At 39.3% G+C, this 121,896-nt stretch overlaps 2 protein-coding genes and 1 pseudogene across 9 annotated transcripts; 2 read left to right on the forward strand and 1 right to left on the reverse strand.

The window, feature by feature from the left end:
- Positions 1 to 3,980: 3,980 nt before the first annotated feature.
- RNF103 (ring finger protein 103) lies at positions 3,981 to 23,706 on the forward strand. Of its 5 annotated transcripts, none has more exons than XM_044772791.2 (5): positions 3,998 to 4,213; positions 4,353 to 4,789; positions 7,030 to 7,169; positions 15,876 to 15,991; positions 21,689 to 23,706. In XM_044772791.2, the coding sequence occupies exons 2-5, from the start codon at positions 4,564 to 4,566 to the stop codon at positions 23,262 to 23,264; spliced, it is 2,058 nt and encodes a 685-aa protein (XP_044628726.1). In that variant the 5' UTR covers positions 3,998 to 4,213; positions 4,353 to 4,563; the 3' UTR covers positions 23,265 to 23,706. The 5 variants fall into 5 exon arrangements, with proteins under 5 accessions (XP_070367898.1, XP_044628726.1, XP_070367900.1 ...); XM_044772792.2 differs by lacking the exon at positions 3,998 to 4,213 and adding an exon at positions 14,266 to 14,328 and having other exon boundaries at positions 4,417 to 4,789; XM_070511798.1 differs by lacking the exons at positions 3,998 to 4,213; positions 21,689 to 23,706 and adding exons at positions 14,266 to 14,328; positions 17,876 to 18,201 and having other exon boundaries at positions 4,417 to 4,789.
- Positions 23,707 to 48,449: 24,743 nt separating this feature from the next.
- CHMP3 (charged multivesicular body protein 3) lies at positions 48,450 to 116,212 on the forward strand. 4 transcript variants are annotated; one of them, XM_014852795.3, is made up of 6 exons: positions 48,450 to 48,656; positions 79,475 to 79,535; positions 97,334 to 97,513; positions 111,029 to 111,150; positions 114,415 to 114,529; positions 115,663 to 116,212. In XM_014852795.3, the coding sequence occupies exons 1-6, from the start codon at positions 48,612 to 48,614 to the stop codon at positions 115,812 to 115,814; spliced, it is 675 nt and encodes a 224-aa protein (XP_014708281.1). In that variant the 5' UTR covers positions 48,450 to 48,611; the 3' UTR covers positions 115,815 to 116,212. The 4 variants fall into 4 exon arrangements, with proteins under 4 accessions (XP_014708281.1, XP_044628729.1, XP_070367903.1 ...); XM_070511802.1 differs by having other exon boundaries at positions 48,530 to 48,961; XM_070511801.1 differs by lacking the exon at positions 48,450 to 48,656 and adding an exon at positions 48,988 to 49,631.
- On the reverse strand, positions 78,041 to 78,712 carry LOC106838583 (small ribosomal subunit protein uS9-like; annotated as a pseudogene).
- Positions 116,213 to 121,896: the final 5,684 nt, after the last annotated feature.

The following is a 121,896-nucleotide window of genomic DNA, read 5'->3' on the forward strand; positions in this document are numbered from 1 at the left end:
GAGTCTGGGGATGAATAAGTGGACAGGGCCCTAGAAAATAGAACAAACCAAAATTTGAGTTAATTATTAACCCCAGGGAAAAGGAACACTTGCACAAGAAAGGAAATATAAATGATGTGGTTCAGCCATGAACAAGATTTATATGGTCATATTAATATAAAATGAATATGTAATATAATCACTATGGGAATGAGGGGAGGGAAATGATTTGTGAATGGAAGGTATAAAGAAAAATCATTCCTCGTCTTCCATGGCAAGAAATCAATAGATAATATATAAAATAGAAAAATCAAGAAAAGCAGTAGAAACCTGTTATTTGGAAATACAAAAGAAACATGAGAAAAATGCTTACATGCTCTTTTTTGTAAGTAGTGTTTGTCTAGGACAGTCCCAGTTTATCCTTGTTTGTCTGGCATAATTTTGTTAGCATTGCCCTTTTCAGTCTCAAAACTGTCCCAATTTGGATGAAGCTTTGCAGTGTTATTTGATTTTTTAAACTATGTGTGGGTAATATTTTGATAAAAATAAAATAAGGGGGGGCCGGCCCCCTGGCTGAGTGGTTAAGCTTGCATGCTCCCCTTCAGCAGCCCAGGGTTCGTGGGTTTGGATCCTGGGCGTGAACCTACACACTGTTCATCAAGCCATGCTGAGGCAGCATCCCACACAGAAGAACTAGAATGACCTACGACTAGGATATACAACTATTTGCTGGTGCTTTGGGGAGAAAAACACAAAGAGGAAGATTGGCAACAGATGTTAGCTCAGAGCCAATCTTTCTCACCAAAGAACAGCAAAAAACAAACAAACAAAAGTAAAATAAGGGGCCAGTCCTGTGGCATAGTGGTTGAGTTCAGCACACTCAGCTTAGGCAGCCTGACTTCAGGGGTTTGGATCCTGGGCGCAGACCTAAACCACTCATCAGTCATGCTGTGGCAGTGACCCACACATAAAGTAGAGGAATATTGACACAGATGTTAGCTCGGGGCTAATCTTCCTCAGCAAAAAAATTAAATTAATTAATAAATTAAATAAAGAGGGCTCTTTGGACCCTAAATAAAATAACCCTGTTTCATCCAGCTCAGCCAAAGACTTTGATTTTCTTTTCCTCTAAAATTAATTCTTCATTTTAAATTAAATACAAGAAATACATTTGTTTCAAAGCACTTTTTACATTCATGACCTCGTTTAATTTTTAGAACTGCTTCATGGGGTAAACATTCTATCCCATCTTACAGAAGATAAAAACAAGGTTCAGAGAGGTCTTGTGACTTCCTAACAAGATGACACAGCTAGTAGATACTAGTCCACACTAGACCAGGCCCTCTGATGATAGTTCCTATGCTCTTGCCACAATATCAAATGATAAGGCATTGAAGCCATCCCACAACAGAACAGAATCTGAGATGTAAGATCAAGTACCCAGATTAACAGCCTAGCACTTAAAAAAACAGATTATGAAAAACATCCTTTTGTCAGCCTGGTCTTTTACAGAAATTCAAATTAGTCTGCCCAGGTAGGCATAGTGGAAACTGAAATCACCCTCATGGGAGGACAGCCAACAGTTCCCTTGGAGTCCCAGAGGATGAATTCCTGCTGCTAAACCTCCAGACTGGCAAAGCAGTCTTAGTGGTTGTTTTACTTTTTAAAATACATTTTAAAATTATAAACATAACTCATGGGGGGCCGGCCTCGTGGCCGATTGGTTACATTCGCATGCTCCATTTCGGCAGCCCAGGGTTTCCCTGATTCAGATCCTGGGCGCAGACCGAGCACCACTCATCAGGCTATGCTGAGGTGGCGTCCCACACAGCACAACCAGAAGGACCTACAACTAGAATATACAACTATGTCCTGGGTGGCTCTGGGGAGAAGAAGAGGAAGAAGAAAAAGATTCACAACAGATGTTAGCTCAGGTGCCAATCTTAAAAAAAAAAAAATAATAATAATTCATGATTATTTAGAAAAATAATAAAGATAAAACAAAAGAAAAAAATTTATATCATCTAAGTCCCATCACCTAAAGATGAATATGGTTAACATTTTAGATGTATTACACTTTTTCTGATACAAATACAAAAACAGGATCATATCATGTAAACTTCTCAGTAACCTGCTTTTTCCCCCAAACATGGGAGAAATGTCCATAACCATATGAAAGCATGGTTTCATGTCCACAACCATGTGTCTTTCTTTTAGGTAGCTGCCTAATAGTTCATCATTTGGATTACCGTATTTGACCAATCCTCTGTTGCTAGAGATTTGGGTTGTTCCTTCCTTCCTTCTTTTTTCTATTATTAACTTTACAGCAACAACAAAACTCTGCACACATATCTTTGTGCACATGTCCAATTATTTCCTCAGGATATGTTCCCTTAAGTGAGATTACTGTGCCAAAGGGAGCTTTCTAACTCACACTGTAAATTGCCCTCCTGAAAGGTTGGATATTCCCATCAATAGAAGATGTAAATGTCCATATCCCTGTATCTTGCCAACCTTATGTGTTCTTTTATCAGTGCTGTTATCTTTCCTAACAGCTAAACCTTGGGGGAACAAACAAAGGGGGATGGGATAGGAGGCAGTTGAAACAAACAAGAAATGTCTAAAGAGAAATGTCTAAAGAATCCCTTCTTTCTAGTCCCTCTCATACTCTAATATTTTTCCAATTTGAAACTCTAGCCTGGCGGGTTCTATCCTCAGCTCACACCCCAACGTCCCCTGCCTGCCCTCTTTTACGTAACTCTAGTTTGGGTCCATCTTTAGTTAGAACTAATACAGTCTCCCACGTTGATCTGCCACCCATGGAAACAAAGCCACATTGAAGCTGGTTAACACACAGGAGCCAGGCCAAGCACTGGCCCACATTACTCACTCTATATAAATTCCTTTTGCTGGCAGTGCCCACACTCAGGGAGGGTAACGAAAGAAAACACACGTTAAACTTTGCACTCGGACGTATCAACACTCAACAACATTTGTCCTGGGAACTCAGCGCTTCGATGCCTGGCTTTTAACACCCCTGAGACTGAGGAGGATAGAAAGATTGTAGCAGGCCTAGTTCTAACTCCCCTTTCGGCCAAACCTTATTTCCACCTAGAGATGAGAGTGCACAAACTACCTTCTCACCTAGAGATGAAAAATCAGTTTTCTGGATTTCACCTTCTACCACCTCAAACCAACTGTGCTAAAATTTTCCCAATTCACCGGGACCTAGCACAAACGTACTCTTCTATTTTTACCGATTTTAAGAGGATAATTAAGTGCTTTATTTTAACAAAAAATATACACAGTGACACAGGCCAAAGTCCAACCCTGAGACAAAATCAATTACTAAACATCTGCAGGGCAAAAAGAAAGCGAGCGGAGAAGGCATCTGAGACGCAACTTGCGGAGCTCTCGAGGAGCCGCGCGAGGCTGCGGCTCCGCGCTTCTGGCCCGCTCCCCCCGCGCCCGCGGGCTTTCACCTCCGCACACTCTCCCGCCGCCGCCCGCGTGCCCGGCGCTCCCCTCGTGGCCCCGCCCCTCCGCTCGTGGCCCCGCCCCGGGCCCGCCCGAGGCCCCGCCCCGCCGCCGACGTCAGTTGTTATGTCTCGGCTCCTGCCGCGGCAGCCGCGGATCTCTGCTCCCGAGGCGACGGCCGCGGCCTCGCGAGGTGGCGGGGGCGTCGGGCGCGGCGGCCGGGACTCGCTCGCGCCGCCCATCCGAGCGGGGCGGGCGCTGCCTGGCCGGGAGGCAGCCGGGGAGCCGTCTCGGGCCTATTTTGCTTTTTCCCTCCGGGACGGTCGGCCCGCGCGCCCCATTTCCCTCTGCGGAGACAGCGACGCCCCCTCCCGAGCCGGGCCGGGCCGCGGACTGAGGCGCCGCCCGCCGGCCGGAGCGACCCTGGAGCCGCCGCCGCCGTGCCCGCCGCGCTTCTCGCGGAGCCTGGGCGGCCGGCGGGGCCTGGGGCCTGGGCGTCAGGCGCGGTGCTGCGGCGGCCGCTCGTCCCCGCGCTGGGCTCCGGGCCTGGCCAGGCGGAGCGCCGCGCCCTCCTGACCCTCCGCCGCCGGAGCCCGGCCGCGGCCCAGCCGGCCCCAACCGCCTCCCGGGCCGCCGCCCCTCCGGCCTCGGCCTGCAGCGCGGACCCCGCTTCCTTTGTGGATCTGAATTATTGTCTTGGCCTCCTCCTCCTTCCCCCTTGAGATTACGGTGCTGCGAGACCGACCCCGTCGCCTCGGTCAGTGACCCCGGCCCGGGGAGACGTCCCTCGTTTTGTTCTGCCCCGCGGGCTCGCCCCGCGCTGCTCTCCTTTCGGTGTTTAATCGATGGGTTTTTTAAAGTTTTTTCCCTTTATTTTTCTCGCCTCTTGACTCAAGGCCCGGTGCGAGGCTCTGCGCCTCTGCCGCTGCTCATCTTGTCCTCATCTCCGCGCAGAGACCCCGATCCACCTGCCTCCCGGCCAGGGTGGCCCGACGGTGACGGCGGAGGGCTGGACCGCACGCTGAGAGTGCCCTGCCCAGGCTGCCCCTCCACCCGCCGCTCTCTTGTGTTCTGAGCTCTCTGGAAAGAGAGAGGACGCAGGGGAAGATGTGGCTGAAGCTTTTTTTCTTGCTCCTCTATTTTCTGGTCCTGTTCGTCCTGGCTAGGTTTTTTGAGGCCATTGTGTGGTATGAAACTGGCATCTTTGCCACCCAGCTGGTGGATCCGGTGGCGCTGAGCTTCAAGAAGCTGAAGACCATTCTGGAGTGCCGGGGGCTAGGCTACTCAGGGCTGCCCGAGAAGAAGGATGTCCGGGAGCTGGTGGAAAAGTCAGGCGAGTATCGGGCTCCTCTGGGGTCCCCTCCACTCGGAGGAGGGGGCGACCTGTACTTCCTCGTGCGTGGGGGTCCGCCGGAATGAGGCGTTACCTGGAAGGCTTTTAAGCACACCACTCCGAGAGCTGCCCAGGTTTTCTACCGAAAAAATACGTGCATCCCAGTTTTGAGAAGGGGGCTGGAATTATTTGTAGTGGTGTTGGCGTTTCTTTTTAAGGTTGTTTTCAGGTAACAGTTCAAAGTGCAGCTTCTTAGCATTGTTTACTAAGTTGAGTGATTTTCTCAAAATTCGAGACTGTCAGCCGGTTCTAGACAAACTGGAAAGTATTATTTGTCAGTTGAAATTCATAAGGATATATAAGAAAAGAAAAACCCCAAAACATTGTCTGTAGATAGCAGTATTTGTCACGATAGTAATAGCAAGCTACCCGGAGGGAAAAATATCAAATACTGGAATACCAAATTCCATATTGATATTGAATATTAATATTGGAATACTTAATATCAAAGAGGCATTTAGGTGTAAGATTTAAGTTTTAAATAATGAGTTTATAGAGAAAGTGTACACTGTACAGAATTAGCTTTTAATACTTTGGTGAAAAATAAGGTGAATATTTTTGTGAATGCCTACCTTGTTTGTTTTGAAAGTGGTTGTTTATATTTATGTCACGATTTTTAAAAACCCTTTGTATCTCGGATGTAAACTTTTTTTCCTTATGTGTGACAGGCCCTGCTGCATCAACTTCAGTGGGTTGAGAAAGAGAATTGAAATAGTGCTGAGAATATTTAACATCTTGCAGAATGCACTTTCAATAACTGTTGGTTTGGGGGTAGGATTGGGTGAGAAATAGGGTGAATTTTTTTCACCCCTGGACAAAGTGTATCTTTGTTTAGATACACTTCCTGGAAGAGGCATGTCCGTTGGGTTGAGAAGGGCATTCTGGGTTGCTGTAGGAAGCAGTTGAAATTGATGGTTATCTTTTCTGTTGTTTCAAGTATATCTGTCAGCTGTGTCTTTTACAAGACAGATTTTTTCCTTCTTTAGTACCTGGTAGCCAGGTCGTGTGATAGATGAGAATACTAACTCCAGAGTTTACCACTCGGGGCTTAATCTGCAGGTTAATGGTTATCAAACTCATATCTCACTACTGAGGTAGAGGAGGGAACCCTCTCTGTAAAAGTGATACATTTTCCGGTAGAGAAAACATAAAATTGTGTATTATTCTTGCCTTTTGTTTACTGACAGGTTTATGGTGACTTTTATTTCTACCGTGGCAGGGTGGGGGTGGAGAATGGAGTATAGTAGATCTCTAATAAATAAACTCTTTAGGTTTAGAAATAAGAAGTGTCTTTACTGCCAAAGCCAAATCATCTTTCATGGTAAAATAATTTGATAACACGTTTTTTTTTCCTTTGACTTTTCTTTCATGTTGCTTTCCTTTGGGCCTAAAAATATTTGTCACTTGGAGTGTACAAGGAGTGCACATATCATTTGAAGAATACAGCCCACAAAAATATGACTCAGATCACACGTGATAAAGCAGAGAAGTCTTGGTTTGGCAATTTAGCTTTATAATTTAAATATTCGTTGTGGATGGTTCTGCTGCTATCCTGACACAGTGCTTGTTTTCTCATTGTTTAATGTTGAAGGCAAAGGTAAAATAATTTGACATTACTGTTTTCCTTTTTATTTGATGATGCAAGCTCTAAATTTACATAGTAAATTTGTGTGTGAATATGGAGTTTGTTCTTATAGATAGTCTTTGGTATCTAACCTCCAGCTCACGTAAGCCCTGTTGCTGTTTTAAGCAGGTGGTAATGGCAAATTCTGTAAACCTATTTCTGAATCTTGTAGGTCAGGAGTATAAAATCATACTGTTTAAAAATTATCTGAAGACTGGGCGTGTTATACACAAAGCTAAGTAATATTGTGATGGCTTTTTGGACTGGTATATATTCAGTAATATCCTAATAAATTATGTGATGACCCCATTAGACTATAAACCCCATGAGGAGATGGATTTTTGTCTGTTTTGTTCGTTTTTGTCTGACATATAGTGGGTTCTTATGACATATTTACTGAATGTATGAATCTTAAATGGGTGTGTTCAGGTCCTACTCTTCTTTTCTATAAAGTGCAATCACATGATTTATAACAGTGTAAAATGGAATTAATCATGGAAGTTGGGAACGTGGCATTTTTGAAAATCTTATTAGTGCTGTTTTTTCCTTTCTTCAGGTGACTTGATGGAGGGTGAGCTGTATTCTGCACTCAAGGAAGAGGAAGCAGCTGAATCTGTTTCTAGTACCAATTTCAGTGGTGAAATGCACTTCTATGAGCTTGTAGAAGACACAAAAGATGGCATCTGGTTGGTTCAGGTATCAAAAACAGTGATAGAAGTGAAATTATTTTTACCAAAATAGTATTCACCAGTTGGTGACACTTCTTTGTACTTGTGTCTATTTCTGTTTCGGTTTTTTTTTTTTTTTGAGGAAGGTCAGCCCTGAGCTAACTGCTGCCAGTCCTCCTCTTTTTGCTGAGGAAGACTGGCCCTGAGCTCACATCCATGCCATCTTCCTCTACTTTATGTGTGAGACGCCTACCACAGCATGGCATGCCAAGCGGTGCCATGTCTGCACCTGAGATCTGAACCAGCGAACCCCGGGCCACCCAAGTGGAACATGCACACTTAACCACTGCACCACCGGGTCGGCCCCTCATATTTCTTAGACATAATTCAGTTTTCAAAGGGAAGCGCCAGCATCCTCTTAAAGAGGTTTCGGAGACCAAGGAAGAGTAGGGGCGGGAGGAAGTGTTGGGGAAGAGAGTTGACTGCTTTGTTTAGAATCAGCAGAAGCAAATCCATTTTAGTTATTAGATCTTCATTAAAGTAAGAAATGTATATATATATTCCTTTTATTTAGTGATTTGCACTGTGGTCTCAGTTTTTCTTAACTGCAGTTTTTAATTCGGTGATCCAAATAACTTTTGTATGTAAAGGAGGAACCCTACAGTCAAAGTAAAGGAATCCTTCCATTAGGGAAATAGCCAACTTGGCAACTATAGAGGAAGAGCTGTGGGTGGAATGGGGGGAGGTTCTCTTTACTTTGCTTATGAAATTGATGAGATTAGGATTTTAAACCCCAGCTCTTATGGTTTCAAAACTGTGAGGTTTAATTAGCATATTGGAATTTTAGAGCTATGAGGGGCCTTAAAATTCATCTTTTATGCTTCCCAAAGTGTGGTAAATGAGTAGGCACACATTATCATTTATGTATTTTAATGTAAATTAGAAGAATCAGTATTATATTAAACATGTAATTTCATAAATATTGCTTAGGGCAAGGCTAAAGTTACTTAAATTTTTTTAAATGTAAGTTCACTTAAAGTGACATATCAAGTAAATTAATGGCATGAATTAGGCTAAAATTATAATGATTGAACCAGGACCAATTCCTGGGTACCCTGATTTCTTTTCTCTTGTCATTTACACTGGGGTTGGCAAAGTTTGATTCAGCGTATAAAAATCAAAATAGTTACTTCTTCATATTGCTTTCTGAGAATAATGACTGCAAAATATGGTAGAAAAAGCTGGGTTCAGAGACCTTTGTTGCAGATCTGGTCCTGTCACTTATTACAGTATGATTGTAGATAGATACATCTGTTGCATATGGTCTCAAATAAGTATCCATCTAAGGATGGAATAATTATGTATCCATCTAAGGATGGAATAATACTGTGGTCCACTGGGCTAAGGAGTTGAGGTCTGGGAATTCGTCAGGTGATTGCATTGGATATCCATGACCTTTCCTTTACTTGCACTTTCCTATTGCGTTTGACCTTTTACCCTCCAGATATCTAATTCAGTAATTTTTAAGTTCAGCAAAGGGAGAACCTAGGATGGTATGGATACTGTCTAAGCATTATACATCAAATTCTAGTTTACTTCTCTGTTAATTATTTGGTAGAAAAATAAACTGTAGTGTCTTCAAAGCTTTTCATTTATGAGTAAATTGTTATTCCATTTCTTTTCCCAGATATTTATTTTTGATAGTCTGATCGAGGAAGACTTATTAGTTTTGATAATTTGTTTTATTACTAAAATTGAGTTGAATAGCTAGTCCCACTGCCCTGTGTTCTCTGTCTAAATGTTTGTCCACACATTGAATGATCCCATAGAGATCAGGGTAGAGATGCACCTTCCAAACTTGGAAAAGCCATGTCAAAAATCTGGAAATTCTTTTAGTATAGGGTGCTGCCTATAGACAGCAAACACAGTCTGGTTCACTGATTAGCAATATATTCTTGGCTTATTAATTATCTACTATTTTTTGATATTTTATTAAAAATCACCATGGGTTAAACTCCCTTAATATGTGATAAAATTCACACAGTTTATTTACCAAATGTGTGTGCGCCAGGCCCTAGAAGTACCAGGAACATACACCAGGCTAAGTCCTTTCTCTCACAGGCATCTCACATTTTAGTTGGGAGAAGTAGGCACTAAATAAGTAAATGTTTAATATAACATCAGTTAGTGGAAAGTGCTAAGAAGAAAATAAGCAGGGTAAGGAGACAGTGGCAAGGAATTCTCTAATAAGCTGATGCTTGAATGAGCAAATAATGATAGCATTATAGACCCTAATCACTGAATTATTTTTCTCTGAAAATATTTTTTAAACCTCATAGGTATTAATAGTTAACAAATGACTCCTAAAAAATGTAATTATATGATTTTCTGTGTGTTAATGGTACAGTAGGACACACACTTAATCATTTTTCCAGTGACCTTTAAGATTTGCACTGATCACCATTGTCTGGCTTCTGTTCCGTGGGGCCAGTGTCTTACATCTGTCAAATGGGTGGCTTGGGTGGGAAGAACAATCTCTGGCAAGACAACTGAAAAGACTGAGATTGAAACCCTGTCCTCAGTACTCTGGACTGCTCTTGAAAGAAGGCTGTTTTTTTTATTTTTTACAAAGATTAGCCCTGAGCTGACGTCTGCCAATCCTCCTCATTTTTGCTGAGGAAGATTGGCCCTGAGCTAACATCCGTGCCCATCTTCGTCTACTTTATATGTGGAATGCCTGCTACAGTATGGCTTGATAAGCAGTGGGTATGTCTGCACCCAGGATCCAAACCAGCCAACTCTGGGCTGCTGAAGCGGAACATGTGAACTTAACCGCCACACCACCGGGCCAGCCACCGGTTTTTTTTTTTTTTTTTTAAATTGAAAATATCTGCTGGAAACAGAAGAGAAATATGCTGTTGGTTGCTTGTCATTCTTTCAGCTCAGATCATATATTTATCTAGTCTCTTGTAACAGATAAATTTCAGGAATTCAGTTTTTAACAATTTGAATTATTCTTTTCCATTTATTTTGAAAGAAGCTAATTTCAGTTTGCTTTATTATTTTTTTCTTTTTTAATCTGGGAGGGTGCATAGATCCTGGCCAGTTCAATCCTCTTCAAATTACCCTTATTTTAGGTATCCTATGTAAGAAATGTTTAAGTACTTTCTTCTTTTCCTCTTGATTTTCTAATGTCACTTTCTTACTCAACTGAGTTATAGTTTCCTTTCGTATTTCTTGAGGAAAAGTGTAGTTAGGTGGCCTATAACTGATAATTAACACTTCAGACTTCGTGTATCCTGTCACTGAAAGGATGTTGGGATTTACTTATTTAGGGAAAATGTGATTTTTATAACTGAGTCAAAAAAATGTACATGACTTAGCCATTCCATCATTTGGTCAGTTCATTATTTTTCTGCAACAGATTGCTAATCTAGGTTGATTATCTTTTTTTGGTGACTACGTGTGGAATGACGCTACCAAAGGAAAATGAGTTTCTATAATTTATTTAATTCACGCTGTGTTATGATTTATATCTTCTCTATAACTCAGGAGATACTTTCTGAATAATAGCTGTAAATGGTCTTCAGATCTTTCTCTTCTTAATTGTTTTAAGATGTATTAGTGCTCTTGAATTATGTTTACATTAATGCAGAGTATTAGGATACTCTTTTTCACGTCAAGCTTTTCCATGTCTGTCCTATGTTTTCTGTAACATGAGGTGGAAAGAACTAATTTAGTTTTCAAGGCAACAATACATATGGGACATCTTTACCGATAGTACGCTTTGTAATCCAGGGAAGAACTGAGTCCTGTTTTTTCCTGACTATTGTTTCTCACATTCTGAGTTTTCCTGCTTTGTTCCTAACCTCAGCTCGTATCTTTCATTAGCTATTTATTTTCCAGTGTTGTAGGTTCTTTGATTCTGCTGCCACCCAATCTTCTTAGCATTACGAATAGAAGACGGTTCCTTTTCTTTCAAAAGACTCTTAGAGAGGCAGATGGAATGGTGGAAAGGCTTCTGAAGTGGAAAAGTTAGCCTTCTTTATGGATTTTATGGATTTATCCTTATGTTAACATTTCTATTTCTCTGTTTTGACTTTTGTTCAAAGAAGGGCAGTGGTATTTGTTTTCAACTGGCTTTGTCACATCATAAGGAATTTAACAGCACTGGAATTGAGGTAGCAGTAAAGAACATCATATGATTTAAAATAAATCTTTGGGTCAGTATTTACTGAAGTTATTATGTTAATATATTTCCTGTTTGGCTGCAAAGAGTTAATAGCTGTTTTAAAACTTGCTTGTCTCTGCTTCTTGACAATGGTTTTGTTCAGGGAGGTTCTAACCTATTTATTCCTTTCTTGACACTACTCTAAGGGTGAAATACATGACGAGCCATTTATCCTTTATTTTGTATTGATGAAAAACTTTTATTTGTGTTTACTCATAAGACAGCTAGTGAGGATACCAAAGAAATAATTAAATTCCAATGAGTTTTGTTTTTGTCAATCTCTCATCCTCACTTTTAATAATTTTATATAATTTACGTATATATATTTAGGTTGGTCTATGATTTTAAAAGTAGAAACTCCCTGTTATAATGAAATATTGAGAGATGCAGAAAATATCACAGCACAGCCCTCCTGTTCTGTGGAGTTATTTAATTTAGCCTAGATGTTGTTGCATGGGGATTAACAATATTAAAAGGGATATGCCAAATGTTTTGACTGGTGGTACAATACGCAAAAGTGTGTGGCTTTTTTCTTATGCCAATGTACCACCTATAATATATGTGGAAGGGACTGGGCAATAACCTGAAGCCTAGTTTTTCTTTGTAAGTTTAACTGGACTACACAAGGTTGATATCAGAAATACGGGCACTTAGCATCACACACTGTCCAACTCAGTTCCATCCAGTGGTGTGCTGGAGCAAGCTCTTACTGCTTCATGAGGGCGATTGTTAAAATCTCTTCCCAACTCCACGTTTAGAGATGTCACGTTGGTAACTTGAAATCAGCCATGTGGGGGTATTTACACCAAGGAAATCAGCAAATGATAGAAATCAGAACTGCCTTTTTCTTCTGGAGAGTTAGTCGTTAAATATTTACCAGCAAACCATAGGTTTCATCCATTCATCGAACCATCTAACAAATATTTATTGAAATCTAATGTGTGCCAGCTGAACCTCGTGATAAGCACTGAGGGCACAAAGATGAATCACCTATGGTGTGTGCCATGCAGCAGCTTACAGTTTGGTTTACTAGAATGTGTGGACCAGTAAAAAATCTTATCCAGCTGAGTGAGATGGTCCATAAGGGTACTAGCATTTTGAGGATCCTAAAGAACTCTGTTAGACGATGAAGTGTAACCTAGGAAAATTGCAGTAGTTTTTTTCTGGAAAAAAGTGTATTTTTAAATACGCTGAATTAGAAGTTTTTATGTCTGACTAGGGTCAAGAATATTGATGTGCAGTTGCATAGCAAGGTACTATTTATGCTAATATTTGTCCAGAAAACATTCCAGATGACAGGCTGCTGGAGAAGGGACTTTCATTACAATAGAAATCAAAAACTTGGAACCTTTAGAGAACCTGTATAATCAGAAGTAGAAGAACCAGTTCCTAAAGCATAAAAAGCTGAAATGGTTTAGTTCAACATAAATATTTAATGAGTACCCGAATGAGTTAGGCACTGTAGTAGCTGCCGGAAATACAAAGGTAAGCAAGGGTAGGGATGCCAGTTAGAGAGACAGATACCCTGGGAAGCCGGGTGGAAAGGTGTCTTCACTTCTAGCCCATGTTGCCAAGTCTGTTCCACACTTGGAACTCAGGCTGTACTTTCATCTCGTTTTTTTTCTAAGTCTCTGAAAATATTCCCTACAGACAATGCAGCATCCTTCCTGAACTGCCAAGGAATGTGTCTCTCCTTTTAATAAGACCAGTGGTGTGAATGCCACTCAGATTCATCATGCATACTTTTGGATATGAGCTATACGTTGGGAACTCTTACTCATGTGACACAGTGGTGATAGGCTTAGAGTAATTTGTTGTGCCGTGTGACTCAGCCAGATGAGTTATTTCGTGAAACATTTTTAGTAGTTATTTAATTCGGACACCACCAAATTTAATTTAGGCTAAAACTTCAGTTGAATAATATAAGTGTATAGGCCATGGGACAAAGCTATTTCTAACTGCATAAATGTAACTATCGAGTCAAATAAAATGCTTTCATGCAATGCCTAGGGAATTTTTCATTCTCAGGGAGGGCTTATTAAACTCTTTGAAAGCAGGTATTGGAACAACTTGCTGAATAAATAGGGCCCTGGGGTTAAACATTGTCATGTACCTGCCTCGGGGATATTCCCTCCTCTCTACACACCTTCTTTTGTCTGTGCTGTAACCAGGGGTGCCTGGGAACAACCCCCTCTCATTTCTACTTCCTTTCCCGGCATTTGGAGCTCTGATAAGTGTGAAAGATACCTGTGCGGAGATCTGGATCCTCATATAAAAATGCCCCTAGACTTTGGGCCATAGCCTACATTGGTTAAAGCAACCTCTTGATTAACCCCTTGATGCAGTGTCATTATAAACACACACCTGAAACGTTTGGGTTATTTGCAGCCTTGATCAGGAAACGGGAGTGAAAAGGGACTTCTTTTAAAAAAAAGACAAAGGGCAGGGAGTATGGTGATATGATTGCACAGAGACTTCATCTTCCTAAGTAATGTGAAAAATAAGTTCAAGATTTCTTTGATTACTTGACAGAAAGAAGAACTACCGTGTTGACTCTTGAGTGGTAGGAAAAGAAAAGAAAAATGCCTGCCTTTCTTGATCTCCCTTATTCTTCCGGTGAAATTTATAAAGCACTTTTGGACCATGGAAAAATGTGAAAGAATGTGAAAGTTAAGGACTCCCTGGGTAATATAACTGGTGTGCACCTTCTCAGAAGAGCTTCCACCTAAGACCATGTCCTCAAATTGCCCTCTTTCTGGTTACCTCAGCCATCTGAACATTTGAATAATAACTCATGTGTCCCTCAATAAGGTCATTTATTCTCATTAAAAAGTACTATCAAGGGGCCACCCTGGTGGTGCAGTGGTTAAGTTCACACATTTCCCTTTGGCAGCTGGAGCTTCGCCAGTTCGGATCCCGGGTGCGGATGTGGCACCACTTGTCAAGCCATGCTGTGGTAGGTGTCCCACAAATAAAAGTAGAGGAAGATGGGCACAGATGTTAGCTCAGGGCCAGTCTTCCTCAGCAAAAAGAGGAGGATTGGCAGCAGATGTTAGCTCAGGATTAATCTTCCTCAAAAAAAAAAAAAGGTACTATCAAAACCATTTGTCTAATGACCTAAATTGTGTGTTTGTGTGTGTGTCTATTTATTAAGCATGAAAGTTGTGTTACACAATGTTACCAATGCATGTATGTCTCTATAGTTATGAGGATGATAATAACAGTGGTATACGGCTGGGGTTATTGGACAGTGATCTGTTGGCAGATAAAGTAAACTTCAGGTCACTTGTCACCACCATGCGCTCTCTCTTCTCCTGCTGCCCTTGAAATTTCTTCGAGTTCCCGGCAGAGGCCACAGATGAGGCAGCTGCAGCCTCTCCTGCCTCTCGCAGGGAACTAACTGTTGGCAGCCGTTTCACACACCCACCTGGGATTTCAGTTTCCTGGAGGCTTTGTGAACATGAGAATGGCCCTTCCTCCAAGAAAAATTAAGAGGCCCACAGAGTATTGTGTTGTAATTTTGAATTAAATAGTACTAGTAGTATAGCACTCTTGAAAATACCCTGGGCTTAAAATAAATCAAACAGATGGTTTCATGAAGACTTTTAGAACTTTTGACTTTCCTTTAAGTTTCCATTTAGTTATTTTTGCTTTTGTTTTTAATGTATAATTTTTTTTTATTATCTTTTACGGGAAGGAAGATTAGGGAATAAAGGGAAAAGGTGCTAATGATTAGAAAGGCTGAGAAGTCATTACATGTTTCGAAGATTTATTTACAATTTTTTCCTTTCTTTTCTTTTTTAAAAAACCTTTTTCTTCTCCTAATCCTAATTATGTTTGAAAGCTGTCTGCAAATTTGAAGTAGAAGTTCAAGAATGTAGAATTCATTATGGTAATTCTTTATATATGTTAGAACCTTTCATGATTGTTCAGAAGCAGTAGTATTGACTTAGTTTATTAGTACTCTTAGTTTAACAGAAACATATGTTTGACTCTTGGCTCCATAATTATACTTTAAAAAAAGTGAAACTTGAACGTTTTGAACCCACAAGTCATAATTTTTAGTAAGTTTTATTTGGATTATTGTTTAAAATTTTCTTTTCAGAGCAGAGAAATGACTCCAAGGCCCATTTTCTTCTTGTATAATTTTAAAGAATAGGCCACATGGTAGACAGTGTGGCTGGCTTTTTAATACGGTTTTGACTCCTCTATGTAACTACCAGAGACTGTGGGAGTTTATCGTATCAGTGTTTTAAGTCTTTTCTGGTTGGACAGCTGATCCTTCTACAAGAATTGCAATGATAATGTGATACGGTAAACCGGAACTGAGAACAGAATATCTTTTTCAAAAAAGTGAAGTTATATTATAACTTATATTATAGATACAAATTACATTATAGATACAATTATATTTATTATATTATATTATATTATAGATACAAATGGTTGATTTGACTCCATTTTAGGTAATTAAGGTTTTTGTTTTTCTTTTTTGGGGAATAGGTCATAGCAAACGACAGAAGTCCCTTGGTGGGTAAAATCCACTGGGAGAAAATGGTGAAAAAGGTGTCAAGATTTGGAATACGTACAGGCACTTTTAACTGTTCCAGTGACCCCAGGTAAGTTGACTAGGCAATTCTTAGAATTTGAGTTCTGACCAGTATTTTTTTATATAATAAAAATAATGAGATTAGAAGCCTGCTTAAACTGAAAGCTAATTAGAATGTTTAATACTCTTGGTTACATGAGTGCTTGATTAATAATTTTTGATACACTGGTAGTGATTTACTTTCTTTCTGAGATCTTTTTTTTCTCCATTTGGTTTTTCTGTGTTCTTTCTAGTGGGGGTGATTCTTAAGAGTATGTCTTCAGTCCTTTTTGTTTTAATTTTCTTTCCAAAGAGACTTCTGCACATTTATGGCTTTAGGTGACACCTTTGTGCTGATCTAAATCTTCTTCCATAATTCTGATCTCTACTTTGCATTTTGACACTCATTTCCATCTGCCCTACAGCTATCCCTAGATGTGTCCTTTTCCCTAAACCAAGTGTCCAGATTCAGATTCATCCTCTTTTTCTTTAATCAACATGTGCCCTTTCTGCCTTTCCTTTTTGTGTCCTTTACTGTTGGATTTTTTTTCCCATTTTCTCAGACAGAAATCTTTGCAGGCATTTTTGTTTTTCTTTTTGTCATCATATCCAGTATTTAGTCTGTCACATTAGTTCTTGTTTCATTGTTCCATTATTTCTTCTTTGAAATGCTTTTTCAATTTCTGGTGCCTCCAAGTTGCAACTTACACTCACTTGTTCATTTACTTATTCATTTAGTAAATATTTAATAAAAGGTTAGCATGTCCAGCATGGTCTGTTTAGTGCTGATGGAGAGGCATGATATGTATGTATAAAATCCTGCAACATTAGGTAGTTTCTAATGTAGGTAGATATGCCTGACTTGCCTATGTCTCTTATATGTGACCACAACGAGAAACCCATTAGCTGTAGAAAATGCTCCTCCACCACTGCTGGACCTCACATTTTCTGTCCTTTTCCTCTAGGCTCATGTTTGCTTCAATTCTCACTATCCTTGTTTCGCCTGCTCGTAATGTAGAGTGAAATCTCTGGTAGGAAGACACCCTAAGAGCTGGGGATAAGAAGGGAAGTTCTTGTATCTCCTAACTCACAGTTAGTCTCCTCATGTACCCACGAAGCTCCCGTTCTCGTCTTCACCCCCAGAACCTTGATCATGTTCCTGTGCCTTTGTTGAAATGTCTACAGTAGACTAAGTGTTAATATTCTTATGAAAAGGAAGTCATTCTCATTTCTGTCCTTTGTTTACCAAAGACAGTTGTGTTTGGTCTGATTCCATCTTTCCCAAAAAAAGCTAAGCAAAAATCTTTTTTTCTCTCGCTGGTGATTGCAATACCAGAATAAGTGACAGTGCTGATATTCTGATTTTTTTCAGATAGTGCAAAAGTCAGTCTTAATATCACTCTTTTATTGGAAAATATTCAGAATTGATTTTTTAAAAATCAGTGAACTAAAAATACATTTCAAGAACTGTAACATGAAAATATTAAGTAAAAACAAATTTATAAAAATATAAATATTAAACATTACAGTCTAATATAAGTTATTAGATAATGTTAATAAAGAGTTCAAAAATAAATTAAGCACAATATAAGCATAAAAAGCTGAAAGAAATAGTAGTATTTGATTTTTTTAGTATTTAATTTCTTATAAAGCAAAATGCATCAGAAATGTCATAACTGAGCCCAGTGGATTTCAGTGCAGATTTTTCTAACATTTCTTTCGAAAAGCTCTTTTTGATTCTATACTAACTGAGGAATGGTGAAGAGATCCATATAAGCTACCTCCATATATTTTCCTCCAAATTCTTCGTCTTCATCTTCAAATAATCCCACCTCTTATTTATGATGGAAGAGATCTTTTTGAGCAACTTTGCTTTTTTCTTGACTGCAGCTATAATTTTTTGTTATTAAAAAAGTACTTTTAGGGGCTGGCCCCGTGGCCGAGTGGTTGAGTTCGCGCGCTCCGCTGCAGGCGGCCCAGTGTTTCGTTGGTTCGAATCCTGGGTGCGGACATGGCACTGCTCATCAGACCACGCTGAGGCAGCGTCCCACATGCCACAACTAGAAGGACCCACAACGAAGAATATACAACTATGTACTGGGGGGCTTTGGGGAGAAAAAGGAAAAAAATAAAATCTTTAAAAAAAAAAAAAAGTACTTTTATTTCATTGTCTTCAGTTTCATCACAAAGATGAAGATTTTGATGCAGTTTTTGTATTAGTTTCAATATTGTTATGTCATGTTTCCTTTTATTTGGAAAGTCTTCCAACTAGAATAAGAACTATTCTTGCCATAGAAGCTGTGCTCAGTCAGGGTCATTTTTTTTCTTTTTTGAGGATTATGGAGGTATAGAAGAACAAAATAGGGAGATACAGAAAAGAGTGTTCAGAATGTCAACGCAGGATGTAACTGAGCAGAGAATAGTGTTATTCAGCAAGTGTTTTAACCAAATGTGGAATAATTGAGTCATCGTCTTAATCTCAGATTTTTAAAAACGTCAAAACTCTCTACTCCACTGTCCGTGTTGCTTTCTTTGCTGTAGTTCCTTCTCTGGGGTGGGCTCCAGGGCAGCCTCCTTTGATGTGCTGGGTCCCATTTTTCAGCAGTACTTCCCTGACCTGTTTCATTCCCTTGAGAACACTGAGGGCCACCACCTCTGGGCAGCGTCTGACTCTGTGCATGGCAGCAGTTTTAATTTCTTTCCCTGCTTACTCAGCTTGCCTGGCCCTAAGTCCTCTATTCCCCAACCAAGCAATATAGCTCAGCAGGCTTTTCCTGTCCAATGTATTCTTGGTTCCTTTTTTATTTATTTTTGCTGAGGAAGATTGTCCCTGAGCTAACATCTGGGCCCATCTTCGTCTATTTTGTATGTGGGATGCCGCCACAGCATGGCTTGATGAGTGGTGCATAGGTCCGTGCCCGGGATCCAAACCTGTGAACCCTGGGCTGCTGAAGTGGAGTGCAGACTTAACCACTGTGCCACCAGGCTGGCCCCTGTTCTTTTTTTTTTTTGAGAAAGTGGGAAGTGAGGTGGGGCGTTTATCTTCAAGGGGTTGGAGAGATGGGAGGTAGTAAAGAGCGGATGGAGGACATGGAATTGCTGGAGCTGAGTGGTAAACAGGGACCCGGGAGCTTATGGTGAGACTATCGAGGATGAGGCCCGTGGAATAAGCAGGGAAGGGCAGGAGGCGTTGGAGAGCAGGCCAGGAAGGCCAAGGAGGCCAATGACCTTATCTGAAGAAATAGCATTATATGCACAGAATACAAAGATTTCTTTTTAAATGTAGCATGCCACACCAGAAACTGGAGTACCAAAACTCGCTAGCCTTGTTTTCTATCATTTTTATTTCTTAAATTCTGTAAGAGATCTCAAAAGGTTTACTTTAAGAACTGGAGGATATTTTCATGGTATTGTCATTGAATTTATTCAGACCTTCAAAACGTTTTTTTTTTAATTGGCAGTAAAAGTTTTTATATTTGTACAAGGTAATATAACATTATTCTTAAAAAATAATATGTACATTAGTCTTTATTTTTATTTAGCAGTGTTTTTTTTAAATTAATATGATATATTTTATGTGTTGGATTTCTTCAGACCAGTGTTTAGATAAATATGTATTAGTAGCCTGGTGTTTTATAAGTATTAGAGTTTTTTTCAAATCTGAAAAACATGATTTAAGTTGAAAGATATATGATACTGAAAAGAAAGCATGTACTACATTTGTTTTCCTACATGAAGAAATGCATGTACTAAAACTTTGCCTGTTTTACAGACTAAGGTTTTCTATGAGAAAGACTGTCATTTAATTTGTGACACAAATCAGAAGCCACATATTCTCTGAGGTAGTTATAGAAAGGTAAAAAGAATGCCCAAGAGTAGAAATAGGTCATCACAAGTATCATATGCAGTTAAAAAATTAAAGCTGCTTAAAGATATTTAAGATGTAAATAAGGCAATTATCTTTATGCATTTGACTTGTTGCTTTTGGGGGAAAGGTAAAAATAGAATTCATGTCAATGAATTATTTTGCATTAGACAAATACAATGTTAAGGGATATAAGATATTTTATTTTGTAGGAATATGTAATTCTCAAACCATTTCAGTTAAAGCAATATTGATATTAATGGAATCTATCTTGTTAAGAAAGTGAATCAGCTCAACAAGAAGCTGAGTCATAGTCTGTGATTCTGAGTCACCCAGATAGTTTCCTAGAGTCCTTAATTACTAACCTTGTCTTTATGACATAACATGTTGTCTTCACTTATCTTAAATTATATCACAAAATTCCTAAGATCAAATTAATCAAATTTATCATTATAAAACCAGATGCCACATGCATCAAGACTTTCCTCTCTCTTAATCTGATCGTGTAAATGTGTGATATGCTTAATTTGATAAAATATAATGCTTGCTTACTAAGTAAAGCATAACATATACGAGTTTTACATCAATATTCTGAATGGCAAAATAAATTAAACATTTATTTCCATCATTTACAAATCTAGAGTGAACAAAATGTATCCATATGGTAGATTTTCTTTTTTCTACCTTTATCCAAGTACATTTACATATCATAAAATTCCACATGGTAGGTTTTTGGAAAAAAATACTTTCTTAAAAAAAGGGAAAATGTTTCACTTATTGTCTGTCCACTGTAATACGACAGTTGTTTTCATTTTTCAGTCTTGCCTTTCATTCGTCATCTAGTTTTTTCAGGGGGAGAGGGATGTCATAGATACAACAAGAACCTGTCCATTTCCAAAAGGATTGGAGTCATGACCCTACTGGATAAATTTAAACAAATGATTTAATTTTAGTTAAATTCTTTTATACTTTGTTGTAAAATGGAGGTCATCCTTGGACTGAATCTCTTCTTAATCTGAGAACTTTGTTTCCTTTATGTTAAATATTCCTTTTCATGGTCTTCATTAAAGAGAGATAAAAGAATACAAAAAAATATGGGATTTGCTCTTTTCTAGATTAGCTTTTGTGCAGATTCCTTTGTAGCAGTGCCTGTGTGCATCAGGCATTGTGGTGGGTGCTTGGGTTGATAAATGGGTACCGCATGGCTCCTGCCCTCAAGGAGCTTGCATTCAAGTAAGAGACTCAGCGTGTGGGATAATCTATTTCTTTTTCTCTTCTTTATACATGAGAATCTAACCATCCTCTCAGACCTAGTTCAACTCCCAAATCTTTTATCAAATCTTCACCAGTTCAAACTCCCAATGGTATTCCCCTTTTTTAACTTCTTTACGTTATTTGTTAATAGAATATATACAGTTTTATATTTCTTATAAAATAAGTTTTATTTCCTTAATAGGATTTTAAATTCCTTGTGAACAGGAATTATTTTCCTGTTATCTTTTGGATCTTATTAACACATAGTGCAGTAGTAAGTACCTAATAGATGCTGAAGTATTTGCTGATTCCCTTGACTCAGAGGCTTTCAAGCTACACTTTCCTTTAAAAAAAAAAAAAAGAGAAAAGAAACATAGAAATATCAAACAAAAATACTACAAAAAGAGAGATTGCTTTTCCTCTTATACAACTGCTAAGTATTGGTGCTACTTTTGATTATCTGGAGGAAATTTGCTTTTGGGGAGAGGGTATCTTTCAAGTGCTAAAGAAATTTGTTGGGGGAAGACAAATTGCTTGCACAACAGTGAAGATGAGCAAGTGAGCTCATCTAGCAGCCAAGCTGTTTACTTACGGTCTACTCTCTTATAGATACTGCAGGAGAAGAGGCTGGGTGCGATCCACACTCATTATGTCTGTTCCACAAACGAGTACTTCTAAAGGGAAAGTCATGCTTAAAGAATACAGTGGACGCAAGATTGAAGTAGAGCACATTTTTAAGTGGATAACTGCTCATGCAGCTTCTCGGATCAAAACCATTTATAATGCTGAACATTTGAAAGAAGAATGGAATAAAAGTGATCAATATTGGGTAAAGATATACCTATTTGCAAACCTTGACCAACCCCCAGCTTTCTTCTCTGCACTAAGTATAAAGTTTACTGGAAGAGTTGAGTTTATTTTTGTTAATGTGGAAAATTGGGACAACAAGAGTTATATGACAGATATTGGTGTATATAACATGCCATCATACATACTGAGAACTCCTGAAGGAATTTATAGATATGGAAACCACACAGGCGAATTTATATCCCTTCAGGCCATGGATTCATTTTTGCGCTCATTACAACCTGAAGTCAATGATCTGTTTGTTTTGAGCTTGGTTCTAGTTAATCTTATGGCTTGGATGGACTTGTTTATCACACAAGGAGCAACCATAAAGCGATTTGTGGTTCTCATAAGCACTTTAGGGACATATAATTCTCTATTAATTATTTCCTGGCTACCTGTGTTGGGCTTTTTACAGCTCCCTTACTTAGATAGCTTTTATGAATATAGCTTAAAATTGTTGAGATATTCCAATACAACCACACTGGCTTCATGGGTGAGGGCAGACTGGATGTTCTATTCTTCACACCCGGCCCTGTTTCTCAGTACGTACCTTGGACATGGTTTACTAATTGATTACTTTGAGAAGAAGAGACGGCGAAACAACAACAATGACGAAGTCAATGCCAATAACTTAGAATGGTTATCAAGTCTGTGGGACTGGTACACCAGCTACCTCTTCCACCCGATTGCTTCTTTTCAGAACTTTCCTGTAGAATCTGATTGGGACGAAGACCCTGACTTGTTCTTGGAGCGGTTAGCTTTCCCTGACCTTTGGCTTCACCCTCTGATACCAACTGATTATATAAAAAACTTGCCAATGTGGCGATTTAAATGCCTTGGAGTCCAGTCTGAAGAGGAAATTTCGGAGGGTTCTCAAGATATTGAGAATGACTCAGACAGCGAGAGCACAGACACTTTTAGCAGTGAGAAGGAAGTATTTGAAGATAAACAAAGCATAGTTCACAATTCTCCAGGAAGAGCAAGTCTCTGTGATGCTGAGGCTTGTTCATGTGCCAATAAATATTGTCAGACCAGCCCATATGAAAGGAAGGGGAGGTCGTATGGATCATATAACACTAATGAAGATATGGAACCAGATTGGTTAACTTGGCCTGCTGATATGCTGCACTGTACTGAATGTGTTGTTTGCCTAGAGAATTTTGAAAATGGATGTTTGCTAATGGGGTTGCCTTGTGGTCATGTGTTCCATCAGAATTGCATTGTGATGTGGTTGGCTGGGGGCCGACACTGTTGCCCTGTTTGCCGGTGGCCTTCTTATAAAAAAAAGCAGCCATATGCACAACACCAGCCCTTGTCAAATGATGTCCCATCTTAACCATGTGCAATTTGTCCTTTATAAGCTTTGAGTATCTTACAGCTTGCCTTTTTAATGTTAGTCACAATGTTTTTGTGGTTTGAAGTTTAGTTTAATGTTAATGCAGTGACAGGAAATACACATTATGCTAATGTTGATGACAATTATTTGGTTGCCTTGTGTGTCAATTGAATGCATACTTAATTGTAAAAATTTTTATTTACAACATTGGAAATTCAGACGTTAATGTTTTTTGTAAGCACAAAAGAAGTATGATAGAAATTTATCCTAGCAAGACTTTACAAGTTAGGATCAAATTCTAATGGAATTGAGGCCGTTTCTTTTCCTAAATGTTTCCTCCCTTTTTACAATCTCTGTCCAGCACCTCTTGGTTAAATAATGTATGCTCTGAGACATGAAATTAAAACAGACCTATGAAATAAATTATTTTAAAATGAGACTATTCCAGCTTTTCCAGTGTTAAGTTGTCTTTGATGAGGTGGCTGAGTGCTGTAGGTGCTTTGCTGGTTTGTTAATTTCACAGGCGAGTCAAACACAACTCTTGACTCATGTGGGGGAAAAAAAAGCCAGAAATTACGTTGCTGCCACTAGCCAGAGGCGATGTTAGTCTGCCTTTTTAGCTTGGCTGGCTGTGATGGGAAGGAATTTCATGGTGGGCTTTTTTTTTTTTTTAAGTATTAAGTCATTTATGAGTATTTAATATATTCATCTAAATAAAATCGACTATAGCGTATTAGCCACACATAGATTATTTTTTTCCCCTGACTTATTTTGAAAGATTTCAGAACTACAGAAAAGTTGGAAACATAGTACAATGAACATCCATTTCTCTGTCTAATTCACCCAGTATTTACATTTTGTTAGATTTGCTTTATCTCCTCTCTCTATATTTATCTTTTCTGCTTTGTTTTGGATTTTTTTGCTGATCCCTTTGAAAATAAATTCAGTCATTATGATGCTTTTTTACCACTAAATATTTCACCATGTATCTCCTAAGAACAAGAACTTTTATTTTACATAACCCCTATACCATTATCACACCCAAGAAATTTAACATTGATTCAGTAATATCTAATATACAATCCATACTCCCCAATTGTTCCCAAAATATCCTTTTTATCTTTGTATGTTTCTGCTTTGTTTTTATCGTGAACTCAGGTAAGGTTCATGCATTGGGTTTAGTCTCCTTCCTTTCATCCTGTTCTCTAAAGTAGTTCCCCTGCCTTTTTATTTTTTTAAGTCTTTTCTGGTACTAGCATTTTTGCAGAGTATAGCCTAATTGGCTTATAGAACGTTCCACATACTGGATTTGTCTGAGTGTTTCTTCATGATTAGATTTAAATTAAAGAATATTGCCTAGATGGTGTGTACTTCCCATTTGTATTATATTAGGAGGCACATGATGTCAATTTGTCCCAGTGTTGCTGATGCTAAGTTTGGTTTAAGTAATATCTGCCTCATCTTCCATTGTAAGATACTTTTTCACTTTCTAATTAAGAAGGAACCTGTGAGGCCACATGAATACCCTATTCCTCAACAACCTTTCACCCAACGCTTTTAACATCCATTGATGATTAGTCTGAATTAGTTATTAAATAGGAGTTGTAACACTGGGATTTTCTAATTCCATCTTTCATTTTACATTTATTAGCTGGCATTTTTTTGTGAAGAAGAGCTTGTTTTTTTATTTTCCTTTCTTTCATGCTTTCAGTATCCCCATGGACTCGTAGATTCTTTTTATAGTCAATGTGTTAAAATTCATTATTCTTTTTGATGCTCTAATCCCACATTTGACAAATGGGACCCCCTCTAGGCCAGCTCTTAAGCACTTCTTGCTTTTTGACACAAGGTATTCCAGGCTCACTGTATTTTCCCTGATGCAGCCCTGTAATCAGCCATTACTTCAAATGGTCCAAGTTTCATGGTGGACTTTTAAAATCTTTTATTGACTGCCCCTAAAAAGGTAAGAAAATAAAATTTTCTCATTCTGAATTGCTGCTGGGTTATTAGCAGAAACATTTTTATTCATGGTGCATTGAGCCTCATTGTCATATACTAATGGAAAACAGTAAAGACTATCAGTTACTAACTTTGTATTAATATTTGGGAGCTTTTTAAAATTTTAAAATAAAAATGCAAACACTGCTCCTTGTGCTTTAATTTTCCTTTGGAAAAAAAGTAATCATGTTATTGGAAATGTTAGTGTTTCCCAGAGTTCTGCCATTGGTCCTCTGCTCTTCTCTCTTATGTTTTCAGTGGATGTCCCAAATCTGCATGTCCAGGCAAAGGCCCCTCCCCAGATCCTCAGTTTTATACACAGCTATGTGCTGAACAGCTCCTCCTGGATGCTTTTTAAGTACTTAGTAAGTCTAAAATAGCTTTTTTTTCTTCTTCTCCCCAAAACCCCCAGTACATAGCTGTATATTCTAGTTGTAGGTCCTTCTGGTTGTGCTGTGTGGGACGCCACTTCAGCATGGCCTGATGAGCGGTGCTAGGTCTGCGCCCAGGATCTGAACCAGCGCAACCCTGGGCCTCTGAAGAGGAGTGTGCAAACTTAACCACTCGGCCACGGGCCAGCCCCCTAAAATAGCTTTTCATTCTCTCCCCCCACCCCCAGTCCTCCTCTTATGGTCCTGATTTCAGTTAATGAGTTGTATACATATAATGTCCATTATGAAATATACACAAAAGTATAAACATTTTAAAATACAATTAAAATTTCTCCTCTAGCATCCCAGAGCACACCACACTTTGGAGACTACTAATGTAGAAGATAAACCAATCTTAACACTGGCCTTCAAGGCCCTTCATAATCTGTTCCTGGTCCACCTCTTTGACACATCATGATACCCCGGACTGCTTGTCTCTCCAGGCCCATGCTCTGGTTTTTCTCAGCTTGGTGCTTTGCTATCCCCTCTGCCGGGTGTTCTCACCCCTTCCTCTCTGCTTTGTCTGGCTACATCCCACTTTCTCCAGAAATTCCACACCTTCCTACTCATCTTCCCTTCCAGACATACAGAGACAAAGATATCTGCAATGAAAGCTCAGGCAGCTGTCATCTTACTCAAGTGATCAAACTTAGCATCAGCAACACTGGAGCAAACTGATACGTGCCCTTCTACTAATCCCACTGATACCCTGTACACACCGTCATACTTGGCTGCATTGTGTTAAAACTACACATGCATCTTTTTCAGGTGAATTTCTTTAAGGTGAGAACCATGGTTTATTCATCTAAATATCCACAGTGCATGGCATAAAATAGACATAATACATTTTGAATGTTAGACATGCAATAAATATTATAAGGAAGTTGAGGGGAAAATAATTGCCCAAGGTTCAGGTCTCCAGGGAAGCTTGACTCATCCCTTAATTGTTAGGCATAGCAAATAAAGCTTTTGTCAGACTTTCCTGGAGGTGGAGAATTGAAGGAAATATTCAAGGTCACAGACTCTAAATTTTAACTGTGTTTAAAAAGAAAGTTTGAACTCTTAGAGCAACCTACTGAATTTAATGAACTAAAGATTCCAAGGATGTGGGCTTTGTAGTTAGTGAACTCGATGGTTAACTATAACAATAGGACACATGATTGTGTAGGGGAGGAAGGCATATTCTTTTACCCTCTAGTTTTTTTCTGGGTGGTCTAAGAATTAAATTGACATGAGACAGAATAACAGGAGAAAATTAAACAAATTTAATGACATGTATACATGAGAGTAACTCAGAAAAACTGAGTAAGTCACCAAAATGGCCAAAGCCACCACCTTAAATACCATCTTCAGCTAAAGACAAAGGAGGATGTTGGGGGTAATGTTTTTGGAGTTCAAAGGGGAGGAAGGCAATTCATATGGAGACAGAAAAGCAAATGTTTGGTAAACAAATGTTTGCCATACTGTGCAAAGACAATGAGACACGGAGAGGACTGATCAAACAGGCCTTGCTAGGTTCTTCCCTGTCTGCCACATCTAGTTTATATTATACTATAACTACCTATGGTGATAGCAACTTCCTGGAAGAGGCCTTTTATCCTAAATCCTTTTAGGCAATTAGGGGAAAGTTCAAAGTTTCTTTTTGGGTCATTTTTTCTTAAAAATAATCAAGCCGAAGAGACACATTTTGGGGTGGCAAATTCTGATCTCCTGCAATTCTGCTCAAACGTTTTTCTACTGTCCCCTCTAATTATTTCTTGTGTAAATCTTTTCTTTAAGGATGATGACGAGCCAGCCCTGTGGTCGAGTGGTTAAGTTCGTGTACTCTGCTTCGGCAGCCCAGGGTTTCACGGGTTCAGATCCTGGGTGCGGATGTGGCACCACTCATCAGGCCCTGCTGAGGTGGCATCCCACATGCCACAACTAGAGGGACTCAATTAAAAATACACAACTATGTACCGGGGGGCTTTGGCGAGAAAAGGGAAAAATAAAATCTTTAAAAAAGAAAAAAAAAAAAAAGGATGATGAGCTCCCTGAGGGCAAGAGTAAAGCTATAATTTGGTATATCCTTAACATTTTAGACCCAGAGCAGACATTCAGCAAGTAATTCTTGGCTTGAATTTTAAAAATCTATTTTAATTTTACCCTTTACCAAACTTTTTACCACCCATAAAGTGTAGGTAAAAGATTTTTTTTTAATTAAAAAAAAAAGATTTAAAAAAAGATTGTATTTTTAGTACCCATTGGTACTAAGATATCACTATTTATGGCCTGTTCCAAGACAAAAATCTTAATTTTTTTCCTGTAGTTACATACTTCTTTTCATCTCTTCTTTAGATTATTTGGGAGTATGGAAGATTACTCGTGTGATCTTTGTCCTTGCTCACACATTTTTCCCCTTGGCCATTTAATTATTCCTTAAAACTCTATCAAAGAGAAAAAAGGTAGAGAGAGGTGAAGTGTTAGGTCCTTTTTGCTATTGGATCTGATTAAAAATTTAGAGAAGAAAAAGTGGAAATTTAATTGTTAAAATGATATTTTTGAGGGGCCGGCCCAGTGGTGCAGTGGTTAAGTTTGCACATTCTGCTTCGGTGGCCCGGGGTTTGCTGGTTTGGATCCCGGGTGTGGACGTGACACCTCTTGGCAAGCCATGTTGTGGTAGGCGTCCCACATATAAAGTAGAGGAAGATGGGCACGGATGTTAGCTCAGGGCCAGTCTTCCTCAGAAAAAAGAGGAGGATTGGCAGCAGATGTTAGCTCAGGGCTAATCTTCCTCAAAAACAAAAATGATATTTTTGAGTCACCTTTATTTGAATCATTCTGTTCTTGTTCTTTGTTGTCAATAATTTAAGTATATTGATTTATGATCAGTTTAGGCAATCTCTTAATTTTTGTACCATATTCTCACCAAAAGTTTTTTATTGTTTCATATATAGTAGATCATTTTACAGGTAGAACAGAAAGAATTCTCAGTTAATAAATGATCAGAACTAGGACAGCCAGGATAAAGATGTAACTAGGACAGAGCTTTCAAATTCGAATGTCTTCAGGGCCCAGGGAAACAGAGTCTGTGTAGGGAGTGGTGGGGGCAACAGTGCGTCTGCTCCACCGAAAGGTATTCAAATATATTTTGAAAGGATTGTGTCAGCCAATCAAAGCTGGTGGCGGCCTCTTTGTAACCTTTGGATAAGTTTCTGTCTATCTTGTTCAGGACTCTTTCTAGCATATTTTCACTTAGAAATAAGTGCATTTGTGGAAAACACAATTATAGGAAACTGCCTTTTGTCAAAATTATATTATCCTTTATGCTGGTGTTAATTGCATACTGGTTATTGTCAGGTTCTCTTAGTTTAGGGATAATGGGATAATAGGCTCTTTATATATTAAACAAGTGGTGCTTGAATATTCTTATTTATAGTCTGTGTTTTAAAACATAGTCTTAGTATTGGCATAGAGGATACCTAACTGAATTTATAGCATATTTATCTAATAATTAAGAACAAAAGTAAGCTTAAAAATAGGCACCCAAAGAGATGTCAAAGTTCAGGCACTACGTGTTTTCGATTTTTCTTTGGTTTTTTAATTCATTTTTTCCCAACTTTATTGAGTTATAATTGGCATGTAACGTTACCTAACTTTAAGGTGTACAGTGTGTTGATTTGATACATTTATATATTGCAATATGATTACCTCGGTAGCACCAGCTAATACCTCCATCATGTCAATTATTTAATTATTTCTATTTTGCAGAGAGAACATTTAAGAGCTACTCTCTTAGCAACTTTCAAGGATATAATGCAATATTGTTAACCATAATCACAATGCTGTGCATTAATCCCCAAAGCTTACTCATCTTCTAACTAGAAGTTTGTATCCTTTGACCAACATCTCCCCATTTCCCCCACACCCTAGCCTTGAGTAATAATCATTCTACCCTCTGTTTCTGTGAGTTTGGTGTTTTTTGGATTCCACATATAAGTGACATCATACGGTATTTGTCTTTCTCTGTCTGACTGACTTTATTTAGTATAATGCCCTCAAGGCCCATCCATATTGTGGCAAATGGCAGGATCACCTTCTTTCTCGAGGCTGAATAATATTCCATTGTATGTATATATACATCATCTTTTTTTTCAAATAGCATTTTTTTTTAAAGATTGGCACCTGAGCTAACATCTGTTGCCTCCTCCTCCCTCTCTGCCTTCCCCTCCTCCTCCTCCCACTCTTCCTCCTCCTCCTCTTCCTCCCCAAAGCCCCCCCAGTACACAGTTGTATATTCTAGTTGAAGGTCCTTCTAGTTGTGCTACGTGGGACACCACCTCAGCATGGCCTGATGAGCAGTGCTAGGTCCGTGCCCAGGATCCAAAGCAGCGAAACCCTGGGCCGCCGAAATACAACATGCAAACTTGGCCATGGGGCCTGCCCCAGTCATCTTCTTTATCCATTCATCCGTTGGTGTTTTCTCATAAGCATCCACCGAGACAAAAGCCATGCAGATGCTTACTGAGAGTGAATTTATTCTTACTTTACATTGAATTTGAATGAGCTTGGTGATCTAGCTCCCCAGTTTATAGAACAGAAGCTACACACATAGACTATGAAGTAGAGGTGGAGCCTGCTAAAGGCAGGCCAGACAAAGAAGTCATAGTTACAATAGTTTGATAGTAAGCGGTAGAAGGTATTAAAAAAAAACAACAAAAAAGACCAAAACAAAGAACAGTAGTTTGTGGCCAGGTAGTACAGTAGCAAATAATTTCCTGAGAGAATATCACCATCTTGCCAACAATGACTGTGTCATCAAGAAAAACATTTTACCACTACCATTTGCACAAGGAGTCAGGAAAATTCATTTTATGATATTCAAAATAGTTAACTTTAAAACATTTCAACAAAGTGAAAAGTTTCCATTTCCTGGAAAACTCATTTAAGGGGGTAGGGTGGGAAAGATAGAAATCTTATTCCTTTATTCCCTTATGAGAGGTTAATGACTGACCATCTCACCAGTTTTGCTATAAACCATGCCATCAGTTGCATAATCGAAAAACAACTTTTATATTTGTATTCTATCTAGTGACTAACAGTCACTACTGTTGATGAAATTCTGCAAGCTCTCTTCATTTGGGAGTGTCTTTTGAGAACATCATCTATTCATTGATGAAGCTGAGTCTGGTGACATGTTTCCACATGGGTAACTTTACTGGAGTTTTATGAGGTCCTTTCACAAAGACAAAGTAGGAGGGTTTCAGACACAACAAAAGCGAAGTTTAGAACTCTGATATTTTCAGGGCTGCTTTTGTTTTTATTGTTTAAATGCTCTCCATTTAGTTTTACTTAATTTCTGACCCAAGTGGCTAGCATGATAGGTTTCTGGAACAAAATGCCTCAAGCTGACTTCCAGCTTTGTTGCCAGAGGGTTGGCTAGGAGACATCTCTTAAAATGCCAAACACAGCAATATCTTGGACTTTTGAAACAGTATTGTTCGTATTATTTGTTAGTATTGAACATAGTGGACTGTGACCAATCTTGATGTATATTGTTTTGCTTTAAAAGTACCTCATTTTGTTTGATGAGAAAAAAATGTGATTCTTACAGTTTTCCTGTTTAAAATAATAGAATCTGAGTGTTGGAGGCAATAGTGAAGACCATTTTGTCCCATCTTCTCCCTTAGTTTAGGTTGTTGACGTCCCTGTTGTGAATGAATTGGCACACACATCATCTAACAAAAGGCATGCTACATGTGCAAAAATCTGTAAACAGCCCACCTGCCAGGCTCCACAGAAAAGCACGCAGTGTACTGGCAATATAGCGACAGCAGGTGCCGAACACCCAGAATTGGACACTTTGTTGGACACTTCCCATGTCACCATCTTTGGGAAGGAGAATGAATCAGCAGTTCATCTGTTGAAAAAGCTAGTCTTAATATAACCTATGTGCTCTGAAATATGTATGATATTTACATTTATTCATCAAAATGGCACATATTTAATCAAGATTTTTATTTAGAGAACAACCTGTGAACCGTAAGCTATTAAAGACTATCCCCATGAGTTCAGCGCCAAACTTGTTCCATTACCCTGAATGTCTCCAAAACCAAGAGCAGGAGACATGAGAGCAGCTTTCTTCTGCTTCAGCCAAGCATATTCTCTGCTGTTACTGAATGAGGGCGGATTTACACAGACTCTGCTGTATTTTCATGGCTATGGAAATCACCAAAGCAAAAGACACTTTATGGCATAATGTGCACCAGACAGGATTATAAAGAAATTGGAAAAAGGACCCTTTACAATTTCAAGGTTTTCTAAGGGCTAAAAAAAGACTGCAGTAATCCAGTCAGTTACATTTCTTTAAGTCTAAGGAGGAATGTATCTAATTAACCCATTCTGGGGAAATATATGTGTTTTATTTAGAATCTTGTCATCAGAGACCTAGAGTTCGTTCAAGCAGCTTGGAGTTTTAGTCAAGGAGAATGAGGTGTTAACTATAAGTTTCTTGTTTATCTGAGAATTATTCCACAGTCCGAGTGTAGTACTGGTGTTTTCTGAAATGATATTCCTATAGGGTGACCCATAGTTGGGAATTGGAAAGGCTTGTGAGGCCTCATAACATGTATTAATCAGTGGACAAGGAGAGGAGTAGGACAAGAAAGGGATGGAACAAATGGACAGGACTTCACCATCTAGTCCTTCTTTAACCACTTTTAGCCATATAGGGAAAATATATTCTTTATTCCCTTTAGTGTTTTAGTTTTTACTAAAGGGCAATAAATCTCCATAAAAATATGTAAATATTAAATGTGCAGGATATAATTTATTACAAACTCAACATACTCACGTGACCCATCATCCAGATCAAGAAACAGAGCAATTGTCACATCCCAGAAACCTCCCCTGGTTCCTTCCTAGTCACTAATTCCACCATCCTCCCCAAATGTAATCTCTATGATAACTTCTGAAATCATAGACTAGTTTTGCCTTTTTCTGAATGTTATATAAATTGAATCATATGGTATGTAGTAGTTTGTGTACAGTTTCTTTCATTTAAAATTTTGTTTGTGATATTACCCAAAGCAATCTGCAGATGCAATGCAATCCAAATCAGAACCCAATGACATTCTTCACAGAAATAAAGAATCCTAAAATTTAGGGAACCAAAAAAGACCCTGAATAGTCAAAGCAATCCTGAGAAAAAAGAACAAAGCTAGAGGCATCACAATCCCTGACTTCAAAGTATACTACAAACCTACAGTAATCAAAACAGCATAGTACTGGCACAAAAACAGACACACAGATCAATGGAATGGAATTGAAAGTCCAGAAATAAAATCACACATCTTTGGACAGTTAATCTTCAACAAAGGATCCAAGAACATACTATGGAGAAAGGAAAGTCTCTCCAATAAATGGTGTTGGGAAAACTGGACAGCCACATGCAAAAGAATGAAAGTAGACCATATACATAAATTAACTCAAAATGAATTAAAGACTTGAATGTAAGACCTGAAAACATGAAACTCCTAGAAGAAAATATAAGCAGTACACTCTGACATCAGTCTTAGCAGCATCTTTTCGAATACCATGTCTACTCAGGCAAGGGAAACAAAAGAAAAAATAAACAAATGGACTACATCAGACTAAAGAGCTTCTGCAAAGCAAAGGAAATGATGAACAAAAGGAAAAGACAACCCACCAACTGGGAGAGAACATTTGCAAATCATATATCCAACAAGGGGTTAATTTCCAAAATATATAAAGAACTCACACAACTCAACAATAAAAAAACAATCCAATCAAAAAATGGGCAAAAGATATGAACAGACATTTTTTCAAAGAAGATATACAGATGGCCAACAGGCACATGAAAAGATGTTTAATGTCACTAATTATTAGGGAAATGCAAATCAAAACTACAAATGAGATATCACCTTACACCTATCAGAATGGCTATAATTAACAAGACAAAAAATAACAAATGGGGGCCAGCCTAGTGGTTCAGTGGTTAAGTGCACACATTCCACTTCTTGGGGGCCGGGTTTCACCGGTTCGGATCCTGGGTGCAGACATGGCACCGTTTGGCATGCCATGTTGTGGTAGGCGTCCCACGTATAAAGTAGAGGAAGATAAGCATGGATGTGAGCTCAGGGCCAGTCTTCCTCAGCAAAAAGAGGAGGATTGGCAGCAGTTAGCTCAGGGCTAATCTTCCTCAAAAAAAAAAAACACAAAAACAAATGTTGGAGAGGATATTGAAACAGGGAACCTTCATACACTGCTGGTGAGAATGCAAACTGGTGCAGCCACTATGGAAAACAGTATGGAGATTTCTCAAAAAAAAAAAAAAATAGAAATACCATATGATCCAGCTATCCCCCTACTGGGTATTTATCCAAAGAACATGAAATCAACAATACAAAGAGATCTATGCACCCCTAAGTTCATTGCAGCATCATTCACAATAGCCAAGACATGGAAGCAAGCCAAGTGCCCATCAACTGATGAATGGGTAAAGAAGATGTGGTATATGTATACAATGGGATACTACTCAGCCATAAAAAAAGACAAAATTGTACCATCTGCAACAACATAGATGGACCCTGAGGGTATGATGTTAAGTGAAACAAGCTAGACAGAGAAAGACAAACACTGTATGATTTCACTCATGTGGAAGATAAACAAGCACATGGATAAAGAGAACGGATTGGTGGTTACCAGAGGGGGAGGGGGTGGGAGGCTGGGCAAAAGGGTTAAAGGGACACGTATGTATGGTAATGGATAAAAACTAGTCTATTCCTGGCGAGCACAATGCAGTCTATGCAGAAACTGGTAGATGATAATGTATCCCTGAAATTACACAATGTTATAAACCAAAATGACCTCAATAAAATAATTTTTTAAAAAAGAATCTATCTGCTAAAAATAAAGCATATATATAAAATTAAAAAATTTTTAATATAAAAATAAGATAAAATTATGTTTGTGAGGTTCACCTCTATTGTGTGTAGTAGTAGTTTGTTTGTTTTCACTACACCGTATTATATTGTATGAACATACCACAATTTATCCATTCTACTGTGATGGACATTTAGGTTTTTTCCAATTTTTGGCAATTACAAATAATACTGCTATGAACATTCTTGTATATGACTTTGGTTCACTGTTAAGAGTGAGTTTCTGAGCTGTTGCGTATGCCTATGTTCAGCTTTGGTAGACACTGACAATTTTCTAAAGTCGTTGTACCAATTTACGCCTCCCCAGCAGTATGTAAGAGTCCCAGTTGTTCCCCATTCTTGCTAAAATTCCATGTTATAATTTGTTTATTTCATTTAAAAAATTCTGATGGGTGTATAGAGATATCTCTTCATGGTTTTAATTTGTATTTCTCCAGTCTAATGAGGGTGAGATCCTTGTCGTGTGTTTATTGACCATTTGAATCACCTCTTTTGTGAAGTCCTTCAAGTCTTTTGCCCATTTTTCTATTGGGTTGCTGTCTGTCTTTTTCTTATTGAATTATAGACATTCTTTATATATGGCCCTGAGCTAACATCTGTTGCCAATCTTCCTCTTTTTTTCTTCTTCTCCCCAAAGCCCCCCAGTACATAGCTGTATATCCCAGTTGTATGTTCTTTTAGTTCTTCTATGTGGGACGCCACCTCAGCGTGGCTTGATGAGCAGTGCTAGGTCTGTGCCCAGGATCCAAACTGACGAACACCGGGCCACCAAAGCAGAGGGCTTGAACTTAACCACTTGGCCACAGGGCTGTCCCCTTATATATTCTTTTTTTTTTTTTTTTTTAAGATTTTATTTTTCTCCTTTTTCTCCCCAAAGCCCCCGGGTACATAGTTGTATATTTCGTTGTGGGTCCTTCTAGTTGTGGCATGTGGGACGCTGCCTCAGCGTGGTCTGATGAGCAGTGCCATGTCCGCGCCCAGGATTCGAACCAACGAAACACTGGGCCCCTGCAGCGGAGCGCGCGAACTTAACCACTCGGCCACGGGGCCAGCCCCTCCCCTTATATATTCTTGATATAAGTCATTTGTCAAATATGCGTATTGCAGATATTTTCTCCCAGTCTGCAGCATTCCTCTTGGGGTAAAGGAGGGATTTTTTTTTTAATTGAGTTCATAATAGTTTACATCATTGTGAATTTCAGTCATACATTATTTCTTGTCCGTCACCATAAAAGTGCTCCCCTTCACCCCCTGTGCCCACTCCCCAACCCCCTTCGCCTGCTGACCACTGAACTGTTCTCTTTGTCCGTGTGTTTGTTTATCTTCCACATATGAGTGAAATCGTATGGTGTTTGTCTTTCTCGGTGTGGCTTGTTTCACTTAACAGAATACCCAAGGAGGGATTTTTTAAAACCATTTTTTCCCTTGGAAAATTTCAATCATATACAAAAGTAGAGAGATTAATATAATGAATCCCCATGTACCCAACTTCAACAATTGTCAGCTCATGGCCGGTCATGTTTCAGCTATATCTCCACAAAAAAGTCACCCTCTTCTATCACCTTAATCTATCATTTTGTTTCAATTGTTAATCTTTCAGGTCTTTATTACTTCATTTAACATTCATACATTTATTCTTCATATGTTGATTGGATTAATTCTAGTTGAACTAATGATTAAATCCCGCAAATATGGTTTTGTGCTTATATTCCCTGAGCTCTCTGCATCTGGTGACTCTATTCCTTGAAATTCCTTTCCTGTAGGCCTCTCTGTTACTACGCTACCTGGTTTTCCTCCTACTTTTCTGATCCTTCTTTCCTGTTTCCTTTCTGGGAGCTTCTTCCTCTCTTGCTCCTTCAGAGTTATTGTTTCCCCCGAGTTCTGTCACACTTCTGAATTCGTTTGAGTCATTTTGCTAATATTCATGTCCTTGACTCTCACTTATATGCTGATGGCATCTCCAGTCCAGAACACCCCATTCAATACCAGATCCCTATGGAGTCACCTGCTGGGCGTTTCACTTGAATGCCCCACAAACATCTATGGCAGACTTGCTGATTGTTGTCCTCCTCACCTGCTGCCACCAACCTATTCTCCCATTCTTCCGTTATACTAGAATTTTAGCTAAACAAATGCCCAGCTATCAACTATATGTCTCAGCCCACATTGTAGTTAGGTGTGACGAATGTGACTAATTCTTGCCAACACAATGTAAGCAAAAGTGATACATGCCACTTCCGGGTCTTGACTTAAAACATTGGGTATGTGTGTTATCACTTTCTCTTTTCTACTCTCAACCTGCCAGATATGGTGATGACTGATGCTGCCTTGAAAGTTAGGTGTGACCAGTACACAGAGCTGCCTTACCAACCCGGGTCCCCACGAGACCTCAAAGAGCAGAGCTATCTGACTACAAAGATTACTAGACTGTTCCACAAAACAAATAAACTTCTATCTAAGTCATTGCATTTTGAGGTCTCTCTTTTATAGCAGATTAGCTTTTAACTATTACAGCATCTCAATCACATCATATCCAAAATTTATTAATCAGGCTTCCACCTAAATATCCTGTGTCTGTAGTTCCAGCATGAGTAAAAGCTCCTGCAGTTGCCTAGTCATTTTTCCTCTCTCAAGCCCTACATTCAATTTTCCTAAGTGAAGTTCAAACTACTTCTCAAAATGACTCAGAATTTCTACTTCTGACCACGGCAGAGTAACTGGTACTGGACTACTCTTCTTGCCATAACTATAAAACCAGAGAAAAATACGTGAGCACTTGTTTTCAGGCAGTGGACAACAGGCAGTACAAGACTAAGACCCCTGAGAGAAAGAAAACTAACAGGTGAGCTCCATGATTACCCGGCTCCATGCATAGGGCAATTTCCTGATTGCAGTGCAGAGAGCTCGAGTCCAAGCACAGTTCAGTGGTCCCACTGAGATTCAACCATGAGGTTGCCTATATCAGGGGACATTTTTTTTTATTGCTGATTGGTATATTATTGTATGAATATACCACAATTTATGTATTCATTTGGTTGCTGATGGACATTTGTTTCCGGTATTTGCTATTATGAATAAAACTGCTTTGAATATTGAATATTCTACATGTCTTTCAATGCACATAAGCACTTATTTATGTTGAGTATATAACAAGAGATGGAATTGCTGTATCAGAAAGTTTATGTGTTTGGCTGTAGTAGATAGTGCTAAAGAATTTTCCAAATTAGTTGTACCAACATCAGCAGTGTATGAGTGCCCACTGCTCCATATTATTTTCCAAACTTGATATTATCAGTGCTTTTAATATTAACCATTCTTGTGAGGATGCAGTGGTATTTCATTATAGTTTTGATTTTTATCTCTCTGATGCATAATGATGTTGATCATCTTTTCTCATTAGCAATTTGAATATCCTTTTTTGTGAAGTGTCTATTCAAGTATTTTGCTCACTTAAAAAACTGGTGTGAGTCTTTTGTTATTAATTTGTAAAAGTCCTTTATATATCCTGGATATGAGTGCTTTTTAGTGTATTTCTTTGTATAGTTTTTTAGTGGTTGCTCTTGGTATTACATTACATATACATAACTTATCACAGCTACTGGTATCATCATTTTACCAGTTCAAGTAAAGTATAGAAACCTTACCTCCCTTTAGGTCCCTTTTTTCTCCCCCATTTATAATATAATTGTCTTAACTGTTTCCTCTACGTACATTTAGAACCACGTTAGACAGTGTTATAATTTTTGTTTCAACCATCGAATACGTCTTAGAGAACTCAAGAGGAGAGTAAAAGTCCATTGTATTTATCCATGTTTTTGCCTACGCTGTTCTTTCTTGCTTCCTAGTGTTTCTAGATTCCTTATTTTATCATCTCCTTTCTGTTTAGAGAACTTTCTGTTTAAAGACTACCCTTTCTTTTAGGATAGTTTTCTCGTGACAAATTCTCTTAGTTTCCCTTCATCTGAGAATGTCGTGATTTCCCCTTCATCCCTGAAGAACATTATCTTGGGATATAAGATTCTGGATTGACAGTTCTTTTCTTCTAACACTTGAAAAATATTGTGCTACTTTCTTCTATCTTCTACGGTTTCTGATGAGAAATCCACTGTCATTTGAATTGTTTTTCTCATGTAGATAAGAAGTCATTGTCCTCTGGCTGCTTTCAATATTTTTTCTTTGTTTTCAGTTTTCAAGAGTTTAATTATCATGTATTGTGGGTGTATTTCTCTGGTGTTATTTTCTTTGGGGTTTGCTCAACCTCTTGAGTCTATAGGTTTAAGCCTCGTGCCAATTTGGAGAAGTTTTCAGTTATTATTTCTTTTCTTTGGCCATTATTTCTTTAAGCACTTTTTCAGTCCTGCCCTCTTTCTCTTCTCCTTCCATGACTGATGACACAAATGCTACATCTTTTGTTTCAGTCCCACAAGTCTCTGGGGCTCTGTTCATTTTTTCCAGTCTAGTTTCTCTCTGTTGTTCAGATTGAGTAATATCTATTGTCCCATCTTCCATTTCACTGCTTCTTCCTTCTGCCTTCTCCATTCTACTCTTGAGCCTATCCAGTGAGCTTTTAATTTTGGTTATTATATTTTTCAATTCTAAAAATTCTCTTTGGTTCTTCTTTACATCTTCCACTTCTTCGCTGAGATTTTTCTGTCCATTTATTTCAACCATGTTTTAAATTGCTTGTTGAAGCATTTTTAAAATCATGGCTGTTTAAAAATCTTTATTAGATAATTTTACCATCTTTGTCGTCTCAATCTTGGCATCTGTATTAGTTTCCCAGAGCTGCCATAACAAACTACCATAAACGAGGCAGCTTAAAGCAACAGAAATTTATTCTCTCACAGTTTTTCAGGCAGGAGGTCTGGAATCAAGGTGTCGGCAGTACTTCCTCTGAAGGCTCCAGGGAATAATCCTTCCTTGCCTTTTCTAGCTTCTGATAATTGTAGGCACTCTTTGGTGTTCCTTGGCTTACAGATACATCACTCTAATCTCTGCCTCTATCTCCACATGGTTTCCTCTCCTGTGTGTCTGTGTCCAAATTTCCCTCTTCTTATAAGGACACCAGTTATATTGGATTTAGGGCCTATGTAAATCCTGTATGACCTCATCGTAAGTTGATTTATTGGCAAAGACCCTATTTTCAATACGGTCATATTCACAGGTTCCAGGTGGACACGAATTTTTGCAAGCTACTGTTCAACCTAGTACAGCATATATTTATTATCTTTTTTCATTTAGTTTGAGATCTTCCTGTTTCTTGGTATGATGAGTGATTTTCCTCTGAAACCTGGACATTTCACATTATGTTCTGAGATTCTGCCTCTCACTTAAATCTCTGTTTCTGCTGGCTTTCTCTGACACTGCTTTGGTAAGAAAAATGGTGTTGCTACTTCATTACTTATATGTGGAGCTAGAAGTCCAAGTTCTCTACTCAGCCTCCAGTGAGACCTGGGAGGAGTTCCTCTTTAATGCTGGGCAGAGGTGAGCATTCCAGCTCTCCATGTGGTCTCCACTGACACCTCAGTGGGGGTGGTCTCATTTGTCGCTAGTGATGGTGAGAGTGCTGGGTCTTCACTAGCCCTCCTCTGACACCATCCCAGTGGGGAAGGAGAGGGTTGCCTTGTAACTACCAGATGTGGTGGGAGTCCAGGCTCCCCAATTTCCATTAAAATTTCTTCCTTGATTTATGTGTTATTTGGAAATATGTTTTTACATTTCCAAAAACGTGGTTTTTGGTTTTCCTTTTGTCATTGATTTTTAAACCAGTTGAAATGTGGTCATATAATATGATGTTTATCAAAATTATTTCTTAAGTTGCTTTATATTCTAGTACGTAGTCAATTTTGGTAAATATTCCATGTGTGGTGACTTATCCTCTGTTTGTTGTGTACAGGACATGACACATGACAATTAGATCAAGTGTGTCTTGTCTTCATGTCTTTTCTATCTTTATCAAATGTTTATCTTCTTGATCTATCAATTACTGAAAGAAAAGTTAAAATTTCCCTTTATGATGGTGAGTTTATATATTTCTCCTTGAAATTGTTTTGCTTTTTTTTTTTTGAGACTGTATGATTAGCCTCCTGGTAAATTGAAATTTTTATCATTATGTAATAAACTTCTTTATCTATAAAAAGTTATTTTACCATAAGATCTATTTTGTCTGATAGTAATATAGCCATAAGAGTTTTATTTTGGTTTGTCTTGTAAATATGGTTTTCCATGTCTTTCTTACTTCTAATCTTTCCATATCCTATGTTGTAGTTGGGTCTCTTTTAAATAGCTTAACACTAGATACAAAGAAATCCAGTCTGAGGGGCCAGCCTGGTGGCGCAGCGGTTAAGTACGCATGTTCTGCTTTGGTGGCCTGGGGTTCGAAGGTTCAAATCCCAGGTTTGGACATGGCACTGCTTTGCAAGCCATGCTGTGGTAGGCGTCCCACATATAAAGTAAAGGAAGATGGGCACGGATGTTAGCTCAGGGTCAGTCTTCCTCAGCAAAAACAGGAGGATTGGCAGTAGATGTTAGCTCAGAGCTAATCTTCCTCAAAAAAAAGATCCAGTCTTAAATCTCCATCTTTTACTGGTGACTTTAATCCATTTGACTGTGAATACTGATGTATCTTTATGTCTACCATTGTTTTTTGTGTCTTCTACTTTTCCGTGTCCCCCTTCCCACCTTATTTAGATTAATCTTAATCCCATTTTTTTCCTCAACCATTTTGGAAGTACTACTTTTTATTTTAGTGGTTATCCTTAAAATTCTAACAAAGATTTAAAATCTAAAGTTATTCAATATCCTTACTCCTTCACAAAGAATATTAGGTCAAGTGTGTCTTGTTTTCCGTACCTCACTGCTGTGCAGAAATAAGAGAAGGTGTATGAATCCTCCATGATCATTTTAACTCTAATGAGTTCCCACCAATTTTTTTCATATTATTGTTGTGGAATGCTTTTTTTTTAATTCCGCAAATTCATTATTATTATCATCGTTTATTCAATCAACTTTTTTTAGGTTAACTACGTGTTTACTAAATTATCTGTCATGATTTCTTCCCATATCTAAGGCCTTCCTTCTGAGATCATTATTATTTCTAAAGCACATTCTTTAGAATTTTGTTTAGTGTTGATTTGTCAGTTTGTGGGTTTTTTGGGATGTCATTAGTTATTTTTCCCCTTGAAGATGTCTTTATTTTGCCCTCATTTGGGGATGATATTAGCAGGGTATACAATTATAAGTTAATAGTTTTTCTTTCTCAGCACTCTGAAGATGTTCTTTCACTTTCTTTCATCTTCCATTGTGGCTACTGAGAAGGGTCCTGTCAGTCTCACTACTGTCCACTTGTATGTAACCTATCTTTTTTCTCTGGTTACTTTTAAGATCTTCTCTGTGTCTTTGATATTTTGCACTGCCACTATAACGTGTAGCTGTTTTTGTTTATCCCACCTGTGATTTATGTACTTCTTGAACCTTAAGAGTAGTATCTTTAATAAATTGGGAAAATTCTCAGCTATTATCCTTTCAAAATTTTTCTCTCCCATTTTCTCATTTCAGTCTTTCTGGAACTTCAGTAATGAATGTCCACATTCTAACATTGTGTCTCATCTTCTTTCTTCTATACTCATATCTTTTCTTACCAAGGCATTTTAGATAATTCAGATCTATCTTCCTATTCACTTATTCTTTCTTTAGTTCTGTTAAATCTTCTGCTTAATTTATTTACTGAGGGCTATTCAGTGACTAAGTTTATTTCCATTATTATATTTTTCATGTCTAAAAATTCTTTCCTTTTCATTTGTTATGGTCTCCTGTTCTTTTCAAGTCCTTCTTTTATTTCTGTGAACATTTTAAGTGTAACTTATTTTCATTATGCATTTGAGAATTCTAATATCTGAAATGCTTTGGAGTATAATTATGATTCCTTTTAAATTTACTCTTGACAATAGATGTTTCCTTGTGCAGTTGGTAATTTTTGTTTATCTTCATCTGTAGGAATACTACAGTGCCTAGATTTGGGTTATAGTCCTTCAAAATAAGCATACAACACTTCTGCCAAGTACTAATGATGTTATCAACCTAGGAACAGTTTAAATTAACATCTAGGATTGGGAATCCCAACACTATGAAAATAGTAAATTTAAACCTGCGTGAAGACAGCCTTATAATTATGGTTTCTTAAAGAAGCTTTCTACATTTATTTTTTCACCAGAGCTGCAGCCTGATTGGCCCCTTTCTTCTTTCTTCTTGGCCCCTTTACTAGCAGATAGATTGTTTTTCCTGTCCTTTCACTGACAGCGAGGTCTTCGAGGCTCCTAGTTTCATGGGTTCTCAATTTTCCTTCACCATTTTGCCCAGCCAAAAGCCTTGCCTCCTGTTCCTCAGCCCAAACATTAGAACCAAGCATACTATGATTCCACTTATGTGAAGTTCAAGAAGAGGCAAAACTAATCTACGGAGACAGAAGTCAGAATAATTGTTATCATTGGAGGGTATTGACTGGAAACAAGCATGATGGAGCCTTTGGAAATGTTTTAAATATTGATCTACATAGCAGTCTTACAGGTACATACATATAAAAATTGATCAGATCATACACTTAAAATCTGTGCATTTTACTGTCTGTAAGCTATATCATATTTTTTAAAAAGCAAGGTTCTAGGCTTCTGTTATTGGCAGATATTACTGATCTTCCTTACTTTTTTTGAGAGAGCCACCATGCACATAAAGAAGTTCCAGTTGTATTTTATCAAGACTCCTTGTGTATCTGTAGTGTGTTTTTCAGAATATCCAGTCCACCATGTTGTTGAATGTGTGAGTCACATGCTACTCTTCCCATTCTGATACTGTTTTTGGAGACTTTAGTAAGGTATCACGTAACTATTCCAGCTGGATTTATTTTTTTTTTAAGTTCAGACTTCGTCTCTGCTGTGCTGTGGGGAAGTAAGGAAGGCATGTGAATCTCCCCTGACAGGAGCTTTAGTGGTGGGATTGGTATTCTAGAGGGCCCGTATGGGGTGGCGGCAGTGATTACTGTGATTTCTCAGGGAAGGTAAATCTTGCAAGCTAGACACAGGCCTCAGATACCTGCTTACCCCTCCCAAGTGGAAACTATCCCTACTTTGGGGTCACTCGTGGCGGACAGAAGTTTATTTTGAAAAGATTCAGCTAACCAGTCTCCCTCCAGCCTCTATTACCTTCTTTCTTCTCTAAAGTGGAGGACCATGTCTATAAATGAGGGCTTTGATGTGTTAAATTGTTTCCCTTCAAAAGATATGTTGAAGTTCTAACTTCCAGTACCTCAAAATGTGACCTTATTTGGAAATAAGGTCATTGCAGATGTAATTAGTTAAGATGAGGGCATCCTGGATTTAGAGTGGGCCCTTAATCCAATATGACTGGTGCGCTTATAAGAAGAGGAGGAGAGACACAGAGGGGAGACCATTGCTATGGACTGAATTGTGTCCTCCCAAAATTCATATGTTGAAGCCCTAACCCCCAATGTGATGGTATTTGGAGATGGAGCCTTTGGGAGGTAATTACGTTCAGATAAGGTCATGAGGGTGGGGACCTCATGATGGGATTAGTGCCCTTAGAAGAGGAAGAGACACCAGAGATCGCTCTCTCTACCATATGAGGACACAGTGAGAGGACCAAGCCAAGAAAAAAGCTCTCACAAGAACCTGACCATGCTGGCACTTATCTTGGACTTCGAGCCTCAAGAACTGTGAGAAAAGAAGTTTCTGTCATTTAAGCCACTCAGTCTATGGTATATTGTCATGGCAGCCCAAGCTGTCTAATACAAATACCATGTGATGACAGGCAGAGATCGGAGCGATAAGGCTGCAAGTCAAGGAATGCCAATGATTGATGGCCATCACCATAACCCAGAAAAAGGCAAGGGACGATTCTACCCAGAGTCTCAGAGGGAAAAGGGCCCTGCTGACACTTTGATTTGGATTTCCAATCTCCAGAACTGTGAGAGAATAAGTTTCTGCTGTTTTAAGCTACCTGGTTTGTCATACTTTGTTACAGTAGCCCTAGGAAACTAATACAAGTGTCATTGTGAAGTTGGTGGAGGAAGGTTGGAAATGGGCAGGAGATGACTCAAGGTCTTCCTCTGCCTTATCTCCAGTCGTAAGCCGTGGTTAGAAGCTCCTCAGACCTGAAGGTTAGTCAGAAATTAAGATAAATCCACTCCAAAATTATTATATCAGGCATGGGAGGGAACTCAATTTTCCAAAGGTCAGTTTATATCTAACATCTTCAGAGTCCATCTGTTGTATAAGACAAGGTGTATCTTGGTTTTATTAGGCCAAAATTCTTGCCAGGAAATGAGTTGTGATTTTCTTGCCCAAAGCATTTCATTTAACAGTGTACCTGGTGAATGGGGACAAGCTGTGAACCAGGAAGCTCCCTAAGATTGGAAATCTTACTGAAATGAGCAAGGATGAACTGGGGAATGTAGGAAAAAGGGTCCTCTCTATTTTTCATTTCAAATTCAGAGAAATATTTAAGGCATCAGCATTTCAGTACCTTTCAAGTCAAGGATATGCATCTATTTCTAATATTTTTCAGGGATCAAGAGGAGAATGCACATAAAGCCTTTGAAAATGTGTGTGGATAAACATATGGCAAGGGAGTGTGATCCTGTTAAACACTTGCTGTGTTTGGCAGGAGCAAAGAGCTAGAATGCCTGCTCACTTAGTTCTTCCCACCCCCTCAGATGTGAGTCTTAGCAGGTGGGAGGATGTGGTGCATGCTTCCTGAGGTCCATGTAGGAAAAACAAACTACAGTCGCAGCCACAGTTTTGTCCCATGCCAAAGCAATATCAGGACACGAATGGAGAGTATATGTTGCTCTGAGGGTGGAGCCTGTAAAATGTGCGGAAGATGCACAGTGCCCTTCCAGTCACTGAGGAGCAACTGCACTGATGTGTTTATAGGGTTGTGTCAGTAGCTATGCGCTCTGTATTTCATAGCATTTCAGTGAGATGCCACGTGCCAAATCAAACCTTCCTCCACACGCTGTTTGGCCTCTCTGCCCTGGATGCCAACTTTAGAACAAGTGCAGCTTTAGGAACTGAAATGACTGTGGCCTAAAACTGCCACCTGGAAATTGGGAAGGCTCTTTGGCACATGCTGTTTCTTTTCGTTGTATATTCTTCATCTCTCTGCTATCTCATCCTTCAGGTCTCAGCTTATATATCTCCTGCTTAGAGAAGCTTTGCTGATCACCAAGTTCTTCTTCTTATTTATTTTATTTTTTTTTATTTTGAGGAATATTAGCCCTGAGCTAACATTTGCTGTCAATCTCCCTCTTTTTGCCGAGGAAGACTGGCCCTGAGCTAACATCCATGCCCATCTTCCTCTACTTTACAAGTGGGACGCCTGCCACAGCATGGCTTGCCAAGCAGTGCCATGTCCACACCCAGGATCCAAACCGGCAAACCCCGGGCGGCCGAGAAGTGGAACGCGCGAACTTAACTGCTGCGCCACCGGGCCAGCCCCACCAGGTTCTTCTTATAGTCAGAATTTTGCAGGTTTGTAATAATTCACTCAATTTTATTTATCATCATTGTTTAATACCTGTCCTTCTCACCAAATTGTATGAGGTTCTTTTTTGTTCTAGAGAATGCCTGGCACATAGTAGGCATTTGATAAACATTGCTGACTAATTGGAAGTCCAGTGTCATCCTACCTGAAAAATTGCTGCCTTTTGGTTGATTCTCAAAAAAAAGAAGAGGCATATGGTGAAGGAGACAAAGAAATTGTCACAGATCTCTCATTTTCAAAGAGCTCCTTCACATTATAAAAGAGAAGGAAGCAAAGAAGAGAGACAATTCAAAGGAAAATGGGCAAAGGATACGAAAAGGCAATTCACAGAAGAAATTCAAATAGCCAACAAATATAGAAAAAGATGCTCCTCTAGACTAGTAATCATAGAAATGAAAATTAAAAAGAATATTTTATACCCTTTGATTGGCAACAATGTAAAAGATTGGTAAAATTCATTGTTAGAAAGGATTTAGGGAATAGGGTGCTCTTATATACTGTTGGTAGTTCAGAACTGTGCAACCTGTATGAAGGGCACTGGTAGTATTTTTAACATGGAAACTATATCTACATTTTTTGTTTAATAGGGAACAATTGGAAACCACTTAACTTCATACAATAGGGAAATGGTTAAACAAATCTTAGTACATTCCTGCTACAGAATCCTTCAGCTATAGATATTAACATCCATGAAAATCTATGTAAATTTTTTTAAAAAGGAGATTGCAGAACAATATGTATAATATGATCCCAATTAAATAAAAATATATAAAAGTATATTCTCCACCTATTAAATAGTTGGTGTGAATATTATAATTATAAATAGTTCGTGTGAATTCTTTAAGACCTTTTCCCCTGAGGAAGTGAGAATGGGGGTTTTGCTTTTTACAATGAACACGTACTGCTATTTTTCAAAAGAACTTTACTGAAGTGCAGTTGACATAAACTGCACATATTTAAAGTGTCCAATTTGTTTTGACATTGTATGTATCTGTGAAACTATCACCACAACCAAGATAATATCACCCCCAACAGCTTTGTGTCTCTGCAATCCTTCCTTCCTGCCTCTTTCAAAAGCAATGCCTGTTCCCTAGCTACCACTGATCTACTTTCTATCACTACAGATTAGTTTGCGTTTTCTAGAATGTTATATAAATGAAATCATACAGTATGTACTGTTTTTCTCTGACTTCTTTCAGCATAATTATTTTGAATTCATTTATTTTGTTGGATGTGTCAATAGTTTGTTCTTTTTTATTGCTGAGTATTATTCCATTGTATGGATCTATCACAATTGGTTGATCCATTCACCTGTTGATGGACATTTGGATTATTTCCAGTGCTTGGCTATCACAAATAAAGATGCTATAAACATTCATGTATGAGTCTTTGTAAGGACATATGCTTTTTCTTCCCTTGGGTAAATAGCTAGCAGTGGAATGTCAAAAGATAGGTGTCTGTTTAGAATTTTAAGAAATTGCCAAGTTTTCAAAGTGGTTGTACCATTTTACATTCCCACCAGAGATGGGAGCATGGGGTTGAGGCACTAAATAAGTGGTCTCTTCATCATCATGAGGTGAGGTAGTGACAGCAACCATCAGCTCAATGTGTAGATTAAATCAGAGATTGCCCGGCTAAAATGCATCCAGTCCTTTTTAGTCAGATTCCTTTCAGAATCTGATTAAGGTCATAGTCCATGTGGAGTGTAGGACCACACACACACACGCACATGCACAAACGCCAGGTAGGAATCATTCACATGGGAAACGGCGATGGCCTGAACAAAAGCTGTGACACTTGGGATGGAAAGGGGAGGGCTGGAGTTCAAACATATTAAAAAGCTACAATTCTTGGGACTTGGTAAGAGGGAGAGAGAAGACGCTGCCCACGTTTTAGCGACTCGGTGATGGTACTGACAAGAAAGGGGAGGAGTAGGTCTGACGGGAGAAAAAAGAGGTCATTTCTGACTTGCTGCACATGAGATGCCTGCGGGACACAAGGGCAAAGCCGTTTGGAAAGTGGTTGTAAATGTACCTTGTCTGGGTAGAGATCCAGACTTCCAACAACATATAGGTTGGGTGAAGTATCAGGAGCAGCTGTAATCACCAAGTGTGGTCTATAAATTCCGACCTTCGGAAGGAAATACTTCTACACCTCACAAGAAAACACCTGATCTGTTGCCTCGGTCTACACAACCGCTCCCAGAAGGTGCGCAACTGAGGTAAAATTTTGGACAAAACTCCGCCCGCCCCGAGTCTGCGCAGGCGTTCGGCGCATGCGCACTAGCCTCCCCGCAGCCGCACCCTCCTCTGGGCGTCGGGACTCCCTTCGTCTTACCGGCCCCGCCCAGGCGGCTGCCCGTGACCTGCCTGGGCGCAGGGAACGGCAAGCCAGAAGGGGCAATACGAGTTCAGTTCGCCATGGGGCTGTTTGGAAAAACGCAGGAGAAGCCGCCCAAAGAGCTGGTAAGGGCCACGGCGGCGGCACACGAGCGGGTGGATCTGCGAGGGGCGTAGTGGAGTTGCTAACCGACTGGATACTCCTTCCCCTCCACCTGGCCAGCTACCGCTCGGCCCCCATTTCCGGGGCCTCCCACTTGACGAGGGGCCGGAGGAAGAGTCTCTAAGGAGACCGCTGTGGCGGAAGAGCCCCGGCCCCTCAGCAGTCCACCGGGGAGCCGAGGGCCGGAGGAACGGTCCCTCAACCTCGGCAGGGGCGCGGAGGCAGCGGCGGAGTCCCGGCCCTGAAGCCCCCTCCCCTGCGCGCGTTGGTACGTCCCGCCCAGCGCGGCTCCGGGGCGCAGGCCCCGCCCCTCAGCCCGCCCGCGGACGGCCCGCGCCGTGCCCCTACCCCTGACCCTACCCGGAGCGCGGCCACCCGGGACTCCGCACGGCCGCGGGCAGGTCCGGGCACCTGCCGCTTCCCCGCGTCTCCCGCTGTGTTGAGACGGAGGCCCGGTTGCCTCTTTGCCCTGCCATACCACGTGGTGTGGGCCCCAGACACGTCAGTTGATAAGCAGGGACCTGACTCGGAAGAATGGTCCCGACGATAACTCTGGACCTGGCTTCGAGTTCTGGGTCTGCCTTTTAACTCACATGTCGGGGTAGTGTGTAGCGGTTAAGGGTGCCCTGCAGAGTCAGTCTGGCTGAGTTTGAGTCCTGGTTCCCCACATGGCCTTTGTGATCTAGGGAAAGTTCATCTCTGCCTTGGTCTTGTCTGTCAAGTAGGAATGATAATAGTATCAATTCAGAGTCACTGACGATGAAAGGATGTAAAGTTTTAGCTAGTAGTGCTGTTTAGGGTTAATTCTTTATATGTCGTACAACCTTGCTCCCCAAGTGAAGAAAAGCAGCATCAGTATCGCCTGGGAGCTTGTTAGAACTCGGGCCCTACCCATGACCTTTTGAATTAGCGTTTGAGTTCTGACAAGATCCGCAATGGTAAGTGTGCTCCTTAAAGTTTGGGAGGTATTGCATTATACAACACTGAGTACAAGTTTATCCGTAATGGAAAAACCTCTAAAATCCTTCATTTAGTAAATGATCTTACCTATTCAGCTCTGGCAGGCATATTTTTATAACCACTATTAGGCATCATGAAGTTGCTGGCGCATAATGTGTGTTAATGTTGTTTATATTTGTTAACCATAGGTCCTAGAGCAGTAGGTAGTCAATAAATACTCCTTCAGGCAACTTACTCAATTTTATTCCCTGGTAAAATAGAAATTGTGGAGCTTAAATGAGGTAAGAGTGTGTGACATTTATTTGCAAACTAGAGCATTTCTTTGTGAACTAGAGCGTTACACAGATGTGACATGTATGTATTCTAAGATGCTTATTACTGTAGGAGTGTATTTTTGGTGTCGTAGAAAGATTATTACCTTCCGTGTTTGGCTTTAGCCTTGCCAGTCATAAAAAAAGATTCTGGGAATACAGTCTCATCGCTATTTAAACTGATCTCTGGTATATGTATTACTTTTATAACACTTAGACTATTTTTAAATGATAAATATAATTGCTAAAAACATGATGTTGGTGGACTCTTCCAGTTCAGTGACCTACCTGGGAAAGTAAATTAACACCAGGAGATCACAGGGTTGATGCATGAGATTGGATTTTAAAATATGCCTGCCAGAGAGATGCTATAAAGTTGAAACAACCATGTAGCAAGCGAGATAAGCATTTCAAAGACAAGTTTGGATTGGGTACTACATATGTAGGGATAGGAGTTCAGAGATTGGAGTGATCACCCCCAGTGTGGTCAGAAATGATTTTGCCCTCCACAGTCATGTTTTCCACACACCTCCTGCCTTGAATTGGTTGTTGGTAATTTAGCAGGAGTTTTAGTATTAGATTATTTAGCTGGTGCTGGAGATACGCTGCCTAAGATTTTCTTCAAGTTCTCCTTCACGGTTCTCTGAGCTGCCCTTTCGGTTCTGTTTATATCAAGTTCTAATTTGTCAGAGGAGTGTCTCTCTTTGCTTTAGGTTCAGCTTCTACCAGGCTCTCTTTATACCTCGTGATTTATGACCAAGGAAAGTGTTTTGTCGCCTGCCACAGTTATTTAGCATTGAGTTTGTAATTCTAGAAAGTGCCAATAAAGCAGGGATGAGAAATACTTTTTTCTCTGTAGAGCTCCTGACACCCAGATAAAGTATTGAGAGCCATATATGAATTAGAAGACAAGTAATAGACATCAGGCATTTTAGTTTTAGTTAGTTTGGCATTTCTTTTAAGAGGGAGAAGGAGAAAAATTAAATATTCAACTGTATAAAAGAAGTTAAGTAAAGGAAATTAAAAAAAGCAAGATAATGTTGGCAGAGAAGAGTTAAAGAAAGGAGAGAATTGGCTAGATGCTATACTTTCAACTGGGCATCTCTTGAGTTAGGATAAATTTATAGTAGGCCTTCCACTGGGGACTGGAGATGAGGCCATGTGGGTCCTGGGCTCAGCACAGGATAAGCAGGGGCCAGGTGCAGCAGTGCCACACCATCATGGTTATCATTTAGGCCATGGTGACAAGTCAAGCAAGTTAGATAGATTATGGGTGGTATTTCCCAGAGCTCTGGTGTGTTATTCAACACAGAGTGCTAAATAAATGTTGAGTTAGGAATGAACATCAGAATAAGATTTAAGTAAGGTTTAAAGTCGAGTAATCCTAAGGTGAGCAGTGTTTCAAGGGATGCTCCAGGGAAACATTATATATATTAGGAATCTTACAGAGTAAAGTCTTTGCCCCGAGGCACCTCAGACACTTTGAGGGAGACATCTTAGTGGTGAAACTTGTTTCATCTTGAAGTATCCTAGTTAGGACTAGATTGGGCCTGCTGAGTATGAGGGAGCCTTGTACTCCATTTAGAAACCTGTGACTGTCTTGGGATAGCAATCAAGAGAACATGAGCTTCTACTGCAAAGAGATCTTTCTCCTGGATTTGAGGTTCTGCTGGAAAATTGTGCTGTCCTTACACAGGGACTTCACTGATTTAACCTTTGAGGAGCCACTTTCCATGGCATCAGTTCTTAAATCATATGACTAACATAGCCTTAGACTGGGTCATGATTCATGGTTTGGGGATACTATCAGATAAGGGAAGAAAATGAGAAAGGAAGTTGGAGAAAAAGAGAAGGCTCCATTCGCTTAGCTCATACAGCAGACGTTTATTGAGAGATTTTGGTGTGCATTGGGTTGGACAGCAGGTTTACAAAAATAAGACGTTAGATGACAGCTTCAAAGAATACCAGGCTTACTGGGGTGAGACTGACATGTAAACAAATACTTAGATTTTAGGGTAAATAAGAGCAGTGATATCAGTGTGTACAAGATCTGTGATGTTACAGTGGAGGGAGTGATTAATTGTTCAGAGTGGGGAAGAAGACCTGATGGGGAGAGTATCTGGGTCTTGTCACAAGAAGCATTAGCCAGGTGGATGGGTTCGTATAGGATTAATAAAGGCAAGGCATTCCAAGAAAAGTCGACTGCATACGCAAGGTGTGGAATTGTGGAACATAGGTTGGAGGAACCAGGAAAAAGTTCAGAGTGGTTGGAGGATGAAATATTATTATGTCTGAGTGTGTTGTAGGAGGAGTGACGGCAGTGGTAAGATGAAAAATTGCAGAGGTAGGTAGAGGGCAGATTGGCGAAGACCTGTGTGTTATGCCTGCTAAGCATGGGGAATGTTCAGAATAGTGGTTGGGAACAAGAATTGGAGGGGAGACTCTTAGGTCTGGAGGCCAGTTAGTGGCCCTGGTGAGAGATGATGTGAGTCTTAACTAAGAGTAAAAACAGGGATAGAGAGGATAGGATGAGTTTTAGAAATATTGAGGACGTATAGTCAGGATTTGCTGATCTCCTGGAAGTGGGATGAGAGTGCGAAGATGATTCTTAGGTTTCTGTTTAACCTCACCCCCAGTCAAACCAGTCATTCCCACTGAGTGTCAGTACTGTGAACTGAAATTAAGAAGATTCAGGAAAAGAGCAGATTTAATGGGATGGTGATGGTGGAGGGCAAGGAGCCACAGAGCTCAGTGTTAGAATTCAGGAGTTCAAGGAAGACTCTAGAGAGAGGGTTATCCTGGGAAAATACTTTTCTTTTCTTCTTTGTCTCCTCTGCAAAATTGTGTCTTGAGAGCAAGGATCATATTTGTCATATTTTTCTTTATCATCCACTAGGCCAGCATAGTGTTGAACTCCTTAATAAGAGTAAGGTGGCTGTCAGATATTTACTTGATGAGCAGAAGCAGAGATGGTGAGAGGAAATGCTTACACATTTGAAGTATCGCCTAATTGACCGTCTTATGTATATCCATCTGACAGTGATCAGAATCGGCAAATTTTTATCTAAGTTCACTTATATTTGTTGTTTTTGGCTAACTTCTAGTTTTATGTATGTTTTAAATCTTGAAGGATACATAAAATCCTGGTTTTCAGAGATTACCTTCAGGGAGAGGAGCTAGGTAGCTGAGGGTCAAAAGTGGGAGGGGAGCTTACTTTTCACTATATACCTGTTTTAGTCTCCTTGGGCTGCTATAACAAAATACTATAGATTGGTTGGCTTATACACAACAGAAATTTATTTCTCACAATTCTAGAGGCTGGGAAGTCCAAGATCAAGGCAGATTCGGTGTCTAGTGGGGACCCAATTCCTAATTCATAGACAGCCATCTTTTCACTGCATCCTCACATGGCAGAAGGGGAGAATCAAGCTTTCTGAGGTCTCTTTTTTTTTTTTTCCCTCTCTGAGGGAGATTTGCCCGGAGCTAACATCCGTTCCAGGATTCCTCTGTTTTTTAGTATGTGGGCCACTAGCACAGCGTGGCTGATAACAAAGTAGTGTGGGTCCACACCTGGGAACCAAACCTGGGCCACCAAAGTGGAGCCCACTGAACATAACCACTAGGCCACCGGGGCCGGCCCTGAAGTCTCTTTTATAAGGGTACTAAACCCATTCGTGAGGGCTCTGCCCTCATGACCTAGTCACTTCTCAAAGGTCCCACTTCCAAATACCATCACACTGGGGTTTGGGTTTGAACATAGGAACTTGAGGGGGGCACAAACATTCTGTCTATAGCAGTGTGATTTGTATATTCTAGCCTGAGACCTGAACCAGCCGTTTCTCTAAGGAACACTGATTTCTTTTAGTGGGAATGGTATTTAGAAAACAAAATTTAGGTGCTCATGGTACTGATTGCTACTGGAGTATTCTTGCTTCTAGGCCTTTTAATGGGACAGAACTAAGAAATACATGCTTTAAAAAATCATGAGGGTGATCAGAGACTAGGTTGTTTTGAACCACCCCTCCTGCTGAAAATAACTGGAAGAGCTAGATAAAAAGTATAACTGTTTGTAATCACTGAATGCTACCAAGGAAGTGAAGAATTGCAGAATCAAGATCCCAGAGAAGAGGGAAGTTCAATTACATGAGCCCAGTGGTTTGGGATTACCTTCCCTCCAAAGAGATCCTCTCATTCCTATGCAGTGGTTTTGAAACTCAGAAATTGAGTAGAGATTTTGACAGACCTGTGGTTAGGGGGTTCAATTATTGGAATCTCAAGGATAAGAGACTTGGGTAGATCCCCGGGGCTTTTGGTTCAGATTCTGAAAGGATACACTTTAGCAGTAACAGTGAGCTGGAAATAAACGGGCCTTCACAAAGACTGAAGTCCAGTTTCAAATCATCTCTATCCCCAGTTGGATTCGTTAAGCTTAATTATGTTTTTCAGAAGCAAATATAAGTCATCTCTGGAAGAAGATATCATTGAGAGACAAATTATCCTGCATATTTTCATATACATTGTTCAGAATTCAATAAAAAAGGAAAAGAAGACATTGATTCATAGGAAATCTTTATATATTCTGGATACAAGTCTTTATATATTCTGGATACAAGTCTTTATATATTCTGGGTATGAAGTATTTATGAAGGCTTTTTGTTACCATTTATATAGTTTCAAATATCTTCTCCCAATTTGTGCCCTTTCTCCTTCCTTTAAATGGTGTCTTATGATAAATAAAAATTCTCAATTTCCATATAAATAAATATCGCTTTTCCTTTCTGCTTATTGATTTTTGTGTCTTGTTTAAGAAATCCTTTCCTAATCTGAGATCATAAAGGTAACTTTTTAAGGGAACACAGTCTTGCATTCTGTATTTGTCTTCAGTCCACCTGGAATTACTTTCACTGAAGGCTGGGAAAGAGATTCAGTTATTTTGTTTTTCATTTGGCTTACCATTTGTCTCCACACTGTTTATGGAAAATGCTCTCTTATTTTAGTTTCTTGTGCCTAGTTTGCTTGGCATCTAGTAGATAGCCTATAAATGAATCTGAATGAAGTATATACTTGATAGTATGAAACTCTCTGTAGATTCCTTATGGTTTTTACAGCATATTGTCTAATTTACAAATTGACTTTTCTTTGTACTGCACTCTTTATGTTCGTTTTCACTTATCACTTATAAACACTTCTTATTTATTACTAAAATCCTATTGGTACTAAATAAATGTTTGTTGAATTTCCTTTTTATCTGTTTTCAATTTCTGGTTGTTTGTTGTGGTGATCTTTACAGTTTTGAGACTTGTTTCATACATTTTCTTGAACTCTTTGTCTTGGACTGTATGGTCCCCTAACAGAATGTTAGAATCACCTGGAGAGATTTTAAGTACTACATACCGTTTGGGCTCTACTCCAGCCCAATTAAATTGGTATTTTTTAAGCTGCACAATTTTTTTCTTTTTGGAACATTTTATGAAACTTTTCCTCTGTCATTTAGAAACGTGTATAGAAAGTTTCTGTAGATTTTTATTTACGTGTTAATCATGGCTGAAATTTTATGCCCTGTTTCACACCACATATTCCATGTAGTTAAATTCAACAGTTAGTTATTAAGCATCCGCTCTGTGCCAGACATTGTGCAAGGACTTAGTGGATAAGAAAATGTCTTTGACTTTCTGGAACGTACAATCTATAAGTAACTATGTGGTTTATAAAAGAGAGGAGGTACAGGGTTCTGTGTAATTGTACTGCAGGGGGGTTTAACTATCCGAGGGGTCAAGGAAGGCCTCACTGGAGTAACATTTAACCTGAGACTTGAATAAATTTAGCAAAAATATTCTTTAACTGTGTTCCTGACTATTGCTAACATTTGGCCATGCTGTTGTGGTGGCTCATATACAAAAAAAAAAAAGAGGAAGATTGGCAACAGCTGTTAGCTCAGGGTGAATCTTCCTCATCAAACAACAACAAAAAAAACCCAACTAGTTTACTTCAATTAATTGTGGGAAAAAATATGTTTGTTATATAGTCAGTTGAGTATATTTGTCTGGGTCTAATTCTAGGCGCTCTCTTCTATTCCATTGATCTATGTGTCTATTCTTTGGCCAATACTTTTTCTTGAAGACTGTAGCTTTATATTAAGTCTTGAAATTGGGTAGTGGGGAATCTTCCAGCATTGTTTTTCTTCACTGTTATGTGGGCTATTCTAGGGCATTTTCCTTGCCATATAAACCTTAGAATCAGTTTGTTGATAACTACAATATAGATTCTGGTGATTTTGATTGGAATTGCATTGAATCTACAGATCAAGTTGGGAAGAACTGATATCTTAATGTTCCATCTTCCAATCCATGAATATGGAATATCTCTCCATTTATTTATATCTTCTTTGATTTCTTTGGTCAACATTTTGTAGTTTTCCACATGTAGATCTTATACATAATTAGATTTATATCTGGGTGTTTTATTTTTTTGTTGGGTGCTATTGTAAGTTTTTTCTTTTAAATTTCAGATTCCAGTTGTTTATTACTGGTATGTTGGAAAGCAGTTAACTTTTGTATATTAACATTCTATCCTACGACCTTGCTGTACTTGCTTCTTAGTTCCAGGGGATTTTTTCATTTGTTTTTTGGGATTTTTTTTTTTTTTTTTTTTTTTTTACGTAGAAAATCATGTCACTTGCAAAAAAGACAGTTTAATTGCTTTCTTCCCAATCTGTATATTTCCTTTTCTTGTCTTATTGTACTGGATATGGCTTTGTTACAATGTTGAATAGGAATAGAGATGATATCCTTGCCTTATTCCAAATCTTAGGGGGATAGCTTCTAATTTCTTACTATTAATTATGATGTTAGCTGTAGTTTTGGCTATTTTTTGGCTTTTTTTTTTGTTTTTTTGAGGAAGATTAGCCCTGAGCTAACTACTGCCAATCCTCCTCTTTTTCCTGAGGAAGACTGGCCCTGGGCTAACATCTGTGCCCCTCTTCCTCTACTTTATACGTGGGATGCCCACCACAGCATGGCTTTTGCCAAGCGGTGCCATGTCCGCACCCGGGATCCAAACTGGCGAACCCTGGGCCGCCAAGAAGTGGAATGTGCGCACTTAACCGCTGCACCACTGGGCTGGCCCCTATTTTTGGGCAGATTTTTAAATTAAATTAAGGAAGTTTCCCTTTATTCGGGTTTGCTCAGGGTTTTTATTGAGTCAGTATTGGATTTTGTCAAATGCTTTTTCTGTGTCAATTCATATGATTTTTTTATTTAGACTATTGATGTGGTGGAATTACTGTGATTGATTTTTGAGTGTTGAACCAGCCTTGCATACCTGGAATAAATCCCAGTTGGCCATGGTTTATAATTCTTTTTATATATTTTTGCATTTAATTTGCTAACATTTTGTTGAGGATGTTTTTGTGGGTGTGTGTGAAGAAGATTGGCCCTGAGCCAACATCTGTTGCTAATCTTTAATCTTTCTCTTTTTGCTTGAGGAAAATTGTCTCCGAGCTAACATCTGTGCCAGTCTTCCTCTATTTTATGTGGGATGCTGTCACGGCGTGACCTGATGAGCAGTGCTAGGTCCTCGCCCAGGATCCAAACCTGCAAATCCCGGGCCACCAAAGCAGAGTGCACAAATGTAACCACTACGCCACTGGGCTGGCCCCTTGTTGAGGATTTTTGCATCTATGTTCATGAGAGATATTGGTCTGTAGTTTTCCTTCTTTGTAATGTCTTTGTCTGGTTTTGGTATTAGAATAATGCTAGCCTGGAGCCCACCTGGTGACGCAGCAGTTAAGTGGCTCATGTTCGGCTTTGGCGGCCTGGGGGTTCACCGCTTTGGATCCTGGGTGCGGACGTGGCACCGCTTGGCAAGCCATGCTGTGGCAGGCATCCCACGTATAAAGTAGAGGAAGATGGGCATGGATGCTAGCTCAGGGCCAGTCTTCCTCAGCAAAAGGAGGGGAATTGGCAGCAGTTAGCTCAGGGCTTAATCTTCCTCAAAAAAAAAAAAAGAAGAATGCTGGCCTCATAGAATGAAGTAAGTATTCCCTCTTATATTTTCTTGAAGATTTTGTAGAGTTATCATTTCTTCCTTAAATGTTTGGTAGAATTCATCAGTGAAACCATCTGGGCCTGATGCTTTCTTTGTTGGAAGGTTGTTGGTTATTGATTCAATTGCTTTAATATTGGCCTATTCAGATAATCTATTTCTCATTGTGTGAGTTTTAGTAGTCTTTCAACTACTTTGTCTATTTCATCTAAATTACCAAATTTGTGGGCATGGAGTTGTTCATAGTATTCCTTTATTATGTTTTTACTCTCCATGGGAACAATAGGGATGACCCCTCTTGCATTTCTGATATTGGTAATTTTGTCTTCTCTCTCTTTTCTTGGTTAGGCTAGCCAGAGGCTTATCAATTTTATTGATCTTTTTAAATAGCTAGATTTTGGCTTCATTGATTTTCTCTATTATTTTCCTTTTTCAGTTTCATTGATTTCTCTAATTTTTTTTATTATTATTTTTTTGCTTCCTTTAGGCTTAAATTGCTCCTCTTAAGTCTCTGTTTTCTAAGGTGGCATCTTAGATTATTGATTTTATATCTCTGTTCTAATATATGTATTTAATGCTGTAAAAATTAATTTCCCTCTAACCAATGCTTTTGCTGCACCCTACACATTTTGATAAGTTGTATTTTATTTTCACTTTTGTTTAATTCAAAGTACTTTTAAATTTCTCTCGAGACTTTTTCTTTGCCCCATGTGTTATTTAGACATGTGTTGTTTAATCTCCAGATACTTGGATTTTCAAGCTATCTTTCTGTTACTACTTTCTAGTTTCATTCCATTGTGGTCTCAGAACATACTTGGTATGATTTCTGTTCTATTAAATTTGTTAGGGTGTGTGTTATGGTCCAGAAAGTGGTCTGTCTTGAGGAATATTCCATGTGAGCTTGAGAAGTCTGTGTATTCTACTGTTGTTGGACAGAGTATTTTATAAATGTCACTTAGATCAACTTGATTGCTAGTGCTGTTCGGGTCAGCTGTATCTTTACTGATTTTTTTGCCTGGTCCATCTGTCAATTACCTAAAGAGAGGTGTTGAAGTCTCCAGCTATAATAGTGCATTTGTCCTTTTCCCCTTTCAATTCTATCAGTCTTTGCCTCATATATTTTGATGCTCTCTTATTAGGTGTATGCACATTAAGGATTATTACGTCTTTTTGTTGAATTATGTTTCGTTATGTAATGTTTATCTTTAGCTCTGATAAGTTTCCTTGTTTTGCTCTCTTTTTTCTTAATATAGCTACCTTCCCTTTCTTCCTTCCTCCCGCCCTCCCTTCCTTGTTTCTTTCTTTACTTCTTTCATTATCTTGAGGTAACATTCATGTGATGTAAAATGAACCGTTTTACCCTGAACAATTCACTGGCATTTGGCACATTCATAAAGTTGTGCAGCCACCGCCTTTATCTAGCTGCAAAACATTTTCATCGCTCCAAAATAGAACCCCATACCTTCTAAGCAGTTACTGCCCGTTCTCTTCTCACCCCTGCACCTGGCAACTACCAATCTACTTTCCTATTCTAGATATTTCTTATAAATGGATCATACAATATATGGCCTTTTATGTCTGCCTTCTTTCATTTAATATGTTTTCAAGGTTCATCCATGATGTAGCTGGTACTTCTTTCCTTTTTATGGCTGAATAATCTATTGTATGTATGTATACCATAACTCGTTTATCTATTCACCCATTGATGGACATTTGAGTTGTTTTAACCTTTTATCTATTGTGAAAAGTGCTGCTATGAACATTCATGTACAAGTATTTGTTTGAGTACCTAGTTTCAGTTCTTATGGGTATATACCTAGGAGTAGAATTGTTGTATCATATGGTAATTCTTTATTTACCTTTTTGAAGAATTCCAAAACTGTTTTTCACAGTGGTTTCAGCATTTTACATTCCTGCCAGCAGTGTTCAAGCATTCCTATTTCTCTACATTCTTGCCAACACTTATTTTTCTGATTATAGCCAATTTTCGGATCATAGCCAATCTGCTGGGTGTGAAGTGATATCTTATGATTCTAGCCAATCTACTGGGTGCAAAGTGATGTCTCATTGTTATTATAGCCAATCTGCTGGATGTGAAGTTGTATCTCTTGGTTTTAATTTCATATCCTTAATGACCAGTGAAGTTGAATATCTTTTCATGTGCTTGGTGGTCATTTGTATATCTCCTTTGGAGAAATGTCTGTGTATGTCCGTTTTTTTTGGTTTTTTCATTGGGCTGTCTTTTTGTTGTTGAGTTGTACAAGTTCTTTATATATTATGATAATAGACCCTTATCAGATATATGATTTGCAAATATTTTCTCCCCTTGTATAGGTTATCTTTTTACTTTCTTTCTTTCTTTTTTTTTTTTTTGAGGAAGATTAGCCCTGAGCTAACTACTGCCAATCCTCCTCTTTTTGCTGAGGAAGACTGGCCCTGAGCTAACATCCATGCCCATCTTCCTCTACTTTATACGGGGGACACCTACCACAGCATGGCTTTTGCCAAGCGGTGCCATGTCCGCACCTGGGATCCGAACCGGCGAACCCCAGGCCACTGAGAAGTGGAACATGCAAACTTAACCACTGTGCCACCAAGCCAGCCCCTTTACTTTCTTGATAATATCTTTTGCTGCACAGAAGTATTTAATTTTGATGAAATTCAATATATGTATTTTTAAAAATATTTTGCTCATGCTTTCAGGACATTTCTAATTATTCATTGCCAAATCCAAGGTTATGAAGATTTATCCCTATATTTTCTTCTAAGAGTTTTATAGTTTTAGCTTCTATATTTAGCTTTTGATTCATGTAGAGTTAATTTTTATATATGGTTGAGATAGGAGTAGAGCTTGCTTTTGATAGTGTTTGCATGGTATATCTCATCATCTCTTTACTTTTTTTTTTTTTTAAAGATTTTATTTTTTTTCCTTTTTCTCCCCAAAGCCCCCCGGTACATAGTTGTATATTCTTCGTTGTGGGTCCTTCTAGTTGTGGCATGTGGACGCTGCCTCAGTGTGGTTTGATGAGCAGTGCCATGTCCACGCCCAGGATTCGAACCAACGAAACACTGGGCCGCCTGCAGCGGAGCACGCAAACTTAACCACTCAGCCACGGGGCCAGCCCCCCATCATCTCTTTACTTTTAACCCTGTCTTTATATTTAAACAAGTTTCTTGGCATTATATAGTTGGGTCTTGCTCTTTTTTGGTGGTGGGGGGTGGACAGGGAAGATTGGCCCTGAGCTGAGATCTGTGCCAATCTTCCTATATTTTTGTATGTGAGACGCCACCACAACATGGCTTGATTAGAGGTCTGTAAGTCCATACCCAGGATCTGAACCCACAAACCCCAGACCACCGAAACAGAGCATGCAAACCTAACTACTACACCACTGGGCCAGCCCTGGGTCTTGCTTTTTTAAAATTCCATTCTACACTCTGTCTTTTAATTGGTTTATTTAGACCATTCACATTTAAAATGGTTATTGATATAGCTGGATTACTATCTATGGTGTTGTAACTGTTGTCTATTTGTTACACTTGCTGTTTGTTTCTTTTTCCCATCCTTTTTTTAAAATTTATTTTTTATTTTTGCCTTGTCTGGTTTTAATTGAGCATTTTATATTTTTCATTTTATCTCATCTTTTAGCATGTCAAGTATATGTCTTTAAAAAATTTGTAATGATTGCCTCATATTTTGAAATATACATTATAATTAACTAGCTCAACTTCAGATAACATTATACTGTTTCACATGTAGGGCAGGTACCTTATAACAATGTATTTCCAATTCCTCCCTCCCATCCATTATGACATTGCTTTCATTCTTTTCACTTATTCGTATGCTATCTTCACCTGATACATTGTTACTATTATTACTTTAAACAATTATCTTTTAGATCAATTAAGAATAAGAAAAATAATAGATTCTGCCTTCATTTATGCTTGATCTGATACTCTTCCTTCATGTAGATCCAAGTTTCTGACCTATATAATTTTCATTCTCCCTGAAGAATTTTTTTTTTAACATTTCTGGTAGGCCAGATCTGCTGTGATGAATTCTCTCAATTTGTATTTGTCTAAGGAAGTCTTTATGTGTCCTCTTTTGAGAGGTAATTTTGCTAGATATAGAGTTCTAGTTTGGTGGGGTTTTTTTCAACACTTTAAATATCTCACTCCACTCTCTTCTTGCTCACGTAGTGTCAACCTTAAAATAAAATACAGTCATGTGCCACGTAATGATGTTTTGGTCAATGGTGAACCACATATTTGACAGTGGTCCCATGAGATTAGTACCATATAGCCTAGATATGTAGGAGGCTATACCATCTAGGTTTACGTAAGTACACTCTATGATGTTCACACAACAACAAAATCACCTAATGATGCATTTCTCAGAACATATCCCATTGTTAAATGATGCATGACTGTAACTGACAAATTATAAAAGCAATGTTGAGTTTGTTTGGATATAGCAGAGGAATTGCAATTTGCGACAAGCAGATTATAACAAACTATAGGCAAGTCCAAGGAGACAAAGGGGATGATCTGCTTTTATTAGTTTTTAGGAGGAAATTGGAGAGGGTTGTTTTGAACAAAAATTCATTGGAAGAGAACCAGGGTTCAAAGATGTGATGGTTTCTCATTGGCTGCACGTGGTGGACAGTTTGTTGTTACTAAAGCATGTGGAAATCTTCTTTCTTCCTGCTGGTTTATGCAAACTGCCATGAGTGATACACGTGTGAGAGGTCTCCCTTTGTGGCTTCCCAACTCCATTTTAAATTAGGTTTCCTTATTCATTTTTCACATTTTACCCTTTTGATCAAGATCTTTCTCTGAAACCATAGGTGATCAAGCATCAGGTCATTTAGTTATTAAACATTTTTGTCCCTTTGTGTCCCTCGGTGCCAGGGAAGACCTTTCCCAAGAGTCACGTCCCATGTTGAGGAGAGGGCAGGTGGTGATTGGAAACCACAGAGGCCACATTTGAGCAACAAGGAAGGTAGAAGTAGGGGCTCTCAGGTGTTTTCTACTCTTAAGTTCATATCTTGTCTAGGTTGTAAGCATTGGAAATCATCTTGAAGCACTGAACTAAGATCATTCTATTTGTGCATCTTTTCTGCAGAGATTTGAAAGGCAACAGGTACAAAGTTTTAAAGTGAATATGCAAAACAAAATTAAAACTGATGTAACAAATCCAGTTTGCGTAATTGTCCTGAGTCATGATCCTAGGCCTGAAGGTAGCCAATTGAACAAGTCAGAGGACCATGGGGAGTCAGGTAAAACGTGTACCCAGTGCACTTATTTCCTACCTTTGTGCAAGTGGGTTTCCATTTCCCCAGAGGAATTTATCCATGTATAACAAGTAGTAGTAACTACCATACCTACCCCACCTTGTTCAGCTAGGAGATAGTCTGAGGCAATTAGGTTATCCATTACTACCTTAGCTAAGGAATCTAGTGACCATTGTTGGGTTGCTATTGCCTTAGTGGTGGAGTCAACTGTGTTACCAAGGGTAATAGATGGATTTCTAATCATCTGCTTATTTACGTGTGCTCCAGGCCAAGGGAGGAGGAAAGAGGCAAACCCATACTCATGGACCCCATCGGGCAGTCCCCATTTAGTTCTTTGATGTAGGCCTAAGGGGTTGGCCCAGTGGTTGATATCAGATAGATCATGAATGGACAGTGGAGCAACTAGGTTTGCTAATAAGCATTGTCCTCCCATTTGCCAACTATCTAGACATTCAAAGGCCCAGGAGTGGTGCCATTCTCCACAGACAAAAATGAAACCGGGTGGAGCACAGAGGACTCTGGCTAAAGTATCATTATTTGTGAATCTGCAGGAATGGACCTATTAGCATTCATTAACCAGGGGTCAGTCATGTTTTAGAGGATTCCTCCAAGTCGAAAAGACCATTCTCTAATGTGATGGCATAAAGTACTTGGGTTTGAGTTGTCTTTTGGATGAAGGTTATAAAGGGTAACAGTGCAAATGGGGTGGTTGCAATAGCATCATATTTTTAAGTTTATCTGGGATGGTGCTATCATTGCCATAGTCGACAGGTGTTTAGGAAGAGACAGGGCATGGGAAGGGAGGTTGACAGAAATTTCATTCTGTAGCTTTCACTCTGTAGGAAGTCAGGTAAAATTTGCAGTGGCATTAGAGAAAAGTGAGAAATTTGTTACAGGATGGACTAAAGGGTCACTGCTGTCATGGATGGACCAGAGTTTCTGGTGGCAAACCTGACAATTAGATTAGTTTATCCCTTTTGCAATGGATTGAGAAGTGTACATAAGAGCATTGTCTTTCCAAGAAAGAGTGGGAAAGAATAAGGTAGGAAGGAACAACAGGAAAAGGGGACTGAGGCCTTGTCTGGTCATCTTGGGAAAGCTGTCTCCTTCGGTTGTCATCTGCTTCAATTCCTGGAAATCTTTACTTTTAGGTCACCCATTGTTGTGCAGGTCCAGTGAGGGTTTGGGGCTTTCTTTAGATGTGACACATGGATCCAAGAGTCTATTCCTTGGAGTTTAGTGGCACAAGTGTCGGTTAACAGTACCTGATAGCGGCCTTTCCAATGGGCTTGAAGAGAATCTTTATGGAGATGTCTTTTCCAATAAATGAAATCTCTGGTTGTAAAGTGTGATGCTTAAGGTCTTAATTTCCCAGGAGAACACTGAAAGATTGTTCTACTGGTTAATTTCAATAGAAGCAATTAGGCCTTTATAGTATAGAAGTATGTCCCCTTTTATCACCTGTGGATTGAAAGAAGCAGGAGCTAGGTGCGTTGGGCACCCTGTGACTGTCTCAAAGGGTGAGAGTTTGTGTTGCAAAAAGAGTAGACCTGACATTTAGAAGGACCAATGGCAGTGCCTTTGGCTAGGGTATTTGAAGCGTTTCTACAAATTTTGCCAAATGAGTCTTAATGTTGCAATTAGTTTGTTCACTAGTCTTGAATGAGGGTGGTAAGCATGGTGAAAATGTTCTAGAACTGGCCAAATGGCACAGACTTGTCGAAGCACTTGACCAGTGAAGTGAGTTCCCCAGTCACTATGAAGTTTTCAAGGGGGGTTTCCCAGACAGGGATCATCTTTTCTAATAGAATTTCAGCCACGGAAAAGGCAGTAGCCTGTCTACAAGGAAAAGCTTCTGTTCAGTGAGAAAACATACAAACTATTACCAAAAAGTGTTTATATCCCTGAGATGGGAGGAGCTGTATAAAATCCATTTGCCAAACCTTGAATGGCCCATTAGGCAATTTAAAGTGTCTGGGAGCAGGACAGGTTTTCCTAAAGATTGTATTTTGGGCATGTGGGGCAAGCAAAGGAGGCACTTTTTGTGGCTTTACAGATATTTCCCCACTGGTATTGTTCGTAAACGTTATCGTTTTTCAGCAGACCAATGATCTCATACGTCTACAGTAGTCAGTGATGAGAATTTTAGAGTCTCTGGCAGGACTGGATTTTTATTTGACCCAAACCAGAGTTTTCTCTTTTTATTGAACTAACAGGTATTAGATTTCCAATATTGCTTTTCCTTTTCTGGGGCCAATTGTTGGGCATCTCTAGTCAATTTTTCTAGATTATCATTTGAGGGAGCATCCCTTTGGACCATGATAGAGGTTTGGTTGTTGGTTCCTTTGAGAGCAGCGTTCTTGGCAGAAATATCAGCAAGGTGGTTTCCTTTAGCCTCCAAGGAGTCAAATTTGTAATTCCCAGGAAACTTAGTAATTGCTAAGGCAGATGGTAGGTCTATGGCATCTAATAATTCCTGAATATAAGGGCCATTCTTTATCCTATTCCTGCTGGAGGTAAGGAAATCTTGCTGTTTCTGTAGCATTTCAAAATCGTGTGCTACCACAAAGGCATACTGACTATCAGTATAAATGTGTGCAGTTTTGTTTTTGGCTAAAATCTAGGCTCGAGTAAGAGTATATAATTCAGCCTATGGAGCCAAGGTAGCTAAGGACAGAGGTGCTGCCTCCATGACTTCAAAAGGAGTTGCAATAGCATACTCAGCACAGTATTTACCATTTTCATCTTTCAGGTAAGAACCATTAGTAAATCATGAAAACTCAACATTAGCTAAAGGGGTTTCTTGTAAGTCATCATGGCGGCGTCAAGAGGTGATCTGTCAAAGTTAAACAGTCCTGTGGAGTTTTGTCTGTTGAAGAGGGAGAAGGGCTGGCAGGGTTAAGGTTATTACATGAGCAAGAGTTTGCTATGAAGTGCAGCCAGCAGGAGAATTTCATAGGAAGTAAGGTGACTTGCTGAAAGGTGTTGAGTATGGTAGGAATTTAGAAGAGCTTCAACAGCACGAGGAACAAGGATAGGAGGGGATCTCATCTGACTATTTCCTCAGTGGCCTTTACTAGGACGGCAGTAGCAGGGATGGCCCTGAAGCAACGGGGTATCTTTGTGCCATAGGATCTAGTTGTTGACGGTAAAACCCTATGGGTCAATGATGATCTCTGTATTTCTGAATAAGGACCCCAAGGGCATTTCCTTCCTTTCTGTAAATGAAGTGGAAAAGGCAAGTTGGTAATTGGGGTGCCCAAGGGCTGGCAGGCTTATTAAGCTCCCCTTCAAGGTCTGAAAGGTCACGTCATCCCAGTCCTCCTGGATAATAGGATCAGGTTTGATGTTTTTTAACCAAACATATAGGGGTTGGGCCATGAGAGAAAAGTTTGGAATCTAGTTACTGCAATAGCAAGCCAATTCGAGAAAATCTTGTAATTGGAGTTTGGTTTGGGGCTTGGGAAGTTCAGAATGCCATGGAACCTGTCTGGATCTAGCTGTGGCCTCTGTTCTGAGATTAAATGTCTTAAATAATGAACTCGAGTTTGAACAAACTGCAGTTGTTTCTTAGAGACTTTGTGTGCCTTTACGGCTAAAAGTTTTAACAGTTGGTTACTACTCTTCTGTGAAGAGGTTTGAGGATGGGAGCAGAGAAGCACATCATCTACATATTGTGATAAGGCAGAGCTTCTAGGAAACGTTATATCATCTACATCAGCTTTTAAGGTTTGTGAGAAGTAAGAAGAATTTTCAGTAAAACCCTGGGGCGTTACTCTTCAGGTGTTTTGTTGTCATATAAAGGCAAAGAGTGATTGCCCTTATCCACAGGGATCCTAAATAAAGTGCCGCACAAATCAATTATGGTGAAAAATTTACTTTCAGTAGAGATGGAGGCTAAGAGTAGAGGACTGGGAATAAGGGTGATGAGGGATAATATTGTTTATGGCTCAGAGGTCTTTGACAAATCTCCAAACATAGCCATTGGATTTTATAATGGGTAAAATAAGGGTGTTGCAGGGACTGTTACAAGGGATTCTGAGGCCCTGGGCCTTATAGTCCTCTATGCTTGGTCTGATTCTTTGTAAGGCCTCTTCATTTATAGGATAGTGATTAATTCTGGGGAGAGACTTTGAGGGATCAATCTGGATCTCGATAGGAGAAGCACTATGGATTCTACCAATGTTGGTTGATGATTTTGCCCATAGGGATGCTAGCAATTGATCCAATAGGGGTGAATGGCCGCCATTTTCAGTATTAATTTTGGTATTGTCAGAGACAGTGTAGATAAAGGATGTCAAAGATGATTGATTTGATTCATTGGACTGGCTGTTTTGGCTCTCACTGTCAAATTCTAAAATTATTTTCCCCTTTTGGGAGAAAGAAATCCCTGCATGATATTTTTCCAAGTCTCAACCCAGTCGATGCAGGGGGTGGAGGTACTATGTAGGAAGTGATGGGTATTTCTTAGAGGGCCTAGACTAAAGGGATTGGGTTCAGAAACAGGAACCTGTTGAGGTTTATTAAAGACCTCCCTATTTGAACTGTTTTGGTACTCTGAGGCAGGGGCTGTTTAAATAGCAGTGGGGTTGAGCACCCAGATTGTAGCTCCAGTGTTGATAAGGACAGATAGAGATTCATTCCCAGTCGGGAGAGTTGTTTCTCTGAGCCGCTTGAGAGGAAGGATCAGGAAAAACCCCTGTGATTCCTCAGAGTCCCATCACTGGGAAATGAGAAGACAGTGGAAGGATTGGTTGGATGACTGTAGAGGCCTGGAGCATTTTACTTTATAGCAGTCTTTTTTCCAATGTCCTCAATTCTGTTGAAGTTGGAGATTAAAGATTTTAGGGTGTTTTTCTTAGTAGAATCATCTAGGGTGTGGACTAATTGGCTTGCCAAATTAACTCAGTCTGGCGTGGATGTAGTTTCCCATTCTATTAAGGTTCTTTTAATCAGGAGAGAAAGGTCTCAGTCTAGCCCATTAATGAACATAGAGTTGAATTAGAGTAGATGCCACATCCACTGAGAGACCAGAATTTTCCATAAACGCAATTTGGAGTTGGCTGTAATAATCATGCACGGGTTCATTGAGTTTTTGAGTGCAAGCTTAGATCTTATTCCAATCAACAGGTTTTGGGAAGGCTCTGGAATTGCCTGGTGGAGTCATGTAGTGATTCCACGAGCCTGATCATATAATTGGGCAAGGAACTCATCTTTCATCTGCAATTCTAGAGGTATCTCAGAATCATCCCAGTTGGTAGTTTTCATCCACTGTTGGGCTTGGCCTTTGCCGCAAACATATTGACTAGTTGATATAAGTCTGAGAAACCAGGTTGGCAGGTCTGGACAACTATATAAATTCCTTGGCGAATCTGTAAGGGTCTTTAGTTACTTTAGGGACGGCCTTGACTATAGCTTGCAGTTCAGGCTTAGTCCAGGGGACATATGAAATTAGGGGCTTAGCATTGGAATCTTCAGAAAGTCTAATTTTAAGAAGGCAGATTCTTTAAGAAGTTCAGAGAAAAAGGGAAGCTTGGTGAGAGGATTAGAATGAAGAAGTGCAGGGTCCAGAGGAGTGGGGATATCGCAGTAGGAAAGAGGAAGTTAGTGTTGGAGGTGAAGGGGAAGAAGAGACCTCTGATGCCTTTTTGTCTTCTTTCAATCGTTTATTTGCCTCAGTTTACAAACGGTTAATTTGTAAAGAGGCAATTTTGGAGTCCTGAATACCTGTGGAAGCCTCGAGGTACCATTTGAAATAGACATCCCATTCAGTTTGTTTAATTCCAGTGCCGCTGTCTTCTAACTTAGTTCTGAGAAAAACAAGTTTGGGGAGATTAAAAGTTCCCCATTAAAGTTCTAGATTATCTTTAGTTAGGTTGGTCCATTTAGTTAAAAATGCACATGAGGACAGCTGTACTTTGTAAACATAAAACTAGCCAGGGTTCTGGAAGGAGGCTGCCCTGAAAGTGTTTAGAGGACTGGGATCCCATAGCTCAGAAACAGACATGCAGAAAACAGATGAGTACAGTTGTGCGCTGCGTAATAACATTTCAGGCAGTGACGGACCACATATATGGCAGTGGTCCCATAAGATTATAATGGAGCTGAAAAATTCCTATTGCCTAGTGACATAGCTGTCGTAACATCGTGGTGCAACACGTTACTCACGTGTTTGTGGTGATGCTTGTGTAAACAAACCTACCGCACTGCCACTTGTGTAAAAGTATTGCACATACATTTATGTACAGTACGTAGTACTTGATAATGATAATAAACAACTATGTTACTAGTTTATGTATTTACTATGCTGTACTTTCTATCCTTATTTTAGAGTGTACTCTTTCTACTTACAAAAAAAAGTTTACTGTAAAACAGTATGCTGTGTTCCACCAGCAGCAGCCTCATGCATCTCGTGTTTATTGCGTTTCTTGATTGTATCATTGTCTCTTGTGCTTGATTTAATCTTGTGTTGTTTTGTTCATCACGGCCCCTAAGCATAAATAATCCATTGCTAATGTTGCCAGTAAGAGGCCACATTGAGTGATTGACTTGGAAACGAAATTAAAAGTGGTTAAGGACTATGAAGGTGGAAGGTCAGTGATGGTTGTTGTGCGCCAGTCAGGTATGTCACATCCCACCATAGCTATGATCTTGAAAAATAAGAACAAAGCAACAGAAGCTGTTAAAAGATCTGCTTCATTGAAGGCAATAAGACTAACAACTCTATCAGAGAGAAACTTCTAATGACCTGGATTGAAGACCAGACACAGAAGTGTGTCCCTCTCAGCACCATGACGGTCACGGGCAAAGCAAAAAGTTTGCAGTGTTGAAAGAAAAGGCTGGATCTGACTACGATGTTGAATTTACTGCTAGGTCTGAGTGAGTTAAACAATTCAAAAATTGTTATTCGTTACATAAGGTGAAAGTGAGTGGTGAGTCTGCAAGTGCTGATGTGAAGGCAGCTGAAGCATTTTTGGAAACTCTACATAAGCTGATTGCGGAGGAAAATTACTTGCCAGAGCAAATATTCAATATGGATGAAATATTCCTATTCTGGGACTGGATGCCTGAAAGGACTTTCATCCATAAAGAGGGTAAGTCAATGCCAGGTTTCAAGGCTTTTAAGGACAGGATAATAGTCTTGCTGGAGGACAGTGTTGCAGGCTGCAAATTGAAACCCTTTGGGATCTGGCACAGTGAGAACCCCAGGGCCTTCAAGCATATCTGTCAATAAGCACACACTGCCATTGTACGACAGGAGCAATAAGAAGTCATGGATGACCCAGCTCCTCTTCCAAGATGGCCTCCTGAATTGCTGTGCCAGCGAAATAGAGAAATATTGTTTGGAGAATAACATATCTTTCAAGATTTTGCTTATTGTTGATGATGCTCCTGGACATCCTCCTTTTATTGATGATCTTCCTCCCAATATCACAGTGGTGTTTCACCTTCCAAACACCACCTCTTTGATCCAACCAATGGATCAAGGAGTTATAGCAGCTTTTAAGGCCTATGACCCAAGGAGGACCTTTGCCCAGGCTCTTGCTGTAACTGAGAAAGACACTGAGAAGACACTTATGCAATTTTGGAAGGGTTACAACATCTGTGACTGCATCAACAATCTTGCTTGGACTTCGGGGTGTTGTCACCACGGAGTGTATGAATAACATCTGGCAGAAGACGTTCAAGAGAATTGTCCATGACTTCAAAGGATTTGCAAAGTATGAGGAGGTTGCAAAAATCAACAAGGCTGTGGCTGAGGTGGCAAACAACTTTAACTTGGGTGTAGATGAGGATCACATTGAGGAGCTCCTAGGGCGGTTCCTGAGGAATTGACTAATGAGAAGTTGTTGGAACAGGAATGCGTGGCTGAACAAGAGGCAAGAGAAAAGGAAACTGCAGAAGAAAAAGAACCCTGAAGAAAATTCACAGTGAAGGTTTAGCAGACACTTTTGCAGACCTTGACAAGCTCCTTGAAAACTGAAAACATGAACCCCAGCACCAAAAGGTTTTCTTTAATAGAGAGGAGTGCTCATGATGCATTATCTAATTATAAGCAAATCTGTGATAAAAAAAGAAACCAAGCAAACCGCCGTGTTTCTGGGCATATTTCAGAGAAGAATCACACCTCCTCAAGAAGAGCCTCAGGCGGGTCCTTCAGGAGGTATTGCAGAAAAAGGCATTGTTGTCATAGGAGATGACAGCTCCATGTGGGTTATTGCCCTGAAGACCTTTCGGTGGGACAAGTTGTAGAGGTGGATGACAGTGATATTGATGATCCTGACCCTCTGTAGGCCTAGGCTAATGTGTGTATTTGTCTTAGCTTTTAACACAGAAGTTTTAAAAGTGAAAAAGAAATTTTTTTTAAATAGGAAAAAGCTTATAGAATAAAGATATAAAGAAAGAAAATACTTTTTATAGCTATACAATGTGTGTTTTAAGCTAAGTGTTAATACAGAAGAGTCAAAAAGTTAAAAATATTGAAAGTTTAGGGGCTGGCCCCGTGGCCAAGTGGTTAAGTTCGTGCGCTCCGCTGCAGGCGGCCCAGTGTTTCGTTGGTTCGAATCCTGGGCGCGGACATGGCACTGCTCATCAAACCACGCTGAGGCAGCATCCCACATGCCACAACTAGAAGGACCCGCAACGAAGAATGTACAACTATGTGCCGGGGGGCTTTGGGGAGAAAAAGGAAAAAAATAAAATCTTAAAAAAAAAAATTAAAAGTTTATAAAGTAAAAAAGTTACAGTAAGCTAAGGTTAATTTATTATTGAAGAAAGAAAAGATTTTTTTAAATTTAGTGTAGCCTAAGTGTGCAGTGTGTGTAAAGTCTCACAGTAGTGTGCAGTGATGTCCAAGACCTTCACGTTCACTCACCACTCACTCACTGACTCACCCAGAGAAATTTCTGGTCCTGCAAGCTCCATTCACGGTTAGTGTCCTATACAGGTGTACCATTTTTTATCTTTTATACCATATTTTTTACTGTACCTTTTCTATGTTTAGATAAGTTTAGATACACAAATACCTCTGAGTTACAGTTGCCTACAGTATTCAGTAGAGTAACGTGCTGTACAGGTTTGTAGCCTAGGAGCAATAGGCTATACCATTTAGCCTAGGTGTGTAGTAGGCTATACCACCCAGGTTTGTGTAAGTACACCCTGTGACGTTCACAGAACAATGAAATTGTGTAACGATGCATTCCCCAGAACATATCCCCATCGTTAAGTGACACGTGACTGTATATGAACATATAAATATCTCTCTCTATCCCTTCTTCTGACTTCCTCTCTTCCTCCCCATCCCTGCTCCTTCCCCCCTCCCTCTCTTCTTCCCTCTTCTCTCTCTTTTCCGTAACTAGTGTCGTACTGTGCATATTCTTTACCTTGCTGTTTTCATTTACATTTTGAGAATTAATTCCATGAGGAGTCATCATTGCATTGCCTTTTTGTCTTTAGTTAGAATATACTGTCCATTTATGGAAATTCTCTAATATGTTTAGTTAGTCTCCTCTTGATATACATTTAGGTAATTTCGAATCTTTTGCTGCTGCAAACAGTGCAACAGTGCATTTTTGCAAAAGTCATTTCACCATCGCCATTGTTGTCTTAGATTGAATACTCATCCTTTAAGGAATATCAGCAGTTAAATACTGTAATGATGAACTTTGAAGCAACGTTTGTTTAATGACTTTTCTTTCAAGCTTCTGGATTTATTTAAGCAGTGGATAACCTTAAATTAAAAGGCAACTAGGGGCTGGCCTGGTGGCCAGTGGTTAAGTTCATGCCCTCTGCTTCAGTGGCCCCACGTTCATGGGTTCAGATCCCAAGTGCAGACCCACGCACTCCCCATCAAGCCATGATGTGGCAGCGTCCCACGTACAAAATAAAGGAAGATTGGTATGGATGTTAGCTCAGGGACAATCTTCCTTGCCAAAAAAAAAAAAAAAAGGGGGGGGAGCAAACCGTTAAGTAGCTGTAATAAGATAGTTTTTAATCTCTTTGAATTAGAATTTTCTCCACACTGAGCATGTAAAACAAAATATTGAAATATGCTGGATTCTGAAGTTGGTATAACATTGTAATAACTAATTTAAAGTTTTATCTTTCATCAGGACAGATAGATTATTCTCATTTACTTAATTTACATTAGGAAAAGTTTTGAATGTGAACGTACATGATAAATGTTTACATTTATGTGTTGCTTAATGATGGGGACATATTCTGAGAAATGTGTCATCAGGTGATTTCATTGTTGTGCAAACATCATAGAGTGTACTTACACAGTCCTAGATGGTCTAGCCTCCTACACACTTTGGCTATATGGTACTAATCTTATGGGACCACCATCGTATATGTGGTCAGTCGTTGACTGAACCATCATTATGTGCGTGACTGTATTAGCATAATACTTCCTTTATTTGTGGAGTTCCATATTACATTTATTTGAAGGATTTTGATACTAAAAACAAACTTAAAAACTGCACTGGTTCATTCTGCCTCATTTTAAGGTTTAAATTTGAATTGTGAAACTTATCCTAGGTGATCTTCCTGAAATTCTAGTAAACTGCTGCAGGTTGGTACTTATCATGGTGGATTGCTTCCAGTAGATTGGTTGTCCTCAGGGATTAGCAATTGAAAACAGAAATAATAGGAGCTAATCAATATTTTAATCCATGAAAATAAGAATCTAAAATAAATTTATATTTATCTGTATAATAAACAGGATTAGGAGTAACTCACTGCCTTATGTAACTTACTGCTTTGTATATAATAGATGCTCAGTATTTTTTCTCTAAACCTGAAGTGAAATAGTGTTAGCCATCAGAGTTGCTAGTTCAAACAAAAATTATTTAACCAAACCCATTTTTTACCCCTGCCTCTTATTCTGTGATGAAGGACTCTCTTTCGTCTAGGTCCCTTAGTTGCTTTGTTCTCACTGAGTAAAATGCCACAGCCCCTGCCCCCGCCTGGATAGTGGATAGTCACAGGGCTCCCTTGCAGATTTCTTCGTCTCTGCTCAAAAGTCCCCTTAGCAGTTGAGCTTTCATCACCCTGTATAAAATAGCCATTCTCCCCCAACTGCCCTCGTCATATTTCCTTGCTTTGTTTTTCTCTCTAATACTAATTTTCTGACAGTATATATACATTTGCATGTTTATTTGTTTGTTTTCTGTTTTTCCTCATTAGAATATAACTTCATAAGATGGAGTCTTTATTTTGTCTCCTATATTGCTAGCACATTGAACAGTACATAGCAGGTGCTCAGTAAACATTTGAATGGATGTATGAGCCTTGAATTTCCTTCTTGCTGTTTCTGGAAGTTCTGGTTAGATTCTAACAGTGTCTTCAAATTTCTTCATGTGTTGCCTAAAATAATTTGGAGTACTTGTGTACCCTCTTGGACAGTTGCAAATCAACATTTTATGTTTTTTATCATACATTTAAATAGAGTTGCGTAGGATGTAATTTTTGGCATATTGTAAATATTGTGTTTAAATAGAATTGTGGCGTTACTCTTTAAAAGTATCACAGTGATTTGATATCTATCAATATTCATTTAAAACATACGTGCACAAGTTCTTATTTATAGTTGGATATTTTTCATTATTCTCTTTCTCCTTGAAAGGAGAATTTCCGTTTATTTCCATTCCACTTTTACCACATGAATTTCTCCTAATGTAATAGTTTTGTGCTTAAGAATAACTTAGTAATCATCCTATTGTACTTGGAACAAAAATCTCTTCGTAGCTTTTATGATAAAAAACAGTCAGCAAACTAGGAATAGAAGGGAACTTGCTAAACATGGTAAAGGGCGTTTATGAAAACCTACAGCCCACATTGTACTAAATTGTCAGAGACTGAAAGCTTTTTCCTTAAAATCAGGAACAAGAGAAAGATGCCTGCTTTTGCCACTACTATTTAACATTGTACTAGAAGTCCTAGCTGGAGCCACTGGGCAAGAAAAATATAAAAGCCATCCACATTGAAAAGGAAAAAGTCAAACTACCTATTTGCAGTGACATGATTCTGTATATAGGAAACTTCAAAGAATCCTCATGCACAAAAAAACTAGTTATAAGCAAATTCAGCAAAGTTACTAATTTCAAGGTAAACATAAAAAAAGTTGTTTTTTAATACAAGCAATGAAAAATCTGAAAAGGAAATAAAGAAAAAATTTCTTTTATAATAGCATTCAGAAGAATAAAATACTGAGGAATAAATTTAACCAAGGAAGCAAAACACTTGTACACTGAAAACTACAGAACATTGCTGGAAGACATTCCAGGTTCATGGGTTGCAAGACTTAATGTTAAGATGGCGGTACCACCCAAAGCAGCCTGCAGGTTCAGTGCAATGCCTATCAAAATTCCAAATGCCTTTCTTGCAGAAATGGAAACGTTGATCCTCAAATTCATGTGGAATACAACAGGTCCCAAATAGCCAAAACAGTACTGAACAAGAAAAACAAATTTGGAGGACTCACAGTTGCTGATTTCAAAAGTTACTACAAAGCCATAGTAGTTTTAAAACAGTGTGGTATTGGCATAAGGATAGACATATAGACCAATGGGATAGACCTGAGAGTCCAGAAGTAAACCCCTTGATCTATGGCCCGTTGATTTTCTACAAGGGTGCCAAGACCATTCAGTGGGGGAAGGATAGTCCTTCAAAAAATGGTGCTGGGACAAGTGGGTATCCACATACAAAGGAATGAAGCCGGACTCCTACCTCACTTCATATCCAAAAATTAGCTCCAAGTGAATCAAAGACCTAAATGAAGGTCTTTGGCCTAAAACTGTAAAACTCCTAGAAAAAGACATGGGGTAAATCTTTATGACCTCATGTCTGGCAATGGATTCTTAGCTATGACACTAAAAGCACAAGCAACACAAGAAAAAATAGGCAAATTGGAATTCATCAAGATTAAAAGCTATTGTGCATCAAAGGACATTATCAAGAAAGTAGAAAGATAACCTGCAGAATGAAAGAAAAATTTTGCAAATCCTATGTCTGATAAGGTTCTACTATCGGAATATATGAAGAACTCATACAACTGAACAACAAAAGGACAACTAAACTTAAAAATGATAGAAAACATGAATAGACGTTTCTCCAAGGGAGATATACGAATGGCCAAGCACATGCAAAGATACTCAGTCATTAAGGAAGTGCAAATCCAAACTGCAGTGAGATAATATGCTTCAGCAGGTCCAGCAGTTTGGCTATAATAAAAAGAAATTGGAAAATAAGTGTTGGTAAGGATGTGGAGAAATAGGAACTCTTGTACACTGCTGGAGGGAATGTAAAATGGTGAAGCCCTTTGAAAAGTTTTAGAGTTTCTCAGAAAGATAAACAGAATTACCATATGACCCAGCAGTTCCACAACTAGGCGTATACCCCAAAGAATTGAAACTAGGTGTTTAAATGAATACCTGTACACAAATGTTCATAGCAGCACTATTCACATAACCAAAAAATGGAAACAACTCAAATGCCCAACAGTGGATGAATGGTATATACATAACACTGGAATATTAGTCAGCCTTAAAGAGAACTGAAGTATTGATACATGCTACAACATGGATGAACCTTGAAAACACTGTACTAAATCAAAGAAGCCAGACACGAAAGGCCACATAGTGTGTGAGTTATTTTACATGAAATACCCAAATAAGCAGATCAAAAGAGATAAAAAGCAAGGGAGTGGGGGGAACCGGACATAGGGAGAGATTATTTAAAGGATATAGTGTGTTCTTCTGACATACTGAAAAAGTTTTGAGACTAGAGAGAGTTGGTGATTGCACAACATTGTGAGGGCACTAAATGCACTGAATTGTACATTTTAAAATGGCTAATTGTATGTTATGTGAATTTCACTTAAAAAATGTTTGTAAACCTAACTTTAAAACTTTTAAAAATAGTATAACCATACAGTTTTAAGTGCTTTAATATTTCTTCTGAGTGGTTACTATAGTTGTTGCATAATAAATGTTTTTTTGTTAAATAGTGATTTTATTTTTTTTAAAGGTTTTTTTCTGATTGTCGTCTTCTTTTTTTGGGGGAGTGGTGAGGAAGAGTGGCCCTGAGCTAACATCTGTTGCCAATCTTCCTCTTTTTTTTCTTCCTCTCCTCAAAGCCCCAGTACGTATTTGTATATCCTAGTTGAAGGTCATTCTAGTTCTTCTATATGGGATGCTGCCACAGCATGGCTTGATGAGTGATGCATAGTTCCACGCCCAGGATCTGGACTGGCTAACCCGGGGCTGCTGAAGCGGAGTGCACGAACTTAACCTCTCGGCCACAGGGCCGGCCCCGTAAATAATGATTTTAATTAAATCATTAAAAGTGAAATTTGTAGGAAATACATCTTCTCTTAATGGTCTGGATTTTTTTTTTTTTTTTTAAGATTGGCACCTCGGCTAACAACTGTTGCCAAGCTTCCTTTTTTTTTTTAAGGATTGCCACTTGGGCTAACAACCGTTGCCAATCTTTTTTTTTTTTTCTGCTTTATCTCCCCAAACCCCCTCTGTACACAGTTGTATGTCTTAGTTGCATGTCCTTCTAGTTGTGGGATGTGGGACGCCGTCTCAACGTGGCCTGATGAGCGGTGCTATGTCCGCGCCCAGGATCCGAACCCTGGGCCACCGCAGCAGAGTGCGCGAACTTAACCACTAGGCCACGGAGCCGGCCCCAGTGGTCTGGATTTTTTAATGCTTTTAGTTCATATATCCATGGATGAATACTAAAAGGTTCAGCATCAGTTCTCTTCCTGTTTTATCTTCTTTTATTTTTTTTTTACACCTTTAATCCCATAATCATTGTTTATTTACACGTGAACCCTGATCCTCATAATAGGCTTATTGGTAGGCTTTCTGGGAGCGATTGCAGGCGGCAGGGTCTCCAAACGTTTTGGATTTGCAGCGATAAGAGATCAACTACCAGCAGGGTCCAGTCATACTAGAAGAGCCTATCTTTGATCTCCTTGGAATCCTAGCCACATATTTCTCGCAATAGGCCAGCAGGGCTTTGGAGGTGGACTAGCGGATTTTGTAAATCTGGACCACGTGGCCACCACCATTTACATGGACACAGAGGTCCATGCCAGCTAATCGCTCCTTGCCCAGAAGCAGAACAGGTTCTAGTAGCTTGTATTGCAGCCATCATGTTAGATTATCTCCAGAGGTTTCCCATTCACATGATGAGGCTGTTGCCCCCTGTGCAGTGGGTCAGGGCTGTAGCCGTCTTCTTGCATCCCAAGACCCGCACCGATTGCAGAGGTCCCTTGGATGGCATGGCTGCAGGTGTAGACAACAGATCCTCATCCTAAGGTGCTAAAAGTGGAAGAAAGCCTTATGTTATGTTTTGTTAGACTCAAGTTTCTGAGAAACATGTTAATCTAAGTAAGTAGGTGGTAATGAAAGGAGTTTTGTTATGTCAGTGTCACTCAGTTTTGAACTTCTGTGTCATATGCCAAAAAGCACACAGTGATTTCATGTAAAATTTAGTTTTAATGACTTATCAGCTGGCAGCTCAGAATTTCCTTCAGTTTTTTTTGAAACTGAACAGTTGGAAAATACTTTACTTGCATAAGAATTTGATGGTCATTAGAGTCATTCACTATTTCCTCAACACTTACACCACTGTTTCCAGTTGGCCCTATGTTTAGTGCTTCAGAGGTTTTTGCCTCTCAGGGAAATATATCATGGTAATAAAAGACAAGTTAGAGGAATATCTTTCTTTTGTAAAATGAAAAAAACATTATTGTTAAAGGGGAAAAGGAAAAGGTGAACTCTCGTGACAGAGGCAGAGCAGTTTTTGAAATAAATATGTACAGAAGTTGAAGATCTTCTGATGCCCTTAAAACCTCTATGCCCATGCACCTCTTGACAAGTCTTTAAGTACCTGCAGGGTATTGAATTCTCTGTGAGGTCTTGTATAAAGTGCTTTTTACTGCCTGTCTTCAGATAAGAATCTTTGAATAGCTTGGAACTTCTGTATACTGTGAATAAAAAGATGAAAAAAATAGAATTTGGCCCCAAAGCTCTTTCTTTGAAAATGGCTTTATTTCTTTTGTGTCTGGAATAAATATAGACTTAATATAAAATTCTTTAAAATTCAGTGAATTAAAAGTGTTGCCTTCTTATATAATTCCTTCTTTAAAATTTTTCCCAGGTCAATGAATGGTCATTGAAGATAAGAAAGGAAATGAGAGTTGTTGACAGGCAAATAAGAGGTAAATTGTCATTTTATGTCTCCTATTCTCAACTCCTTGATATATTTTGCATTAGTTCATAAAAATAAAATGATTCTACATACTGTAAGACATAGTATATTCTTATATTAATTATTTATAGCTGTCCTGATTATTTTGCTTTCTTATCATTATAAGAAAACAAGACATAATGAACTCAAAGAAACTTTACATTTTATGAGAACTAAATTTTTCCTCTGGTCTGGAATTCAGCTATTCAAGGAGGGAGGGGCCGTGTTCATCCATCTCTGATTTCCTAGCCTCCAGGTTAGTGTTGGAAACAAAGCAGTTGCTCACATACTTTGGTAGAGTAATGGCCTCCCAAAGATGTCCTTGTCCTCATCCCCAGAACCTGTGAATATGGTACCTTACCTGGCAAAAGGGACTTTGCAGGTGTGATTGAATTAAGGATCTTGAGGTGGGAGAGATTATTCTGGGTTATCTGGGTGGGCCCGAGGTAATCACAAGGGTCCTTATAAGAGAGAGGCAGTATGTTGAGAAAAAGTGAGAGCAAAGCGGATGTGACCACAAAACCAGGTGCTGGAGTGACGTGCTCTGAAGATGGAGGAAGAGGCCATGAGCCAAGGAGTGCAGTTGACCTCTGGAAGCTAAGGGGCAAGGAAGTGGATTCTCCCCTGAAGCCTGCAGAAGAAATGCAGCCCTTCCAACACCTTGATTTTAGACTTCTGACCACTAGAATTGTAAAAGAATAAATTTGTGTTGATTTAAGCTATTAAAAAAAGAGAACTATATAAACCTCTTCCTACTTACAAAGAAATGATTTTATGGAATTCAAATTAAATAAATTGTGTTAGGTGAAGAATGCAGTTCCATTTTCACTACTCTAGTTTATCTTAGCATGACTGTAAATTGAAGAAAATATATTTCTAAAGAACGTTGATTGCTGTTTGAGTACCACTTAAAATAAAGGTAACTTGCAAAGAGATAGTAATGTTTAAAACTTTGGTGATTTTTATTACTTTCATGTTTGGAGAAGAAGTAATACCATAGAGATATCCCAATATCACTCCCTTAAAAAAAGAATGGAGAGAAGAATTCCACTCCCAGCCACAATGGAGTAATGTTTTCGGACTTGCACTCGCACTCCCGTTGTAAATAAATTAAAAACTGGACAAAATCTTTGAAACAACCCTTTTGAAATATTGGACAACTGGCAGTGCAGGATTTTGATTGTTGAGAGAGAGAAGACAAAAGGAGAGAGCCCTAATATGACCCTGATTTTCTTCCTGGAGAAACTTTCTGGGTTGTAGCACATGGGTGAGGATTCCAGACAGAGCGTGGTGGTCTCACTGAGTTGAGGAGACAGAGATCAGGGTTCACGGAGGCTGCAGCAGCTGGACTTTGTGGGGCAAAGCATCAGAGAGAAGGTCAGTATCCAGAGAAAGAGCTCCAGATATCTGCATGGGGTCCCATTGAGTCTTTAGCTGAACCCTAAGCTGGACATATTTAGAGGGAGATTCAGGAGGTTGGGCAAAGAACAATTGTTGGTGACACACCTGCTACCAGGAAGCTGTAGGCTAAACAATTCCCACAGCTAACAAAGGATTGAGAGATGGTAGATTTCTGATCAGATGCTATGAAGAGACTATGTTGAACATCTGGGACATTCAGTCGAGACCCCAGAAGGGTCACCATATTAAGGCTGAAGTAGCCCTAGATTAAAGGCTACTGTAAACCCACACCTACAAAGCTTAAAAACAAGTCTGGAAAGCTGATCTGCAGGCCACTTAACTGCCTGCCAAAATAAAGCTGAACATAAGGAAGAACAAAAAGTTCAGACACCTGAAAATGAGACATTCAGAGTGTCCAACATTCAATGAAAAATTACTAGGAAGCAGTGGGAAAATGTGACCTAAAATCAGGCAATATAAATAAACCCACAATAAAGAGAGATTATCAAATAAGCAACGATTCTAAACAGCTGCTATAAATATGTTGAGGAGTTTAAAGGAAAACGTGAACATAATGAGATAAATAGAAGGTAGAGAAATAACAAAATGGAACTTCTAGAGATGAAAGATCTTAAATAAAATAAAATGAAAACTTCACCGAATGAGTTTAACAAGCAGATTTAAATACTAAGAAAATAAGATGAGTGAAAGTGGAGATAGTAATGCAAACTGTCCACACTGTAGTACAGAGAGAAAAAAGTGGAAAAAAAAAGAAAACAGCGTTAGTGACCCGTGCAACAATATCAAGTGGTCTAACGTAATTTGAGTCTCAGAAGAAGAGTCAGGAAAGGATCTCATGAAATAATAGCTGATAAAAACTTTAAACCCACAGATCCAAGGAACTCAATGAACTTCAAAGAGTATCAACACAAAGGAAACAATACAAGGGCGTATCATAATCAAATTACTGAAAGTTAACAATAGATAAAACTTTCTGAGGAAAGAAGACACATTAAATACAGAAAGCAATACGAATGATTCAAAATTTCTTATCAGAAACAATGCAAAGCAGAACATCTTTAATATGATGAAAGAAAAACCTGCACATTATCCTAGAATTCTATATCCAATGAAAATTAGCATTCAAAGGTGAAGGTGAGGTAAAGATATTTTTATACAAAAGCCAAGAGAATTTGTTGCCAGTAGATCCACAGTACAAAAAATGTCAAAGGAAGCTGTAAGCTGAAGGAAAATCATACCAGATACAAACTGGGATCTGCCCCGAGTAATGCTTCATGGTGGAAATAGTAAGTACATAAGTAAATATAATTTTTTTCTCTTTTTAAAAATTGTTGCCTGTTTAAAAATAATAATGTGGGGCTTATAACATATGTATAAGTAAACTGTATGACAATAATAGCACAAACAATTGGTTAAAACCTCATAAATTCAATTAGTGTCTCACAAGCCTTATTTGTTTCTGTTTTGTGCTTTGCCCATTGTATACCTTTTTACCTCCATCACTCATGTATCTTGTTAAACAGTCTTAAAGCCCTGTCTTTTTCGTGGTGTTTCCTGTTATTTCTCATTCATAGCAATTTTTTAGTTAACTCTAACATGGTATCAGGAAAAGATCCTGAATTTTGGAGTTAACACTACCAGGTTTAAACTCTGTCTTTGCTATCAGTTAGCCATCTATCTCCATTAAAATTGTTTGAATATCATAGAATTGTTCTGACAACTGAATCTGTGAATGGATGTAAAGTGTTTAGGACAGTACCTGGCATGCAGTAGAGGGTTTACTACATTGATGATGATACCAAGAAAAAAACACCAGGGTACTTTAGATAAAGTATGACTTTGAAGTAATGTGATTGCTTTAAATGTTATGTACATATAAGGATTTATCATAGAAACACTTCCAGGGTCTTTCATTTGGTTTTATATTAGCAGGCAAGGTGAATGGATTTTTTTCTTTTTTAATATTAGTGCAAAAAAGAGTACCTGTAAGTCTAATCTATGATCTTAGAAGTCAGGATGTTGGTTACCCTTGTTGTGGCATGACGAATTATGGGGGACATAAGGGGACCTTATGGCATGTGGTAATATTCTGTTTCTTGATCTGGTTGCTAGTTACATGGATGTGTTTAGTTTGTGAAAATCTACATAGCTCTACAGTTATGTGTACTTATCTATATGTATGACATACTTCAATAAAATGTTTAAAGAGAAAAACAGTAGTACCTTCAATAAAGCAAAGTAGTTCTCATCTCCTCATGGAGGACTCATGGGAGTCCACATTTTTAGCTTTCAGTCAAATGTAACACATTTAGAGCACTCAGGATAGGCAATATTAGATTGAATTTCAATCATTTGTTTTGGTTCTCTCCTTAAATGAAAATAGCTTCGCTCCCCATCTCCACCCACGCCCCCCCCCCACCCCCATGACTAAAAGGTAATAATACACATAGTGGTGCAGAAGAGTAGAAATAAGAAAGTTAAAATCACCCTGAAATCCTACCACCCAGAGAGAACTACCACAAACATTTTGGCAATCATATTTCTAGATATATTTGTCTGTAATTGTATTTACACCCAATCATGTGTTTATAAATGGATCATTCTATTCTTCCTACTGTTTTATTTACTTCTTCTTGTAGTAAAATAGACGTAACAAAATTTACCATTTTAACCATTTTTAAGTATACAGTTCAGTGACATTAAGTGCATTCACATTGCTGTGCAACCATCACCACTGTGCATCTCCACCACTTTTCCTTTATCCCGTGCTGAAACTGTGTACCCATTAAACACCAGCTCTCCATTTCTCCCTTTCCCATGTCTCTTGGGTAACCAGTGTTCTACTTTCTGTCTCTATGTATAATTTGACAATTCTCAGTACCCCATATAAGTGGAATCAAACAATATTTGTACCTTTGTATCTGGCTTATTGTACTTACCATAATATTTTCAAGATTCATCATGTTACAGCATGTGTGAGAATTTCCTTCCCTTTTTTTTTTTTTTTTTTTTTTTGCTGAGGAAGACTTGCCCTGAGCTAACATCCACTGCCAGCCTTCCTCTTTTTTGTATGTGAGCCACTTCCACAGCATGGCCAGTGACAGACAAGTGTTGTAGGTCTGCACCTGGAAACCGAACCTGGGCCACTGAAGAAGAGCGTGCTGAACTTAACTGCTATGCCACTGGGGCTGGTCCCAGAATTTCATTCTTTTTTAAGACCAAATAATATTCCATTGTATGTATATACCTCATTTTGTTTATCTAGTCATCTGTCAATGGACATTTGGGTTGTTTCTACCATTTGGCTATTGTAAATAATGCTGTTAATGAACATGAGTGTACAAATATCTGTTCAAGTCCCTACTTTCAGTTCTTTTGTGTATGTGTTCCAAAGTGAAATTGCTGGGTCAAGTGGTAATTCTATATTTAATTTTTGAGGAACCACCATAGTGTTTTCCACAGCACTGCACTGTTTTACATTCCTAACATTGAGGACTAAGATATTCAAAAGCAACCACTTATACGGGGAATATAGAAAGTCACTGTGCATGCCCAGGGAGAGAAGCAGGCTCTGAAAAGACCTGATAAGACTCAGCACAGAGATACCCTATAGAAATAATAAAACCAGCACACCCTGGGGAAGTAGGAGAATCTGATTTCTGGAGTTATCATGTTATAAGATTCAAATGTCTTGTTTTCATCAAAAAAATCACAAGGGGCCTGGCCTGGTGGTGTAGTGGTTAAGTTCATGCACTCCGCTTTGGCGGACCACAGTTTGTCAGTTCAGATTCTGGGTGCAGACCCATGCACTGCTTATCGAGTCATGCTTGGCAGGCGTCCCATATATAAAGTAGAGGAAGATGGGCACAGATGTTATCTCAGGGCCAATCTTCCTCAGCAAAAAGAGGAGGATTGGCAGCAGAGCAGATGTTAGCTCAGGGCTAATCTCCCTCAAAAAAAAAAAATCACAAGGCATACAAAGAAACAGGAATGTTTGGCACATTCAAAGGAAAATAAATCAACAGAAAATGTCCCTGAGAAAGACAAGATTACAGATTTACTTAAAAAAGACTTTAAAACAGTTGTCTTAAAGATGTACAAAGAACTGAAGTAAAATGTGGACAAAGTCAAGAAAATGATCTATGAACAAAATGGAAATATCAAAAAGAAAACATGGAAAGAAATTCTACAGCTGAAAAGTACAATAACTGCAATGAAATATTTACTAGAGTTATTCGGAAGCAGATTGGAGTAGGCAGAAGAATTAGTGAACTTGAAAATATTACAATTGAAATTATCAAGTTTGAGAAACAGAGGAAAACAAATTGAAGTAAACAGAGCCTAAGCAACCTGTGAGACACCATCAAGCAGACCAACATACACATTGTGGGAGGCCCAGAAGGAAAGTCGAGAGAGAAAGGGTCAGAGAGATTGTTTGAAGAAATAATGACAGAAACTTCCCAGATTTCCTGAAAGATGTGATTATAATCATCCAAGAAGTTCCACACACTCCAAGTAGGATCAAAGAGACCCATGCCAAAGCACGTTATAATCAAACTGTAGAAAGACAAAGACAAAGAGAGGAACAGCTTATCAGATAGAAGGAATCATCAATAAGATTTTTCAGCAGATTTCTTATCAGAAATGTTGAGAGCCAGGGGCCGGCCCGGTGGCGCAGTGGTTAAGTTCACACGTTCTGCTTCTCGGCGGCCCAGGGTTCGCTGGTTCGGATCCCGGGTGCGGACATGGCACTGCTTGGCAGCCATGCTGTGGTAGGCGTCCCACGTATAAACTAGAGGAAGATGGGCACGGATGTTAGCTCAGAGCCAGGCTTCCTCAGCAAAAAGAGGAGGACTGGCAGTAGTTAGCTGAGGGCTAATCTTCCTCCAAAAAAAAAAAACCAAAAAACAAACAAACAAAAAAAAAGAAATGTTGAGAGCCAGAAGGCAGTGGGTTGATATATTAAATTGCTGAAAGACGAAACCTATCAACCAAGAATCCTATATCCAGCAAAACGAGGGAGAAATTACGACATTCCCAGATAAGCAAAAGCTGAGGGGGTTTGTTACCACTAGACTTGCCCAGCAAGAAATGCTAAAGGGTAAGATGAAAGAACGATAGACAGTAACTTGAAGGTGTATGAAAAAATAAATATCTCTGTTAAAGGTAAATACATGAGCAGTTGTAAAAGCTAGTATTTTTGTAACTTTGGTTTGTAACCCCATTTTTTTTTGTTTTCTACATGATTTAAGAGACTTGTGCATAAAAGAATTATTAGGCTATGTTTCTGAACACAGTGCAGAAAGATGTACTTTTGTGACATCACTAACTTAATGGGGGTGAGGACAGAGCTGTGTAGAAGAAAAGTTTTTGTATGCTATTGAAGTTAAGCTCATTAATTCAAATTATTGTTACAATTTTAGGATATTAAGTGTAATCCCTATGATAACTACAAAGAAAATAGCTATAGGTTATACATAAAAGCAAATGAAAAGGGACTTGAAAAGTTTCACTACAAAATAGAAACAAGTAAGCACAATAGAAGACATAAATGCAAGAAATGGAGGGAAAAAGCTATAAGTCCTACAGAAAAAATGGCCAAAGTAAGCCCCTTGTTATTAGTAATTATTTTAAATGTAAATGGATTAAACCCTTCAGTTAAAAGGCAGAGCTTGATAGAACAGGTTAAAAAAACATGACCCTACTGTATGCTCTCTACAAGAGACTCAGTTTAGAGCCAAAGATAGAAATAGGTTGAAAGTGAAAGGATGGAAAAAGATATTTCATGGAAATAGTAACCAAAAGAGAGTGGAGATTGCTATGCTGACATAAGACAAAATAAACTTTAAATCAAAAAAGATTACAGGAGTCAGAGAAGGATATTATATGTTAGTAAAACTTTCACTACAATAAGAAGATATAACAATTATACACATTTATGCACCTAATAACAGATCATCAAAATATATGAAGCAAAAACTGACAGAATTAAAGGGGGAAGTAGTTCTACAATAATAGAGACTTAATAACCCAATAACCCACTCTCAAAAGTGGATATAACAACCAAACAGAAGATAAATAAGGAAATGGAGGACTTGAACAACACAATAAATAAACTAGATCTAATAGGCTTACAAAGAATATTCTTACCCAACAGCAACAGAATACACATTCTTATGTGCACATGGAACATCCTCCAGGATAGACCATGATAGGCCAAAAATCAAGACTCAATTAATTTTAAAATATAGATATACAGTATCTTCTCCAATCGCAATGAGGGTTGGTTAGAAATCAATAAGAGAAAGAGCAGTAGAAAATTCACAGGTATGTGAAAATTAACACACTTACAAATAGCAAGTGAGTCAAAGAAGAAATCACAAGAGAAATTAGAAAATGCTTAGAGATGAGTGAAAACCACAACACAATGTATCAAAACTTATGGGATGCAGCAAAAGCAGTGCTCAGAGGGAAATTATAGCTGTAAAAATGCTTACATTAAAAAAAAGAAAGATCTCAAGTCAACAACCTAACTTTACAACTTACAGAATTAGAAAAAGAAGAGCAAACTCAACCTAAAGCTAGCAGAAGGAAGGAAATAATAAAGATTCAAGTAGAGATAAACAAATTGGAGCATAGAAAAACAATAGAGAAAAATCAAAGAAACCAAAAATGAGTTCTTCAAAAACATCAACAAAATTGACAAACCTTTAGCTAGATTGACTCAAAAAAGAGAGAAGACTCAGCTTCCTAAAATCAGAAATGAAAATGAGAGCTTTACTATGAATCTACAGAAATAAGAAATATACTGAGAGTACTATGAACAATTGTACACCAACAAATTGGATAACCTAGATGAAATGGACAAATTCTTAGAATCATAAAACCTACCAAGACTGAAACACAAATAAGTAGAAAATCTGAATAGACTTACAACTAATAAGGAGATTGAATCAGTAATCAAAAATCTCCTGACCAAGAAAAGACCTGATATATTCACTGATGATTTCTACCAAAGGTTTAAAGAACTAACATCAATCCTTCTTGTGCTCTTCCAAAAATTGATGAGAAGGGATCATTTTCTGACCCATTCTCTAAGGCCAACATTGCCCTGATATGAAAGCCAGACAAAGACACTGCAGGAAAAGAAAACTACAGACCAATATCCCTTATGAAGATCAATGCAGAAATCCTTAACAAAATACTAGCAAAAAGAATTCAAAAGGATTATGTACCGTGACCAAGTGGGATTTATTCCTGGAATCCGAGGATGGTTCAACATACAAAAATAGGTCAGTGAAATACACCACATCACCAAAATGAAGGGAAAAAAACACGTGATCACCTTAGTTGATACAGAGAAAGCATTTGACAAAATTCAACACTGTTTTTTTTTATTTTTATTGAGTTGATGATAGGTTACAATCTTGTGAAATTTCAGTTATACATTATTGTTTGTCAGTCGTGTCATAGGTGCACCCCTTCACCCTTTGTGCCCACGCCCCACCCCATCTTTCCCCTGGTAGCCACTAATCTGTTCTCTTTGTCTACATTTTTAAATTCCTCATATAAGTGGAGTCATACAGAGATTGTCCTTCTCTAACTGGCTTATTTCACTTAACATAATTCCCTCAAGGTCCATCCATGTTGTTGCAAATGGGACGATTTTGTTCTGTTTTACGGCTGAGTAGTATTCCGTTGTATATATATACACCACATCTTCTTTATCCAATCATCTGTTGATGGGCACTTAGGTTGCTTCCATGTCTTGGCTATTGTAAATAATGCTGCAGGAAACATTGGGGTGCATAGGTCTTTTGGAATTGCTGACTTCAGGCTGTTTGGATAGATACCCAATAGTGGGATAGCTGGGTCGTATGGTAGTTGTATTTTTAATTTTTTGAGGAATCTCCATACTGTTTTCCATAGTGGCTGCACCAGTTTGCATTCCCACCAGCAGTGTATGAGGGTTCCTTTTTCTCCACAACCTCTCCAACATTTGTTACTATTGGTTTTAGATACCTTTGTCATTCTAATGGGTGTAAGGTGATATCTTAGTGTAGTTTTGATTTGCATTTCCCTGATGATCAGCGATGATGAACATCTTTTCATGTGCTTATTGGCCATCCATATATCTTCTTTGGAGAAGTGTCTGTTCATGTCTCCTGCCCATTTTTTGATCAAGTTGTTTGATTTTTTGTTGTTGAGTTGTGTGAGTTCTTTATATATTAGGGATATTAAGGCTTTGTCGGATGTATTACTTGCAAATATTTTTTCCTAGTTAGTGGGTTGTTTCTTTGTTTCAATCCTGTCTTCGTTTGCCTTGAAGAAGCTCTTTAGTCTGATGAAGTCCCATTTGTTTATTCTTTCTATTGTTTCCCTTCTCTGAGAAGACATGGTATCCGAAAAGATCCTTTTAATACTGATGTCAAAGAGTGTACTGCCTACATTTTCTTCTGGAAGCCTTATGGTTTCAGGTCTCACCTTTAGGTCTTTGATCCATTTTGAGTTTATTTTGGTGAATGGTGAGAAAGAATGGTCAGTTTTCATTCTTTCACATGTGGCTTTCCAGTTTGCCCAGCACCATTTGTTGAAAAGATTTCTTTTCTCCATTGCATGCCCTCAGCTCCTTTGTCAAAGATAAGCTGTCCATAGATGTGTGGTTTTATTTCTGGGCTTTCAATCCTGTTCCATTGATCTGTACACCCGTTTTTGTACCAGTACCATGCTGTTTTGATTATTGTAGCTTTGTAGTATGTTTTGAAGTCAGGGATTCTGATGCCTCCTGTCTTGTTCTTTTTTCTCAGGATTACTTTAGCAATTTGGGGTCTTTTGTTGCCCCGTATGAATTTTAGGATTCTTTGTTCTAATGCTGTAAAGAATGTCATTGGGATTCTGATTGGGATAGTGTTGAATCTGTAGATAGCTTTAGGTAGAATGGACATTTTAACTATGTTTATTGTTCCAATCCATGTACATGGAATGTCTTTCCATCTCTTTATGTCATCATCCAATTCTTTTCAGAAAGGCCTTGTAATTTTCATTGTATAGGTCTTTCACTTCCTTAGTTAAATTCACCCCGAGGTATTTTATTCTTTTTGTAGCGATTGTGAATGGTATTGTGTTCTTGAGTTCTTGTTCTGGTAGTTCGTTATTAGAATATAGAAATGCTACTGATTTATGCAAATTGATTGTATACCCTGCAACTTTGCTGTAGTTGTTGATTACTTCTAAAAGTTTTCCAGTGGATTCTTTGGGGTTTTCTATATATAAGATCATGTCGTCTGCAATCAGCGAGAGTTTCACTTCTTCCCTCCCTATTTGGATTCCTTTTATTCTTTTTTCTTGCCTGATTGCTCTGGCCAGGACCTCCAGTACTATGTTAAATAAGAGTGGTGATAGAGGGCATCCTTGTCTCGTTCCTGTTTTCAGAGGGATGGTGCTCAGTTTTTGCCCATTGAGTATGATGTTGGCTGTGGGTTTGTCATATATGGCGTTTATTATGTTGAGGTAGTTCCCTTCTATGCCCATTTTGTTCAGAGTTTTTATCAGAAATGGCTGTTGGATGTTGTCAAATGCTTTCTCTGCATCTATTGAGATGATCATGTGGTTTTTATTCTTCTGTTTGTTGATGTGGTGTATCATGTTGATTGATTTGCGGATGTTGAACCATCCCTGTGTCCCTGGCATGAATCCCACTTGATCATGATGTATGATCCTTTTGATGAGTTGCTGAATTCTGGTTGCCAAAATTTTCTTTAGAATTTTTGCATCTATGTTCATCAGTGATATTGGCCTGTAGTTCTCTTTTTTTCATTCTGTCCTTGTCAGGCTTTGGTATCAGCATGATGTTGGCCTCATAGAATGTGTTAGGAAGTGTTCCATCCTCCTTAATTTTTTGGAATAACTTGAAAAGGATAGGTATTAAATCCTCTCTGAAAGTTTGGTAAAATTCCCCAGGAAAGTCATCTGGTCCTGGGTTTTTTTTATTCTTTGGGATGTTTTTGATTGCTGTTTCAATCTCTTTCCTTGTGATTGGTCTGTTCAAATTGTCTGCTTCTTCTTGAGTGAGCTTTGGGAGATTGTAGGAGTCTAAGAATTTATCCATTTCCTCTAGGTTATCCATTTTGTTGGCATATAGTTTTTCATAGTATTCTCTTACAATCCATTGTACTTCTGCGGAGTCTCTTGTTATTTCTCCTCTTTCATTTCTGATTTTGTTTATTTGAGCTTTCTCCCTTTTTTTCTTTGTAAGTCTGGCTAGGGATTTGTCAATTTTATTTATCTTGTCAAAGAACCAGCTCTTTGTTTCATTGATCCTTTGTACTGCCTTTTTCATTTCAATAGCATTTATTTCTGCTCTGATTTTTATTATTTCTCTCCTGCTGACTTTGGGCTTTGTTTGTTCTTCTTTCTCTAATTCGGTTAGGTGTAGTTTAAGATTGCTTATTTGGGATTTTTCTGGTTTGCTAAGATGTGTCTGTATTGTGATGAATTTTCCTCTTAATACAGCTTTTGCTGTATCCCATATGAGTTAGTATGGCATGTTATCATTTTCACTTGTCTCCAGGTATTTTTTTATTTCTTCTTTAATTTCTTAAATGCTTCATTGCTTGTTCAATAGCATATTGTTTAGTCTCCACATCCTTGTGCCTTTCTCAGCTTTTTTCTTGTAATTAATTTCCAGCCTTATAGCATTATGATCAGAGAAGATGCTTGTTATTATTTCAATTTTTTTAAATTTGTAGAGGCTTGCCTTGTTTCCCAACATATGGTCTATCCTTGAGAATGTTCCACGCGCACTTGAGAAGAATGTGTATTCTGCTGTTTTTGGATGAAGTGTTCTATATATGTCTATTAAGTCCAATTGTTTTAGCTTTTCGTTTAGCTCTGCTATTTCCCTGTTGATTTTCTGTCTGGATGATCTGTCCATTAATGTGAGTGGGGTGTTGAGGTCCCCTACTATTATTGTGTTGTTTTTAACATCTTCCTTTAGGTCTGTTAATAGTTGCTTTATGAACTTTGGTGCTCCTGTGTTGGGTGCATAGATATTTATTAGCATTATTTCTTCTTTGTGAAATGTCCCTTTGATCATTATATTTTCTCCCTCTGTGTCTCTCTTTACCTGCCTTATTTTGAAATCTGTTTTGTCTGCTGTATGCATTGCAACACCTGCTTTCTTTTCCTTGCTATTAGCTTGGAGTATTGTCTTCCACCCCTTCACTCTGAGCCTGTGTTTGTCCTTGGGGCTGAGGTGTGTTTCCCGGAGGCAACAAATTGTTGGATCTTGTTCTTTAATCCATTTTGCCTCTCTGTGTCTTTTTATTGGAGAGTTCAGTCCGTTTACATTGAGGGTGATTACTGATGTATGAGGGCTTAATGCTGTCATTCTGTTGCTCGTTATCTGGTTTTCCTGCATTACCTTTGTTTCTCGTCCTGTGTGTTTTAGCCTACCCATTGACTTCTGCAATTTCTTATGCTGGGTTTCTTAGATTTTTCCTTATTTATGTTTTGTGTCTCTGTTCTGTTTTTTAGTTTAGTTGCTACCCTGAAGTTTGTATTTAGAATCTTGTGTATAATATACACCATTCTCTGGTGGTCTCTTACTTACTTGGCCTAGACTGATTTAGTCCCTTTCCTCTTCCCCTCCTAAATTATTATTTTCATGTCTTATTCCAACTCATGTTATGAGTTTGTGGTTAGAATGATAAGATCATCTTTGCTTTGGTGGTTTCCTTCCCTTTATCCTAATGCTATTGTTGAATATTTGCTATCCTGTTCTGGTTCTATCTGTCTCCCTACTCTGTGGTATGTGACCCCTTTCTCCCTTTTTTTCTTTTTTCAGGTATGAGAGCCTTCTTGAGGATTTCTTGTAGTGGAGGACTTTTGGTTACAAATTCCTTTAACTTTTGTTTGTCTGGAAAAGATTTAATTTCTCCCTCATATCTGAAGGATATTTTTGCTTGATAGAGTATTCTTGGCTGAAGATTTTTATCTTTTAAAGTTTTGAATATGTCACTCCATTCTCTCCTAGCTTGTAAGGTTTCTGTAGAGAAATCCACTGAAAGTCTGATAGGAGTTCCATTGTAGGTTATTTTCTTCTCTCTTGCTGCTCTGAGTATTCTTTCTTTGTCATTCATTTTTGCCATTTTTACTACTATATGCCTTGCAGTAGGTCTTTTTACATTGACAAATCTAGGAGATCTGAAAGCTTCCTCCACACACATTTCTCCATCCATCCCTAGATTTTGGAAGTTCTCTTCTATAATTTCATTAAGCACGCTTTCTGCTCCATTTTCCTTTTCCACGCCCTAAGGAATTCCAATGATTCTTAAATTGGTTCTCATTGAATCCGCTATTTCTCTAATGTTTTCCTCCTTCTTTTTAATCCTTAGTTCTCTTTCTTCCTCTGTCTGGAGCCATTCAGCCTGTCTATCTTCAATTATGCTAATTTTCTCCTCTATGGTGTCTGCACGGGCATTCAGGGAATCCGTATTCTGTTTTTTCTGATCCATTGTATTTTTCATCTCTAGTATTTCTGATTGATTCTTCTTTATAGTTTCAGTCTCTTTTGTGAAGTAACTCCAGATCTTGTTGACTTGTTTCTCTATATTTCCCTTTACCTCATTGAGTTTTTTGATGATAGCTACTCTGAATTCATTTTCACTTAGTTTACCTGTTTCCAAGTCCTCAGGACTTAAGTCTGTGTTTTTATTGTTTTCCTTCTGGTCTGGAGCTTTTATAAATTGCTGGATGGTAGAGGAGCGGTTTTTGCTCATGATGGTAGTATTCGGTTGCTGTTACGGCCTGTCGCCACTAGATGGGGGTCGAGATCCCTGTGTTCTGAGTCCTCTGCTCTCAGCTGCGATGGCGGCGCACAGCGTGGGTTGGGGTAGGAGGGGCACTTTCTCTCCTGCGCAGACCTGGGTTCTGATCAGCTCTGGCTCCCTGGTCGCCCGGGTCCCCAGCTTGATGGGATCCCCATACATGGAAGCTTTCCCTCATCAGTGGGTTTCCACTGCACCTGCAGTGGGAGTCCTGGAAGATCCCCAGACGTGCGGCCCCTCCCCCACTCCTTCCTGCACCCACGGCAGCGATCCCAGTCTCTAGGGGAGTGAGCAAAGTTCTCTCTTACCCTGTTCCAGCTCCTCCAAAGCCGGCTGCAGCCTCTCCGTCCTCCGTTGTCTTGCTGCTGTAGGTCTCTGGCGGTCTCTGTATTAGGGTTATTGGTTGAAATTCAGTTGTTCCGGTTCTTTGGTTGTAGTTTGGAGGGGAGAGAGTCCCAGGTCAGCTCACCCGCCATTTTGTTGACGTCACTCCTCAACACTGTTTTATGATAAAAAGCACTCAACAAACTAGGAATAGGATAAAAGTACTTCATAATAAAAGCCATATATGAAAAGCCCACGGCAAACATTATACTCAAAAGTGAAAGATTGAAAGCTTTTCCTCTAAGATCAGGAACAAAACAAGGATGCCTGTTTTTGCCGCTTCTCTTGAACATGGTACTACTGGAAGCCCTTGCAGAGCAGTTAATCAAGTAAAAGAAATAAAAGGCATCCAGATTAGAACAAAAGATGTAAAATTATGTTTCCCAATGATACGTTCTTACGTGTATAAAACCCTAAATTTCCACAACAAAACTTTTAGAACTAATAAATGAATTCAGTGAAATAGCAGGATACAAAATGCAGAAAAATTGTTGTATTTCTATATCCTAAGAGTCTGAAAAGTAAATTAAGAAGAAACAACCCCACTTACACTAGCATGAAAAATAAAATACTTAGGAATTAACTTAATCAAAGAGGTGAAGGATTTGTACACTGAAAACTACAAAACATTGCTGAAAGAAATTAAAGACATAAATACATGGAAAGACATCCCATGTCCATAGATTGGAATACTTAATATTTTAAGATGTCAGTAGCACCCAGTGTGATCTACAGATTTGATGCAGTCCCTATCAAATCCCAAAGATTTGTTTTTTGCAGAAATAGAAAAATCATCCTAAAATTTATATCGTATCTCAAGGGACCCCTAGGAGCCAAAACAATGTAGAAAAAGAACAAAGTTGGAGGACTCAGACTTCCTCATTTCGAAACTTACTAAAAAGCTGTAGAAGTAAAACCAGTGTGCTACTGGTATGAAGATAGTCATAAAGACCAATGAAGTACGGTAGAGAGCCCAGAAGTAAACCCTCATCTATATGATAAAATGATTTTAGACAATTGTGCCAAGAACATTTAGTGGGGACAAGATAAGTCTTTTCTACAAATGTGCTGAGAAAACTGAATATCCACATTTAAAAGAATGCTTGGACCCTTACCTAATAACCATATGCAAAAATTAACTCAAAAACCTAAATGTAAAAGCTAAAACTGAAACTCCTAGAAGAGAACATAGAGCAAAATAATAACTTCCCAACGTTGGATTCAGCAGTGATTTCTTAGGTACGGCCCCAAAGCCACAGGCAACAAAAAAATATAATAGACAAATTGGACTTGATGAAAATTAAAAATTTTGTGAATCAAAAGACATAGTAAAAAGAGTACACAGAGTAAAAAGGCAACCCACAGAATGCATTGTATATCTGCTTTAGGTATTCCCTATGGCAAGAACAAAGGCCCTTGAGCTAAAGGTGCAACTTCCCTCCCCCTCCCAATGCTGGCATTTCCTTAAGGATTAAGCATCTTTCCTTAGGCTAGGAACTGATTGCTGTGCTCACCTGTGACCGCCCAGCTCGAGACAATAGACTTGCCTAGACCCACTACCTGCTGTGTCCATCAAGCGCTGTGCCGAAAGGGCAATCTTGTGACTATTGTGGGAGGGACATTTCAATCATATGTGAAACATCCTGTTTGGGGGTATATAACCACTCTGTATACCTCACTTCTTCGGTGCCCTTTCTTCCTTCGGGAAGAAAGGCCCCGGGCCATGGTCCTCATATTTTAGCTCAGAATAAACTCTCCCAAATTTTCATTTATAGATTAGTTATGGATTATTTTCATCGACAATGTTTATGTGCCCCCAAATTTCATATGTTCAAGTCCCAATCCCAGTGTGTTGGTATTTGGAGGTGGGGCCTTTAGGAGATATTTAGGTCATGCGCGTGTAGCCCTCATGAATGGGATTAGTGCTCTTATAAGAAACACCAGAGATGATCTCTTTCTTGCCCACGTGGGGCTACAGCAAGAAGCCATCCATCTGCCAACCAGGAGTGGATTCTCACCAGGAACAAAATTGACTGTTGGCATCTTGATCTTGGACTTGCCACCCTCCAGAACTGTGAGAAATAAATTTGTGTTGTTTAAGCCACCCAGTCTGTGGAAATATATGTAGATACACAAAAGATTTGAAAGCAGGATCTCAAAGAGATCTTTATACTCTCATGTTTATAGCAGCATCATTCACAATAACTAAAGGTTGAAAGCAACCCAGGTGTCCATTGATGGATGAGTGGATAAACAAAATTTGTTATATACACACAATGGAATAGTATTCAGCCTTAAAAAGGAAGGAAATTCTGATATGCTACAACATGGCTGAACCTGGAGGATGTTATGCTAAGTGAAATAAGCTAGTCACACAAAAAGAAAACTATAATTCTACTTATATAAGGTGTCTAGAATAGTCAAATTCATAAAGATAGAAAGTAGAATGGTGCTTGCCAGGGGCTGGTGGGAGGAGGAAATTGGGAGTTATTATTTAATGGGTCTAAGTTTCAGTTTTGAAAGCTGTAGAGTTCTGGAGATGGATGGTGGTGACGGTTCACAACAATATGAATGTACCTAATACCACTGAACCGTGTACTTAAACATGGTTAAGATGGTAAATTTTTTGTCATGTGGATTACCACAATAAAAAAAACTCTCTACAGTTCATAAAGCTCATCGTATAGACATATCTTACCTCTAGTTGATGCTGTTATGATACTTTTAACCTGTTCAAGTTTTCCTTAAGTTGCAGGTTAATCTAAATCATTAATGACTGTACGGAGATTGTACTCCCGTATTTGTGGGAATACTACTTATTGATTATTAGAGCAAGCTCTGGAATGCGTTTACAGTATTGAGCAGTACCAACAAATGTTAGAATGGGCTCACAAAAGCAGTTTTGAAATTTTGTCTAGTGTAATAGGATTAACTTTTCTTTTTACTCTTAAATTACTTTATGTTGTATCTGGAAATAATGAATATTCACCACATTAATTATTTTATTTTTGTTTATAGCCTCCTGTTTTTCTATTTAATAGACACGTTTAGGTCACAGTAAGAACGTATTTGAATGCCAATAAATCTTCTGGTTTACCCTTAATTTTTTGGTCTTTTGTGTCGTGTTTAAATTTAGATATCCAAAGAGAAGAAGAAAAAGTGAAACGTTCTGTGAGAGATGCTGCCAAGAAGGGTCAGAAGGATGTCTGCGTGGTTCTGGCCAAGGAGCTGATCCGGTCAAGGAAGGCTGTGAGCAAGCTCTATGCCTCCAAAGCCCACATGAACTCCGTGCTCATGGGGATGAAGAACCAGCTGGGTAGGACAGCCCTTACCTTACAGCCACCTTGTTAATGCTGGTGCCCTCGCCATGATTAACACCAGTTTCCTTGAATAGGAAGAACAGTTTCAGCTCTGGTTTTTATTTTTTATATTGTCTTAGTTGGGGTGTTATACAAATGCAAAATATAATTATTACTATCATTATTTTATTGTTACTCATTTGCTGCTGCTGCTGCTGCTTCTTTTTTTTGGTGAGGAAGATTGGCCCTGAGCTAACATCTGTTACTAATCTTCCTCCCTCAAAGCCCCAGCACACAGTTGTAAATCCTAGTTGTGGGTCCTTCTCGCTCTTCTTTGTTGGATGCCATGACAGCATGGCTTGACAAGTGGTGCTAGGTCCACACCCAGGATCTGAACTGGCAAACCCTAGGCTGCTGAAGCAGAGTGAGGTGAACTTAACCACTACGCCACCATTATCCATTTTCTTTTGCCAGTGTTGTTGAAGTAATGGCAAAATCTACATATAAACCTGCGGTATTTAAAATTTAGGATATATTTCCTCTTGTGTGAACAGTGTTATACAGCGACCTGAGAATTGAGTCACGGAGCAGGAAGTGGGCCTGTGTGTTGGAGGAGGAGAAAGAAGCGTTTCCTCTGTCCTAGGCCCCGCCCCAGGCAGAATTTTGGAACAGGCTGAGTTTGTCTTTAGCTTTTACCCCCCACCTTTTCTGCTGCATCTCCGGCTCTCCACCTCCTGCTGCCGTACAGCGTAGGGCTCTGCAGACTGCGGAGTGGGTATTCAGCATGCATGTGAACCATCAATTTAATTTTTAAAAACCCATTATAATATTTAACATTAAAATAAACATAGTTTCCCTTCAGCTCCCAGTGTAATACTGGTTGTGATCTTTCACAGGCATCTGTCTCCACATCAGCGACAGCTTGAGCCATAGGTTAAATTTTACATCCAGTCGGCTGCTTTTCTTACTTAATTTCTGTTAAATGAAGAAGTCCTAACTCAGAATTATAGTTCTTTGAGAATGGCAGCAAGTGACTGTCAGATATTTAGACTGAGTACACACTCAGAAATTACAGAGAAATTTTTCACTAAAGAATGTTTTCAGCTCTGTCAGATACCACATTGATGAGTACGTCACTCAAAGCTTAGAAGACTTGAATCTTTCCGTTTAGAGGCTGGTGGCAAATGAGTACCTAATCCATTATTTGGTTGTATTTGGCTCTGAGGGTATTTCTTTATGTTCAATTTTAATATTTGGATGTGGTTTTTTAATATGTCTAATAATGAATATATCATCAGATTCTTTCTCCAGATACTGAAGAAATTATCATGAATTGGAAAAGAGTAAAAAAATATGACAATCAAACTGTACCATGCCTTAACTTTTAAAAACTGTGTCATTTCAGCCCTCGAGTAATGTATTTAGGCTCTTTAAATACTGAATGTATAACCTCGATATATGCCTCTTGAACAAGCCAGGTGTTCAGTACCATGAAGAAATAGTCTTGTCTTAACTGTCATGTTGAAAGCTTAAGTAAATACTCTTGCCTTCTACAGCCAGCATTGAAAGTTTCATATTTATACCCCCAGTTTTTACAACATGCTGGAAAGATCCTTGTTCGGTTGACCATGATAAGCTTATTTTAAAAGTCTTCAGTATTTCATTTACCAAATCAACATCTCAAAACATGTATCTTAGTCTGCCTTTTTTCTCCTATGAATAAAGCACTGTATGTGCAGCTTCTTTTTTCCCCCAATTGCGGGATAATATAGTAGATGTTTATGGACCTATCACCCAGAACCAATATAGTTTGACATTTTGTTATATTTGCCTCAGGTTTTATATTATAAAGGAAATAAAACAGCATTACTAAGATTGCAGCTCCTTTAATATGCCTTCCCAATTCCATTTCCTTCTTTCACTCCCCAGAGGTAACCACTATTATGAATCTTAAAATTTGTATAAATGATATTGTTATACTATATATACCATCCTCCATTTTTTTCCCCCATTTATCACTGGGGTTTGAAATATACCCATAAAAAATATATTTTTTAACTACTGGATAGTATTCATCACTGGATGGATGCATGACAGTTTATTTTTCTCTTCCCCCATTGATGGACATTTAGGTTGTTTCAATTTTTGCTGTTACTGACAGTGCTGCTGTGAATGTCTTTTCACTTTTGCACATGTGTAAAGGTTTCTCTAGGATAGTTATATACTCAGAAGTGGAATTGCTGGGTTAAAAATAGCTGGGTTTAAATTTTGCTCGAATTGCACAATTGCTCTCCAAAGAGGCTTTACTGTTTTATATTCCCACCAGCAGCGAGTGAGGGTTCTTTTTTCCATACCTTCTCACCACCCTTTGTCAGACTTCTTAATTTTGAGAAAGGTTATCTTGTTATATTTCTCTGGGAACTATCGAAGTTGATCATTCTCCTCTCTCCACCTTTTCTTCGTGTGTACCGACTCCAAAATACCTTTTCAAGCTATTAATAGTTCTCAAATAATCATTAATCTACGTGAGACAATTCTCTTCTCCTGTAGCATGTACTTTCACTAGCAAACATAACAAAAGCTCTTTTATGTACTGCAGCTAATAGCCTGTTATCCTTTAAATATACATCCTTAACAATGTATTTTCTTTGTTTCAAATATATATTATATTGTGGCTTTAACTCAACTAAAAGGTGAAATATCTGCTGCTTGATCTTTAAATGTTAAAGTGCTCTGAGGCTCCTATCCAGATCCTCTGCTCTTTTCCACCTTCACTGTCTCTCCCCAGGTGATCTCATCTAACCTCATGCATTTAAATGCCAGTGATTTCCAAATTTTTATCTTCAGGCCTGACTTTATCACCTAATGTGCAGTTGGCATCTCCACTCATGTCTTAGTGAGTATGTCAAAATTCACATGCCCATACAAAAAATCATGGCTGGTCTTACTTCCTCTATATCTCCACCTACTCCCTATATTTTCCCCTGGGAATCCAAGATATCATATAATTGCACCTGTAAATATTTCCACATGGATTTCTAAAAGACAAGGGTTCTATTCCCTGTATTCCCTGGACCTTTAGTTCCTGGGTGTTTTCATGTGATCATTTCCTTTCCACTGTATTTTTCTGTTTCTTTCTGAAAGTAAAAGATTTTAGTCAGCTGTCAGATTTCCCAGACTGATTCTTTAATTGCCTGTTCTTTCCCATTTTCCATTTTGAAAGTATTTATAGTACATTCCTCACAGGATAGTTGTGAGGCTTAATTCAGTGCCTGGCACATGGTAATTGCTGTGATATAGGTTTTACATATTATTGTCGTTGTCGTCATTGATTTTGTCTTTGTGTTCTATTTCTTGAGAAATTTCCTCAGCTTTATTTTCTGTTTTTCCTCTTTAATTCTTTTTTTTGGCTATCTTAATTTTCATTTCCAGGAGAGTTCTCTGATAGTTCTTTTTAAAAAAAATCATCCTGTTCTTATTTCAGGAATAAATTTGTTCCTTATTGACGTAGTCTTCTTTTTGAAGTTTTCTTGTTTCTTACACTGTTTCTCCGAGCTCCTTCTCCTCACCACCCACTTCTTCTCTCTCTCTCTCCTCTTTTTTAAGAAAGAAGGAGAGAGAGGAAAGCAGGGAGAGAGGGAAGGAGAGAGGGCGGAGGCTGGATTAATAATGTGTAGGCTTCATGAGGACCTTCCCCAGTCTTACCAGGCAGGTAGACTAAGCTACAAAGAGCAAAATGAGAATTCATTTAATAAATCCATTCTTTTAGTCCCCATTATGTGCCAGATATATTGTTGGGCACTGAAGATAAAATAGTGAATGTTGCAGGCACAGTCATCGCCCTCCAGGTATGGGGTGAAAAGCAAATAAGTGGATAAATTTAATAAAAATAATAAATTTAATAAATAAATGGATATTTATAATTGCAAACTGTGATAAGCAACATGAGACTGTAAAAAGGAAATGCAGAGCCAGCCCTGATGGCCTGGTGGTTAAATTTCGGTGTCCTCACTGCTTCAGCAGCCTGGGTTAGTTTCCTGGTTGCAGAACCACACTCCTCGTCTGTCAGTTGCCATGCTGTGGCAGTGGCTCACATAGAAGGACTTACAACTAGGATATGCAACCATGCACTGGGGCTTTGGGGAGAAGAAGAAAAGAAAGAGAAAGGTAGTCAAGGATAACTCCTTTCAGGCACTGATGATGTCTGAGGGGAGGATGAGCAGTTAAGTGTGTGAGTGTGCATGTGTGTGGGAAGGAGTATTCCAACCAGAGTGCCAGGCAGTATGTGTAAAGGCCCTGGGACCAAAAGGAACCGTGTGCTCAAAACACTGAAGGAAGTTCTAGGAGGTTGGGATACCTGAGAGCAAGGGGGAGGGATGGCCAGAGACAATGAGCAGGGAGGTGAAGACAACAGTACACTGTTAGGAGAGCAAGGGTTTTCAGAGACAAGTTCAGGTTGAGACGTGCTGCAGTGATGGTGCAGATAAACTGCAGTGGGAGTTCAGAGGAAAAGAACTTTGGGGAGAATCAAGGAGGCATCTGAATAGAGGCATTAGGGTGCACGAAGGCTCAGATGAAATATTTCAGACTGGGTTCAACAAACAGCACTTGGTTCAGTTTGACAAGAATGCACTAAGGGGAGCAGTGGGCGGTAAAGCTAGAGAGCTAATTTGGAGTCAGAGTTTTGGGAGTTAAGCTGAGGAACTGTAATTTGGTTTCGTAGGCAGTGGAGAGCCTTGGCAGGCTGTAAGCACAGAATACAGGAGCAGGGAGGGACTGACGCGGTGAGATGGGAGGCAGTGGGACCTGAGAGGTAATGAGCAGGGCCTGAATAGGTTAGTGCAATGGGATGGAGTGGAAGAGAGGACACTATGAAGAACTGTTCTGGATGCAGAGTAAATGGACTTGGTGAGGACAGAAACAAGCCTGAGATGCTCCAAGCCCTTGAACCTGGAATGACTGCAGGGCCATTAAAAGACATTGGAAATCGAGGGAAAGGAATGGACCTGAGAGAGAGGAGAGTCTATTTGGGGCTCCAGTCTAGCTCTGTAGGATCAACCTGCTTCCCCAGCACTAAGCACAATGCCTGGTGAGAGGAATCCCCAGGGAGGGTTGTTGAGAGGGTTTAAAGTAGGATATTGCTTGTTGGCAAATTAAATACAGCAGAGAAGGGAACTGAGGCTAGAACCCGGGAAAGAGCAGGAGGGAGGAGTCTCCCTTTCGGGAGTGAGAAAAGAGAAAACTAGAAATACTGTAATGAGAGTTCCCAAGAGGTCTTTGTCCATTTTGCCCTTGGATAGCCCCCTCCTACCCCTAGAGTGTTGCTGCTTTGAAAAGCCACCATTTGATGAAGTCATTTCTTTTCCTTAAGGTGTTCCTCTGTTAAAATGCAGATGTCCCTGCAAAGGGTAATATGTTAAGTCTTGTCGGCTATTAATACGTTGTCATGAATAGATGCTTTCCAAGTGATAGCTTTCTGACAGCAGCTTCTTGCAAAATAAGACAGATGATGAGTTTAATTGGGGGAGAAAGTTAAGAGAGAGGTTCAAAGGTGAGGCAGGAAATAGAATTATCTCATGATTCAGCAATTCCACTTCTTGGTATACACCCAGAGAATTGGAAGCAGGGACTCAAACAGATGTTTGTACATTCGTGTTCATAGCAGCATTATTCACAGTAGGCAGAAGGTAAAGGCAATTCAGTGTCCATTGAAGGCTGAATGGGTAAGCAAAATGTGGTACACAGTGGATATACACAGTGGAATGTAATTCAGCCTTAAAAAGGAAGGAAATTATTTACTTAATTTTTATTGCAGTAACATTGGTTTATGACATTCTATAAATTTCAGGTGTACATCATTATATTTTGATTTCTATGTAGGCTACATCATGTTCACCACCCAAAGACTAATTACCATTTGTCACCATACACATGTGCCCTTTTACTTCTTTCTCCCTTCCCCCTCCTCTTTCCCTCTGGTAATCAGCAATATAATCTCTATATCTATGTGTTTGTTTGTTGTTGTTTTTATCTTCCACTTATGAATGAAATCATATAGTATTTGTCTTTCTCTATCTGACTTATTTGGCTTAGCATTATACCCTCAAGGTCCATCCATGTTGTTGCAAATGGCAAAATTTCATCTTTTTTATGGCTGAGTAGTATTCCATTGTATATATAGGCCACATTTTCTTTTCATCCATTGATGGGCACTTAGGTTGCTTCCAAGTCTTGGCTATTGTGAATAATGCTGCAGTGAACATAGGGGTGCAAATATTTTTTGAATTAGTGTTTTCATCTTCTTCAGATGAATACTCAGAAGTGGAATAGTTGGATCATAGGGTTGTTCTATTCTTAATTTTTTGAGGAATCTCCATACTGTTTCCCATAGTGGCTGCACCAGTTTACATTTCCACCAGCAGTGTATGAGGGTTCCCTTTTCTCCACATCCTCTCTAAAGATTCTTATTTCTTGTTTTTTTAATAATAGCCATTCTGATGGGCATGAGGTGATATTTCATTGTAGTTTTGATTTGCATTTCCCTAATAATTAGTGATGTTGAAAATCTTTTCCTGTGCCTGTTGGCCATCTTTATATCTTCTTTGGAAAACGTCTGTTCAGATCCTTTGCCCATTTTTAAATTGGGTTGTTTGTTTTTTGTTGTTGTTGAGTTGTGTAAGTTCTTTATATATTTTGGATATTAACCACTTATCAGATATATGGTTTGCAAATATCTTCTCCCAGTTGGTAGGCTGTCTTTTCATTTTGTTGGTGGTTTCCTTTGCTGTGCAGAACCTTTTTAGTTTGATGTAGTCCCATTTATTTATTTTTTCTTTTGTTTCCTTTGCCTGGGTAGACATGATATTCAAAAAGATACTGCTAAGACCAGTGTCAAAGAGTGTACTGCCTATGTTTTCTTCTAGGAGTTTTATGGTTTTAGGTCTTACATTCAAGTCTTTAATCTATTTTGAGTTAATTTTGTATATGGTGTAAGATAGTGGTCTACTTTCATTCCTTTGCTTGTGGCTGTCCAGTTTTCCCAGCACCATTTATTGAAGAAACTTTCCTTTCCCCATTTGTATGTTCTTGGCTCCCTTGTCGGAAATTAGCCGTCTATAGTTGTGTGGCTTTATTTCTGGGTTCTTGATTCTGTTCCATTGATCTGTGTGTCTGTTTTTGTACCAGTACTGTGCTGTTTTGGTTACTGTAGCTTTGTAGTATGTTGTGAAATCAGGGAGTGTGCTACTTACAGCTTTGTTCTGTTTTCTCAGGATTCCTTTGGCTGTTTGTGGTCTTTTGTTGTTCCATGTAAATTTTAGTTTTCTTTGTTCTATTTCCATGAAAAATGTCGGTGGGACTTTGATAGGGATTGTGTTGAATCTGTAGGTTGCTTGCTAAGTGAAATATGCTTCTCACAAAAGGACAAATACTCTATGATTCCGCTTCTGTGAGGTACCTAAAGTAGTCAGATTTATAGAGACAGAAAGTAGAACAGTGGTGGCTAGGAGTTGGAGGGGGTGGGGAATGGGAAGTTAAGAGTTTAATGGGGACAGAATTTCAGTTTGGGAAGATGAAAAAAGTTCTGAAGATGGATAGTGGTGATGGTTGCACAACAATGTGAATGTACTTAAGGCCTCTGAACTGTACACTTAAAAGTGGTTAAAACTGAATTTAATGTTATGCATATTTTGCCACGATAAGAGAAAAATGGTGGGTCACGCCTGGGTGCTGAGCCATAGTGGGGTCCTGGTGGCAGGGACTGAATATGAGCTCTGTGCCCTTGGGTGGTTGGGGCAGAGTGTCTAGAGGAGCAAGAAAGGCAATACAAGCTGGGAGGGCCAGGCCCGGCACTGCCTCTCCCAGGCCTGCTGTGGTCTCCTTCTTTGGCCTCTTGCTCTGTTTTGCTTCCTTGCTTTGATTGGAGCACTTGAAAGTGAGTTTGCAAAGAATAGATCTTTGATGTGAAACGTAATGTTTGTGAAATTTAAACCAATGTTGAATCACGTACATTTTCCATAATTTTTTAGTATTTTTAATTTAAAAGTTATGTAGGTTTACTGTAAAAAAAATTACAGAAATATATGAAATAAAAAGTATATGGCCAGCAGTTCCCTTGTCTTGGCCTCAGCCCTCTTGTCCACTAGTTGTGACTGTTAGCATTCCATCCAGACTGTCGTGCAGTTTGCTCTTTCAGTCTAACAGAACGTCATTATATATGGACAGTTATTTGTTACCCAGGTCTACAAGACCAAGCCCTTAAATAAACAAATAGGAACAGACTTTTCCCTTTATTTGGCATTTAATATTTAACTGGGATCTAGCATGTGCAAAGTTAAAATTCAGTTTCTTCAAGGCTTGCTGAACAATAGTAATCTTCTAAAATAAACATGTATCTGTGTTACGCATTGTCCACAGTTTATTCAGTGGTTTTAAATGTGTCCCTTCATAACTTTTACAAATTCAAATTCCATAGAGCAAATTGTCTTTTTCAAATGAAATATTTTTCCTTTACACAAAATACAATATTAAGAAATTTTTTAAAGGGTGAAAGCATCTACCTTCCTAGCAATTTGATTGTTTCCATTTGTTTCATATTTAATTTTAGTTGTTATTCGCATGAATACTTATTTTACTCAGCTGTAAGTGTGGTGTAAGAACACAGAATTGGCATTAAGCGACAGTGACACGAGACAGTCGTCCATCGAGTGTTGTAAAGCTTATCCCTGTAGCAAGCTCATCGGAAAGCCGTTTTCGCCCCCTTTAGCTTTGCTTCCCACAGACATGCCTTTTCTGAGCTGTGTTTTCATAGTGTTCCTTTTTATTTTTAATGGATAAGGAACAGCCATACAAAGAATATTTCTGTTACTTTTATACGATTAATTACTGGTATAGTCAAAGATTGTGTACAAAATTTATCTTAGAACCTAGTGCTGGAAAAAAACTATCTTTCCCGGTGAAACAGTGTGCCTCTGCCGGGGAGCGTCCCACAGCCCTGAACCGTATTAACCTTTGTGCCTTTGCTGTTGAGAGGCTCGAAGCTACATTTATTCTCCGCATGGGAATACAGTCTTTTCTGAGGATTTTTATACTCTTTTCTGAGGAGTTTTTTTTTAATTAAGGTTTTTGTTTTGTGCTAATTGTAGATTCACATACATGCAGTTGTAAGAAATAATACAGATAGATTCTGTGTACCCAGTACCTGTTTTGCCCCAGTGGTAACATCCTGTAGAATTATAGTGCAATATCACAACCAGGCTGTTGGCACTGATAGAGTCAAGCTACAGAACATTTCCAGTTTCCATCTCTACAGGGATCCCTTATCTTGCACTTTCATAACTACACCCACTTCCCTCCATCCCCACTCCCTGCTTAATCTCTGGCAACCACTAATCTGTTCTCCATTTTATAATTTTGTTATTTCAAGAATGTTATATAAATGGAATCAGACAGTATATAACCTCTTAAGATTGGCTTTTTTTCACTCAGCATAATTCTCTGGAAATTAACCTCAGTTTTTGCTTGTATCACTAGTTCATTCCTTTTTTATTGCTGAGTAGTATTCCATGGTGTGGATATACCAGTTTGTTTAACCATTCACCTGTGGAAGAACTTCCAGGTTGTCTCCAGTTATCAGCTATTATGAATAAAGCCGCTATAAAAGTTTACAGGTTTTTGCTTGAATATAGTCTTCATTTCTCTGTGATAAATGCCCAGGAGAAGAATTTATGGTTGCATATGAGAAATTGTCAAGCTGTTGGCCAGAGTGGTGGTACTATTTTAAATTCCCACCTGCCAGTGAGTGATCCAGTTTTTCTGCATCCTTTGTAACATTTGGCAGTATCACTGTTTTTATTTTAGCCATTCTGATGGGCTATCTGATTGTAGTTTTAATTTGCATTTCCCTAATGGCTAATGATTAGGTCGTTTTTTCATGTGCTTATTTGCCATCCACATCTCCTCTTTGGTGAAATGACACTTCTCTACTTTTTTGTGTATGTTCGAAATTCTCAATATAATCTGCTATAAGATTAATACTTTTATGTTTATTTCTGTTTTTTAATTTCTTTTCCTAGATCAGTTGGTCTGGTTTTGACACCTGTATGCAGTCATTTTGTGTCTGTACTTAAAAATTTTGGAAGAACTAGTTTCTGTTAGTTGAAAACCCTCCCTCTCCTTTTGCCATATGAAATTGGTTACTGTTTTATTTATTTCTATAAAGAAACATTCTGGAGTTTTTATGATCAATACAAAAAAGGAAAAATGCACTTCTGACCTAATACTAAATATGTCATTATCTGGAGGTGCACCTGAGTCTTTGTAAAACCACCTCAATGTTGTTTGCTATTAAGACACTAGTATGGTTAGCATTTTTTTAATCCAATTTGAACATGATAGTTTTCTCTGTTGTTCTCTAAATTCATTCATTGGTTTATTCAACCAGTATTTGATGTCAGCCATGTCAGGCACAATGCTAGGCACTGCGAATAAAATCATGAGTTCCTCTCCAAATGCAAAAGAAATCTAGTGCTCAACATCAAATCTTGGGCAGTACACGTCCCAAAATGAGAAGCTGACCAAGATTAGCGTGGTCCCTGCACAAGGATGACATGCAAATCCGTGAAGGGTACCATATAAAAAAACAAATCTGCCCATTGTGTCCCCACGGTATAGAGCTGTCAGCGGGGCCTGCACTGCACCCGAGGGAGGGATGAGTGCCAGGGCCCTTCAGCGGGACGGAGCCTGGGAGACCGGAAGAGCTGCAGAAAGGCCTGGGGGGTGGGCTGGGGAGGGGCTTAGCAGACAGAGCTGTAACCGTGAAACACTGCTCATTTTATTTCATCATCCTCTGTGTGACTTTGTTCTTTCTCATTTTAAATGTCAGCCAGTTTTTGTAATGCTAACATTAACATTTTCTGTAGAATTTTAACCTTTTTATCTTGGAGATTCTTTTTTATCGTAAAATATACATAGCTAAAAATCTTCTATACTCTGCTTATTCATCCCTCCCCCCGCCAACCCCTGACAACCACTGGTCTTTTTAGTGTCTCCATAGTTTTGCCTTTTCCAGAATGTCCTATAGTTGGAGTCATACGGTATGTGGGCCTTTCAGATTGGCTTCTTTCACTTAGTAATACACATGTACATTTCCTCTGTGTCTTTTCATGGCCTGATAGCTCCTTTCTTTATAGTGCTGAATAATATTCCATTAACTGGATGTACCACACTTTATCCATTATCATTGTTCACTTGAAAGCAACATCTTGGTTGCTTCCAAGTTTTGGCAATTATGAATAAAGCTTCTATAAACATCTGTGTGCAGGTATTTGTGTGGACATATGTTTCAACTCATTTGGGTAAATACGAAGGAGCACAGTTGCTGGATCACATGGTAAGAGTATGTCTAGTTTTGTAAGAAACTGCCAAACTGTCTTCCAAAGTGGCTGTAGCATTTTGCATTCCCACCAGGAATGAAGGAGAGTTCCTGTCGCTGCACCTCCTCACCGGCATTTCATGTTGTCTGTGTTTTAGGTTTTGACCATTCTAATAGGTGTACAGTGGTATCTCATTGCTTTAATTTTCAATTGCCTAATGACATATGATGTTGAACATCTTTTCATGAGCTTTATTGCCATCTGTATATCTTCTTTGGTGAGGTTTCTATTTAGATCTTTTGTCCATTTTTAATTGGATTGTTCATTTTCTTATTGTTGAGTTTTAAGAGTTCTTTGTATACTTTGGATAATAGTATCAGATATGTGTTTTGCAAATATTTTCTTCCAGCTTTTGCCTTGTCTTCTCATTCTCTTGTAGGGGTGGACTATTTTTTATTATAAAATAATTTTTATCTGCCATACATGCTTCTTTCCTTGTGGAACATGGAAAATACATTTTGGTGTAGTCTTTTATTTTCCTCTCTATAAATGTACCGTCTTTGAGTTTCCAGTGTACAACATACATTTATTTTGGCTTTTTAAAAATCCTCTTCCCCAATCCTCTCTGATTAGTTATCAAGTTAAATCTTTTTGGAATTAGTTTTATTTCTTAGTTCATTTTTGTTTCCTCTTTTCCCCACTATATTGACTCTTCCTTTTCTTGTTTCTTTTGACAATCAGAAATTTATACCTTTGTCAAAATACAAATTTTTCAGTATTTAACTTAACACTTGTCACACCATGTTTTTTTCTTTGTCTCACATCTTTTTTCTTGTTTTTACTAATTCAGCTCAAAAAATGTTTATTGAACACGTCATGTTCGGGCACTCTCTCTGGGATATGGACTTAACATGCAAATTAGGATAAAACATGGGCCTATGTAGACCCATGTAGACCCATGTAGACATCAAACTTCTATCATTCAAACAGAATTATGGGGAATTTGCTTTATTTTTACCCTTCTCTTCTTCCCATCACTTACCTTTTTACAATAGTCAGTAGTAACATTAACGTTTTAGAATTTCTGTCTTTTTTATATCATTATAATGGCACATATAATTTATTGCTTATTTCAGCCATATAGATTCTTGACACTTCCTCTATAATTATATTAATCTTAATAAATAGGTAACTATTTTACTTTCCCATTCCAAAGTTAAGGGGAATGAAGCATTCTCTGCAACTAGCAAACTTCCTTACTCCTTTAGAAAGATCACAAATGCTGTGTGTGTCACTAGGCATTTCCCGGGCATTCTTGTTTTCCCGTAGATGAGAAAGCTTCCTAGCGTCCGGATTCAAAGGGAGGTCAGTTTGCAGGGACTCCTGGCGGAGGGGCACTGCAGTGCTCGGGGAGGTCTGCGTGCCGGTTTTGGTGAACAGCTTGATGTAGAGCAATTCTCAGAACTTTCAAGTGTCAGGAAATTCCAAAACAGATTTGAGGGGTTGCCAACTTTTTATTTTGACATGTTAAAGACTTTGGGGGGGAAGTGATCGTTGCTGCTATGGTGATTTCTTATAGAGAATACAGCATGTATATGATCTCAGACTACAGAGAATTTTTCTGTAGCAAGCAACTGTGACCACCTTACACTGACACACACGCAAACTCACTACATCTTATCCTGATTTCTCTCATTTCCTCAAGACCAGTGACTGGTTCCTCACAGAACAGCTGCCATCCATCAGCTGGTGGATAGGGAGCTCTACTTGGGGAGCCTAAAGCCTCCTGTTTTCCGTTGTGGCCCCGGCAAGGTCTAGGGCTGTTGTTCCCATGTGTGACTTGCCCAGAGTGTCACAGTCACTCCTAGCTGGCTGCCTTCGCTAAAGGTCAGATGCAGGCCTTCAGGCCACTCTCCAGACTGGCTAGTTGCTGTGAGTGCTCAGTTTGTACCTATTGTCGGCGAAGTAACACACAATTTAGAAACGTCAGTCTCTTGGTCAGCTAGCTCAGTAATGTATTCCGTAGGTACAGAAATAGCCTTGGGAGTCCACCTACTGCTGCTGCCTTTTACTAGAATAGCTTGTAATTTGGCTGTCTCTCTCTATTCCATCCTGCATCATCTTCTGTTGAGCATCCTAACCGTTATCTTTCCCTTTCAGCGGTTTTGCGAGTGGCTGGTTCCCTGCAGAAGAGCACAGAAGTGATGAAGGCCATGCAGAGTCTTGTGAAGATCCCAGAAATCCAGGCCACCATGCGGGAGCTATCCAAAGAGATGATGAAGGTGACCTAGGGCTCCCTGTCCCCTTCCAGACCACTGAGAGTCACCTTAGGGACTGGGGCTAGGGGTGGACGGGAATGGACAGACCACTTTTGCCAGACAGAAATGATTCTGAGGACAGAGGAGCAGCTGTTAACACTGGTTGAAATCATCTGAGCTGAGCTTGGCAGAGGCTGGGTCAGATTGCCAGAGTGTTCCTTAGAAGAAGCGAAAGTAGATCCAGAGCCCTAGGAAAGGTGGGGGGTCCAGGGAGCACCTGTTCAGGATTCGGGGAGCTAGGAGGGTTTACAGGCTCTGACATGAGCAGGAAACAGAAAAACCCAGGTCCCTCCAACTGCTCCAGGGCAGTGTTAGTGAAGCTGGCGAGGGCTCTCCTTCTAGACCGGGGATTGGCAAATATTTTCTGTAAAGGGCCCGATAGTAAACGTATTTTACATTTTGTGGGCTGCACATTTCTGTTGTAACTGCTCAACTTTGCTCTTTAGTGTAAAAGCGGCTATAGATAATATGTAAAAAACTGAGCATGACTGTGTTCCAGTAAAACTTTAGTTACAGAAATGGACAGTGGGCCAGATGTGGCCTGTGGGCGGTAGTTTGCTGACCCCTATTTGAGACTAAAAAGGAGAGACTGAGAACCAAATAAAAAGCAATAAATACTTGCCACTCCCAGGATCAGGGCCTGGCAAGGACCTATACGGTGGCCTTCAGACAGGGTCAGGGCTCCGGAGGGCGTTGTCATTGAGCCCCCTGCCAGCCGGTGGTGCATCACACACACTGGCCCAGCGACCCTGTGAGGTAGCTATTTTTTTCTCCCATTTTACACAGCAGGAAGCTGAGTCTTCAAGTTACCAGGTAACTTACCTAAGTGACCTTGGTAGTAAGTGACAGATCTGGGGTTGGGGCACAGATGTCTGACCTTACTGCCAGAGCTGCCTCAGAGGAAATGGTGACAGGAAGTGCCTCATTCTGGTGCTGGTTCGTGCTTTGAACCTGTGGCCTGAGAGCCAAGATTGTACACCTGAAATTCTTGTTTATAGCTCATGCATAGAAATTACTTCCCATCCTCCTAAAGAATTTCATTTATGAACTTGAATTATATATGGAGTTCTAGGGCGTTGCTGCGAGGAACTGGAGAAGATTGATGGAAAAGGAAGGCAACGTAAAAAGCCCAGGTCTTTGGAGTGAGAAATCTTTGGGCAGTAGTACTAAGGAGGGAACCACGTCAGGAGGGTGTGTCCTTTAAAAGTGGTGTGTGGGGGCCAGCCCAGTGGCATAGTGGTTAGGTTTGCACAGTCCACTTCAGCAGCCTGGGCTTCATGGGTTCAGATCCCAGGCACGGATATACACACCACTCATCAAGCCATGCTGAGGCGGCATCCCACAGGCAGAAAAATAGAGTAAGATTGGCACAGATGTTAGGTCAGGGCCAATCTTCCTCACCAAAAAGAAAAAAGTGGTATGTGGATGTCTCATCCCCCAAGTTGTAGTGGCTGTCCATGTAGAACTGGATAACAGGTAATTCTTTGAGTGACTTCAGGCCTGCTCATTCTAACTCCTGGAACCACCAGGATCTGAAAGGGGATGTCTTTGTTGCAATCTGGGATCTTTTCCACAATGGTTTCCGAATCCTGAAAGTAATAGAGATTTGGAGGACGACTTGCATGTAGTAGATAGTAAACATTTACTGAATTCAGCCGAGGATGCCTCCTCAGGTACAGACTGAAGCCTCTGACGGGGGCCCAGCTCCTCAAAGGCAGGGATGTGATCTTAGTCTCTCCCGTTGTCCCCAGACCCTGGCCTGTGGTGTGGCACAGAGCAGGCATTTGATGAATGGTTACCAGCTGATTGATTGATTGAATGAATGAGTGAATGAATGGCACCTTCTCCCTCCAGGATGTGGAGGGCTGTTAACAATCAGGATCCTGGTAGACTCTTTTAACCAGTTAGGGGGTATGCATTGAACCTCTTCTCCAGTAGCCTCCAGCACTAAGATGATGTCCTCAGGCCAGAGACTCCACCTGTGTGACCAGGAAGGTGAATTTGATTATTTGTTCACTTGGGTTGAGGAAAGGGTCTGTGAATGGGCACAATATGATACTAGCTAGATTCACGTCATTAGGAGTCACTCACATGGTCTGGCAGCAGAGGGGCTGGCTCTCAACCTGCTGTCATCAGCATGGCCAGTGAGAGTTGTGCCCTGGCTGAGAGCAGGGAGCCCGGGCTGGGGTGGCCGCACATGACCTGCTCCTTGGATCAGTGGAGTGTCGAGGGACAAAGCACGGGGCTCAGTTCTCACCGGTGACAAAGCAGTCAGATTTTTCTCTGGCAGCTTCTCAGAGGCCTGACCCCAGGCTTTCCGTCAGCCCCTTCCCACCTCTTCTGCCCAGGGATGCCACCGGCCCTCTTTTTGACATTGGAGGGGGCTGTTCTGACCTTTTCCTTCAAAACCAAAAGAACCAGTCAGTAGTGCTTTATCTGGGAGCTGAGGACGCTGTTCAGCAGGGAAGACTGTGGGCCTGCTTGTGTTGGCCCGTGTTAGGGAACGGTCCTCTTGTGCCCCACAGTGGTGCCCTGCTCCCCACGAACAAAGGAGGGTGACTGGCTGGGTCAGGTTGCCAGCACAGGGCAAGCAGTAGAGTCTGGGCATTACGTTGATGGGTCCAGAAATGCTGTCTGGCTATCTCTCTGGGGAGTGGGTGATCAGGCTTTGGTGAATTGATCAATCCTTGCCAGACCCACTGGACTGACCCGGTGCCAGCAGCTGTACCTGGAGCTCTGAAGTACTCGTCAGGTCTCTCTGGGATTCTGGGGAGCCCTCACCATGTTCTTGGTGTTTGTTATTAGAGTATCTGCTATGACTCCAGCCAGTTTTCACACTGTGTTTCACCTCCTGCACTCACAGATTGTATTTGCAGTGTCAGGGCAGATGCTTCACCAGACAGCTCAGGACGTCCTCTCATCTGTCAGCAGGTTGTTCCCCAAGTGCTGCCTTTAGGGTCTGAGTCACTTTGTGAAGCTCTGCTGCTAAGGCCCCCTCCAACCTTGGTGCTAACTTCGGAGAGCAGTTTCCCTTTGGCCTTTGGCCTTTCTGCAGAGAGGACAGACAGCATGCAGTGCTTCCTGCGGCCAACTGTCTCGTGTGTTAGCCCTCGAAACAGCGGACTGGATTGGAGACACAGGAGCTCGGCTGGTGCTGGACCCATAGAGCTGTCTGTTGGGAGCAGATTTAACAGTTGAGGGAAGTGACCTGGTTTATTCTGTGTTTAGGCTGGGATCATAGAGGAGATGTTAGAGGACACTTTTGAAAGCATGGACGATCAGGAGGAAATGGAAGAAGCAGCAGAAATGGAAATTGACAAAATTCTCTTCGAAATTACAGCAGGTATGACCCCGAGAATCTCCTCTTTCTCCCCTCCTTTCATGGCTGTTCTTCCTGCAGTCACTAAATTATCTAGTAGCTTTTTCTGTAGGCTGGAACTCCCTTACTTCTTCATTTTTAATTTCAGATTATGCAAGTTATTTCTTGAAAGCTAGGCACAGTATCTAGAACAATCTTTTAAAAGAATACAAAGCATTTTTTAAATTCCTAGAGTTTTCAACCTGTTAAGGGGGAATATTGCGCTCACATCGTACTGTTGGGAGCCCCACTTGCGGTATAGACTTTGTTGAAAGCAGTTTGGCAGTAGCTGTCAGAAGCCTTTGACCTAACAGATTGACTTCTGGGAGTTACTCTAGAAGTTAAGGATGTGCTGAAGATTTAACTCAGGGATGTCTGTAGTGAGCACTATTTATAATGCTCAAAACTTTGAAATGCCTCATGATAGAATATTGATTGGATTAATTGTTATATCTGTTTTAATGGAATACTTTATAGTTGTGATAATGTAGAAATATCTTCATTGATATGGCAAGATGTTCACAATATATTATGTGGAAAAAGCCTTGTTACTTAAATACACACTTTTGTGTAAAAAACATGCCCAGAAAAAGTCTGCAAGGGGGATAAATTAAAATAGTTATCTCTGAGTGATGGTTAATGAGTTTTTAAACTTTATTTTTACTTCTGGATTTTCTGAGTTTTATGTTTAATAAAAAATATAATTGGTGAGATTTAATTTTTATTTCTTTGTGTTATCTTGTTGGGAGAAAGAAGGCTAGTTACTCCAGGAAAACATTTTGTGAAGGTTTGGAAACAATTTAGTTTTACTGAGAGAGGAGATTTGACATCTTCATGAATCTTGAAAATTAAATATTCATCACTGTTTAGGAATTTAGATCAAGAGCTTCAGAACCAAAATTCTTACAATCAAAATCCTTACCGTTATTATAACTTTGATATCATTACAACTTGGTGTTTGCACATTTGTCCTAGGGAGCAAAACCCCACCACAGCAGCTTGATTTGTTGCCCTTTTCTGTTTCTCGTTAGACCAACCCAGGCATGACAGGCAGGGGAGAGCAGGACCACTTCCTTCAGCCGATGTTTTGTTCATCTGTTTGCTCTGTTTCTCTTCAGGGGCCTTGGGCAAAGCACCTAGTAAAGTGACTGATGCCCTTCCAGAGCCTGAACCTCCAGGAGCAATGGCGGCCACAGACGACGAGGAGGAGGAGGAGGAGGAGGAGGCCCTGGAGGCCATGCAGTCCCGGCTGGCCACGCTCCGCAGCTAGGGGCCGCCCAGCTGGGCGCCCAGGCTCTTCTCCTGGCCCACCCACCTGGTGTGCGCACACTCCTCTGAAGCAGCCGCTGTTTTATGTCTCTTGCACTACACCTCTGAATGAGGCCTTGCGTTTGGGAGAAGGTCCTCTGCTAATCTCTTTTCACTCTCTGCAGAGGTTTTGGGATCGCAACGGGATTGTTCTTGAGAGGTGGTGTAATAAATGCATCATTTTCAGGAGTATAAACAGAAGCATCTTTCTGGAGGGACAGCAAAGAAATCTATCTTCTTGCGAAACACTTCTGAGAATAGAGTTGATTGCCTGAATGTTAAGGACTCTGTACATTTTTTGGTCTGTAAAACACTATATAAATGAATTTTAATAAACTTCTGCTTTAACATTTGGTCTCATTGTAGACTGTCATGTGTGATGAACTCTCAAGGTGTTTGCTGTCCCAAGTTATTTCACGTTGGGCTTGGAAAGAGAAGAGGTGCTAAGGCCAGGCATATGGGGCTCGGACACTCAGCAGCAGAGGCTTCTGCTCTGTGGATGCTGTTCCTCAGCCTTCACACATGTGGTGTGGGAGCCACTCTTCTACATTTTGTCATCTCTGTAACCTAACGGATACTTGGGAATTGTGACCCCTTGTCCTGTTGGCTGGATGGCTGTATTATGTCCTGAGGTGTGTGTGTAGCTTTCCCTCTTCCCATTGCAAGTTGCACCCAGAGCCGACAGCCATGTGATTAGGACTCTTTCACCTCTGATTGTCTTTCCTTGCTTTGAGCTGGTTGTCTTGGATGTGTGGAATATGAGCCTACACGTCAGTGTTTTCTCAAAGCCAGGAGCTGAGCAGCGAGAGGAGGCATGGTGTGGTCACGCATTATAAACAACTCTCACACATCTGAGACATTCCTAAGTTACATTTATAAATAATTCAGCAGTAGCAATTTATATTGGTGTGTGATAGTTTCCATAACTCTTTGATATATGTGATTTCATTCAGTCTTCACAAATAAGGACAACAGCTCAGTTTGCTGAAGTACCATTCTTAAATCACAAGAAGTGGCAGAGCTGGGGTTCAACCCGCATCCCTCTGGTCCAAGTCCTGTGTGCACTAAACTAACCAGGCAGGAAGAAAACCCAACCACTCTCTCACAGGCTGGTTTTTGTAGATTATCTAGAGAAATCCTGATGTCTCAGATGTTGCTGCAATGAGGTCCTTCTGGTCTCATCATGCAAAATGGCACTCTTGAACCCAGAGGACCATCCTGTTACTCTTGATTTCATCTTCAGGATAGTTTTTTAAGTAAACGTGTTTTGGAGCAGTTTTAGGTTCACAGCACGGTTGAGTGGAAAATACAGAGTTCCTGTGTACCTCTTGCCCTGATAGATGCAGCTCCCCTACTTGTGTGTATTGACAGCCCACAGCACAGAAATACCTCTGTTATTGGAATCATACAGTAAGTAGCTCTTTCACATTGGCTTCTTTCACTTGGTAATATGCGTGTAAGTTTCCTCTGTCTTTTCATGGCTTGATAACTCATTTCTTTATAGCACTGAATAATCCATCGTCTGGATGTATCACAGTTTATCCATTCACCTACTGACAGACATCTTGGTTGTTTCCAAGTTTTGGCAATTATGAATGAAGCTTTAAATGTCTGTGTGCAGGTCTTTATGTGGACATATGTTTCACCTCATTTCAGTAAATAGCAAGACCACAATAGCTGGATCATCTGGTAAGAATATGTCTAGTTTTGTAAGAAGCTGCCAAACTGTCTTCCAAAGTGGTTGCACCGTTTTGCATTCTCACCACAGTGCATGAGAGCTCCTACTGCTGCACGTCCTCACCAGCATTTGGTGGTGGTGTGTTTTGCATTGTGACCATTCTAGTAGGTGTATGGTGGTATCCCATTGTTGTTTTGATTTGCAATTCCCTAATGACATGATGTTGAACATCTTTTCATGTGCTTTTTTGCCACCTGTATATATCTTCTTTGGTGAGGTTTCTGTTTAAGGTTCTTTTGCCCATTTTTAATTAGGTTGTTCATGTTCTTATTGTTGAGTGTTGAGTTCTTTGTATACTTGGAATGATAGTCCTTTATCAGATATGTCTTTTGCAAATATTTTCTCCCAGATCATGGCTTGTCGTCTTCTCATTTTCTTCACATTGCCTTTCGCAGAACAAAAGTCTTTAATTTTAATGAAATCCAACTTAACGATTATTTCTTTCATGATTGGCCTTTGGTGTTGGATCTTAAAGGCATCGCCATACCCAAGGTCACCTAGATGTTCTGCTTTGTTATCTTCTGGGAGTCTTATAGTTTTGTGTTTTATATTTAGGTCCGTGATCCATTTTGATTTGATTCTTGTAAAGCATGTAAGGTCTGTGTTTATATTTTTTTGCATGTGGATGTCCAGTTGTTCCAGCGCCATTTTGAAAAGACTGTCTTTGCTGCATTGTATTGCCCTTGCTCCTTTATCAAAGATCAGTTGACTATATTTATGTGGGCTTATTTCAGGGCTCTTTATTCTGCTCCACCGATGATGTATTTGCCTCCTCTTTCTCCAGAAGCACACTGTCTTGATTACTGTAGCTTTATAGTAAGTCTTGAAGTTGGGGAGCATCAGTCCTCCACCTTTGTTGTTCTTCAATACTGTGTTGGCTATTCTGGGTCTTTTACCTCTCCATATAAACTTTAGAATTCATTTGTCAATATCTACAAAATAACTTGCTGGGATTTTGATTGGGATTGCTTTGAATCTATAAATCAAGTTGAGAAGAACAGACATATTGACAGGGTATATAGTTCTATGATTGCATTTATCTGGCTAGTTTATTTACAAAATGATACTGAAATTAAGGGATGCTCATAATCCCTCAGCATTTTTATTCTTATGTAGATAAAGTTTATCCAGGTGAATGGATGGACAATCAGAATAATGACAACTACTCTTCTATACATTCATATAAAATGATCTAAATGTAGGATTGGTTTGTTTTAATTGTTTGAAGAGGTCCTGTTTTCTCCATTCCTGCTTTAAGGCTAAGGAAAGAGCATTGTTGGCTCATCATGTCATCTATTCCATTTTCCCTCAATACTCTCTGTTAGGCATTATTGGAAACAAGGTGATTCACAGATACTCTCCAGGCCCTGGAAGGGTCCACAGTCTGGGAAAGGAAATAATGGTGTAAACACCTGAAGTAAATGTCTTCTATCCTGAGGTCCCTGATGTAGGTCCAGCACTAGCGGCACCAGCTCCCAGTCTTCCCACCCCCAACCACAGAATGAATCTACGTGGTGCCCTAAAAAAAATAATCAATTTCAAGGGTACTGAGAATAGCATTCCACACTACTAAACCATTTGTTTTGTTTTTAAACACAGCTTACTCTTTAAATATCACTGTCCAGCTTGTGATCACCTAGCAGTTCACTCTAGACAAGTTGTAACCTCACTTTCTGTGTCCCTCCCACTCTCCCCATGTCTATCAAAGATGCCTTCCTGAGCACTTAACAGTTGTACAGCTCCTATCTTAGGTCCTCTTGTCTTGTGTATTTCCAGGTATGTCTCAGAACTCCTGGAGAGAAGGAGTTATGACTCATATTTGTTCCCAAATTGTACTAGTCATGCCTGCCTCTGCACTTCTCCTTGACACTCAACCCCATAACAGCGGCTAAGGGAACAACTGTGAAAAATGATAAAGCTTTCAAAGCTTTGAAGAGCTGGAACCATTTTTCTTGTCCTACTCTAGTGATAGATGTTCCTCAAATGCTAAGCTCTATTACCAATAAGAAAGGCTCTTACATGAAATAAAACTTGGGAAATGTTTCATTAAAATAAATTTAAAGCAGGGTTTTTTACAATTTTTCAGAGCCTTTCATATGCTTTTTTTAAGCTAAGGACGTTCTCTTCTACATATAATTATAGTTTTTAAAAATAGAGAGTGATGTCAACAAAATAGTGGAGTAGATAGCTTCAGACACCTGTCCCTCCAGAGAAACACTGAAAAATGTACCAGAAACTGTCAGAATCAACTTTGTCAGAACTCTGGAAAACAAAGGTGTACAGCAACCAAGTGAATGCTGTATTAAGAAGGAAAAAACCCCTTAAAAACAGTAAGAAAGCTTTGTGTCATTTTTGCTTGCCCTTGCCAAGCCCCTTTCCCAGGTTGGCAGCAGTCTTGAAGATAGCAGCCTACACTGTCAGTGTGGGACTCTGGTTCCTAGTTCCAGAGGAACACAGCAGACGTTATTCACAAATTATCGTGTCTGTCTGCCCTACCCTGATTAGGGGCCATCCTGAAGGACTAAGACAAGGCACTCATCTCTGGTTTGCCTATCTTGGAACTTAGGGTGGAAAAGCAGCAGGCATTGCTTGAAAATATGTTAAGGAAATCAAAAAAATGTGTAACTACCTGGGGCAAAAAATTACAGTTGAGACATACAGTAGACTGGTTAAAACTGAGGAGGAAAAGCCAGGGAGAGCATTTCTTTGGGCTATTAGAGCAATCAAAAGCATATGTATATACTCGGGAACTTGGAAAGCCACATGCATGCCCAAGACAAGAAATATGCTCAGAAAAGACCTGAGAAGACTCCAAACTTTCACCACTGACTGACCAACGGGTTCAATGCAAGCAGGAAGTGATGACTGAGGCAGAACTGTAAATGGTCTAAGTTTGAAAAGAGCATCACAGCACAGAGCCAATCCCTGAAGACTGAGACAGGTGTTTTTGTTTGTTGTTTTTTAAGGTCCTGGCATTCAAAGAAATCTCTGTCAAAACACTGGCTGACCACAGCTAAGCCTTCAACAAGTAAGAAGAGTAAACCCTGGGGATAGAGGAGATTCTGATTTCCAGAATTATTCTGGGATATTCAAATGTCCAGTTTGCAACAAAATAATCACAAAGCATACAAAGAAACTCAAAAGTATGGCCCATTCAAAGGAAAATATTAAATTTACAGAAACCATCCACGAGGAAGCCCAGACACTGCACTTCCTAGACAAAGACTTTAAACCAACTGTCTTAAATATGCTCAAGAGGTAAGAAACTTACCAATCAATCAATAAAGAGAAATTATAAAAACGAACTACATAGAAATTCTGGAGCTGAACAGTACAATAACTGAAATGAAAAAAAATACACTAGAGGGGTTCAACAGCAGATTTGAGTAGGCATAAGAAAGAACCAGTCAACTGGAAGACAGAAAATTGAAATGATCCAGTCTGAGGAGCAGAAAGAAAAATGAAAAATGATCATAGCCTAAGGGACTTGTGAGAGACCATCAACCTTACCAACATATCCACCATGAGAGTTCAGAAAGAGAAGAGAGAGGGAAGGAACAGAAACAATACTTGAGAAAATAATGGCTGAAGACTTCTCATAAATGAGAGAGATGAATCTCCACATCCAAGAAGCTCAGCTAATTTCAAGTAGGATAAAATCAGAAAGATCCACACTGAGACATTATATAGTAAAATTGTTGAAAAACAGAGACAGAATCTTGAAAGCAGCAGAAGAGAAGCAACTCCTCATTTACAAGGGATCCTCAATAAGATAAACAGTTAATTTCTCATCAGAAACCATGGAAACCAGAGGCAGTGGGATGTCATATTTAAGGTGCTGAAAGAAAAAAACTGTCAAGGAAGAATTCTACATCCAGCAAAACTATCCTTTAAGAATGAAGGAGAAATGAAGATATTCCCTGATAAACAAAAGCTAAAGGAGTTCATTACTACTAGACCTCCCCTACAACAAATGCTAAAGGGAGTCTTTCAGGCTGAAATGAAAGGATACTAGAGAGTACCTTAAAGCCATATGAAAGATAAAGACCACCAGTAAAGGTAACCACATTCGTAAGAATAAAAGCCAGTATTGTACTTTTGGTTTGTAACTCCTCTTTTCTTCATACATGAGTTAAAGGAAAAATGTATACAAAAATAATTATAAATCCATGTTAATGGGCACACAGTGTATAGAGATGTTAAGCTGTGACAATAACAATATAAAAAAGGAAGGGACAGAGGTGTATATGAGTGGAGTTTTTGTATACTACTGAAACAATATTGGTATTATTCAAACTAGATTGTT

The sequence above is a fragment of the Equus asinus genome, chromosome 6 (genome assembly GCF_041296235.1).
Source record: "Equus asinus isolate D_3611 breed Donkey chromosome 6, EquAss-T2T_v2, whole genome shotgun sequence".
Taxonomy (NCBI): Eukaryota; Metazoa; Chordata; class Mammalia; order Perissodactyla; family Equidae; genus Equus; species Equus asinus.

Coding starts and splice junctions, on each gene's coding strand:
- RNF103 (XM_044772792.2), top strand. CDS start 4,564: ATGTGGCTGAAGCTTTTTTTCTTGCTCCTCTATTTTCTGGTCCTGTTC. Junction 4,790..7,029: donor GGAGCTGGTGGAAAAGTCAG/GCGAGTATCGGG, acceptor TCCTTTCTTCAG/GTGACTTGATGGAGGGTGAG. Junction 7,170..14,265: donor ATGGCATCTGGTTGGTTCAG/GTATCAAAAACA, acceptor TCCCTTTGGCAG/CTGGAGCTTCGCCAGTTCGG.
- CHMP3 (XM_044772794.2), top strand. CDS start 48,467: ATGCGCACTAGCCTCCCCGCAGCCGCACCCTCCTCTGGGCGTCGGGAC. Junction 111,151..114,414: donor TATCCAAAGAGATGATGAAG/GTGACCTAGGGC, acceptor TTCTGTGTTTAG/GCTGGGATCATAGAGGAGAT. Junction 114,530..115,662: donor TCTCTTCGAAATTACAGCAG/GTATGACCCCGA, acceptor GTTTCTCTTCAG/GGGCCTTGGGCAAAGCACCT.